This window comes from Pseudochaenichthys georgianus, chromosome 15 (genome assembly GCF_902827115.2).
Source record: "Pseudochaenichthys georgianus chromosome 15, fPseGeo1.2, whole genome shotgun sequence".
Classification (NCBI taxonomy): Eukaryota; Metazoa; Chordata; class Actinopteri; order Perciformes; family Channichthyidae; genus Pseudochaenichthys; species Pseudochaenichthys georgianus.
The window spans coordinates 23,901,587-24,023,482 of NC_047517.1; the positions used below are offsets into that span (position 1 = coordinate 23,901,587).

The window sequence follows — 121,896 nt, forward strand, 5'->3', positions numbered from 1 at the left end:
CCTCACACAGTCACTCCTGTTCCGTCCTTTATTTCCTGCCAAGGTCTCTCTTTTCAGTTTGGAGCTAAGCATTTCTGCAATCTGTAAAATGTTGTTAAAATCACATCAGCCTTGTTAAAATGTACAAAATGCATCTCTATTTGTCATGAGTGTGTTTGAGTAAATGTTCCAGCTCTCAATTAAGAACCAGAAAATCAACTTTACTGTCTTCCACATGGAAATGGAACTTTTTCATTGATACTGTTTGCTTTGAGATTTACTTAAAGCAATCTCTTACTATTTGAATATTGTGGATGTTGTTTCAACAGTTCAGGTGTTTAACAGTCGTATTGCCTGTGGGATTAAACTGTCCCTGAGTCTGGTGGTTTTAGTCCGGATGCTGCGGTAGCGCCTGCCAGACGGCAGCAGACTGAACAGTTTGTGGCTGGGGTGATGAGGTCTTTTATAATCCGGAGGGATTTCTTCCTGAGCCGCTGGGAGTAAAGGTCCTCCATGGATGGCAGCTCCGTCCTGGAGATGTTCTGTGCAGTTTTCACCACCCTCTGTAAAGCCTTACGATTGAGGGCGGTGCAGCTGCCGTACCAGGCCGTGATGCAGCCAGTCAGGATCCTCTCTATGGAGCACCTGTAGAAGGGCAGGATCCTCTCTATGGTGCACCTGTAGAAGGTCAGGATCCTCTCTATGGTGCACCTGTAGAAGGGCAGGATCCTCTCTATGGTGCACCTGTAGAAGGTCAGGATCCTCTCTATGGAGCACCTGTAGAAGGGCAGGATCCTCTCTATGGTGCACCTGTAGAAGGTCAGGATCCTCTCTATGGAGCACCTGTAGAAGGTCAGGATCCTCTCTATGGAGCACCTGTAGAAGGTCAGGATCCTCTCTATGGAGCACCTGTAGAAGGTCAGGATCCTCTCTATGGAGCACCTGTAGAAGGTCAGGATCCTCTCTATGGTGCACCTGTAGAAGGTCAGGATCCTCTCTATGGTGCACCTGTAGAAGGTCAGGATCCTCTCTATGGAGCACCTGTAGAAGGTCAGGATCCTCTCTATGGAGCACCTGTAGAAGGTCAGGATCCTCTCTATGGTGCACCTGTAGAAGGTCAGGATCCTCTCTATGGAGCACCTGTAGAAGGTCAGGATCCTCTCTATGGTGCACCTGTAGAAGTTGCAGAGTATCCTGGAGTCCATGTTGAACCTCCTCAGCCTGCGGAGGAAGAAGAGCCGCTTTCGAGCTTTCTTGGTGATGGTGATGGTGTGAAGAGTCCATGTCAGGTGCTCCGTGATGTGGACCCCGAGGAACCTGAAGCTGCTGACTCTCTCCACCGTAGTCCCGTTGATGGCGATGGGGGCGTGTCCCTATCTCTGCTGCTTCCTGTAATCCACTATCAGCTCCTTGGTTTTGCTGACGTTGAGATGGAGGTTGTTTGACAAATAAAGAACCTTGATTTGATTTCTCAAATTGTAGGATGCTATTCCCTTCACATCCCACATTCTCCCAGCGTTTTAGTAAGGCTCCTCCTGATGCTCGTCGTCCTCCCTCCCCTGCCTCTGGAGGTTCAGATGTCATTCTCATCCTTGTCAGAGGAGTCTAATGGATCGGTCACGCTCAGGGCCCTCCCAGCCTGACTCACAGAGCTGGAGTGAAAGGTCATGTCTAGGGTGACATAGGAAGCTCCGAGAGAGGACATCCGCTTGGCTGTTCCCATCTGCGTGTGTGTTGGCAGTTTAGTGTGTGTTGTGTGTGTTATCTTCTAAATAAACACCTTCTCTGGACTAGTATGCTGGCTAGCTGGGGGTGGGGTGATATGCACAGGGCAGTAAAATACACAAGAAAAACCATACAAATGTGTAATTACACACACACACACACACACACACACACACACACACACACACACACACACACACACACACACACACACACACACACACACACACACACACACACACACACACACACACACACACACACACACACACACACACACACACACACACACACACACACACACACACACACACACACACACACACACACACACACACACTCCCTGCTTCTGGCATATCCATCATCGTCTCTGGGGTCCTCCTGTTCTTTCTGGAGGTCAGAGTTGAAAATGGTATAGAGTACGCCCACATAGACAAACCGCATAGAGCGTGTCTGTGTGTGTCTGTGTGTGTCTGTGTGTGTATGTCTCTGTGTGTATGTAGGTGCCAGAGCTGTGCAGAGCCTCAGTGTTGATTAGGTCTAGAACCGTGGGGTGATCTATGGCCATCTGAAGAAACACAAACCAAATGTATGTCTGGCAATATGGCAAGTCAACACACATGATGATATATTACCTGAAGTTCTCAGGGTCAGCAGCACTGTTTCTCCAAACAGTTGATGGTCTTTCTTGTGGTGTTCATGATACTGACAGGATTTTTCTTCTTGTCGGATGGCTTTTTTTCTCATCAAACATAAATGGTACAGAAAAATCTCAGCGTGCACGAATAATGCATATGCCATCTTCACTCTGTCCCTGCAAATGTCTTTTATAATTTCCTTTTTGACTTGGGTGATTTTATTTTGCCACTCTATTATGTCCTCCCTGCATCTTTATTATCCTTTGTTTCTCGTCCACCAACCCGTCTCTGCTCCTCCTCCCTCTCCTCCCTCTCCTCCTCCTCCCTCTCATCCCTCTCCTCCTCCTCCCTCTGACTTTTCCTCTCCCTTTCTTTCCTGGGTGGTGAGTTTTAATTTCATGCCCCCTGCTCTGGCAGTTGGTCCTTTAGCGAGTGCCAGGCTTGCTTTGTGACACACAACATCCTCAGGGGCTACCAGTCCCTCCACACACACACACACACACACACACACACACACACACACACACACACACACACACACACACACACACACACACACACACACACACACACACACACACACACACACACACACACACACACACACACACACACACACACACACACACACACACACACACACACACACACTTGGGCAATGCATCGTCATCCATGCAGAATTTATGGCAATACAATAATCCAGAAGTTGCTTTCAAGAACAGACAAAGACGCATGTTGTCAGAGGCATGATTATTACACAAGCAGGCAAGGTGGCAGGTTAGTTCAACAACATTGCATGGACTTGATTCAGTGTTCACACATATGGAACAAAAAGCCACTATTCCCTCTTATCCATCATAGCTGTCATTGTTTCAGTCATTTATCTAAAGGTATGGGCCTCATCTGGCTAGCGCCAGACAGTGTGCTAACTGTATTGGCATGCAGTCATTACTCCACACAGACGACTGGCAGCCGTGGGGAGTAATCAGGCTTTATGCTAATGTTTTTGGATGATGATGGATGTGCTGCAGCCTCCATTATGTTGGATCCTATCTGTTTCAAAAAGGGAATACAACATTTTTCATTTAGTGCCATTTTTATCTACACATTTGATAAGAGGACTTGTAATGTTGAAATTCACCTTTGAAGTGCGATATGTTTTTGATTTATTTGGAATACGGTGAGGTAGACAAAGAGACCCCTTTGTGTGTGTGTGTGTGTGTGTGTGTGTGTGTGTGTGTGTGTGTGTGTGTGTGTGTGTGTGTGTGTGTGTGTGTGTGTGTGTGTGTGTGTGTGTGTGTGTGTGTGTGTGTGTGTGTGTGTGTGTGTGTGTGTGTGTGTGTGTGTTTTTGGCCGTGTAGAAATCCATGCCTGCGGCGGCACCTCTGCGGCGGTTCATTAACCCTGAAATGGTATTCTTCTCAGGCCTCATCTTTATCTCCTGATCATTGTAAATATCATATGATGCAGGCTGGTGGGTCATTAATGAGACACCTCAAGGCCACATTCGATTATTCCAAAGATATTGTAAGTTATGCAAGAGGGTAATATCCCATGTCGAATGAATAAAAGAGGCAGGTAGTCCCTCTGTCAATCCTTTGATGAAAGTTTTTGTCTTAAAGGGACAGAAAAAAACATCACAGTTTAAAAACCTTTAGGCATCAAACCATAGGTAGTTGTGGTTTCAGTTGTTGACGTTTTAAAAGTAACTGCTATGAAATATTAGTGTTGTCAACTTAATCCAAAGATGAATGGAGTTACATTTGTGCAAGCAAAGCCTTAAAAGATGACGGCATAGTCTTCCAGAAACAGTGTCGTGGTTATGCTCTCTTGGTGAACAGTTTTCATTGGAAACACTTTAACCGAAGTAATAGTTCCAATGAAAACTGTTCACATTGAGGTCTGCCATTATACCATGAGGAATAATTGTTAATGTCTTGTTGGTCGTAGTGGCAGATCATCTATATCCATGAGCTGAAATTGTTTGTCTTTGTCTGTCATTATGTGGTGGTTGTAAGGTCTGCTTCACTTACTCCCCTGCCTACAATGTTGGCTGTCAGTGTGGGAGGATGAGGGTATTCCAGTCAGAGCAGCATGGAGGACAGAGCAAACATCCAGAGCACTCACTGATGTCCATTGTTCAGCTCGTACTCCCACCCACTGCAGCACAGCTGGGACCAACTCTATTGTCCTCTTCCTTCCTCTGCCAGCCTCAGTCTTGTTCTTAAAAACATAGCACACACACACACGCACACACACACACACACACACACACACACACACACACACACACACACACACACACACACACACACACACACACACACACACACACACACACACACACACACACACACACACACACACACACACACACACACACACACACACACACACACAGTACCCTCAAGGCTTAGTCACAGTTCCAGCTGGGTTCCGTTTCCTAGCAACCAGCACCTCTGCAATTTCTGGCCCCTCACCTATAGTCTGGACTGAGATCCCATCCCGACATAAGGGATCGCACGCACACACACACACACACACACACACACACACACACACACACACACACACACACACACACACACACACACACACACACACACACACACACACACACACACACACACACACACACACACACACACACACACACACACACACACACACACACACACACACACCAGTTGGGTTTTGACTTGCTGCCTGAGTGAAATTGAATCAGAAAAGTATTGGGTCGTTAGCTCTAGTGGAATTACTTTCTTTTATGCAGTGAAGTTAATTAAAGAGCACTGATAGAAAGAGGAAGAGTGGAAGCAAAACCCAGAGGCTTTGATTCACTTTCACCCTATTTAGTATTTATTCCCATTTCTTTCTATGAAATTGTAATTTAAAATAGCCCACTCAAAAGAAAGTCAGCCAGTCAATTAAAGAACAAAATCAAAGTTTTAAAGTTTGTCTGTGTTGTTGTTTGAGTAAGTATAGCCAATTGCCTTCCTGACGGCATCATGTTATATTCATGAGAAGATTTCCATCGTCTCAGAGACCCTGCAGTTATTTATTCATCGCTTTATGAATGCCTTTACTGACCCCTGACATTTACACACCTGTCACAGGAAGGAAACATTGCCTCTTCAATAATAATAATAATAATGAATGATATTTATATAGCGCCTTTCAAGGGACCCAAGGTCGCTGTACATGGTGGACAAACAAAACAAAACAGACAATCAACGGGCAAACCAAATAAATAAATAAAGGAAGCCGGGGGACCAGAAAAGGGCTCGGGCCCGAAGGCCAGGGTGAACAGGTGTGTTTTTAGTGATGATTTGAAGATGTCCAGGGAGGCAGCATTACGGATCTCGGCAGGAAGTGTATTCCAGAGGGTGGGGGCCGCAACACTGAATGCCCTGTCACCAACAGTTCGGAGGCGAGAGCGGGGGAAGGAGAGCAGGCCCGTGTCTGAGGACCGCAGACTCCGAGAAGGGGTGTAGGGATGGAGGAGGTCCGATAAGTACTGGGGGGCGAGGGAATGGAGGGACTTGTGCGTGAGGATGAGTGTTTTGTATTGAATCCGGGACTTGACCGGCAGCCAGTGGAGGTGGATGAGGGTGGGGGTGATGTGGTGCCATGGCTTGGTGTGGGTGAGAAGCCTGGCGGCAGAGTTCTGGACGTATTGGAGCCTATCCAGGGTTTTGCTGGGAACCCCGGACAGGACTCCATTGCAATAGTCCAGACGGGATGTAATGAAGGCGTGTACAAGGGTTTCTGCCACAGAGTCAGAGAGTGAAGCCCGGATTCTGGCAGTGTTTTTTAGGTGGTAGAAGGCGGATTTGGTGACAGATTTGACGTGCGCCTGGAAAGAGAGGGTGGTGTCCAGGATGACTCCCAGATTGCGGAGAGTCAAAGAGGCACGTAAAAGATAAGCCCAGTTAACTTTGTCCAAGTAACTAATTTCCCTTCTCACTTATTTAACCTCATTTTCTATGCCAAAATGAATTAAAACTGAGATGATAAGTCAATGTAAAAAAAACATGTCAGCAACAGTTTTGATAACCAATTGAGTTAAGGCAAAAACCTACTGGTTCGCTTTTTCTTTGTCTTCCATGATAATAACCTGAATATATTTGGATTGTTGGTCAAACAAAAGAAGCACTTACAAAATGTCAACTTCAGCTATGAATAAACTGAAAAATTGAAACGTGATTATATCATTATGACAAATAATGTGCAAAAGTCTCAGAGCAAATGTCCCATAGCCTTATAATGACATTCATAGAGTGTTGCCGTGGCGCTATCAACAGGTGAAATCTGACCCCTGGCTATAAATCAATTGCAACACGAGAGGATCTTAGGGTCTGCTCCCGTAAACTGGGACACAGATCTCTAATTCCACCTTCTGTTTGTCACTAAGTTGTGTGCGCAGCTCACCATTACTCACCTGGTTGGTGTCATTTGTGAAGCACTGAGCGCAGAGATACAGGGACAAACAAAAGACCTGAATTACTGCTGATTAAATTGCAGTCTGGCTGCACTAAGATAACGTAAGATAACGTGTGTGTGTGTGTGTGTGTGTGTGTGTGTGTGTGTGTGTGTGTGTGTGTGTGTGTGTGTGTGTGTGTGTGTGTGTGTGTGTGTGTGTGTGTGTGTGTGTGTGTGTGTGTGTGTGTGTGTGTGTGTGTGTGTGTGTGTGTGTGTGTGTGTGTGTGTGTGTGTGTGTGTGTGTGTGTGTGTGTGTGTGTGTGTGTGTGTGTGTGTGTGTGAGAGAGAAAGCGCTGTATGTATTTGCGAGTGTGCAAATACATACAGTGGGTTTGTTTGTGTGCATGTGAGTGTGTCCTGTTAAAGATACGGTGATACATGCCCCGGGTGCATTGTTGACTTGACAGCAGCCACAGTGCACCTGTCTCATACATCATGGTGAGCAGGAGGCAGTACCGTGTGAAAAGCCGGCAGCCTTTATTGCTCCATCACTTCTATTGGACAACTTAATCTCCCACTCAGTGCAATGTGGCATCATTTCCTCCACAGGAAAGTGATGCAAATGAACTATATATATATATATATATATGTCAATGCACAACTGATGAAATAGGAAAAAATAAGAAAAAACTGTACAATAATTTTCAAACAAGTTCCCCTATTTAGAGGGTGTGTCCTTGAATATCTCGGCAGGTACCTTAGGGCTGTTTTTTTATTTTGCTTTCAGAGGGATTTGAAGAGCATGCATGATATAAAGGTAACTACTGTGTTCACCTTCCCCCTGGCTCAGTCCTCTCCTCTCTCGTCTGATACGTTCCATGTGTAACGGCGACTGTGAGAGTTTAAAGTAATGACTTGGAGGTGTCACTCTCGATTACAGTTAGTCTCGAGCAGACTGAGTCGGGTTCCTCTGAGAGAGGACTGCGGAGGAAACGAGATGATCTATGCAGGGGTTCATTTTGGTCAGCAGCAATCAAATCTCACACTCTTTCTTTCATGTCATATTTTTTTTCAAACACACTCCCCAGAGGCTTTTCTCCTTCTGCTTCTCGATGCAACTCTGCACCTCTCCAAAGTGCATGGAGTCGATTAAGTGTCTGGAAGTGTGTTCAGTTTACGTGTTGATTGAAATAGCTCCTGACTGTGTGTGTCTTTGTGTCAGACCAGTGATCTGGTATCAGCTGCCTGTGTTTAGGTGTGGTGGATCTGTCATCCCAGCGGCTCAATAACGCTGACCTCAGACCAGCTCTTCCAGGAAAAGCTGTCATACGATCTCCAGGATCAGTTACCCACTTTTTAGGTAGCCAGTCGTTCACAAAGAGGCATCTTTAACTACTTTAGTAAGACCACACAGTGTGTCCAGTACTGTATGTGAATGTGTGTGAGCTGCCACCCAGATTGGCTTTGTTGTCTTTCTAAATGTCTGTCTCCTTCCCTTTAACTCCTGTCCAGTGTAAAACATTAGAAATGATTTCCAGGCTATTCTCAGAGATGGAGGTCATTATTTCTGGCTAATGTAGGGATAGGTAATGGCAGTGATAATAGACCTGTTGAGCGGTATGTTTTCTCTCACACACCCTCCTTTCCCCTCTGTTCTTCCCACACTTTTCTTCTATTGTCCAGGTAGACAGAATGATGGATGGCCGGGGCTTGGCTGTGTCCCTGTGCAAAGTGGCGCTATCGAACACCCCGCCGTCAGTTGATAGCGCCTGTAAGCGCCTGTCATGATCGATGCCGCTCAGCCCTGCTCCATCACTCAGCTTGACTGCCAATGAAAGGCTTGGACACACTCAGAAACACAAGTAGACATAATGGCTGGGGGAAATTAGGGATGAAGCGAGAGCGGGGAGAAAGGATAGATTTTCTCCCTTCTTTCTTCACCATGTTAACTCTTTCATTTGCTTCACGGGTGGCAGCAAAGCACCCTGCCAAATGTATGCGTTCATAATGGGTTTTTTAAGCCTACAAACACACATAGACATCATGAATCACTTACAGTGAAAGGAGAGATGTGGGCAACAGTTAAACTAGCTTTGTCTTGATTCTCTATGTGTGTGTGCGTCTGTCTGTCAGCCCTCATGTGGGCTTGATCAGTTCCACTGACATTGTGTTTTCTCTTGGTGGTCGTAGAGTGTTCCAGTCTGGGAGCAATGTGTGTTTCTTATTGGTAGGGGGGCTGTAGATGATTAGAGCGGAGTCCATCCATGAAATCCCCTTTAGGTTCCATCGAAAAGAGGCAGTTGTGTGTGTATGTGCATTATGTGTGTGTTTTTGTTACGAGAGCGATAGAAAAGAGAGAGAGAGGAAGAGCGTTTTGCGTGCTGCATTTTTCAACATTAGAATAAATCACAAACCGTCTCCAGATGCGTCCACATGGCCTCATTTTCCCTCTTTCAGCATGTTTAGAAGTGTACAACATTAGAGGGTTGCATATATAAATGAGGGCTTTGCCTTGACAGTCTGTGGGGTCTGTTGGGAATGAGATAATGCTGCTTGATGACTTATTTCCTGAAGTCCATATGAATAAATAGAGAAAGCGACACTGCAGAGTGACATGCAGCTACGCTGTTATTTCCCCCGGCTGTTTGTACTAGTTTTGGTGGACTTGTGTTGACATTAGCTCAAAGAAAAGAAAATCTACAAAGAAAGAGATGCTTTTGAATTATTCTGCCTTTGGTAATAGAGCAGTGTTTGTTTTCCATTAGGATTCTTTGTAGAGTCTATATTTAGGCCTAGAAGGGAGACAGAGAAGCGTTCTCTCCTGGGTGTTTGCGTGAGAATGTTCCTAAAGCAAGCATGTTTATTTCTCTCTTAATAAGAGCAGCAGTTTTTTCATCCCCGCTTATTAAGTCCTCCTCCCACTGTGCTCCATCCCGCTCCATCTCTGACACAAAGGGACCACAGAAACACCTTGCCCACTCTGCGTGAGTGCATGTCCTATATCTGTGCGTCTGTGCATGATCATTTGTGTGAACGGGAATGAAGGATTTTATTTTAAGGCTGTGTTTTTGACCTCTCGATGATAATGGTCATCATGATGATTATGATAGTGGTGGTGGTGTCTGGCTCCCTGGACCAGATTGCACTGCTGTGTGGAGGAGGCACATAGCATTGAGGATAGAAAGCAGAGTTATAAAGTGAAGAGAGAAGCAGATTGGAGGCATGTTTATCATGTATCTTTGCAAGAAAGAAAGCATAATGGGAAGGTGTGGAGAGAGAAGGATAAGAAGGAGGGGGGCATGAGGGTGAGAAAGAAGAAGCAGATACTCTCGACTGCACACAGAAACAATCAGTCACTTTCTCCGGGCCACACAAATATACATGCCTTTGTTTTGGCAAGCACCCAAAGGCCCTGCAGCCATTCTCCGTATGTTCTCCCCCACTCTTAAGGCCTTCCCTCTTCCTGACACTGCGGGTTTGTTTCTCTGTACCTCGACCAAAGACATTACTACACATAAATGCATCGTGTTAACAAAGTCAGGCTTTTAGTGGACCTTCATGCACTCTGGACTCAGAAATGGCCTTCATCAAGGGATGATTTGTTCTGTCATTGCTTCCTCATGGTTAGATGCAGACTCCCCTCGGTTGGCTGCGTCAGCTGGAGCGTCTCCACTGACAACAGCTTCATTTCTACAACAGATCATTAACTCCCTACTTCCCCTACCTGCTCCTACTGAATGATTTCACACATAGACTGTATATATGTCATAACAATAATATATAGTAGGACAATTGAATACTCTCAAAAGTTTTACTTTCTTGCAAGTTTTTAACACGTTTTATTTTTCCTCAGTCAATTTGGATTGTAAAAGTGGCGCTGCTTACTCTGCCATATGGATACTACTGTTAAGAGTTTAGAAATCATTGTTCTGACTTAGATAAAGACAGAATGCGGATGTACAGTAGACATACACAAACAATTTGTACTGCTTTGGTTTGTTTATTTGAATGGCTGGCTCCTTTACTCGCAGTGCCATGAGTCATTTGTTGTTACACGTCCGGGGTCAGCCACTTCTTTCTGAAAGCCCAATGTTTATGTGTGTTGTTGTTTATGTGTGTGTCTACTAGTATTTGTTTTACCGCGCAGTGAGGAAGAAAGTAGTTAGCAGTTAGTGGCAGCACTCTGCCATTCCTTTAACAGCCCTCACACACCTCATTAACGCTCTTAATGAGTAGGTAATCAGACACATTCCCCCGATGTCTTTCTGTCTTTTTCTCCCCCTTTTAATGGGAGAACGAAATTAGGAGCACTTGGCAAGAATAAACATTTTCTTATCATGCAATCTAGTCAAGAAATCAAGAAAACAAACACACTGTTTTATGTAAACACACTCTAAAATAAATGCCCTCACTCTGGCACATATACAAGCACCACAGAGGCACCTTGTTTCAGGACTAGCAGTCATTTATCAGTATGAAATCTAATCAGGCTAACATAAAGGTAAGATCAAGCGTCCATGGTTCTACTCAAAGACAGAAGTACAACGTTTTCTTAACTTGACTGTAGAATGACTTTTAAGTTGTATCAAATCACAATTTGATCAGAGATAGGATGGAATAAAGTTGAGAAGCTATGAAGGCATTACAAATTCTGTCCAGATCTGCACTATCGATAAAGTGTTAAGCAAATGTTGATAGATTTGATACAACCTTTCAAGTCATGTTCTTTGCATTTAAAATGCTAAATCTCAAATCACCAGCATTTGTAATACTCTGTTTTAGCAATCCCTACTATTATAGAGTATTGTAAAGAATAAATATGATTTTGGCTACCTTAAAAGCAGAAAATAAAAAACCGAACCAACCAGAATCACCAGGAGAGAGAGAACAAATATGGAAAGAAGAACAAAATGGTAACAGAAAAACAATAAGGGTGAAGCGGGTCATAGAAGTAGAGACCTCCACATAAAGCTGTATCTGGCAGTGTTTCTTTCCTCACTGAAGTCCTTTAAAACTAAGATGTCAGAACATCAGACCATCCCATCTGATTTACAATCCACTGTCAACCAACTGTAGAGGCTGAGGTTGTGAAATCTTTAGGACATGAAAGAGGCAATCGTTTGTGTTCACATGTAGGCATGTGTGTGCATATGTATTCTTGTGCGTGTTTTCATTTATTCATTAGAAGCTGTATATTACTCGCCCACAGAGAACCACACTGTGGAGCCTGAGGCCCTGAGGGCTTTACCCAGAAAAGGCTGTCTGTTCTTGAGGTGGCTGAGCCCTGACAACATCGCAGGGAACTGTTTTTGTGGTCGCAAATTAAATATTTAAGAAATGAAAGTGGGAATATTATAGGCATAAAAACCACATCCTGCAAATCTCTTTATGCTGCCTTTTTGATCAGTGGGATTATAATATTATATTCAGCCACAGTAGGTAGTTATGTGAGGCAGAGGCGAGTTGAAGTTGTGTACAGTATTAGTGTACTGAGATAGAGATCAGAGGTTAATGATGGGAATCAGACAGGAACGAGACAATACGGCTAATCTCCAGACCAGGCGCCTTGAGCTATGTCTGATAACATTGCTAATTATTCCAGATATAGACTCAGCGGGGATTCTTGTAAATAGGCATATCAGTAGCTGAGATTATTAATAGGGCACTTTACACTGACTCAACGATACCATTGTTTGTACAAGGGAAACCTTAAAAATCCCGACCTCTGCGTGTTACCGGTTGTAGTTCATACAGCGAGGACATACCTGAAAACATGTGTGTGAGCTCATCATTAGGACTACAATGGAAATGAACTGTGAGCAACGTCACCTAAAGAGAGCCAGGCTACATTAATGAACTAACTGCCCGCTTTGAGGTATGTAGTGCATTAAGGTAAATCTATACCAGGTCTAGGCCGTTTGAACACTAACTTTGCCACACTCTCGCTCACTCAGGCATGGGCTCACACACCTGTAATGAAAAAGGACTGGCATGCTGTGTGCAGGAAATAAGGAAACAAAGAAGTTGCCGGTCTGACATCATTACAGCACTCTGGGAGATGCCTGGGGGGCTGAAGGCTGCAGCCATGCCTCAGGGTTAGGGTCTTCATTGTAATGAGTGGATATGAAGGTTTCTAGAGTCCTTGACCAAATCTGTGCAAGTGGGCCCAGAGGTTAGGTCTGTTCTCTGCTCCTTCAATGCTTTACAATCTGAACATCCTCAGGTAGGGTAAGCCTGAATATGTGCCAGATATTTAAAGGCCGAATGATTTGACAGAGAAAACAAGAACAAATGTTTTTTTCCTAATTGTCCTGTCCCGCCATGCCAGTTTGGTTAATTACATTTAGTCTCCTTCTCAAGTGATGCACTGTGGTGCTATTTGCTGAAGGGCTTGTTACATTATATTTATCGTCGTGCCTTGGTGATGGAGACCATGGTGGCCAATATCATTGTGGTGACTGCTCACATAATCATGCCTGTTTCTGTGCTTCTCTGGAAATCTGCTTCCAAACTGATCAGAAATGTCAAATACCTCCGAGCCAACACAGTCGAGGCTGAGCTTAGAAAATACCAGTGAGGGACAACCACAGAATATGTCAAATACAGCACGGTCTCCCACAGAAATGTCCTGTTTGCTGTTTTAAGAATGTGTAAATGCAGAATTGAAGCGTTGCTAAATGTAATGTTGCTCTGGCTCCTGTAGGAGTTGAACACGTCGATAAATCCCTAAAGGACACAGAAGACTTCAGACTCCAAACCATGACCACTAAGATTACTCTGTTATATGTGACAGAGGACAAAATGAACCAGGCAGAGAGAGAAAAGTAATATAAGTAAATGAGAGAAAGGCAGACTTTTTGCCACGATATATAGCATCGTTTATGGTTGTCATGGGGATTTTTTAGGCACACATTGTCCCAGAACAGGCCTAAAGTTATCAAGCGGCCTCCCATGACCTCAGCATCTAATCCAATCAAACAGCACCATAAGTGGGAGCATATATCTCAAGCCAATCGTGTTAGAGCGTACAAATAGGATTATGGGGTTTTTAGTGTGTGGATTCCACCCTCGAGCTTTAATTGTACTACTTACACACATGGCATTGTGTTCACATTGTCAGAGCCTTCCTGCCTGGTCTTGCATTCCAGCTTTTTATTTCTGTCGCCATCTCTCTGTCTCTTCCTCTCCTTGCATCTACTGTAGCCTCTGGCGCTCCAACCACGCTGTCTTTGCACAGCGATCTGGTATAATTTCTTATTGTAACCTGGGGAGCGAACACACAAACTCAAACACACACACAAATATATACCGCACTCCTCCCAGATGTCCATGGGGGGAAGTCATTAACAGTGTGTCTGCAGTAAAGCACAATTGCTTCTCTGTGTGTGAAGTGTGTTTGTTGCAGGAAGGTGAGGAGAAGGTGAGAGGACTAATTAGTCATCAGATAGAGTGCATGGCCAGGTAGACCAAAAACATTCCTCTCGTGGAGTCGCCTTGATAAGCGGCACCAATGTAGCCCTGGTGCCAGACTGACTCAGCTTTCAACTCTGCGCTCAGGCTGTTTTGCCAAGAGAACAACAAAGGAGCTGGAGGGAGCACAACTGTTCCCATGCTTTCTTGTAAGGAGACATGAAGGTGGTTTCATGTTAGGGACAAAATGTGGCCGACTGACTCAGAATAGATAGGTTATTGTTGTGTTATTACTTAATTTACTTACTGCGTTGCCTGAATATCTTTGTTAAAGCAGATGTTATGCAGATTTGCTGAGGAAATAAGACCATAAAACCTCAGATGATAAAATTAGAGTGTGCCATTAGATGGAATATTTATGTTCTCTTTGAACAAAAGCCAGCGATGTGTGTGTGTGTTTCATTTGCACATCTGTACATGCACGTTGCGTATGTGTGAGTTGTGAATAACAACCGGATAAAGCTGTTGTTAAACTGTTGTAATGTGATTCCAGTTAAGATTAATGCACAGCTTCTTCATTGGTTTATCAAAGGTAAAAAGGTGTGTATTTTATGGCCGTACCGACATCGAATTATTTCATTTTAAATACACAGCCCTCTCCTAATGGAGACTGTAAAGACAGGGCAAGACCCCACAAGTTACAGCCATCTGCCAACATACAGCTTGATCTCTATATCACTTTCACTGTGCACGTGCATTCCTGCCATATGAAATATTGAACTGTGCAAGGAACTTTACCATCGTTAAACTTTAAGAGATGCTTTGGATTTCATATATTAAAAACATCCACAAAGCAAACACAAATTCCATTCATTAATTTGGACTGCAGAGCCCTTTTTTTTATTTCTGCCACACTATAAAGACACTCATTAGATCGATTGCACAACACAACCCCTGTGGTGATTCCCCTCTTTGTATACTGTGTTAACAAAGAGTGCAATATTACATCTGGGAGAAATGATGCAAAGGTTGACCCGATGGGGACATCATGTGAGACTGGTTTGTGACAGGAGTCTTGGGAACTCATTTCAACATCACCCCATGGGGTGTTTGCATAAATGCGTGATGTGGTGTACATTAACATTAAATAAGTAGAACTCATCAGTCCCATGAAAGCAGTTTCTTTTTAGAGATTGTGGTGTTTTTCCTCCGCCTCTCTATGGGAGGCCATATTGTACTCTGTTTACGTCTGTCCTTGCTGTGGGGGCCGCGTGCGTGTGTGTGTTTCAAGACAGGAGCCTCTGTGGCAGCGCCCTACGGTTTCCCTGTGTAGTGTGTGTTTGTGTGTCTGTGCGAATATGTGTAGAGAAGGGAAGAGCCTTTTTTGAATGAGGTTAGCTCACCATTTAAACGACAGACAAAAGACTCCGCTAATTAAAACTATGGCTACTTGTGTTTCACTCACTCTCCTTCCCTCCTCTGCTCTCAGACCCTCCCCTTTCTCACTCGTACTTTCCACACACATGCACTTTTCAAATGCCTAATTTGTACCCACCGTTGAGTGCTGGGCGGACACACACAGCCTAATAGTAAAAGACAATGTTCTTTGTGTTGCGTCGTCTTAATGCATTCGGCCCACAGGATCAGCGAGGAGCCCTCATTGGTCGCCGCCCTGCTGCCTGTTTGTTAGTTGGGCACCTCATACCAGAGCATAGTCAAACCACAGAGAAGAAATTATAGCATGAATGAACACTGACTAATACAGCTTCTATAAAATAACCACTCCATTGTGAGTAGAGATCTCAATGCAGTACCACACCTCAGGGTTTTGGCACACATTGGAGAGGGGGGGAAACTGCACTTAGCTTTCTGTATTGCACTGATGAGTGTGGTATAAGGGTGAGTGGCACTGAATAGAGTGTGAGTTCTGCTGGTTGAAAACCATGCTTTAAATACTGGGATTCAAACATTTACAGCGTAAATTGTGTTAATGTTGATTTCATAACACGCAAACTCTACCGAATCAATCAAACCAAGGCAACCTCAGGGTAACTAATGGCTTCTTACTGTCTCCACAGAGATCTGAGCGAGAACTTCATCCAGTCCATCCCCAGAAAAGCCTTCAGAGGAGCTACAGACATCAAAAACCTGTGAGTACCTCACCCCTTTCCGCATGTACTACTGTAATACATTATGAAAATAGTTGCCAATGAACTTGCTGTGAGCCTCTGATGTAGTGTGGATAACTCGATGAAATCAATGATGAGTGAAGCAAATCAAACTGAAGAGCTGCAAGTGAACAGCACTCAGCATAATTCCAGCATGTTAACACATTTCTTTATGTGGCTGTCTGGCTGAGTTAATAGCCCTTGCTAAGAGTACAAATTGTGTGTATTGGTGTGTTTGTGCATGTTTAGTGGATTGACTCTGATTAAAAAAGACACAAGCAGCTCCCCAAAGATGGCTTGTAGCAACAGTGATTTACACCATCAGCATATTACATGCACATGCGCTCACAGAAGCACAGATTTATGGGATGTATTGATGCAGATAAACACAAGTCACGTCCCCCTTCTTGGGGGTAACATGATCTGAGATGACTAAGCCAGTATGGATTTACAATAGCTCATCAGTGTACTGCTTACTGTATCAATGAATACAACTACTCCACAGGGAGAGAAATATTGTGTAAGTATCTTGTGTAACAAAGCCTCTCTTTTTTCCCTGTGTGCTCCGCAGTCAGCTGGATAAAAACCACATCGCCTGCATCGAGGATGGAGCCTTCAGAGCTCTGAGGGGCTTGGAAGTGCTGTAAGTATCTGAAGTGACGCTATTCATTCAGCTTCACCTTGCATCAGTCCATTAAAGCACTTAGTTAAATCAAGGCTTTGCCGATAATCATATCTAATATACACACACATAGCGCAGACCTTTAATTAGTATGGCCTGGGTTCTTATGCCAAAATACCCCCAGTGGGCCTCACGAGGGGGCCTGCATGATGGAGACCAAGCTCCATTAACTCATTGTTCCACATAGTTGACAGCAGCGTTCCCCTCCATCACATTAACACCCCCCACTCCTCCACCTCCATCTACACACCCTATCCAGCCTTGGGCGGGCCATCTGACAAGGGAGTACCAACCATCTTGATCAAAAATCCCATTCAAGTGAGCATTCCACCCAAGGCGCAGCAGTGGCCATGTTAAGTGTTTTTTTTAAACATTTAATTAATCACCCCTTGTCAAAAAAATCATAATCACAGGCCTCTGTCAAAGCTCTCCACCTGAAACAATGGAGGCCGTGGGACAAAGGCACTTTGACAGCCTTGTTATTTTTATTGTGAAAGACTGTGTTGTGCATGTGTGTTTTTTTTTTTTAGGGGGTGGGGAAACAAAAAAAAGCCATTAAAGGCTGCTTTCATGGCATGGATGGATTGCAGATGTAGTGATAGGTTTGTCATTATGCTGTAAGAGGGGGTGGGGGGGGGGGTATTTGGTGGGGTCTGTGTCTATAGGTTTTATGGGGGAGGAGGACAGGTTGTGTTAAAGGGGGGAGCAGCTTGAAATATGGTCGAGGGTTATTAGGCTGATTGAAATTACCTGATTCTCTCGCTGCAGCTGATGCCCAGGGTTTGATGGGGGTGGTGTGTGTGTGTGTGTGTGTGTGTGTGTGTGTGTGTGTGTGTGTGTGTGTGTGTGTGTGTGTGTGTGTGTGTGTGTGTGTGTGTGTGTGTGTGTGTGTGTGTGTGTGTGTGTGTGTGTGTGTGTGTGTGTGTGTGTGTGTGTGTGTGCGTGTGTGTGCGTGCGTGTGTGTGCGTGTTGTATCTATCAACTACAAGTTGGGGCGCTTTAATGTGTGTATATTTGCATGCACGACTGTACGTGTGCGTGGGAGGTGCGAGGGCTTCCCATCTGTGTGGAATGAGGTGTTATATTCCCGATGGGATGCCACAAAGAGAGACAGCAAGAAGGGAGAGAGGGGGTAGATTAAAAAGGATGTAACGGAAGAGGACGGCCGCAACAAAACTCTTTTTGAAGTGTAGATGTCAAAATATCTCCCCCGCACTGACGATATGACTTTGTTTGCTCTTTGCTTCTCACAGAACGCTGAACAACAACAACATCAGCAGCATCCCCGTCTCCAGCTTCAACCACATGCCCAAGCTACGAACCTTGTAAGTCACATTTATCTCACCACAGTGCCCTATACCTCAGTAAAATAAATATATATTCCTCATGCAGGCAGGCACACTAAGGAAAGTGCTGAAGCCCCATGTGATCTCAATGGGAGTAGATAGGGTCTGTCATTCCAGGCAGTGTTAGGGAGCAGCCATAACCACAGAGCACCACAGAAGAGTCTGCGTCAATGCCAGCAGCCATTATCCCGTCCAACTAAACACACTCGGAACAACAACTGGGACCGATAAACAAAAATAGCCCCAGAAGCCTATTGTACATTGTACATTGTATGTGATTACTAAATCTGAAATTATGCACAAATTAAAACAATTATGCCTGCTGAAAACTCGTAGAGCCGTGACTCCATGGCTCTTGCGGTGGCTTTTTGGGCTGCCTCACTCCCAGTGGGGTTATATTAAATAGCTTTTCTGTTTATGTGCTCACTATGTGTCTGTGCACACAGTAAGCAAACGTGCTCCAGAGGTCCACCATACCACAGCGAGAGTTATTCTGGACAGACACAGCATTCCAGGAATGCTGTGTTTGGAGAATTGGGTTTGTAGAAGTCCTCTTTAGTGTTTCAAATGTGCCATTTACAATCATCCATGTAGCGTATCATTTAGTGCGTCTCACCACAGGGATTGGATGTGATGAGTTCTCAGAATAAATAGACACTTTCTTGCTATTTGTGTCCTCAGCTAGTGTGTTTTTTAGATATGAGAAAAGCTTTTAACGCATTCAATTGTTCCTCTCTTTTAACAGCCGTCTCCACTCCAACAATCTCAACTGTGACTGTCACCTGTCGTGGTTGGCCCAGTGGCTCAGACAGAGGCCTACGATTGGTCTATTCACCCAATGTACTGGCCCTACTGAGCTCAGAGGACTCAATGTGGCAGAGGTACAGAAACACGAATTCTCCTGCTCAGGTAAGACACATGTAGTTACTAACACTTTAGAAGAGAAATACCAAAAGAACTTTGCATTTTATATTGTGTATTGTTTGGTTAGTCATATACACGGTTAGTGACATGGAAAGCTGCTTGTACAGCCCCTCAAAAAGGGATGAAAGGGCATTATCATTGTGGGAATTTTTATAAAATGTTTCAAGGCATAAACTCCCTGTGCTATCTAGTAGATATCCCCCCTCCACTCCCACTGTGTCAGTGTGTTCACCTGGCAGCTCCTGTGCCCCCGGGCAACCTCACGGCTCTCCTCTGACCCTGTCATGTGTCTCCAGCCTTCAGACGCTGGCAGGACAATGCCATGACATATATATAAAACACACATTTAGTAGTGACAGCAGACAGTAGTGGCCCTCTTTCAGGAGACATTATTCATGTCCTCTAACCTCCCCGCGCAAGGATTATTTATCTTTTAACTTGCTGTTTTTCTCTCTGTGCGTGTGAGAGAAAGAGAACATTTGTGATGCGGTTATCATATCAGGACAATGGGAAAACAGCATGAGAACCTCTACTCCCCACAAGGCCATCTCACTCTCAACACCAGCTGCTGCGGCTGTTTGTGTCTACGTTTGCGTGTTTGTCTCTCTGTCTCTCCTTCTCTCTCCATGGCTTGTGATTTTTACACAGCCATACTGCGTGACAGCACAGATCATTAACTATTCATCGCCCAGGGAAAGAGACTCAAAGCGTGGGAGTGTAACCATTCCAGATAGGAAAGGGGAGCAGTGGGTGTCAGGGACATTTGTTTCTGGATGGACACAGGTACAACAAGTTGAGTTTGTGCATGACGGGTAGATGCAGATCGTGCGGCATGCTTCCATTATGTAAGAACTTTTATGGGTTTTTGTGTTTTATTGAGGAAAGCTGTCGGAGATTCATTCTTTGTATGTCTCCAAAGAGAATGATCATTGCACTTTTAAGGCAGGGCAAACAATAGGATGAACATCCATCGCTGTGCTGGTCCGCCTTGCTGTGCAAGAAATACACGGTCATGCATTCACACAAACACGTGCACAAACACATACTCCCAGTTTCTTCTTGCGTGGATGAGTGACCAGAAGTTGAACTCCCAGAGAAGGACTCATTAGGGACTGGCTTGTTGGCACACACACACACACACACACACACACACACACACACACACACACACACACACACACACACACACACACACACACACACACACACACACACACACACACACACACACACACACACACACACACACACACACACACACACACACACACACACACACACACACACACACACACAGTATTCTTGTGTACGTCGTTTGTGCTGTGACCAGGCCAGGCCACCTGCGGGGGAATTTGGGGCGGGGTGGCGTTCTGTGAGAAGACAGGAAGAGGGAGAGAGAGGCATGTTGTTGTGAGGCAGGAGAAGGAAAATGGGGTACCATGTGTTAGTCCGTGTTCAAAATCTGATTATTTTCTGCAGCGTGTCGGCATCGTGACTCACTGACTCTCACTCCCTGAAAAATGTCACAATATTTTACATTTTTGTCAGTAATGAGCAGAGTAACGCATTTACTGCTTCATGGAATAATATTTTTTTTCAAGCAGTCGTTTCGCATCACGATAAAATACCTCAAATTGGCAGGCTCATTAAAAACTGGGGAAAGCAGACCCCCCCAAACACTTTTACCCCCATGTTTCTATTTTTTGCTTGGAGACGATCTGGTGCATGACCAGCAGCTCATTTGTGTTTCTGTTTTTGATCTCTTCTCACCACAATGTGATCCCGTTTACTTTAAACAGGTGATCAGCAGGAAGCTGTTACCACAGCCAATCCATTTGTATCCCAATTACTCTTAATCCTCTTACTCTACTTCAGATTACAGCGACTTTAGTTTCTCTAAGTGGCTTCCACTGTGATTTTATTGAGCAAAACATTTGCCTGTAAAACCTCTTGATCATTTACATGAGAGGTGAGTAAAAGTTGGACGCCAATTGAGGTTATAGGACATAAAAAATGATGACTATTGCATTGAATTAATGCTCCCAGGGAATAATAAAGGAAGTAAAAATATTGTGTTTTAAATTAGCAATGAGTATTGACTTGCTTGAGGGGGTGGAATAAAACACAACTCCTGTGGTGGGAAACAGGGAAGAAATGACTGCGACGAGAGAACCCAAATGTTGTTCTGAAAGGGAATTCAAGGCAAGAGACAACTGGGAAGAAGCCAGCGATAACATTTTGAAATGATGAGAGAAATGAGGTGGAGTAAGGTTAGATTGGGAGCAAATGGACGGGAGGTCATAAATGGTGGTGACGGTCATTGGCAGATATGGTTCTGCCACGCTAAGAAGCGTGAGAGGGAGCAGAAGAGCAGCTGGAGGAAGGGATAGTGATGGAAAGGTGCGAGCAAGTGAAATAAGGGAAGTGGGACGGGAGTGGTAGAGACAGCGGGCGGGAAAGAGATAATGGGGAAAGCAGCTCCAGGAGTAACGGGGGACGAGCGCACATCAAACAGCTTCAACTCACCTGTCAGAGAGCTGTCATTGTTAAGGCCGCTCCAGCTGTGCTCTGCACTTTCCCTGATCCCAGGCCTGTCAAATATGCCATGTTAGATCAGAAGGGAGTTCTTCTCTGCCCTACACCTGATCCCAGATCTGTCAAAGCTCTGCCATCCCAGATCACAGGGTCTCAGATCATGTGGGTTGAGCGACTCCTTGAGTGTTGATCCATGCTCTTGCTGCTATTTGTTGTGTTTACCTGATTGCCAAATCTGTCAAAGAATCTTGTCTCTTAAGGTCATTCCATATGATTTTCCGGATACAGGAAGTCTGACCTTAAACATAGCTTAATGGTTTGTGGTGCAAGAGGGAGAACCCATAATTGTATGGAACAGGATGATGTTTGGCAGCCATCTTTCTTTCAGTTTTAGGAAGAGGAGTTTTGAGCACGTTGCTTTTTCTGTCACTGACTTTCACCATCACTCACCCTGGCTTCCTCTCCTTGAATCTCTATCCCCACTCCACTCTCTCTCGCCAACATTTTCCACACAAGCTGAGCGATGGATTGGAAGGTAATCAAATATTCATGGTTTGAAACTCGGATTAGTAATGCTGTGTAAATGAGGCCATTTAAAAGTCTGTTTTATTCATTTTATCTGGGTTAGGCTTTCACACACACATCTTGTACACACACACACACACACACACACACACACACACACACACACACACACACACACACACACACACACACACACACACACACACACACACACACACACACACACACACACACACACACACACACACACACACACAGACCCGACACCCCATACTGCCAGTGCAAGCTCTCACTCTTCACCATATCGTTGACAGTGCCGCAGCTATTTGAACAGGTATCTAGAGACAGCGTGATGGGTTCTGTGCTCTGTATGCAAATGTGAAAGTTGAAGTGTTTTAGAACAAATGGAAGTGAAGAGGTGGGGGGTTGTAACGCTGAATGTGCAGAATGGCATCAATTCCACCCAGAGAACGCAGACTCAGGAGAAAAACGTACGGAGCGATCAATGGATGTTATTGGGAGGCCTTCAATCGCTGCTCCGGCTCTATTATTCATGTCTTTCTTCTTCTCAATATACCGTGGCACTCCTTTGATAAATAACCCAGTTTCTTGCCCATTGATTCTCAAGGATGTTGGGCTTTACAACAAAGTCAAGAGTAGGATGTATCATTTCTATTTCTCAATGTCAAAACATCCCTGGGAATGTGTGTTCATTTGCAATTCAGCACAAAGGGTTGATGACATGAACAGCAAAGCAGTGTGAGCTCCACGTGAGTGCGGGAGCTGCTCCATGTCGGCGCACAAATCCTCCGGCAAAACAATCTCGCCTAATCCTGCTCAGAGTCATGCTGCTCTCATTCAAACAAAGCAAATCCATCTGTAATCACACGCCTGTAGTTGCATGTTCTTCTCTGATTGTTTCTCTCTTTAAATGCTCCTATCAGGTCACCAGGAGTCTTCCGGCCCTCAGCCCTGCAGCATCGGTGGAGGCTCTTGCCCCGCCATGTGTACCTGCAGCAACAACATCGTGGACTGCAGAGGGAAAGGTCTCACCGCCATCCCAGCCAACCTGCCCGACACCATGGCTGAGATGTAAGCACGATAGCGGTTTTCTTTAGCAGTTGTTAGACCTGAAAGCAGATGCACAGTTATATTTGTCCCAATGATAGATACACTAAATGTATCAATTATTTAACGTTCTCCTCGGCTCCTCATTTACAGTATGTGGCATGGAGAAGAATGTGGGAAACATTGCTGAAATAATTTGCGACTTTTTAGAAAAAAATCTTTAACTGTGAAGCAGCTGTGGGTACATGATAAAGAGTTGACATTGTCACCAACTCTTAAGTTATAGTTGTTTAGGTCTTTTAACCTTTTTTTGTTACTAGATCAGTCAGAAACTTTACAACGTGCAATTACAGCTCCGTCAAAGTGAAGTTAAATGGAAGGAACATTTTGCATCATGTAATACCATCAAAACTATTCACCCTTCCCAATAGCATATACAATACAATTGCAGACAAATCTATACTTTTTTTTTACCAATCAACATTTACATATGCAATCATGTAAAGCTCAGTTTTGATAATGTGTGGGGGGCAGATAACCCTCAGAACTAGACAGCACTTTGGATCTTTCATATTAAGGAACTTTAGATTCTTAAGCCCAGTGGAACCTGAGCAGCAGAGCTAAATGAATGAGATGCAGGGACATCCACAGCTGCGTTGTTCTGTGAAGCATGGTTCTGCCGGGCAATCCTTTTGCAAGTGTGTGCATTAAAGATGTAAATGTATTTCCAAATATATATCTTTCCGTCTGTGTAAGCTCATGCCTGGGTTTAACATGGCTGAGAAGATTTAAACATGCATGTTTTATGTACATATGTTGTTCCAGCTTGCTTTTCTCACTATGCATCACCTGGCAGCGAGGCATCCATCAGTTAGCTGTACAGTGTGAGCGACGCACGCAGACTCAAGACTGCTGCTACATGCTCTTATCGGCTCAGATGGCTGTGAACCACATGTGTGCGCTTTCCCTCCGTCAGTTTATCAGTCCTCCAACATCTGTCTGAGCATTAACTGTTTACGCCCCACATGCTATCAGCGTACCATCATTCCCCGGGAATGCACGGCTAGACTTTTCAAGGTAGTGCTTTTACTGCCTTTATCAGGGGGTTTAATGCACCCGGCAGAAGTCGGCATGAAATAGTACAGCAGTTATAACTTATAAGCTTTATGCACATTGAGGAAAGGGAGGATATAGGGAAGGGCGGCAGTCGGATTGCATGATCTTCCAAGGAGCATGTGTGTAGTTCAGAGGACACAACACGTTTCTAGGTCTCCTCCTCCCCATGGGGTCTGTTTATAAATACCCAGTTATAAGGGAGTCACAGATCCCATGTTCCCCAACAACCCTGACCCATTTCTAGAGCAGTGGTGTGCTGGATTTACAAATGTGGACGTATGGTGCACACTCTGTGTATTCTTGTCTGATTAAATGACCACCCAAAAACACTAAGGTATTTCAGACCATTTTAAGTCTTCGCACATGCTGCGTATTGACTTTGGAGATGTAAATAATTCAACTTCACCATTGCCTCTCAGTTTGTGCCATGTTTTAAGGTTTGTAGACAACTTGGCGTGCCCTCCAGTTGTAAAGTGGAGTATCTCGTGGAGACTGATCTATGAGCCCAATAACCAGGGAGCAGCAGTAATGGGGGAACAGGGAGATGGCTGAAAGATAGCTCCAGCATGCACAGCTTTTATAGACAGTAGATTCTCTCGGCACAGCAGATGAGTAAAGACATTTTAAATGTCTCCCTGCCCTTCAGATCTAATTGGTGCCTAACCACGTCCTGCTAATAAACTCTACTATGTTCTGATTCATGGTTTACAAGACCAGGGAAACACTGGCTTTTAACATGCACATTCCTTCTGTCCTGCCCATCAGCGCATTACCGTACAGGTTGTATTCCCACATCACTTTTTCCTTCACTATTTCTCCTCCTCTCTTGATTTATTTTCCTCCTCCACATTTCTCTCCGTCTTTCACTGCTTGCCAAAGCACCACAGGCAGGTTTGAGGAGGCAGATCATCAGTGAAGGAATAAAAAAGCATGAGGGGGGGGACTCCGCTCAGTAATTTGGTGCAGCAGGTTTGATCTGTGCTTGAAGTTCATTATAAAATCAGTTTCAATTACAGCAAGGCGGGCTGCTGGGTATCAAGGCCAGCCTAATGCCTTGTTAATGAGGCACTAGGAAACTCACATACACACACAAACACACACATGCTGCTCTCATTACGTACAAATCGGAGAACGGCAACCTCCATGCCCTGCTCTCCCCTAATGAATGCCAGTGTTGTGTTTATGGCTGTGGGGATGTGAGCTGGTTTCTGTACTCCTCTCTTGTGAGACCAGGCCCAGTTAGCCTAAACACTACCACAACAGATTATTATGCACCATAGTCTGCAATGACTGAACTCTGCCATAAAAATGCACCCCCCCTCTCCCCGCTCCTTTCATCCACTGCTGCGGTCCTGCCATCCATTTCTGACTCACGCACGCATTGGGGGAATACCCAAAGGCGTAATGTGTTTCCCCTTAATGAAAACCATGCTCAGACCCTAGTGAAAAGGATGAGGAGCATTGATTGGGCTGACACAAACACTAGCTCAGAGACACACACAGACACAGACACACACAAACAAATGTCCTGCCTGACAAATGGGATAGAAATTATTGATTGTCCGTCCGAAGGCGACTCTGAGAGATTGTGTCTTTTTTCTCTGGTGATTGGACAAAGCAGCTCCTTTGTTGATTGGAGGGATTAAGTCGCTTGAACATATATCGATCTGCTAGCAGCCACAGCGCTTTGGCTACAAAGTTGTCAGACAGCATTGTGTGCCCTTGTCTGGCTCGGAGGGTTTTGTTATATGCTGACACACACACAGCTTGTAGATGCTGAAACACATGCAGACATTATGAAGAGTGCCAGACTGGTTTGAACCGGGCAGACAGACTGGTTGATGAGAGAAGGCGCTAAAGCCACTTGGCCCAGCACTCTGCCGCATGGTGAGGGCAGAGGAACCACAGCGCTGTCACTTAGCTGTAAATCCACAGACACACTGGAACAGGCAGACAAAAACAGACAGAGAGAGCATGCACACCGCAGGAATCTGTGGTCTGGAATCACTGCTATCCTAAGAATGTCAATTACGCTCCTATATCGCTCCATAAATGTAGGCTACTTCTTTGAAGGGTAGTGTCCAGTTTGAAATATGTGGAAACTCAAAACTGTTAAGTGGCTGTGGCGAATGTGTAACAAAACATTTACCCCCATAAACAGCAGCCAAGAGGCATGTAAAAAGTCTTTCTCTAGTAGAATAATTTAATTATGTGGAAATGGTCATGAACCAATAAATTACACACTTAAGAGAGTGATGGTTAAAACTATCAACAACATTCAGTTTCCAATACGTTTTTTAAATATTTCTCATTTTCCCTGTGGTAACAAATAGCGTTTTAATGATCTTTTAGATTCTGTTTTCCTCTGGTCTACCAAATCTCGCACAGGCCCATGCCTCCTGTTCTTCCGCCAGTTCCTCTGCATGGTCCGGACAACCAGACAGGCCCACAGCTGGCTCCCTCCAGGCCCTGCTAAGCCTTGTTAAGGATAGTTTTAAAAGCTGTGAAGTGACCTGCAGATAAACAGCCCTCTGCCAGATACACCAGGGAATTGCTCTGGGACTGAGCTGGGTCCTAAGTAGCAGCCGGCCTGAAACACACAGACATGCATGCCCACACTAATGGGGTTGAGTGATGTCTGGTTCCCCGGGACCATCTGACACTGATTAGAGTTTGTGACTGTTCTGTTTTAAACGACCAATTGTATGTATGTCTCTGTGTTCATTTTGTTCCTTGACAGTTTTTTTATGGTGGGATTTTGTCCGACATTTTTCTTGTCAACGTTTTGCCTCAGCAGCCCCCTGGCTCACAGGAAAGAGTAAACTAGAAAAGTCATATTTCACCGCACTGCAAAGGTTTCAGCGGACACTTTGCAGATACCCAGAGGATAAAAACAAATTTCACAAGAACAAGTGAGGTCATTATTGATTTCATGATATCATATGAGAACATAAGTGCTGGAAACTGTAAATGTTATACTAAAAAGAAATATGACTTTAAGTTGAAGGCCTTAACACCCTCACACAAATCGAGACGGAGCCTTTTCCCCTCCAGTCCTTTTCCACAGCACTTTAGTATTCAGACTATTTATTGGTTCTGAGGATGTTATGACTCCAACATGCCTGGACCTATTACAGCTGGGAAATAGATCTCCGCTAATATAAGCAGGCCAATCACCAAAGGTCAGAGGTAATGGGAGGATTACTCAACTTTGTTACCATGGAAAAGTCTATTGTTGGTTAACTGATGGTATCTTTTTCTCTTCTCCTCTTCTCCTCTTTTCTCCAGACGTCTGGAGCAGAATGGGATTAAGTCTGTTCCTCCCGGAGCCTTCTCTCCCTACAAGAAGCTGCGTAGGATGTAAGTACAGCAGTACACTCACCTCAGGGCTAAATAATACAGACGAGAACAAGAAGTTGAGGGCTGGAAAAATAAGCGACAATTGGCAGTCTTCTCATTCCACTCCTGAGGAGCATGAAGTATTTATTTTGTCTGTGCCGAGAGAACATATTCCTGTTCTCAGACTTGGGGTGGCATGGAAAGCAGGCACTCAGATGCTACATGAGCATAATAACTGTTCTCATCTTTCATGCTGCGCACTGGTATTCCCCTGGCTAGTGTTGTGTCCAGTCTGTGTGTGTGTGTGTGTGTGTGTGTGTGTGTGTGTGTGTGTGTGTGTGTGTGTGTGTGTGTGTGTGTGTGTGTGTGTGTGTGTGTGTGTGTGTGTGTGTGTGTGTGTGTGTGTGTGTGTGTGTGTGTGTGTGTGTGTGTGTGTGTGTGTGTGTGTGTGTGTGTTGTGCCTGCGTGGGCACACTGTAAACTGCGGCTGGGAGGATGATGAGGGGACGGAGAGTGTGCTGGAATGAGGCCTCGCTCTCTCTGGGAGCGAACAGCATCAGGCTGGTAGATGAGTGGTTTTTCATCAGCTGTCCGGTCAACCAGCCAGCACACACCAGTCGGCCAAACCCACAGCTCCAACACCACCAGGCCTGACCGACATAGCAGCAGGGAGAAACTGAGGGTCACAGAGTTTCTCTGCACTTCTTTAAGGATCCCTCTCTGCTTTATAATCCAACTGCAGGGACAGTTTGATGTTCATGAGGTATATGCTGACATGCTGAACTCCTGAGGAAACTGCTTTCTCTTTGCAAATCAGTTTCTATGTTATTGTAAAGGAAACACGTAAAATAAATAAATGTTAGGTTACTTTGAAAAATGGTTACTGGTTACAAAAAGGTAATTACTATTTACTGAATAATATGATACACATTTTTTGTATAGAATATAAAAACCAGGTCCAATGGCAGTTTAACAGATTGAACAAATCCATATAAACAAACTGTTAATGTTGTGGCAAAGATATGATGCATGGAAATGCTAATTTTATCTTAACTCCATATTTTAAATTAAGTATATCAGGTTTTACGGCAACTTTGCTGTTCTTCTTTAGGCGTTTGGTGAATTATCTTTATTTTTTGTCAGTTTATGCTCAACAAAACGTCAGGTTTTTCGCCTTTAGCGAAGTAAAACTTAAAGCAGACATGAACTGCTACTGTTGCTGCTGCTGAATCTGCATTTAGCAACAACAATGCATGGCCACATGTCTGTGTTGACCCTCCATCGCTCTGTTGATTCAGCTGGCAGTGTGCCCTCACTGCCGGCCCCCCCATAACACACTGTGTGTAGACAGCATCCACATCATGACGCATACAGTATGTTCACGCTATGGGTTCAGACTCTGCTGATGTTCATATGTATGTCTTACAGTATAAATAGATGTTAGTTATCCCCACGTATTATCTGGAAAATATTTGTATTGTCAGTCATGATTATGTAAGTTAAAGTTATATTTAGGGATTTTGTGTGTTTGTATTTGTTTGTTTATTTGTGGAGTTATGTGAGCATCCCTCTCCTCACCATGTGTGTCCTCCTCTCCCTGTAAATACCAACCACACACATTTTCTTTCACCTTGTCCCAGTTTAGATGCCCTCCACATGAACCGCTCCTTAAGACAGGGATGCAGTAACAGCCCTCACACCGACACACACACACCAGCGTCTGAGTTTACAGACACACACCGGTGCCGATTTGGCTCCTTCGCCACATTTTGTGTTTCCAGGAAACCTCAGTCCTTTGCAAAAAGACAAATGGGTACTTATTTGACTGTTACCCCCAAATGAGAAAATATCCCTCTCCTTCACCACATGATGATTTTCCTTCAAAGGTATCCAGTCGACTGGAGTTCAGTCCACATAGTCCATTAACTCTCCCTCTCCATCTGTCTTTCTCTCTTTCTGTCCCACTGTTCCTCATTTACTGTTGGATTTATTCTCTCTCTCACACACACACACACACACACACACACACACACACACACACACACACACACACACACACACACACACACACACACACACACACACACACACACACACACACACACACACACACACACACACACACACACACACACACACACACAGGCACACAGGCTTAGTGGTTATCCTGTGGGGAGAGGCCTGTCAATCCTATTAACTATGTTCAGAGGCAGTCTACTGTATTTCTCTTTGGATTCTAGCCCTGCACCCCATTTTTACTCACACACACTCACCTTGATACAACACAGGGCCAGTTGATGGGCCACAAATGATACAAGCAAATGTTTTGATTGGCTCCAAAACTCTAGCTCGCTCAATTTCATTAAATCCCTTGAATCTCCCACCAGCAAATATGGGAGAGAGCTGGAACTCATCTCAATCCAGCTCTCACTACATTGACTTCCCCGTTGCTTGCCAGTGACACCAATGGATGTATTATAAGAACACCCAGGTGACACTGGGGTAAAAACTTCCACAGAAAAATGACTTTTCCCAAGACCTCAGTTTCCTTGACTAAATCTCTGACCTTCTTCTTCAACGCAGAGACCTGAGCAACAACCAGATCTCAGAGATAGCTCCTGATGCCTTCCAGGGCCTGCGCTCCCTCAACTCCCTGTAAGTGGCCCTGAGCCCAGTTTCTGCATGTATCTCTGCATAAATATTCACCCTGTTGTCATTTCCCGTGTCTTATGCAAGTGTGTGTTGTGATTTCCCAGTGTGCTGTATGGAAATAAGATCACCGACCTGCCCAAGGGGGTGTTTGACGGCCTCTACGCCCTGCAACTGCTGTAAGCAGAACACACACACACACTCTGCTGATATACTGCAGACATAAACTGAATACCACGCATCCTTTACTCCCACTCAGTAAAATAAGTCATAACCTTCAAATAAACGTTGTACCTGTGCACAGTTTTCTAGATGGAATGCATAATGAATGAATATATAAAGAAACACTGACAGGCTGCTTCCCTCCTTCCTTCTTCCGCACTCTCTCTTTGTTTCCTTTTCTTCCCCCTTACTCTCAGGTTGCTGAATGCCAATAAGATTCACTGCGTTCGTGCCAACGCCTTCCAGGACCTGCAGAATCTCTCGCTGCTATCACTCTACGACAATAAGATCCAAACTGTTGCCAAGGGCACCTTCACTTCACTACGAGCTATACAGACCCTGTGAGTGGAACACACGCACATAAACATGCTGCTGCTGCGCACGCTCTGACACATACTGAGCTGTCACCATCAAACATGAGCCAACACAGGAGTTGTTTACTTGCAGGTCTGTGTAATAACACAGAATGATGAGGTAGAGAGGAGAGTGAATCTATCATCTTCACAAACACACGGACACACACAGCTTCTGCGGCCAGATCCAGAAAACAGCGCACACCACACCCTCTTTCCACCGCCGTTACCCAGACAGCACCAATTCGGTCTAAATGAATGTTCTCCTTTTTTTTCTTTTCCGATAAACAAGGAAACCACATGCTGTTATCAATACAGACCCCACACCACGGCGCCTCCCATGTCTCAAACACACCACATGAGATTGTCATCCATATATGCTAATGTCTTCTAGACACCTGTTGAAGATGATGATGGATAGTGCTACCACTATGTTCAACACACACACACACACACACACACACGCACACGCACACGCACACGCACGCACGCACACACACACACACACACACACACACACACACACACACACACACACACACACACACACACACACACACACACACACACACACACACACACACACACACACACACACACACACACACACACAGCCCTGGGTTTAAGGGTCCCAGTCTAAAAACAAGCTTCTTGTTTGGTCATTGCATGTATTTATACCCCTTCAAATCGGGGTATTAATACACGCAAAGTCTTCCCACGATCTCTTCACTCCTTAATTAACTTCATAATTTGGATTAAAGTACACACTGAGCTGAAGTAAAGTTAAAGCGATGTTTATTACATTATTAGTTATGGTCTTGGATTCTTAATTTTCTGGTACTTTTTATTGAATTAGTGTTAGCTGAGAGGTGTAGCTAATCTTGAGTCAACTCCATTTATTGATCATGAAATTGGTGAAATCTGTCAACACAATATAAATATCTAGCAAAACAAACAAAAATCTTTTCAATATATTAAATGTGTGCAAAAATAATTTACTAAATAATCAACCTAAAGTTATTATGTTTTACATTATTGTATATGATGAATTATGTGGGATCACACTCTTAACATTCTCAGTAACGGTTTAGTTTTTTTTATTTTTGAGTAAAGTTTGCCCAGAATCATAAATCAAAACATTTACATTTTAAGAAGTTGCAGAAGGACAGAGCCAAGATGGTCTCTATGCCAAGCTAAGCTAACCAGCTACTGGCTGTCGTTTCATATTTACCTCACAAGAATTAGAGTGGTATCAACTTTCTCTTTTTACTCTTGACAATAAGTAAAAAGACATTTCCTTAAGTGTCCAACTATTGTTTTAACATAATAAGATCATGGTATTATGACATGACTTAACCTTAAAGTCAATAAACAAATATATAAATATAGATATACTCTTTATGATGTTTCTGTTGGCCTTTGGGTTACAGTTTCCATGTATTTGAATGTGTTACTCTCTCTCCTTACTTCCCCTCCCCTTTCTCCAACTCTCCCTCGCTGTTCTCCAGTCACCTGGCCCAGAATCCATTTATTTGTGACTGTAATCTGAAGTGGCTGGCAGACTACCTGCGCTCCAACCCCATCGAGACCAGCGGCGCCCGCTGTGCCAGCCCTCGCCGACTCGCTAACAAGCGCATCGGACAGATCAAGAGCAAGAAGTTCCGCTGCTCCGGTAGGCCGGTGGCTTCGTGTCACTCTGAACAAATGTCTCCCTCACATTTCTCTCTCGGGCTTTCTATCTCTCGGACAGACTGTTTTTATTCCACTTGTTCTCACCTTCTTACTCTGACCTTCTCTCTTCCTCTCCACTGGGAGTGGCTTTTATCTCTGCTTTGTTCCCTCCACCTTACAACATATGTAATGAGTGATCATTCCTGGCTAAATGTTTTATTCGGCCATTTGCTGCGCCGGTGCGACTCAATCAATATCCCCCAGATGAACTTGGGGCCAAGGAGAGACAGATTGTTTCCCCTCCATATTACCACAGTGTGGTTCATATTCAAACCGCACTGAGCTGAGATCACCAGTCGAGGCTGGCATAAGGGCTAGAGTTTCTTTACGTGCCCACCATTCCTCTGCCCTCTGCCAATCTCAGCCTCCATCTCCCCCAGCTCCCCACTCTCTGCCTGCCAGGCTCAGGTTTCCTTTACCCCCCCTCACTCCTCTGCACTGCACTATCCATGCTCACCATCCACCCTCCCTCCTCCTTTGCCCACTATTGTGTTTAAGCACTGTGTTACGCTGTCTGGCACTCTGCGCTGCTGAGGTTTCACACTTCTTTATAGCCTCATGTTGCTAGACCTGCTGAAGAAGGGAGTCCATGTGTTTTTCTCTTTCTTTCTTTTTTCTGTCTTTTGTTCTCACTGTCTTCCCTTCATTTCACTCTTCCTTAGCAACAGCCAAATATTTACCACCTTTTCACATCGTTACTAGTTCCTCCACATTGCCATGCACAGAGACAGTCCTAGGCTTCTCTGTTTGAATGTCATATACCTTGTGTCATCATATATAATCTTTATATATGACTGTTCTGAAGCATAGCAACACCACAGCTATGCCGGCCAGACTGGTCTCACTGACATCCGTCCCTCTTTCTTTTCTCCATCACAGCCAAAGAGCAGTACTTCATCCCAGGTGAGTGCTTGTAAATGTTCACACCTATCATTGTCTTCCTCTTTTCTTTAATTATCCCACCGCAGCCGTGTCGAGGCATCATTCATTCCATTACGTATTCATTTAAATACCATTCTCCTGCAGATTAAAGGATATTTTCAGTTTATAACAACCTTTTTGTAGTTTTGGCACAATTCCTTTCCGTAATGATAACATTTTATTTACCAAGTTTATTGCTGAGAGCTGGAAACCTGGCGACACAGGTACTACTTAGTCACGTGGGGATGGAAACAAAAGCATTCAGATGCCAACAGAGGAGACAGAATGATGTTGAAGAGGAAACAAAAGAGTCAAAATGATGACTCTTAAATACCTCTTGTGTAATTGTAATATCCTTTCATTTGGATGATGGTAGGATGAACAGAGGAAATGGACTTCAGAGAATTTACTTCTTGAAATTATTCAAAATGGGCATGCTAGTAGGAATGTATACATATAAGAGCAGCTAATTGGGCCTTTGAGTGACTGGACCCACGTGTTCATCTTAATGAATATACGTGTGAGAGCGTCTGTTTCTCCTCAGCTCTGTTTTCCTAACAGTCTCAGCAGATAGAGTCCAAAGGAAGTGGCTCTTTGCTTTGGCATGAGCACAGACAGTCACTCACCAAGAGGGACAGAAAGGGTGGGGGGGGAGGAGAAGGACAGAGGGGAAGGAAAGTGTGTCCTTTCTATCAGTAAGAGCTAAAGAAAATAAAGCCCACCAGAGGACCCAGATTCCTATCAGCGGATGTTTCCGGACCTCTTAACAAGAGCACTTCCAAGAAAATTGTGTGTGTGTGTGTGTGTGTGTGTGTGTGTGTGTGTGTGTGTGTGTGTGTGTGTGTGTGTGTGTGTGTGTGTGTGTGTGTGTGTGTGTGTGTGTGTGTGTGTGTGTGTGTGTGTGTGTGTGTGTGTGTGTGTGTGTGTGTGTGTGTGTGTGTGTGTGTGTGTGTGTGTGGTGCAGTTGCTTGTGTGATCCAGTGTATACGCCTGTTTGTCTGTGTGTTAGTAAATTATTGTGTCTTTGTGCGCTGGGCTGAGATAAAGCTCTTCACTGGCTAAGAGAACAAATGGGAGTAAAATGTAAGCACAAGGAAGATCAAAGCCAAGTGTGATTAATGAGAATTGTACCCTCCCTGAATGATAACAATAAAAGCCTCCACAACACACACACACACACACACACACACACACACACACACACACACACACACACACACACACACACACACACACACACACACCACACACACACACACACACACACACACACACACACACACACACACACACACACACACACACACGTGCACTCAACCCACACACAATCACAGACAGCACTGGAATTCCATAATCCATTGATAATGAGGAACCAAGCTGCGGGGAATTGTGAGAACTCCTACAACTCCAGCGATGAGTCATTTCGTGCCTTAGAGAGGGGAAAACCTAATTCGTCTCCTCCTGCATTTTCTCCTGTTTCGTTTAAATCTGCTGACAGTAAAAGTGTCGCCACCACCCACTTGTGACGGTGACGATGACTCAGGCTCATCACGACTCTCCCCCGGCTCCTTTACATCCTCAAGATCAAAGCGCTGAGCTGTACCTTCATTGCTTCCTCTGTAGCAGGAAATGCCTTTTCCTGTTGTATGGCCTGGCGAGGGAAAGTTTGTTAATGACCTACATTAGTGGGACTATCCGCACCTTCCACTGAGCCACTCTGAGAAGTGACACAGATTAAGGAAAGTCTTTGCACTGGAAGTCATTTCTGAGACTGCAAATGCACTCTTTTTCTGTCCAAACGGATTCTAATAGGATAAAGAATGAGGATTTGGGGTTAGGTCATGGTTTCAAATGTCGCTCCATTTATGTGAAAATAATGTTGGTGCATTCAATGTAGGATTTTGTCCTGGTTGTTTGAGGCTTTCCTGCTCGGTGTCCGATGTGCTGACGTCATTACCAAACCGGAGGCCCACCGGTGTGACCATGCAAAAAAGGGAACAGGATGTTAGGATATCCACAGAAATCACTGGGCTGTTCCCTCTAAATGGGACATTTGCACACACATTAAGTCTACACGCACATATATACAACGGAGACACAATACACAAACTCAGACACACACACTCCCAGTGCTTCTCCATTATTGAGCAGCCATGATGTAACTGGCAGCACGCTTTTTGGCACGTAACGTCTATTCATAGACAGAGGAGGTGCAGGAAAACGTCCCACATTCCCCATGCTGCCTAATTCTTGCCCCTCCTCTCTCAGGACAGACGTCTTTCTGCACCTTTGCCACTCACCTTTCATTTCTCTCTCAACTGCATGTTCACATCTCTCTTCCTTTTCTTCCCTGCATGCATTTCTGTCCCTCATGCCCTTCTTTTTCTGTTTGCTACCTCTCCTCTCCTTTGACTCCACCTGTCTACACACGCTTCCTGTGCTCTCTCTTGGGTGCTCTGCTTCACTAAAGCTGGCAGCCTAAATCCTCTTTGGCATCCCTATCTCAATCTCCCCTGCCACTGTTCTTTTCACCCCACTGCTCCCACTCTATCACCTCTCTAAAGTAACTCACCCTCGCCCCCACCCTTCCATCTCCTCACCCTCACCCGTTCATTTCTGTCCTATGAATAGTAGCAGAGCTGAGAGGATGTTCTGCAGCGTGCCTAAGGTTAAAGATTTGTTAGGAAAAACAGGACAAACTGACATCCAGCTCATGCCTGACTACCGCATCGTGGGCGACTGAGGCATGTTTCTGGTTATAGGGAAGAGACTGATGTCAATCTGTGTGTGAATTTGTTCCTGTTCAGGTACAGAGGACACCCGTCTGAATAACGCCTGCAACAGCGACCCAGTCTGTCCTCCCAAGTGCCGCTGTGAGTCGAACGTAGTGGACTGCTCCAACCTGAAACTCACCAAGATCCCTGAGCACATCCCTTCATCCACCTCTGAACTGTAAGCCATCGGGAAAAGGCTTTTGTACACTTTTAACAGAAAGAGATAATAAGTCATGTGTATGTCCTGTGACTTATGTCACAGACATAAGTGCAAGCTTCTCAAGAGCATGATGTTACACTGAACATTATAGAGCTATTCAATCTCCTTTTAGGACTCCATACATGAACTTCCACTTGGCCATGAGAGGAAACTTCCAAACGTCAGATATTTATTTCAAATGCTTAGTTTTGGAGTAGACTTGTATAGTTGTCTGATCAGAGACTCTTTACATTGTTGGTGGTAATCCTCGGATTATGGGGATAAAACCTTTTTTAGTATATAAAAAATAAAATACATAAACATTCATTCCATAGCAGGTTCTTTGTAATGGTCGGTTATTATGTGATGTAAACGAAAATGATGTAACTTAACAGCTCATAAAGAATAAATACTATGAACCTTATGTGAAATATAACCTCATCCAAAGACAAAGATCCCTTTGTGCACAGTTGGGCTCAGGAACATTACCACAGCTCCAGAGACAGGCAGGTTAATGCCCCCCCAAAGGAGGAGAGACCTTGCTTGTTGTGTGAGCTAGGTGAAATTGAAGTGCACTTTCTGTTTGACTTTCCTATCTATGAGGACATCATATATTTACTTTTTACTAAAATGACATCCATCATGTAGATAACTGTTGGCTGTATGACAAAGCAAATTGTACTCGAGGAAGGGAATCTTTTTTGTAGCAGATTTTATCTGCAAGGTTTTGTAAAGAATACGTTTGAAATTGAGCGATAAAATAACCAGTTTGACCAAAGCAAAACAAGAATTCAATCAATGCAGAAGGCGACAGTTAGCAGAGACAGCATGAAGAGAATGGAGAATAAGTAAAGAGTGAACCTTTGAATTAGTTTTGAAGGACATAGAAATATTTGAAGAGAACTTTACATTTCAATGGATTTGTTTTTTAATTTATTTTCAACTTTTTCTCTCCAGCCGCCTTAACAACAATGAGATTACGACTCTGGAGGCAACTGGAGTTTTTAAGAACCTTTCCCAGCTTAAGAAAATGTAAGTTGGACTTTTATTTTACTTTTTTACTTTACCTTCCAGCAGTCATTATCTAAATATGAATGTACTTCCTTGACAGTAACCTCAGCAACAACAAGATCACAGAGGTTGAAGATGGGTCGTTTGAAGGGGCGTCGTCCGTCAATGAGCTTCACCTCACAGCCAATCAGATCGACTCGGTCCGGAGCGGGATGTTCCGCGGCCTTGAGGGATTGCGCATGCTGTGAGTAATGCATCGACACATACAATCACATACTCAAGCATGGTGTACCTCTACAGTCAAGATACTATTCTGGATGTTTAATGATTCTGTGTTTGACTTCTTTCCTCTTTAGGATGCTGAGGAACAACAAGATCAGCTGCGTCCACAATGACAGTTTCACAGGGTTGCACAACGTCCGCCTGCTGTCTCTGTACGACAACCAGCTGACCACGATCAATCCAGGAGCATTCGACACTCTGCAGACTCTCTCCACACTGTGAGACCCTGGCTTACACACAACTCCAATCATGCATTTCATGTTTCAAAGCTCTCACAAACCTTCTTACGCTCACTTTCCCCCAGTAACCTCTTGGCCAACTCCTTCAACTGTGACTGCCGGCTGGGCTGGCTCGGCGATTGGCTGAGGACGAGGAAGATTGTGACCGGTAACCCTCGCTGCCAGCGTCCTGCCTTCCTGAAGGAGATCCCTCTGCAGGATGTGGCTCTGCCTGACTTCCGCTGTGAGGAGGGTATGTAGTGCCAACACACACAACACACTGCCTCTGATTTAAGGCTCTTCTGTATGTCCTTTTTCAGACCGTATCTGCACTTTAGTTGCAGCTTCCCCACTTTAACTGAAGTAATCTGTCTCTGTGAAAGCAGATACACATCTTCAATATAGCAGTCGACCTCCGCTATGTGGGAAACTAACCTCTCTGGGTATGACTGATGAGGATTTTAACGTTGCACTCTGCTCCACAATACATCATGACCGAGAGCTGCTTAAAGTGTCTGAGATCATCTTAAATAATGACCGCTATTGTGTGACTCTTTTGTTTACTGAATAGATTGCTACTCAGCAGTTCCTAAGCCGCTGGTCGATGCCAAGCTGAGTGGAGCTATTGAGCTGTTTGCCTTATTGACCAGTCAGCCTATTTGCACCTGAATGAATGTTGGACTTGTCTTCGGGCTTCAGGCAGCTTCCTTTCTTTGCTCTGGCTAATCGATATTACATTAGCGAGGCTCATCTCCCTCTATCCTAACTTACTTTTCACATTTGTCACTTCCTCCTTTTTAATTGTCAGCTAGAAGGATTGTTTTGGCACTGTTGCTTTGTCTTTCTACCATTTATCTTCCAGGGACAACAGCTCTCTTTCTGCTCTCCTCCACATCTTTCCTCCTGGTCATTCCTCGTTTCTCTTCTTGTCCGGTATCTGACTCGCCTCTGTCTCCTCTGTTTTTTCCCAGGACAAGAGGAGTCGTCAAGCTGTGTGCCCAGACCCCAGTGTCCCAGTGAATGTACTTGCCTGGAGACTGTTGTCCGCTGCAGTAACAAGCACCTCCACACACTGCCCAAAGGCATCCCAAGAAACGTGACTGAACTGTGAGTCCCCGGCAATAATTATGCCAATTGCATGCATATCTTATCAGTTTGAGTTCCAGGTATTTTTGTTCCTTTGTCTGGCTTTGGTCTGGGAAAAAAACAAAGGAGACGATATATTAAAAAAAAGTAGGGAGGAGGAATGAAAGAGATAAGAATTAGTGAGAATAGTGGAGACAAAGAAGACAGATCCCATCATCTGGAAGAGGGGAAAGGAGTCAATAACCCCTGCATTTATTCTCTCAGACATTCTTCTTCTGTGTTCCCTGCAGCCCTCAGGGCTAGCACTGATGTCACTCTGGCACTCCGAGCCAAGGATCTGTGTGTGTGTGTGTGTGTGTGTGTGTGTGTGTGTGTGTGTGTGTGTGTGTGTGTGTGTGTGTGTGTGTGTGTGTGTGTGTGTGTGTGTGTGTGTGTGTGTGTGTGTGTGTGTGTGTGTGTGTGTGTGTGTGTGTGTGTGTGTGTGTGTGTGTGTGTGTGTGTGTGTGTGTGTGTGTGTGTTTGTGCATATTTTGTGTAAGGGCCAAAAGCCTGTCCACAGCAGCATAGGGGAGCAAGAGGACATTTTAATGAGCAGTTTTCAATGGAACGGGGAGGGAATGGAATAGGGTCTGGAACTTTCCAATACTGCTTCAAGTGATTCACACACACACACACACACACACACACACACACACACACACACACACACACACACACACACACACACACACACACACACACACACACACACACACACACACACACACACACACACACGCTGTGAAAGCCTTTAGGCCTGTCATTGTCCCAGCAGGTGTGACCAGGTGTGCCCTTCTGTTGTGGGCTTTCATCTATTCATCTGGAGAGTTTGCTACTCCATCATTATCCCAAGTGTCCTCTGCACCATCATTACCTATCATTACCTCTAAACCCAAAGGCCCCCCCAACTAACCAGCAACCCACCCCCGCCTTCCCACCCAGGGAACAGTCAACACAAATAGCAAGAGAAAGCCCCTGCAGCTAGGTTCAGAGGGACCAGGACCCTAAATAAGCCATCTATCAAGGTGACAGCCCTCTGGTAGCACTTCATGTTGGCAGTCAGCAGGGTGGTTGCATCCCTGCAGGCATTATGTCAACTATAGTTGCTTGTAAATACATCAGATGTTAACATACACATGCACAAACACACACTTAAGTGGTGGTACCTCAGTCACTTAAGAACGTGGTGTGCTGAATTAAATTAGCTGCATTTCCCTCATGTTTAAGACAAAAGGAATGTTTCACAGTATTTGTATGGAATAGAAATGCAGGAAGCTAACAAACCCTAACCTCCAGGCATGAGACACAATCTAAAGTCAAGAAATTAAAAATGAAAAAGTGATTTTAAAGAAAAACTATTTCCTGGTTGGTGCAACATGAGCCTTAATGGGCGGCAACAGCATATAGAAAAGTGTTGTTTGTGAAAAGTGTGATGTCCTGCAACAAAGCTTTAAGCTCAATAAAGAAGGAAAATAATATACTGACAAGAAGAAGAATAACATTTCCAAATGTAGAATTAAATACATTTTTTTTTACCAATTTACTTGTAATATGAATCCCTTATTAAAATGCCACTAATAATGTGGCAGTCCCTAATTAGGTAGCTGGCAGCAATACTGCTCAACATTGTGCTTTCTTACATTTAATAAACATATCCTATACAATACAAATATCTGAATCATTTTCTCACTCAATACTGAGCTGCTTGTGACTCTGTGTTCAGGTATCTGGATGGAAACCAGTTCAGTGTTTTGCCAAAGGAACTGTCTGCCTTCAAATACCTGCAGCTGGTGTAAGTATTTGTCTTGCTGCCCCCTCTGCCTCACTTTGCAGATCCATATGATGAATTATTGTTTTTCTAATGTTCCTTTCAGAGATCTGAGCAACAACAAGATCAGCTCCCTGACCAACTCGTCCTTTGCGAACATGAGCCAACTCACCACTCTGTAAGTCCCGTCTCAGCCAAGAGCTAGTATTTCATCCTGGTGCTGACAGCAGGATGGAAACAGATGACTTTTATATATATATATTCATATGTAATTATTTTTACTTTTCAGAATCCTGAGCTACAACTCTCTGCGTTGTATCCCCAAAATGTCCTTCAGTGGACTGCGCTCTCTCAGACTGCTGTGAGTTTATGTTGTTATATTTTAAAAACGTTCCGATTTGTGTGTGTTTTTAGGATTAGTTTAAAATACTGGGTTTAAATTCATAATGTATCTGTCCAGTGGTATAAAATGCATATCTATTGTTTGAAAAGTTGTCACATAATTTCAAGACAATGGTCAAAACAGCATCTTTATTTGAAACAGTTGAAGTTATTTTGAAAGTAGCTTTCTAAAACAAGATAAGACTCACATTCAGACTAAACGAGTTATTGAAGAGGATATTTTCACAGCTTGCACTGACTACAGAGGCGGTGCAGCAGATGCCGAGAATCTTTGATTCTCTCCAGAGGACCGAAACACAGTCTAAACAGTTATGACAGCTTATGAATTTACACACACACACAGACACACATTCACACAACCTCTGACCTATTTTCTCTGTTTAAACGGCAACCATGGGGGCAGCAGCAGTGCTGTTGCAGCTTCTGCTCCATCCACACCTCATATAGACATCTTCCCAGTCTGCCTGTTCACCTCTTAATGCCCGAGCTCATCACTGCCTCACTGCGGGGCCAAACACTCGCCCCCACAACCTACTGTACAAAATCACCCTGACATTGATTACCAGCGAATGTTTGCCCCGCTAACCGTAATGGTTTTGACTCTGCCTCCGGGCTTTTATGAAGTTATGATGTCTTTGATTGTGTCCTCTCAATGACCATGGGCTCCCCGTAGTTGAATCGGTCTGCTAAATAACTGAGATGTAGAATTTAAATACGTTTGACAGATAAATGACGAAACCAAAACCAACCTCATGGCTTTCTCCGCAGATACAGCAGCTGGATGCCTCACACTTTAACTCAAATGTACAGTTTAGTTCTGTGAGGGAGAAACAGCGATCAGGCCTAGCAGCACTCCTTATGAGATTATGTTTGCCTGTGTGTGTGTGTGTGTGTGTGTGTGTGTGTGTGTGTGTGTGTGTGTGTGTGTGTGTGTGTGTGTGTGTGTGTGTGTGTGTGTGTGTGTGTGTGTGTGTGTGTGTGTGTGTGTGTGTGTGTGTGTGTGTGTGTGTGTGTGTGTGTGTGTGTATATGTGTGTGTGTATGCATAGTTTATATGTTTGTCATCTACTGGCTCGGTGCCCGTTAGTATGTGTGTGGGAGTAGATTTATCGGCCGTCCATGTGTGCTCATAGCAGGCACACTTTTTACTACTGACAACAAAGCTTTGACAAAGCCTCTTTTTACAGCGGGATTCGACTAAAGTCCCGATCATTACGGGGCACAAAGCGTAAGAGCCCTTTTAGCGTGGAATGAGAGTGAAGCTCAGTCATCATTAGCCGATGCCGCCTAGCTAGCCCAGGCGCGTCGCTTTGATCTCTAATGAAGCAGCGTCCGTTATTTCTGCTCTTACTCACTCACGCCACCTTCACTTTTAAAAATAAGGCAAATGTGCTAGACGCCATGTGAGGCCCTCCCCTCAACGCCATCCGCCCCACAGACACCACACAGGCTCAGAATTATATAAAAGCTCGCACAGACTGTCTGGGCTACCTTATTGTCTCAGTCAGACGGGAGTCCACATGAAACTTTGATGTCTTTACTGCTGGAGTGATCAATCATAAGACTCCCATTAAATGTGAATTGGTGCCATGCTTTTTTTTTTTTTACAACAAGGCTGTGTGGGTCCAATGAAGCTAAAGCGACAATGAGCTCCATTTAATGGTTTCAACCCAGTTCAAAGTTCAAAGTTGGAAGCTTCATAGAAAACCACAGTGAGATGCCAAAGCCTACAAGCGGGACACACTTGTGCGTACTCACACACACTGAGGTGCCAAAGGCTTTATAAAGCTGCCCCTCTGGCTTTACAGAGCAGTAAAGAGGAGAAGAATCATTAACGCTCAGGGCTTCAAACAGACCAGGGGTCTGAGCCTGGCATGGGTGTGGTAATGTGGTTTGGTGTGTGTGTGTGTGTGTGTGTGTGTGTGTGTGTGTGTGTGTGTGTGTGTGTGTGTGTGTGTGTGTGTGTGTGTGTGTGTGTGTGTGTGTGTGTGTGTGTGTGTGTGTGTGTGTGTGTGTGTGTGTGTGTGTGTGTGTGTGTGTGTGTGTGTGTGTGTGTGTGTGTGTGTGTGTGTGTGTGTGTGTGTGTGTGTGTGTGTGTGTGATGGTTGTGGTTTTTTGAGCTGCAGATTAATAAGCTGCTAATTGGCCTGCTGGGTATTAGGTGTGAGGTGAGTGAGCTGAGACAGCGCTAGGGCGTGGCTCGCCAGGGCTTGGGTGGGAAGCTGTAAGAAAAGAAAGTGATATGAAAGACTGTGATAACGTAAAAAGAAAGTAATAGCCTGGAACAAACCAAATAAAATCCAATTTTTTTTGAAAAATGCGGTTGGATGCAGTGCTTTGAGGAAATTCCAGTATCACATGATCTTCAAAAGACTCGGCTCAGAGGACTCACAGAATCACAGAAACAGCATTAACTGGTTGCAGGTGAACAAGCCTGTGTGCACATTTTGAACAGTTGGATAGCCTGAGCACACTGACTGTACAGAACGTCTTGTGAGCTGCAGAAACATCCATTGCAATCCCATGCTTATAAAATGCAAGATTAGAAATAGATGAAGACATAGGTAAGATGGAATGATGTAATGATTTACAGCTGTAGAAATTAAATAAAAAAAGAGAATGCAGGGGAGAGGATCAGGTTTCTTCCTGGAGACTCCATGGCTCCTTTCTCCCATGAGATCTGTGCCTAGCTGGCACACTGCAGCTGGCTCCATGCCCTCAGTATCCTACCACAACCCAACTGCTCTCTCTACACTAATAAGCATGCTCCCCTGCACACAGGCCAATTAACTTGTTGTCTCAGACGGTTACATTGTATGTTTTCCTTTTCGTATTCGAGCACGGCTCTGCATCTTTACGCTGACCAGCTACCCCCCCTCTGTATCCTTTCCCCTGACTCGTCCACAGCTTAGTGGTAATTCACAGATCAAACAAAGAAGGAAGTAGGGTTTTCAATGTCTGTTTATACATCCCTTTTCCTCATCAGATGTGCCATGTGTTGGTGCTGCAGACTGAGCTGTGGTAACATTAGCGTGTGGTCAGCTGAGGGTTGGAGGTGGTAATGACCCTGCGGATTACAGCAGCCATCAGTCATTTAGCCATTAAGACATGTTGGCTTGTCACCCGCCATAGAAGTCAGAGCAGAGCAACAGTATATACACAATTGTTTATATACACTCATATATTACTATGGTTGCATGAGCCCATCTACACAAGCACATAAATATGTGTAATTCTGTATACACAAATGTTTTTTAGTTTCTGCGTGTGGTGCAACTTTGTTACCCCCCCTTCTTCTGTGGAGTGTGTTGGCCCTGCCAGCCAGACATACATGGATACTTGACACCAGTCTTTCACAGACGCACAGAGCTTCACATATTTGCTAGCTGCACAAGGCTCAACCAGAAATACATACCCAATACAACACTGACAGTATTTCCTGTTATTCTCAGTGCTGTTTAGTTGTCCCAAAGCAAAGTACAGTATGTGGTTGGGTTGCAACTAACCTGTATTCATTACCATTAAATATGCCAATTAATGTCCATAATGTGTCAGAAAATTGTAAAATAGACAATCACAGTCTCAAACATTACATTTTCCAGAGTTAAAACATTCCAATGACTGACCAAACAGTTCATAAACCCAAAGATGTTAATATTGAATCGTAGAACAAAACCAGCAGAAATTCAGAAACCTGAAATCGAAAATTGATTTGGTGATACATTTATTACAAAAATAGTTATTTTGATTTAATAGTTATCTGTCGAACTGATACTGCAATCCAAAAGTTGCACAAAAAGCATTTATGTTTCCTTTGATAAAACTTGTTCATGGTCTTAAATTATCTCTTTTTTGTCGTCTCTTTCCTCCATTGCCCTCCAGGTCTCTCCATGGCAACGAAATCTCCGAGCTTCCTGATGGCATCTTTAACGATGTGGCCTCACTTTCACACTTGTAAGTAGCCATACACACACACACACACACACACACACACACACACACACACACACACACACACACACACACACACACACACACACACACACACACACACACACACACACACACACACACACACACACACACACACACACACACACACACACACGCACACACACACACAAACAAAACTGCATGCCCCAAAGCTGGCTTATATGATACCATTTCTGCTTACCACTGAGTTTGTGAAGTCTACATACATGTACACACACACACACACGCACGCACGCACAACGCACACACATACGCACACACACACACACACACACACACACACACACACACACACACACACACACACACACACACACATACACACAGAGTTACGGGCACAGAGGGGGTCTGGTCAGACAGCCGGGGAGCGTGGCTCACAGTAGTCTGTCTGTAGTCCTCTTTGGTGGGCTTCACATGAGCCAGACCCTCCCTTCATCAGCCGCAGTCCTGTGGTTAAAGAAACACACAGACCCCTGTACTGTCTCATCTCCCTGTGACATCTCTGAAACACACACACACACACACACACACACACACACACACACACACACACACACACACACACACACACACACACACACACACACACACACACACACACACACACACACACACACATGCACAGACAGATTCTCCATGGTCCGTGGACCTTAGTGTTTGTTTTGGTTTGCTTATTTATGTCTGTAATTGTGTGTGTGGTGTGTAGCTGTGTGGTTTTGCATGTACTCGTGGATATGTGTGCAACTACACAGAGGTATCTTTGCAGTGTGCCCTCCTCTGCCATCCAGCCTACATATTCACATCATCCCCTGAGAGACACTGATCAATAGACCTATCAGTGTCAGGAGGAAGAAGGGAGGATGCAGAGAGCTAAACAAAGACATTTTGTAGGAGGGCGGTACAGGAGTAAAGGCTGCATTCAAACGGGCTGAACGGAGGGATGGAGGGCAGCCATTGATCCACAGTCACAGTCAAGTAGCTTTCATGTTAGCAGATGTCAGGTGTCAGCTATTGGCGCGGCCTGAAAGATGAGCCTGTGTTCCACCGTAATGGAACAGCATCGATTCAGGAGTGTTTGTGCATCTAGCGGGAGGACAGAGCAGCATTGATTCACGACCACCATGACAGAAGTGGTTAAGAGTGCCTTCTGTTTTCACCTTTGCCTATTATTAAGAAGCCCACCTCAATATAATGTATGGCACAGATTGGCATTGAGCATCAAACTTTAAATCTGTTTTATTCTTAGAGAAGCAGCGTTTTAGTTGTATGATACAAAAAGTTGAGTTGGTTTGTTTTGTGTAAGGTTGTAGAGGCACCTGCTGGTGATGGAGTGTATTACAGTAACATCATATGGAGGTAAAAATAAGTAAAAAATCCGTTATTCCTCCCACAATTTTAATTACGTGAATATACTGTATAACAGTAATGAGGCAGCAGTAAATGACAATATTAAGAGTGTATATTGTATATAGCAGAGTCATCTGAGTTTAGTATTTAGAGTAAATACTAAACATTATATATTGCACATAGTCGTGTTATTGTTACAGTCTGTGTTGTGTGGTGGTCTTCCAGGGGCGTGGTGATCGTATAGTCTGCCTGCTGCAGAACCACATTATCAAAGCATTGATCCGTTTCTTTTTTCTCCTTTATTAGGGCAATCGGAGCCAACCCCTTACACTGTGACTGTCGCCTGCGCTGGCTGTCTGACTGGGTGAAGACCAGCTATAAAGAGCCTGGCATCGCCCGCTGCGCTGGTCCTCTGGGCATGGAGGGCAAACTGCTGCTCACTACACCGGCTAAGAAGTTTGAATGTACAGGTGGGTTATTGTGTTGGAAACTGAAATATAATGTTAGCAGCACTAGAATCAACATGCAATGAATTGGTATTGGTCTGGCATTTCCTTCAGGTGATGCGGACACCACAGTGCTGTCCAAGTGTAACCCCTGTGTGTCCAGTCCCTGTCTCAACCAAGGCATCTGTCACAGCGACATGGTGGAGGTCTACAGGTGCAGCTGTCCTCCAGGTTTTAAGGTAAAATCCACATAATGCCCATCTGTGGACATCCTTAATGTGTTGTAGGTCCCAAAGTATGCATACTGTAAATCTAAGTAATAATGAACATTATCTCTGTTCTGTCTCAGGGTAAGAACTGTGAGTCAGCTCTGAACGCCTGTGTGAGTAACCCCTGTGCCAACGGAGGAACCTGCCAAGTGGTTGAAGAGGCCGAGGGAGTATACAGGTGAGGAAGGGAGCTTTGTAAATATATTCATCAGAAGAAACTTTAGACCATAACGTAATGAGTTTGAATGTTTTTTGCAGTTGCACATGTCCTCTGGGCTTTGAGGGCCCCGTTTGCCAAACCAACATTGATAACTGCAATGACAACGACTGTGAGAACGGAGCGACCTGCCTCGATGGAATCAACAACTACACTTGTTTTTGTCCCCCCTACTACACAGGTTAGTGCGGGCAGGACAGTTTGTTCAAGACGCAACTACATTGCAGAAGAAAAAAAACCTGTACAAAAAAGCAAATGTATTTTCTATTATAGAGAACATTTGTAAAACAAAAAAATCTGGCAGTAAAAAAAGATTTCTTTAAATATAATACATAGCTACACAATAAGCTACTGCTAACAACAACTTGCCTCAAGCAATGAAATAAAGAAATTAAAGAAGAGTAATAATAAATGTTATTAAATACATTGCCTTTTAACTACATACTATTTAGATAGAAATACATTGTTATACTTCTTGAAGGGTAAACATTAAAATAATATATATTTGCAGTTTCTTTGTTTAAAAGGAAAATAAAAAACTCAAATAGCAATAGAAAGTGTAATGTTGCAGGTTTAATAATTGAATGCATACCGTGAATGACAAGACTATTCGTTATGGATTAGAATTTTCTGTTATTAATAGTGATGAAATAAAGAATGACTGATTCACTGTCTATTATTGATTGTATGTGTTGTTGTGTAGGGGAGATGTGTGAAGAAATGGAGGATGTGTGTGCCCCTGGACTAAGCCCCTGCCAACATCAGTCTACCTGCCTCATCACCTCCAGTGGGCCCAAGTAAGTGCCAGCCATTAGAATCAGCAATATATGATGATGCAATATATGAAAAGACATAAAGACTAGGGGTAGCTTTTCGTTGATTGCAGTATTGTCTGCGTGTTGCAGGTGTGTGTGCTCTCCTGGTTATGTTGGTGACGACTGCAGTGTAGACTACAACGACTGTGAGGAGCATCGCTGCCAGAATGGAGCTCAGTGTGTGGATGAGCTGAATGGATACTCCTGTGAATGTCTTGAAGGATACAAGTAAGAGGAGCATCGATACAAATATGCTTTAACTTCATAGTTTGCTTTACTAACGTCATCCTTCCTCTCTATAGTGGGCAGCTGTGTGAGGTCGCCCAGTCTCCACTGTCCCTGTGTGAGCTGGCTGACTGCCAGAACTCCGCCAAGTGTGTTGAGCGAGGTGGGCGGGCCCTCTGCCAGTGTCCTCCTGAGTTTGGGGGGCCACGCTGCGAGAAACTTGTCAGCGTCAACTTTATTGACAGAGACTCCTACCTGCTGCTGTCTGACCTCAAGAACTGGCCACAAGCTAACATCACCTTACAGGTATCCACAGAGTGTTCATGTGGGAGCGTGTCTGTGATTCTTCTGTTTTGATGCTGCTTATCTGAACCATGAGTAACTGAAACACCCATTGCTAATTTTCTCTGCATAGGTGTCAACAGCTGAGGATAATGGCATCCTGCTGTACAATGGAGAAGATGATCATATTGCTGTGGAGCTCTACCAAGGTCATGTCAAAGTCAGCTATGACCCAGGCAGCCAGCCAGGACATGCCATCTACAGGTGAGTTTCCTTTTAGACACTGCAGGTTACTTTCACTGTACGTCGATGTTGTATTTGTTATTATCTCTAGTGACTATATCTGATGCCAAACCTCTGTTTTCCTCTACCAGTACTGAGACTATCAACGATGGCCAGTTCCACACAGTGGAGTTGGTGACCTTTGACCAGATGATGAACCTGTCCATTGACGGGGGTCTCCCTATCACAATGGACAGCTTTGGGGCGGTGCGGCCCCTCAACGGGGAGGCTCCTCTATACGTGGGGGGTAGGGGCCCTCTCCAGAACACACCTCCCTCCTCTGCAGGCACTCTTAACTACTACACTACTGTCAATCACCTCCCCTCCCCCCTCGCTTTGTCTCCACCGCAACCAACCCCTCCCCTCTACCATACAACCCTTCAACCCCTTTCCTACCTCCACCCAAATCCAACCCCTCTCCTCCATCAACACCTTCAGTCAAGACTGTGTTTGCTAGGTCACATAATGTATTAATAGCTAAAACATTTCAAGATACAACATAACTTTCAAATAGCAGATCATGCCCATGAACAAACAATACACCACTTTATAATCCAATAGTTGTGATACCGTTACAGTTAATTTCTTACATTGGGTCAAGAACGCCCTCTAGTGATTACCATAGGAACTACCAGACACAGTCTCAACTTCAGACTTTTCCGTTATTGCATGAATGTAATTCCACAATATGTTACTGTGTTTATTTGTAATGCGTGATTAAGCAACTCTTGACATTTGAAGAATTTGTTGATTAATTCAAAAAAGAAAAGCCTTTCTGAAATGTGTTGTCGTGCCCCCGAGCTTTAGGGGTTGACATTTAGCTCAGAAAACGTTCAGTGTGTTTCAGCGCTGTGTTGTGCTGTCCTGTTCTTCGTTCATACAACACTACAGAAGACATTTTCCCATACCATGTTTCTTTTTGCTATCAATTGTTTCAAGGATGAAGTGTCTTGTGGTGCAAATGCAAACTATCAAAGCCAATCTAAAGAAAGAGTTGCATATAGATTTGACATAATTGTTTACACACTGTTGGGATACCCATGTTTGAAATACATTCCTCCATTATCTCATACCAGCCCTGTGTTAGTTGTCTGTGTTGGTGACCCAGTATGCACGTCTTCACATCGTTTAACATCTTCTCTTTCCTCTCTCCTCCTCCAGGCATGCCGGTGGATGTACATTCAGGCGTTTTCCGTCTCTGGCAGCTCCAGAACGGCTCCAGTTTCCATGGCTGTATCCAGAACCTGTACATCAACAATGAGCTCCAGGACTTCACCAAGACCCAGATGAAGCCTGGCGTGGTCCCCGGCTGCGAGCCCTGCAAGAAAATCTACTGCGTGCACGGCATCTGCCAGCCTGACGGTGCTCAGGGCCCGGTGTGCCATTGCCAGCCGGGCTGGAGCGGGCTGCAGTGTGACGAGCCGGTGCTCAACCCCTGCCAGGGCAGCAAGTAAGCTAGCTAAGAGGGTTGAAATTAAAGTAAAACATATTAGAATAAAACCAATGTAAAAATACTTTCTTCCGAGTAAAATTCCTGATTTAAAATCCTGTTTTAGTAAAAGTATCATCAGCAAAATGTTCTAAATGTTTCAAAAGTATATACATAACATTATAAGTGTGTTGGTACTGAGGCAACAACTTATAAGTGGCATTTTACTGCTGTTGCTAAGGTTACTTTTAAACAATTCCACAACCAGCTGGTGAATCAGAGGGATCAACATACAACATACCACTTATTGTTTGTTTTTTTACCAGAAAAATAAGTCAATTGTTATTTTTACTGAGCAGGAAATATAATCAAGGTTATTTTGTCTTACTAGGTGTGTCCATGGAAAGTGCATCCCACTGGACACTCAGTCGTATCGCTGCGAGTGTGAGGAGGGTTACCGCGGCGCCCTGTGCAACCAGCAGGGGGAGCTGTTCAACCCCTGCCGACGCCTGACCTGTAAACACGGTCGCTGCCAGATCTCAGAAACAGGAGTCGCCTTCTGCCACTGTGAGAGTGGCTACACCGGGGAACTCTGTGATGCAGGTGGGTTGTCATTCTGTACGTGAATGATGTGAAATGGGCAAAGCTAATATATTATTTTAAAGGTAATCTATTATGCTATATTTGAACAATATATTATAGGGCCATCCATATCTATACAAAACACGTCTCTGAAGTGTTTTGCTCAAAATACCAAACAGATCACCCATTGTAGACATGCCTCATACCCCTCTATTTCAGCCCTGTTACAAAAGGGGGGTTTACCACAAGGTGAGTTCCTTTTACATCTGGCTTCTTCATGCTCTTTCCAGTACAAGTTAACTCTGATTGTTAGCGATGCTTGCTAATGTAAACACTGTAGTGCCGCGAGAAGGAAGTCGAAGGTGCAAAGTTGGCTTTATTGAGCAGCAGAAAACTAAAGCACATGTTGCCGGCTTGAAGCCCGGGAAGCAAAAAGGAAGAAGCAAGGAGCCTCAGGGCACACAATAAGTACAGTCAACAACATATATGTCCGTGCGGAAACAATACCCCCAACCTGTAGTTTCATGGGTGAATTATGTTAATTAACTAATTAGTGATCATTACAACACAGACAATATTACTTCCAAAACACGTTGCGCATTGTTTCTGCTAGTGACGTTTCTGATAGGGCCAAGGGCGCAAAGCCAGCCCACATTTTAGTAATGTCGTCATGACAGCAGCAAATCTGGATCAGCTCCATTGTACCCCCGTTTTTAGAGATGTGGGTAAGGAGGAAAAGAGAGAGGGTTGTATTTTCTGGCACTTTGTGAGTCTTCTGACACAACGGGGACACATATGTATAAAAGACGTACAAAAGTGCATTTTGCATAATACATGTGTGAAGCTGACAAATGAGCGGCCCGACCAGAGGCAGAGGCCGAACGTCCAAATACAACCCGGTGTGGGCATTTATTAATCATGGGCACATGATTAACAGACTCATTTAACAGCATCAATCATCCATATGACTGTCTCCAGCACTATCCCCCCGACATTAAGGATTAATATGTGTTTCTCATACTGACGTCAACCGTTCAATAAACGGGTTTGAACGCCACACAAGCTCTTGTCATCTTTTATAAATCAAATGCTTCCTGTGAAATGTTTTACCGTGGAACAAATGAATATGCTTCGCCAATAGTGAAGCTATATAATACGTAACGGAGACCGTGATCTACGGCCCCAGAGATCACCTCCGTTACAAGGTGACCTTTAAAAGATCAAGGAATTTCTTTATTTTACTTCAGTATTCCTGTGTATACTCTGATAACATACTAATGTCTGTGACTGTTCTTCCTGTTTCCAGAGACTGAATGCCGAGGGGAGCCTGTGCGAGACTTCTACCAGGTCCAGCGAGGCTACGCCATCTGCCAGACGACACGCATGGTCTCTTGGGTGGAGTGCTCCGGAGCGTGCGACACCGGGGCCTGCTGCACCAGCCAACGAATGAAACGCCGGAAATACACCTTTGAATGCAGCGATGGAACCTCCTTCAGCGAGGAAGTGGAAAAGACCATCAAGTGCGGCTGCAGTGGCTGCATGTAGCACCATTCACTCACATTTCCTGCCGCTGCCGTCGAGCAGAAGATAGAAAGAGAGAAAGAAGGGATAGAAGTAGGAAGAGAGAGGACTGGAGGAAAGAGAGGGAGGGAAAGAAAGAGAGTATAAAGAATATATATAAAACCTCTATCTATATATTATGGACAACAATGTTTGTAAAATAGGACATTTCCTCCCCTTACAAGGGTGTGTGACCTACAGTAACACAGAGAAATCAACATCATGAGCGACAATGTAGATGTGACAACAACGGCAACAGAACCATTGTATCTGCAACATTGTTCCAAAGGGGTCCAGAGATTTTAAAAGTGTTGCATTCAGAGTGAAGCATCCCTCCAACCCAAATTAACCGGTGTGAATTCCCCATCCATCCGTGAGGCCTCTGACAGCCTAACCACCATCCACCATCTTAACCTCGTGGAGGCAGTGAGGACAGCGGGGTCCAGCCTGGCCAAGAATGGCAGAAGGAAGGCAGAGAAAGACACACAGAGAGACAGAAGAGAAGAGACTTTGACTTGGCAAAGCTATCTTGAGTTGAGCTTGGCTGGGTTACCCGGACTGGGCTGGATATGGTTTGGGTTGAGTTAAGGTCGTGGTTGGTTTGGTGTAGCAATTTCTCTGCCAGGAAACAGTCATCCATCCACACATGCACATGTAGAAGTGAACAATGGAAAGGAAGGGTTAGAGTGGCACATAATCCGGTGCGGATGTCGTGGCTTCGAGGCCCGGTGGCGTCCCAGATGTTCGCTGTGAGGTACCGTAATGTAGAAACTCCATAAAAATAGAGACTGCACTGACTAGCAGCACTGAAAATGACATACACCTCTCTGAAGTACATCATCACACGCATGGCATACATTCATTTACACAGTCTTAAAAAAAAAGTGAGAGGGCTTGTGTGGTAAAACTATCCATTCTGTTCGTACAGCAAACCAATCTGGTGCTGGCAGTGACCAGTGGTTATCAATCCCCCAGCATGCATTGCCTCAGGGTTAGGATGATTTGCATAATCCCACGCCCTCAGAGCAGGACGCTGCTCCTATCGATGCCTGCAGTATTAAACTTGTGCAAACAGTTGCATGTGTGGAGAAGAGTTTGCCAACAAATATGTAGAGCTCCTTAATATCGTTATAAATGTTATTACAAAACAAAAGTTTGCAGAATCATCTTCTGATTTCTGTTTTGTTCTGTCTAATTTCTCATATTGATATGTTTTTATTTTTGTTATATTTTGTCTCATGATACAACCTAACTCCTTTAGCTGCCCCCCACCCTCCTCAACAACTCTTTATATAGAAATGCCTAACAGATTCTAATATATATATATTTGTATTTCATTTTGGTATAGTATTTTTCTATGTTAAAGAGTAAGTCTGTTTCTGGAAGCTTTGGGACTGGTGGAAAGGCATTCAGTTGGTTCCCTAGGTGTTTTTATTTGTTGATCACACTCGCTCCAACAAGGTTATTAATTACATGAATTGGCCACAAATACAGCAGCTGGTTGGCCTTGTTGTATAGAAGGCAGTATTGGTCTAGAAATGTGTGTAATATTGTATATGTTGTCTTCCATGTGAATATTACATCTAATTCATGAAAGTCTGTGCTTGTTTTTATTTATTTTATCTAAAGGCGTTTTCTGTAGAAAGTAAAGGGCATACATGTTGCCGACTTTCAGATATTTTAAAACATTTCAAAAAGATGAAAAAAAGGTAGAATAATGAATAGAAATAGCATAAACATCTGTAAGGTATTTGTAACATCACTTAATAGCAAGTTACAGCAGTGTTGTCCTCCTCTCTGGCTCAACATTCCTCATTCGCTGCAGGAGCTGGAGAGGGCCGAGCCGGGATACAGAGACCTCCCCCTCAAATTGACCTTGTAATTACCATACCACGCTAAAAGGCTTCTGATTGTTTTCATGTCCATTTTGTTGAAGTGTCCTGTTGTATTTCTATCATTTTCAATTGAGTTATGTTTGCCATAGAGGTGTTTTTAGTTCAGTAGTCAAGCTCAACTGACCATAAGCTGCTGTCAAGCCACAAAAAAAGGATGAAATGCTTCTGAGGACGACGATCATGTTAGGCTTCATCGTTCGAGATCTGTCTGAATAGCATTACATGCCTACTACTGACAGATCATAAATGAGAAAGGTCTGGACATTTCAATGTTTGTCGGTTCTAGCTGGCTATCCACACAAAAAAGTAATAAATGGTGCCAATTACAGTGAACACAACAGTCATACCTGAATGTATAAATGTGTATAGATAAATATGACCTATGCTTATTCATGAAGTGGTAACTTTTAGCTGTTATTTAGTTTCCAATGTAAGATATAGAAATCACATACTGTTTAATAAGTAACAGTCCATCAGGATGGCTTAAGGCATTGTTCTTCCTGCAGATTTGGATTGTGTTCATCCATTTTGCCGATCTAAATGTTTAAAGTCTCTTTATAGTGTGAAAAGCTGCACACAGAGCTTCTATTCATATTGCTACCCATGTTAACTTTGTTTTACATGCTGTTGATGTGATCCAAGTGTTGTACAATAACTTTAATAGAAGATCTCGTAAAGGATTCTTGTGAACAGTCACTGTAACTCTTAGGCTGTGTGCCTCGTAAAGGCGCATATTTAGTTGAACGTGGCTTTCTTTTCATGTCTCCTTTCCTTCCTCTGCACTGATCTATACTGGACTGGTGCATTCAACTTTCTGGTAGACATCTTAGTGGTGCTTGTGCTATATTGAGATGTAATTCTGGTCACATACCAGAAACACATATTTTTCATCCTATGAACTATATACATAAATATGTTATTGTAAACGACACGATGTCTCTGTTGTATTGAAATGGTGCAAACACTAAAAAATATCCCTCGTTGGGTTCTGTCTATTTGCTTTTTGTTACAGGATAGATGGTGGGATTAAGCTGAAAAAATCCCAATATTGCTGAATGTATGTCGTGCCACCGACAAAATGTTTACCAAACATCCACTCTTTTTCATTAATTAAACTTAAATGTGTGTGCTTTTAAGAATGTCTTGTCTTTTTTGTTTTAATGCATGTGTTCTTTGTTTTTTGACACAATTTAAAAAACGAACTTTGATAAGCCAACATAGATAATTAATCCTTATAGGGCTCAGAAAAATCTGAAATAACGCCTGACGTTACATAATGATTGACAAAAAACAGCAAAGATGGTTTGTTGTGTCACGAAAAATGCCAAGCATTCCATTTAAATGTCAAAGTATCACAGAGTTGTATGCCATTAAAGTGTCATAGTATGGTATGGTATGTCACAAAAAATGTATGAAAAATTTCATAATTTAGTTGATCATAGACATTTCGTGAATAGTCGTACAAAAGTTGCTCATAAAAATTGCAAAGATATAGTAAAATATTTAAATGTAAAGAAAAGTCGTATGTCATCTAAATATAAAAAATGATGTCATAATATAGTTTATTATTAAAAAAAGGCATACAAACGTCAATATATATTAAAAGGGATTGCAGATCACTTACAATATACCTGCAATATACAAGCAGGACTCTTTTTAATGAAATGTACTGTTTTTTCTATCCACTTGTCAGAGGTATCACAGTCCAAAACTTTAAATCCTTAATATATCTAACCAATTAAAGAGGCTTGATTTACAGAGAATTCTATTAATGGGGAATGAAATATCTGTACATGGGCTCACTGTAGGTTCGAGAAAGAGACCCACAAAGGGTCACTGAACAGTCACAGCCTTAAGTGGACGCACCCTGACCTCAGCAGTGACAGTGTAGCTTAGTGGCTTCACATAGCACGAGTATCTGTCTCAGTGGGGCTCTGCCTGAAGGGCTACCAGTGGACAAGTGTCTTGCCGAGATGATAACATCCAACAGCTCGGCTTAGTTCAGATACACTCACAGGCTCAGTTCGTCGACCATAAGTAATAAGAAGAGAAAAATAGTCTTTATTAAGTGTTTAAAATAAAAGGTTTTGCTTCTGTTGGATATAGAAACTTTGGATTTCACTGTTTCAAATATATATTAAGTACACATTTCCTAACGTCATTTTGGTGTGATGTTGTTCCCTCAGTTTTCTGCAGGGCCTGAAGTGACGGAGGCTAACTGTTAACCAATCTGTCCCACAGTGGGAGCTTCCTGTGGTGTTCAGGACTCTGCCCCTGAGCCGTATGGCAGGGCACCGCAGTGTGCAATGCCTTCATTAGCTACCACAAGTGATTTAACGAAGATGAAAAACTGCTAAGTCCTTCAGGAGCACTGATGCCTCCGCCTAGTTGTCATAAAGGGTGATGAATATTGGAGTGGCAGGGTGTTAACTGGTCATAATGCGTAAACTTAGGCAATTTAAAGGTCACCTATTATGCAAAATACACTTTTTCATGTCTTTTATACATAAACATGTGTCCCCTATGTGTAGAGAGATTCTGAAAGTTTCAGGAAAAAAATATTTGCTCACTTTTCGTCCTGATCCATTTATATAAAAACCTGTCTGAAAATGAGCTGATCAGATTTAGTTTTTTTGCCGGCCAGAGCAAAAGCCAGTAGGGCCTGGCTCATTTCGTGGCATCTGCAGGCCGTGGCAAGTACTTCCGGCATATGCCACAGATGCCACAACTTGCCGAGGCATCTGCCGCTGCTCAACGGGAGTTGCCACAAGATGCCAGAGTAAGAGAAGGTTTACTGTAGCTGCCACTCGCCTTCCGTGGCAAATGAAGGTATTGAAACCCGTATTTATCGTGTAAAATGTCGCTGTTTAGGCATGACTTTATCGAACTGATCTGTACACAGGACTGATGTGCGATCTCTATTTTTCAAAAAGATTATTATCATTTCTATTCAATTTTACTTGGAGCATGGTTTGCTAAAATAAACAAACGTGCTATATTTATGATGAAATATTGGCGAGTGAGGGTTGCAACGCCCTTGGCAATTGTCGCTTCTTTAGGGGAGTTTCCACTGCTTGCTACGATAACCAGGTGTATGACTAGTAAAGACAAATAATTAACAAATAAATATCTGTATTGACACAGCAACTTGTACACTGGTGTTATTAGACTTGGCTACATACTTAGGGCAGCTGTAACTGATTGCAGTTGCCACTGCTAGTGAGATGCTAAGGTTTACTTTATAAATTAGGCAAAGGACAGTTATATTTGCCCCATGCCTTCAGCAGCAGCAGCAGGCCATTCACTTTGATTTTATCCCGTTATGAAATGCCATCATTTCGACAATAAATAAATGCTACATAAACGTTATCTTGCACGTTTTATCGAACCATCTCCGTTTCTAACTTTCAATATATTTAAAAAGAGATCTCTCTCTCATCGGCGTGCGGGGGCGGGCCTCACAGACATGCTGCTGCGCTGTGCACACAGTTCTGCCGGTAATGAATATTAGGATACATTTTGTGAGGAAACTTTTCCACCAATAATTCCAATAAGTATTCACTTCAGGTTTACGAAAGTAACTGTATTCGGATTAGTTGTTTTTCAAATGTAACGCGAGCTGAATACAGTTAGGCTACTTGATTTTTGTATTCTGATTACGTAAAGCCGTTACAACCATAGACTGGTTACAACCATAGACTGTATATATATAAATGGACGTAGGGTCCGTGACGTCACCCATAGGATTCTGCAGAGTTGCCGTGAAGCCCTTAGTAGGCGGAGTCGGCCACTAACGGCTCAACAGTGACGTCAGAGTTCAACTCCCGCCTTCTCCAAATAAGGGCAAAGAGGCGGAGCCGAGGCGGGACCTGCTGCCACCCAGCTGGAAGTTCCAGAGCTAGCTGAAGCTACCAAGCTAAGCTAACATGCTCCCCATCTGCACACTGCCGTCGCATTTTACGTTTCTAAGGTAAGCGGCCATGAAACTATTCAGCAAAACTATAAATAATAATCTAAGTTATTGAGTTTTTAGCATAATACTTCAGAATCTTAAAACCCCTTAACGTTTGTATGCAATTGTGCTAAATTCAACTCTGGAATCAAGCAAATATTAATATGTTTGCATGACATTAGTTATTTATGTTTTGATATCACTTAACCATACGTTTAAGTCAAGCTAAGGTACATATGATGGTAGCTAGTTAGTGCTCTTACCTGTGAGGCCAACAGCATAATAACCAGACTATCATTACAAATAAGTACCAGTTCTAGATCCTTGACTTTAGACAAACAATTCAAAAGACAACATGTATTTAAAGACCAATCTTTATTTGAATGTGCCTCTTAACCTGAGATATTAGTTATACAGTAATAGTATTGACAATCTAAAAAAACTGAGCAACTCAACAGTCAACTTTATGTTTCTTATTGTCTAAAGCATTTATTATTTTCATTTTCCCCCTCTCATATTCAGTGTGGACGGATTGAGACAGCATGGTGTCCAGAGAGCTGCAGAGACTTCAGGGAGAAACCTCCATGTGATGGACGTCCTGTCTGTTGGTGTGGAGAGGACTGAGGGTCTTTCCTCAGCGAGGAGGACCAGGGCTGATGGAGGAGCCCATGCTGGGCAAAGCTGATACCAACTGCACAGGCCTAGTCTGTCACGTTATTTGACTAAATGTGTTTACTTATACATTTAATAGGTTTACACCTTCTGTCCATATGTGCTTTTTATTTAAAACATTTGATTAACTTTTGGTTCACATTTCAATAAACTGTATTTGTATTTGCATCCTTTCGTCCATTATTCTTACTGAACATGTTAGATTACACATTCACATCTGACTGAAGATTGGCCCCATTTATTTGTGACGTTGCAAACTCTGCGGTACAAGGCACAAGTGATGTGAAGCTCATAAAGTGAGGCGAATAGAAATAATCAGCTGATGGAGTGTAGATGTGGAAATAGCTGCATTCGATCAGCTGACTGTTTTTACAATAAAAGTTGTTTATAGTGAATGTCCTGTACTGGTCTTAACATCTCATAACATCAGCTTTTAATGATCCTCTTGGATGTTCTTCTTGACCCTCAGAGAAGGAGAACATGTCGTGTCTTTCAGGCATGTCCTTTCCTAACAAAAATGACAGGAAACATAAAACATATTATTGCAGAACAAGTGTGTTATTTATGAAAGCGGTGTGTTTGTGTGTTTAGGGGCTGTAGATATAATTATTTTGTAAATGTAATGTTTTTTTTTTATTTAAACAATGAGCTACAAAGACAATCAGATTATGAATGAACAGTATGAAGTTCATCAACATTGAAATATATGTTATTATCAAAATAATATTTAACTGTTATCAAAACGTAGTGCAACTGTAGAAGCTTGCTCTGTTGTCTCACTGAAAGAATAACTTTTACCACGTTTTTTACAGACAATATTGAGAGATAAATCTTTGCCTTCAATACATTACATTAGAAAGCTGACAAAGTCATATTGCTAAATATCTAAATGTAACTTTTTGCATGGAAAACCCCTCAACTTAACTGATGTGTAGGTGATCTAGTATTTAGTATTGTTTAATGGAATGTATATCAGTGTATTCAAGTCAATACTTCATTCATTTAAACCAATATCTTTCTTGATTCTTTGTACAGTAAGAAAAAAAGAGTCTTTGTACCTGTGCTGAAGTTCACTGCTGTGAGGAGTCCAGTTCTGTCTCTCACTCTCTGGTCCAGCCTGTCTGCATCACCTGGACACCTTAAACAAACAGATATATATATATATATATATATATATATATATATGCAATATAACTGATTCTCTTCTGTTGAACATGTTGGATTGTGTATTGTCCGAGTCAGGGTCCTTTTTATTTTACTGTAACTTTGGAAGTTGTGTTACCAATGCTTACTGTTTATTTGATACCCATTTGGTAATGCAATTAATAAAAACAACAAGGTTTGGGTTCGTTCTTCAGATGACTGTGACGTTAACTTGTAAGCTCGATAATGAACTCCAGCTCAACCAACCATATTGTAATATCTAAGTAATCATCTTGAAATATGACATTAATAATTGTAATATACACATATCTTATTGTGAGGTTGATTTCACATAACTACTTCGATATTAACTTGTCTACATACTTGAGCATAGCCAATTTAAATTAACCTTAGCGATGCATACAGTTCCTCCTACATAATAAAATATCTCTAAGTTACAAGGATGTAACCTTATTTTATCAACCTCAAACAGAAGCCGTTTGTTCAACAGTATTATCCCACTTAACACTTGTCTATTTCGTTTAAACCTTTATATATACAGTCTATGATTTTAACTTGGAGGGTACGATTACAATCGTTAGCACCGATGTAGCTACCACTAGCTTACATGCTAACCCAAGCCTTACCATTCATTACGTAGCTGATTAAAATCATTAACACATAAATAAAGCACTCGAATTTTACTTACCGCATTCATGCACCGTCTGTTTTAACGGCAGAGCGAGTCACAATAGTCCGATATATAAGCATGAAGAACAAACAACCACGGCCGGCTACAGGTTGTGTTCCCTGGATGAGCTGAGCAGTCAGAGTCCCTGTAGCTAGCTTCACGGAGCAGCTAGCAGAGAGACGAGAAGCTAACAGCGGCAGGCACTTGACAGAGCCGTCACTCAATGTGACCACGCCTTAATTTATGCACACACTTTAAGACCTAATATAAATAAAAGGGTCGCGTTAGAAAACAATTCACTCTCAGATCCATAATCATGAAGGTGGAATCTAACTATATCGATAATAAAATGTATGGAGCCAGGGGTAGAAACATGTTTTTTTCTGCTATAAAGTTGGGCATTTTAACATGGGGGTCTATGGAAATTGCTCCTTTCTGCAGCCATCGCCTATCGGCCAATATATGAACTGCAGTGTGTGACACTTCCGTATTGGCTTCACGGCTCTACCCCACAGTTTGCCGCTTGGTTACAACCTATGGTTACAACCCAACCCTGTGTACAGATCATCAGTCCTGTGTGTGTAGTGTGTACAGATCAGTTCGATAAAGTCATGCCTAAACAGCAACATTTTACACGATAAATACGGGTTTAAATAGCAGCATTTGCCACGGAAGGCGAGTGGCAGCTACAGTAAACCTTCTCTTACGGCCCCTACACACGCGGCGTGCGTTGCCGCTTCAACGCTTCTGCCCATTCACTTTGAATGGGGTGACGTCACGATTCGCCGAACCGCATTGTGGGAGCAAAGCGTAGCTTCTCTCGAGGTGCTCGCTGCAAAAGTAGAGCAATGTTCTACTTTTGCCGCCTCGACGGAGGCGTCAGCCAATCAAATCCTTCGTATGTAAATCTGACAGTACAAGCAGTAGCCAATCAAACCGGGTGTATGTTGGGAGAGCCAGACCGCAGTTATTTCCCATATGTCAACAAAAGGAGGAGAAAATGATCGTGGCGGTAGGGAACATACAGGGATACAAACCGGAGGAGCCAGGCATGGGGGGAGGTGGCAAAGACAGTGGGGGAAACTGGTAGGTTTTCGCTTGTTTGGGGAGTTTATATCCAGTGTATTTCGTTTGAATGGACAGCTAGCAAGCATAGACAGTATATTTAGCCAGCATGTAGCATGAATGCTTTGCTTTGTATGTCCGGGGCGGGCCATTCATGTGGTTGGTTGTTGGTCGGGCTGCTCGCGTTGATTTCCCAAGCTCAAGACACGCCCACCGCCAAGCGGCAACGCACGCCGCCGTGTGTAGGGGCCGTTACTCTGGCATCTTGTGGCAACTCCCGTTCAGCAGCGGCAGATGCCTCGGCAAGTTGTGGCATATGCCGGAAGTACTTGCCACATATACCACAGAGTAGCGGCCTCTGTGGCATATGCCGGAAGTACTTGCCACTGCCTGTAGATGCCACGAAATGCGCTTGCTGTCTCTCGCAAAAGCACCGCACACGTCACGCTTACGTCGAGGCGGGGGCAGGGGCGGGATCAACTCCTGAACAACAACAACAAGCCGGCGTTTTATCCAGTTTGTAGTACACAACGATGGAGAAACTTAACCAGCATCAGTGGTCCACTGAAGAGACCAGCTACCTACTGGGAATCTGGTCTTCCGAAGAGGTACAGAGGAAGCTGAAGCACAATCGGCCATTGTTGTTGTTGTCGGTGTCAGCTGTGAGGGGTTTCCACGCGGTTTGGCTTTATGAAGCAGGCACGCAAACGGTTACATCATGACGCAAACGATGACGCAATGACGCAGCACCAGTCGGACTCTGGGCAGTGTGAAAAGAGGGAGCTAAACCGAAGAACCGGTTCTGAACCTGAAAAGCTCTAGCACGGAGCTTGAACCGGAGTTGCGTTGGTGTGAATGAGGTATCAGAGGGGCGTGGCCCCTTATTTTCATCTAAAGCAGTGGTTCTCAAAGTGGGGGGCGCCGAGGCATGACAGGGGCGCGAGAGACCAGGAGGAAAAATGGTTATTTAAAAAAAAAAATAATAATAAAAAAAAAATCATATTTTAAAAAATGATTGATTCGAAAATAATATGATACACTACTATTACGTCTGGGTCTCTGTGTTTCATTAAAGCTCGGCTCTGTGTGTGTGTGGAACAAGCCATTTTGTGTGCGTGCGAGAGCAAGAGAGAGTGCACCGGTACCGGAGATCGTTGTTGTTAGCTTCTGGTGCTAGCGAGCTACGCTAACGGATATAAGGAGTTTTTTCAACAACAAAGTGGAGGAGAGTCCTCTCCTGTCAGACTGAGAGACTCAGTGAGCTAAAGGACTCTCTCAGTGTTATCTCAGTGGCAGGGTTTCCGTTAGCCGGTAATTACCGGTTTTTAGCTGGTAAAATTTATAAAAAACTGGTAAATTCAAAACCTGACGGTCAAAATGTCTGGTAATAATTAGGGAGGCTCCGATCGATCGGCCGCCGGTCATTATCGGCCGATATTCACTCTTAATAGTTTGATCGGTGCTCTCTATAAAGGCCGATCAGGAGAGCTGGATCTGATCGATATGGACATAAACGCGAGTGAAGTGTAACCGGAGCGAGAGAGATCAGATCAGCTGCTGAGTCTGACCGAGACACGCAGCTCTGCAGGATCACCTGAAGCCCCGCCCTCTGTTTAGCGAGCTGCATGAGAAACTAACGTGCTGTCAGGAGAGAGAGGGAGGGAGGGAGAGGATCCGTTTCTCCCGTGTTATTATTCAAAGTTGATGTAAACTTCTGAATAATGTACGTTATCTACTACAAGTAGTTTGTTTGAATGTAATAATTATGTTGTTTGTTGTTGTGGAATCATTTATTGAAAAATGAATCTGAATTTTTCGATCTGTTACGATTATAAACTGAAGCAATATAAAAATGAGCCCGTGAACTGAGTTTTAAACTGAAGCATATCTGCTCATAGTCCGGTGATTACCTGCTAACGGAAACTCTGCTACACAACTATTATTATTATTGAAATATGACCGGTAAGTTTCAAATTAGTCCGGTAAAATAAATTCTGCCCGGACATTTGACCGGCGAGAAAAAATCCTAGCGGAAACCCTGCTCAGTGGGTCTCAAACGTTTTGGTCACCATTAATGTAAACAATTATTTCCGAGGCACACGTTTATATGATCATTATAGATATAAAAGAATAAGAGAATAAATTAAAAACAGGTATGAAATAATGACATTAAAAAAAGAATAACATTTAAAAGGGAGTGATTTGTAAAATATCCATAAAGAAAAAGTAAATCTGTTAACAGTTCTGTTTCATATGGGTGTTGAGAGATGTATCCATAGATCTCTTCATTTGGCTCTCAAAGTGCACCAGATTGATGCTTTTAACTTCAATATTTAAAAATCTTCCCGGGGGAGCTTGCCCCCGGACCCCCCTATGTGAGGTATATTAAACCTTAAATGTTTGAGCTCCCTCTATGAAACGTCAAGCTACCCCACAGCACCCCCAAAATAAATCTCTGGCACCGCCACTGAGCCTGACTATTTGTGTTGGGGGGGCCCGACTTTTTTTTTTCTCCAAAGGGGGGGCCTGACAGAAAAAGTTTGAGAACCACTGATCTAAAGTAACAGACAGAGAATCAGCACTTTTGAAAGGGAGGCTGAAACAGAGGGGTTTATGGGATACGGCAATGGGTGATCTGTTTGGTATTTCAAGCCAAACACTTCAGAGACCTGTTTTGTATATATCTGAGACCTATAATATATTGATGAAAAACAGTATAATTAAGTATAATACGGGACCTTTAAGATTTTCAAACAATGCCTGAAACAGACTCTTCAACTGGAACAGTCCCACAGTGTTTCAGAACAGCTATGTACAACGTAGTTTATTTCAAGCAAATGGAGCACTAAAGTTTTCACTTTGCCACTTTCTTCACTTCATTCAAGTTTGGTTAAATAACATTTAAAACACTTGTAAAAATGAGGCAAAAAACCAAGAAAAAATGCCAACATCTTTATATCAACTCCAGCAAAAATACAAAATTCTTGACATAAAGATGTATCTTTCTTGGGATTACCACAAATAACGCAGTCATTTATTTCTAATATACAAAATCGAAATCTTTAAATAGCAACTGTAAAGAATAAACATGTTCAAGTCCGATATTTGGTGGGCTGTTATAGATTAGCTGACAAGGAGTTAAATAACAATAAAAACATGTGTTTGCATTTACAGACAATTTACCCTCTAAAGAGAAATGAACACAAAAAATAACACTATACTAATGAAATTTACTACTGTGGAAGTTAAGAAACTTCACATTATGAGAACATCTGCCTGACAATAATAAAACTGCAACATACATACATAAACAACTCAGAAGTGTGACTAAGACTAGCCAAACATGTCATATCCAAACTTGTAAAATCAGGGAAGGAATGACTCACCCTATAGTGTGCCATTAATGCTAAATAGGCCATAACTTCATTCATATTTACCAACCAAATATACATTTTTAGGCCTTTGTTAGGAAACATCGTTGCCAAAGTGATTCATAGGCCAGTATTCCAAAGTCATCTCAGATTTTTCAGTACAGCATTTTGACTTTTAATTGTGCATACAAAGTCTTGAATGAGGTTAGCATTTTTCGAAGTTCAAGGGTATAAAGATAGGTATGGGTTTGAGCTCTAGGAAGTCAATAGCTATAATGCAAGAGTTGCTGTCTGCACATTACCAAGACCTAACACATGCAGAAGCAGGTCAAATACTTAATGGGATGTTGAGTAGATAACAAAGGGTGCAATGGTTGAAAGGGATGCAAAACCACCGCAAACATAACAAATGTATTTCATGACACATACAGAGCACGTCTGTCCGTTTAACAATTGAGACTCTTATTTGCTTTAACATCTAACACCTAAAGTAAGAACGATATTAAGTTAATGCTCTGGGAAAAAAATAGTAATATAAAAATAAACCGTAATGCCTCGGTCAACATAAGAATGTAGAGATGACACACGAGGCATAAAATGTGAAACCTAACCTCTTTACACACTCTGAAGCTAGTTAATGCAGACAGCCTCTCCATGAACTGAACGTTTGTATAGCTAAAAGGACAGGAGTTTTCACATTTAGCAACAGATTCGATTTGTTTACACTTCATAAATAAGGCACCGGGTCACAACAGTCACATATTCACAATGTTGTGTTTCGAAGACAAGCTGGAGAAACTAACTGCCTACTTACTGTCAGTAAAACCTTATACAAAACATGACCTCCCTTCTCATAGCAAGCACTCAATGCAGTGTATGCTATTATCTAAAACAATAACTATTTACAAAATGGCAAAAGAAAAGTAACAAAACAGGACGCCGAGTGAACGTAAATGTCACTTCGATATCTGCATCAGATGTTTGATGTTTATCCCAACTTTTAAAATAAGGTTTCATAATGTTATCTGCAGCCTTGTCTTGGGTAGCTGGAACAGAAACTACAGCAACTACATCTATGACATCTCATGTAGGACTGTAGACCTAAACTCAGAGCATACACTCAGCAAATATCACATTTGTTTTTTCACACTTTACAAAAGCCTAAATTACTTTCAAAATGTCTTGCTTCTTCACATATTTGCCAACTGAACAAGGTGTCCTGTGAAGGGGTGTCATGCGAGTAGAACATAATTATGTATTTCTGGACTTTCTGAAAAGAAAGTAACAGAATCCCCTAACTAAAGATTGTCCTTCTCTGCAGGTGCACTTTCATTTAGAGAGTGATGTCCTAGTGCGTTTTGCGGGCGTCTTTAAAGGCTCCCGAGCTCTCTTGGTTGCGGATTTTGTCACACTGCGTGGTAACACAGCCGCCTGCCTTCCTTTCGCCCCTCTTCTCATCAGCATCGGTCTCTCTGATTTCTTGACTGCTTTAGAAGATGCATTTTGTGATTTCATGGACTTTGCGGCCTTCTTTGCAGCAAGAGTAGGGCCACCACTCAACGGGACTGCTACCTCCATTTTCCTCTGGGATCTTGTAAGTACCTGGTCAGGTGAGGTCGGAGCCTTGCCATCCACACTTGGCCGTGGCGTTTCATCAGCCTTCTCGGCTCCTTTGATTACAGCGACAGTACTTTGTGACGTTTCCTTTGCGAGCGTTTTGCTAGGACTCACTTTATTTAGAGCTGCTTTTTCAACATCGACTCTCTCTGCTTCAGTTTGTTTTTTATTGTCGGCCTTGCTTTTCGATTTGTCGCCCGGGTTATGGTCAGATATTTTAGGAGACCCTAGTCGTTGAGAAGATCTCTTTGGCATTTTGTCTTTTTTAGTTGCATCTCTTGAAGCTCTACTGCTGCCCTGAGCCTTGACCGCCCTCTGTTGAACCGGAGGCTTTGTAGTTTTTCTACCAGCCAATGTTTTCCTTCTTTCCATCTTTGCAGCAGATGCTTTCATTTTGTTCCCGACAGGTAGGGCTGATTTTTGTGCCTTCGTAGATGGTTTCACATTTGACTTGGCGGCCGACTTTTTAGTGTCCAGTCTTTTCATATTGTTGTTTTTTAAGGTTTTTGAGGCCTCTTTGAGTCTAACATTGGTTTGCTGAACCTGCATCTTCTCTCTGATATTAGAGTATTTCTTCAGGATCCTTGCGCTAGCTGGATTCTTTGATTTACCAGAGGCTTTCTGGGATTCACCCTGGGCACAGGCTTTGGCAGTCTGAGTAGAACTGGGCAGTTCTCCTCTCTCTTTGACTGCATTTGCCTCCAGGGCTCTAGCAATAAGTTTCTGACTCTTGGGGTTGCTCTTTACAGGAGAGGCGATGGCAAACTTCTTCAAATGTTTCTTCAAACGCTCGGCCTGTATGCTTGGAAATATTCCCTGAGAGGCCCCTGAAGAACTAGCACTGTGGAAGCACAGCTGAGTTTCTGATGGAAGACGTGTATTTACCTTCTTGACAATGACGAGGGACTTTGTTTCTGTTGTTTCGAGGTACCAGCGACAGATACTGGAGAGATTAAAACCTTTCACGAAGAGCATTTGGAAAGGCGAGTATTTCTGGTGATCTGAAGACTTTGATTTCCGTGCCCTGCGCTTACTTTTCCATATGGCTGCCTGCCTGTCTGATTTGTTTTTGTACTTTGTTGCCGGCTGACCCTCTTTGTCCAATTGCACCCAGCCTTTTTGCATTTTATCATACTTAATGTTCAGATTTGTTATTAGTTGTTGGTTTTCTTCACCATTCAAATTTTCAAGGAATCTGTTTGTTTGTTTTGGGGGCTGAGATCTTGGTGTATTGATAGGAAGGGCAGAGCTTTGAGGAAACTCAGGCACAACAGCCACTGAAAGAGGCTTCATCTGAGCTTTGGTTGCTTTTTCTGGGATTATTCTAATAGGGGAAGCTAGGTCAGTCTGTCTTCCAGCTACAGTAGCACTGGTAGAGGGTACAGCTAATCTCTGTGATCTCAAAGCCAATTTCTTGTTGTCAACTGGTGATGAATGAGTAATAGTTGGAGGCATCTCAGTCTTACTCTCACTCCGTAATGGCATTCTTGCCGGTTTGTCTGAAAGGGAAGAACTGCTCTCATCTCCACTTGCAGACTTATCTCCTAAAGGTTCTACATTTGACTTCTGCGGCAAAGCAACATCACTTGCTTGTGCCTCCTTTCGGAGAACCCGCTTACTTGTTATCGGCATAATCTGTGTTGGCATTTCAGTTGTTACAGGGCTTTCCATTTTTAATGGACTTGATACCACAAGTGGCTGTTTCTCATTCGTACTGCTTTCTACTACAGCACTTGTAGACGGTGGTTTCTCGTTGGCCTGCGATGTATTTTCTTCGATGTTGTTTTGTATTTCTTCAGGGGTTGTCTCTTCTTGCTGCGAGTTGTCAATGTTATCTTCCGCCAGTGTCTCTGGGATTGGGACTGTGTTCTTTTTGGACTGTTCAGGGGAAGATGACTCGATTGGAGGAGGAGAAGTAACAGGAAGCGAAGAAGGGAGGGGTAGGCAGGGAAGGGTCTCTGTAGATGGAAGCGCATGGGTAGCAGTAGGTTTTGGAGATGAAATGGCAGCCGTAGATTCGGGCGGTGAAACTGGAGTTCCTTTCGATCTAAGTTGTCGCTGCTCGGACAGTACAGACAAACCATCCTTATCTCTTTTTTGTTTCCGGGTTAATTTGGTCTTGGGGGGAAATGTAGATGTTGGACTCGATGGTGGGGCAGAAGACGGTTCCTTATCTTTCTGAATCTCAGGAGTAGTAGCAATAGATTTTACAGCTATGTCTGTTTCAGCTAGATGCTCCTCCGAATGTTTGTTTTCAACAGCTGAATCAACCAAAGTCTTGATGTCGACACTCTGACTAGTTTTAACTGGGGTTTTAGTAGGAGATGTGGCGTTATTTGATCTACGCCGCAGACTTCTATCAGAGGCCGATATGGGTCTACCATTGACAAAACCCACGACCACAGCTTCTGTTTCTCTTATCAGCTTTGATGGTGATGCTGTAGTACCCTTTTTTCTACGCCAAGGGGGCAATTCCTTCAAGAGCGCGTCAAGTGACTTTGTGGACACGTCTTCGTCATTATCGCCTTCAGTCTCTAAAGGCACTACACAGTCAGTTGCTTCAGATGTATTCATTTCTGGCTCTTTGTCTACTGGCTCCGCTGCCAAATTAGTGATGTTGGACTTTTCGGTCACGTTGAAGTTGTCATTATGTTTCTCTGTCTCCGGTTGAAGATCCTGACTTTTCTCATCTTGTATTTCTTCCCCTTTATTTTCGTTTATTTCTTCCTCAACGTGAGCCACTGGTGATGGGGCACTAATCTGCTTGAGAACAGGCTCACTGTTGTGCAGTCCATCTAATGAAAGTTGGGGCTCATCTTCATTTATGATATGATCCTCTAATGGCCCCACTACGGTTTCGGTGGCTATTTGCTCAGGACTTTCATGCATGTCCTCTTGAGGCTCATGCTCGTTAAAAGGTTCTGCTTCAAATGGAGCCTGAGAAACAAGTTTTTCAATTCCCGTTGGCTCCACCGAATCTGCACTTGTGTCCATTTCTACATCTGTGATCATATTCATTTCTTTGTTTTCTTTTGGGGACCTTATCGGAGAGGAAGGGACCAACTGCTCTTTGCTCTGACACCTGTCTGTCTGACTATGTTCTACTATTACGTCTTCTTCACTGGCTGCTACCTCCACCATATCTCCTGTTCCTGGTATCCCACTCTCATTGGACACTTCTCTGGACATTTGCTGACTCTTTGTCTCTCTCCCTGCTCCAGCAAAAGGCATATCTATATATGGTACACCTTCAGGTTTTGAAAGCATTTGTTTTGGGGTGACCAAGGTGATCATATCTGGCATTGGATTGGGACAGTTGCCCCTCCCTGCCAATGTACGGACAGTTTTCAACTCCCAGATTTCATCTGAATACAAATGTCCTCTAGTGCTTTTCCTGGCATTGCGGCGAGGAAGCACGCCACGCTGCTGTTCCTTAAAACACTCCGTTATTGGTTTGTCAATAAAAACAATGTCACAGAGGCCAAGATCAGGGTCAGCCAATCCTTTACAAGTTGAGTCCCTAATCCCATGATCAGAGGACGACCTGACTGTCTTCCTGGCAGTCCGCGGAGAGTCGGAAGGAATGCTCATGTGAAGTGAAAACAAGTTTGCTTGTTTATCTTTGGCATGCCCAAGACTATCTCTCTGCCTAACATGATGTGCATGACTTGTTTGAGTGTGTCTTTTCATAGAGGAGCTGAGTCTAGCACTATGATTCTCTGTTCTGTTAGATGAATTTGAGTTACCCTGTCTGTCCTCCAATGTGTCGGAGTGAGATGAAAGAGAGGCGTTGAGCACGCATGACAACTTTTTACCGGCAGCAACATTGCTGGCCATGATTTTCATCTTAAGAGGAGCATGATCACCATGGCGGTTGTTTTCTGAATCCAATGGATTTGCAGTGGGAGTGACTAAAGCTTGGTTGCTCCCTGACCCAGGGGTGCGAAGATCCAAAGCAGGGCCAGTTGATGTTTTCAGCAACAAAGCATTGTTTGGAACTTTCCCAATTGCGTGGATGCTTGGGATAGAATAGGACATATCCTGGACTTCTGACTTGGGAGTGGATTCACTGGGAAATCTAAGCTCAGGGCATGACTTCTTAGGAGTGAGTTCATTGGATTTTGAAGTGGAACAAGCACTTCCCTGGATCCCAGAGGGAGAGTTAGAAACGTTCTCTGTATTGGAAGATGCTAGTGCTTTGACCTCAGTCTGTAGAAAACCTATAGCATCTACTATCTGTCTCTGATGTTGAGTACAGAGGTTGGCCATGAAGCGTTCCAGCGTGGAGGTCGACTGCAGGTCTGTTGCCTTTGCAATAGGAAAGTCTTGAGACTCCCTGAGGGAAAAAAAAAAATATGTTATTGCACACAAAGAAGAAGCATTATTGGTTTATACTATTGATTAGTTTGTGATTATTACACTTATGCAGAGAAATGTTCCTTTGAATCTGTTTTGACCAGTTTACTGGGCAAAGGTTGGAGCTTAATGTTTGCTCCAAATAATTCACAAATGGTACACAATGTTTATCATTGCATATTTATTAGAAGAATATGTGATTTTAAAAGTGAGCCTTTCATCCAGTGAACATGACCAATTACATTGTTACAGATATTACATTTTTTTTTTTCTTTGCACAGTGGTGCCTTTTGTTACAGTATACATCAAGAACATCTTACACATGCACAACACATTTAGTAACGGTGGCCCACTTTGATTAAAAGGTCAAACACATGTTTATCACTTGAAAGAGCAAATACATTGGGGGGAAATATAGAGAAGATATTTTTTGTCAAATTTTCATGTATTTAATAACTAGTGCAAAGGGTGGCAATTACATATAAGTGCTTAACAACTTAAGACAAATTAACTAGTACAAGAAAAATCAAGCATGACTAAACAAAGCTAAGTTATTATTTCTAATACCTGGGAGGTTTCGTTTGTGTTGATGCAAATCTAATGTTATCAGTCAACTGGGGGGAGCATGTTTTATATTTGTGGCTAACATTTTTTTCAGTGAGGTAGGTCTATTACAAAATCATCGCGACCTTTGGAGCATCTATATCATTACATTATGCCAAAAATATATTTATAATTCTGAAAAGGTTATTTTCTTTGTAAAAATAAAAAACAAAAAAACAAGTCCTTCTAATGATACAGTGGTCTTTCAACAAGAACAATAGACAGATACATGAAACCACATCTGGATTCCTGAGGTGACATGTCACAAGGCTTTGCTGAGTAATGAAAAGGAGACATAGCCCACAGCGTGTGCCGCTGAGAGAGAGGTGCTGGCAACTGCATGATGAATATTATGTGGTCATAAAAAGCTCTGTTGAGCATTGTCTGACATCTTATACTCCAAACAAATACTTGCAAACTATTTCTATATAATAATACATTTTTGCATTGCCTAATAACATACTAAGAATATGTATTCGTTGACTAAGTAAAGCTGAAACTTATAGCTATAGAGGAGATGGTGGTATATCTAGTTTAAAGCTTGTTATGTAGCCGATGCCTACTATGACACTCCAGCTATAAAGCATAAGTGGCAAAGTCAAATTTAGATTATTAATATTATTGGAGTATCGTCAGTATATTCGACTAGATGCATAAAGAAACAAGAAGGACAGTGTTTTAAAAATAAATATGGATTTCAGCTCCAATTCGCAAATGAAACAATACACCCTTCAAGAGGGAGGTGTAAATGCTGCAATGCAATATCTTCAGAATGTCTGCATGTTACATGAAGTCTTTTTTAATTAGATGTACTGTTTGATGCACTGAACTTGAAAAAAAAGTTGAACTAAATAGCCATTGGTCAACATCGTACCTGCAGGTAGGTTATATTGACATTCATTGTGTAACAAGTATGAAAAACAATAAAAAACGGAGAAAGATACACTGAGATTTTTTGGGATCCAAACACAAAGCTGTATGGCATGCCAAATATCTCAAATGTACATTTTTGAAAAGATAATTAAGAGATTAAAAAAATAACATTTGCTGGAACCTGACCAATGTTTTGCTAAGCCCTCTTTAAATCCTGCTTGCAAGCTTCTAAGGAGTAAAGTGGAGTACCTGAATAACTTGTGGTAAGTGTTTCATCCCTGAGAGTTTCGCTCTCTGTTTTACTTTGCAATAAAGTAGGGAACTGACACAAAGTACATGCCTTGTTCTTCCAGAGGATTACAATAACTAAACAAGCAGAAGCAAACATAAGTCTTTTCAACAATATTTCAAGCACACGAGCACACAAACATGGAGGTGTTAACTCATCAACAATGTCCATATACTGCACATTGCAGAAAGAAATTATCTGGCAGTTAAGCACAACTATATTTTACCACAGGTCCAGTGAGCCATTAACCAGATTTGAACAGGTTTCTGGATATTTAACTTTCACAGTTTATCTACTTGATACATTGTTGACTTGACAGTAAACACACCAACACTCCAGTATTTTCAATAAATCACCCCCAAAGATAAACCGTCACCATATACAACTAACTTCCCACTGACACAAATGATTTAGTCCAATCATGCAAAACATACCCAGTGTCATTCCTGTACAATGTTAAATCAAACATAAATATGTACATTTTCTTTTTAAATACAGGGATATTCTCTGCTCTGGACCTTCAGTCCTCAAACAATATATTTACCAAGCAAAAGTTTCCCAACACAATAAAGCGGGACAATCTTAAATGCTATCCCTTCGCATTTATTATGCAAGACAGTTAAATATATATTTTAAGCATTATCTTCCTATGTCTATTAACACTTCAGTGGACAACCTTTTGTTTGTTTAAAGCCATTTACATTCATGGTTACTTAAGTGGTGATAAAATCATTAGTTCATAAATATTGATTAATAAATATTGCATTAACAAAATAACTCCACAGATCAGTTTGTGTAGAAATGCAAGGGGATGTAAACTCTTCCCCCACTATGGAAATAAAAAGGTTTCCCTAAGTCACAACTGTGCGAACAAAAGCCGGACCCCAAAAAGGAAAAAGGATTAAGACAACGTAAATATTAAATATATGAGGAGGCAATTAACTATAAGGATACATTGAAATATTTACATACGGTTGAATTCGACAGATATTCTACCGTCCTATATAACTGTTTGAAAGCTTTTTCTGTAAACTATTCGCCTTCACTCAAAGATTTTACAATAAACTGTGTTGTGTACATGAGAAATTGCTACATAAAACAGCTATGAGAACAGTAGACTGTGATATGGGATTTCCAGATGAGGTAGTCGGCCATTAGATTTGCTACAATAGACAATAAAGGAGCAAACATTTTATTTTGTTACCCGTCAATGAACCCACAACGTATGTATGCCTTTAACAAATTCATTAAGCATGCGTTTAACACTCGGAATGAGAAAATAAGTGTGGCCTTTGAGTCATGCTGGATGATTGTCAATGCTAAAAAATACAGTTAATGAAAGCGAAACAGCGAGTAGATTTGACCTAATGGTATTAATCGTACAAGTGTACTTGGAGTGGCTACTCATTTTTTAACCAAGACAAAGTGATGACATTTTGTGAGTATGTAAAAAAATATATGCAATTAAGAGCAGTTGATTTGTTAAATGTATCAAAAAGTTTAAACTAAATGTGAGAGGAGATGCAAGTCAATTTAAAATAAAGTAATAAAGCCTGCATTAGGAGAAAGTCACGGAGGAAATTAAAGAAGTTAGAAGGTCTACCATCTAACAAAGTTATTCCATTGTTACATTGCGATTAACATACAAGTGTGCGAGTCCCTGAACTATGTTACTGCTGAACCAACTCTCACTTCAAAATGTTTACATGTTTAAGTTTATGTTATGTTAGGAGTTAAATGCTTGAGGTGAAATAATCATTTCTTTTTATCAAAACATCCATTTTCATCTAAGCAACATTTATAATGCTGGAGGAAAAACAAAAGACCAAGATTTTCTCGAGCTGTGCATCGACCTGATAGAAAGAATATTGGGCCATGATCCCATATTCTGGAATGTCCTGAGGTATAAGTGGTAATGCACGATGAGGCGTCCTGATAGAGCAAAATACCGGGCAAACATTCAATGAAAAGGGCTTTTAAAAGCTTTTTATCCTTAACGTGTTGTACAATTACCATGATACAACACAGAAATACTCTCAAGGAAATGGTGGAATGAGTGTTAACCCGCGCTCTCACCTGGTTCAAGATGAAGAGAATTATTTTCATTGAATTTTTGCCTTGGTAACTTCAGCAATAGGAGGGTGTGGGTAGAGGCATGACAGCAGCTAACATGTTTGCTAACTTTTCTAGCTAGCAAATGTTAGCAAGCTAGCACAGCCAGTCAGTCAGTGTGTTTGACTCCAGTTGCTAATATTGATGGATAAAAGTTGTTTTTTATAAAGTAATGACTTTATGAGCTAAGAGCTTCTGAAATGACATAATTGCTCCTAGATTTTGACTCTAACATACTTGTTAACATGACATAAACCTTTGTAACATATACATTATTGTATTTTAAAGAGTTAAAAGTGAACTGATAACAAGTGTTCAGCTAGTGCGCTATTTTGACTGTGAATAATCAGGTCACTAAAACAGTATCATCCCCACAAACCTGATACATGTTATTAATTGACCCGAGGAGAATTATTTATCATGTGCCGAGTGCGAGCGAGATGTGTACATATGTGCTGTATATGTATAATTGTTTATACATCGTAAATAAAAAAGGAACAATTCTGCCCTTCTCCTGTGGAGAAAGACATTCCCAGAGATAGTACCTAAAATCTGAAAAACACAAGCCCTGATTCACAAAGAACTGTGATGCTCCGAAGGCTTACACTGGCACTGAAATGCTACTGAAAACTAGTTAAGGTAGGTTGTGAAGTTATCTGAGAGTAGAACACGCATACTTGTCAGTAAGACATCCTGAAATGTTACCTCAAAAAGGGGGATTTGGTCATCAGCCCCTTTAGAGGTGACTAACATGAGGCAATGCTTCAGTTAAGCTTATCTCTAGCTGAGGTATATTTATGTGTATACAGTGATCTACTATCTGAGAGATATTTTCTTTGACTGACAAGTATTGCTTCCCAAACTGCATTAATCCTGAGTGCAGTGAAGGCAATGAAAAAAATACCATTCATAAAAAGGACAGCAACACATAGGGATAAAAGTTAGGTGGCAAAGATGTGTCGTGCTTGACTTGGATTCATAAGGAAAGTGAAAATTCTGGACAACACATCATGCTATTGCAACAGACTAGAATAATAAATAAATTTGTTGTATATAGTGTTTGGAATAAATACATACTCTGAATATAATTTACTTACATCTCCAGTGTCAATTTTAGTGATAGAAGTGCATTTGCAAAACAGTGACAGAGACCTTCACTGTCATCCATAATGACCTACATACTCTGTAGGTATAGTATAAACTATATGTTCATTTTGAACATAAGAACAAGTGCTCTGAACAGTACTGAGAGAAGACACCAAGGGGCGCCACTTCCTTAACAACTATTCAATATGGCTCTAACATGTTTAAATACATGTTAGAGCCAGGAATGACTCATTTAAAAACATAACCAAAATAAATACATTTACTAACAATATTGTTAATTATAATTAGCAAGTATGCCTTCCAGGCACAATATATAGGTCAAGGAGACACTTTGAGTGTGTAAAATAGATGGCCATAGAATCTTTAACTGACCAAAAGGTAGGTGAAGAATTAAATAGATGAATAATTATAGGTATAAGATTTAAATGTTACTGTAAACCACTAAGGCTTGTGGGAAAACAAGTCAGCTACTACCACTGTCTGGCAAATGCAACCTCTGCAGGGTTAAAAAGTACATCATTACTGGTACATTAAAGTTATATCACTCATTTGATGAGAGGCTTCCATCATGGAAATCCTCTCCGTTCTCGTCAGATACACTCTCCCTTTGGTCAGAGACAATTTTCTGGGAGAGTTGGATCCTCTCTGGGGACCGTGAAACGCCATGCTCCTCTATCTTTAACAGCTTCAGTTTCTTTTTGGGTGGATGTTTCAAGGTCCCCAGTCGCTCTTTCACTTTGTATTCCAGGGTGCTGTGTGGAATGCCATAGATGGTTTGGGCTTTGGACACACTCATTTTCCCACCCATCACCATATCGATAGCCTCTTCCAGCAGGTCGGTGTTGTACTGTCGGTATCGCCCACGCTTCTTCCTCGGCTGCTTGTTACCTAGATCTGACTCTGATTCCTGAGGGTAGCTTCCATACGAGGATTTGCGGTCAGTGTCATAAGGCCAATAGTCCTTTTCTGAACCTGAGCTACTAAAACCCCCACTGCCCTTTTTCTGGATCTGTCTGGGTAGTATGGAACGAAGTGCCTTTCCCAGACCGTTCTCATAAGCTGATCTCGAATACTCGGTGGAAAGGGAATCCCAAGACGAGTCTGTTGCTGAGGTCAAAACTCGCACCTGGGGGATCTTGAGGTCAAAAGGTGATGAATGAGAAAGAGCGAGGCTGTGGTCCCTACAGGCCTCCTGGAGGTTTCTTTTGTCATAGGCAAGTGACTTTGTCAAAAGTCCAGCAGCCTCCAACAACCTGGGTATGTCTTTAAGGTGCTCACTAGCCTCGCTGTTGGTTTTGAGTTTGAGGAGGGCCCCAAAATGACTTTTAGAACTCCAGGAAGAAGATCCATTTTTGAAAAGGTCAGAAGGTCTGGAGCCGTTGCCGAGAGGTGACTCAGGGTCGCTCTCCAGATCGGGCTCCTCTTTGATGTGCAGCGAGTATGCAAGAGCTGAGGAAGGCTTATAACGGTTGGAGTGGCCGATATTCTCCCTCCTCATCCCATCTTGTAGGCTCTTCATAAACAGCCCGACTTGCCCGTCTGCTCTCAAGGAAGGCCTGATTGGATGGAAGGAAATTGGGTGTAAGCAGAGCTTGCACAGTGCCTGATCTCTCTTTTCTAAAGGAGGATGGGTTGGGGAGGGGAGGATGTTGGCCACTCCTTTATTATATGACCTTGCTTTGGTAACATCACTGTTTTAAAATACCTGACTGCGTACTTGAGTGTGACTTTTAAGAACAAAAAAAGTGTCAAGTTTGACAATTTTTTATTTAATTGCTGTGATGATTGTTTACAACTTTTGCATCAACATAATAGATAAGAACGAAAAAGAAGAGAAAGGGCAAAGAAACATCAAAACAAAAGCAAAGGAAAGGCATTTATTGGAGTCTTGGCTGAAAAAGCATAGCCAGAAGGAGAATACTTGTTATTCCAGTAAGGCAGCTTGGCACGTAGCTGTTGAGCACGGCACACTAACAATGTCATACAAAATGACTGATGCAAAGCTCTGGACACTTTGTGTGACGTTACCACTGAACAAGCGCAGAAATAAAAGAGTAAGCCAGCAGAGGGTTTTGTGTATCGAGTCAAAACCCAACTGAAGTATGGTCACACAAAGATACAGATAATGCAATGAACTTCTTTTTTTTATTAATTAATTAAATATAATAGAAAAATTAGAGCCAGCTTTAGACCTTTAGACTGATCATCACTTTTTGATTACATCAGTTCTCAAAACATTAATTGAGGAGCATGCCTCTGGTGTTTAATAAATATATATGTCATTATCGGTACATTTAAGTCCAGATGGATATAACAACTACTAAGGGGCTTTGCTAAAGGGGAAAACAAAACAAAATAAATTCTATTTGGATAAAGGTATTGTCTCAAATGTTTGATTTAATAAAGAATTAATTACACGGCTACAGCAAATTCCATTTCAATTTGAATCATGTCATGTTTATGTACATATTGCACGTATTATAGGAAAACTACCTGTGTTAGCAGCATAATAACAATGCTTACTGTTTGAAAATATAAAAACGTAATTTAATTATTCCTCGGGAGAAGAACATGATGTGCAAATATGACATTATTTATTTAAACACCTCTACTTCTGCTACAACGTCTCTGAGGATTGGGCTAAAATAAATATGTATAGCTATATCCGCTGCATTTGTGCAGGGCTTCAGTCCTCAATGAGAATTTTTGACAAAAGGAGTTGCAAGACTCAAGAACATGAGCAAGACTGTGAGTCCTGTCGTAAATCATTATAATCAGGCCAGCCAGTTCCTTGCCAGACAATAATGGACCACAACAAGGCAAAGCTAACCAAATCCTTTTAAGCCGAGGTAGCTCGCTAATTACCAAGATGCTACCCATTATTCCCTAGCTGGCCATACCAGTGACAGGTCACGCAGAAATCAGGACCAGGCGGCTGCATTAAACTTATGTCTGCAAGTCATTTATTTTGAATAGCAGCATGAAACAACTGCCTCCACAAGGACGCACTGGAGTGAGGTTTACATTTAGAGTCTAGCAGCAGAAGCACACAAAGAATGTCCCTCTCTTGCAGTTAGAAAAACCCTTATCTCATGTTTATTTGTAGCAAGAACACTTCTTTTAGCACAACCCTGTGTGTTGCTGTTCATTTTCTTCAAGCCTCTGAGATGTCAGGACTGAGCTAATGCAAATTAATTGATGCCACTAACTCTAACCCCTCTTTCCAAATTCATTTTGTGACTCACCTAAACTACAATTTAACATATCTTTGAAATCATCACAGCTTAAGGAATGGAGACTAAATAAAAAAAGATATCTTACCCTTTGAGTGTGGAAGTGGCTGGAGAAAGGCAGGGGCTACGGTCAGACAGGCTGCCGCTGCTGTAGCGGTTCTTTTTGACAGATAGGTCAAGAACTCCATCTGTAAAAAAAAAAAAAGGAAGGAAGGGGAAAAAACTCAATGTTAAGTTCAGCCTGGCCAACCACCAGCGCCCTAGCTCAGGCATGAATAGCTGCCCTGTTGCAGAAGTGTTCACACTACCTTGTTCAGTAGGCAGAGACGGGGGCCTCTTGATGGTGAGGTCCAGAGGAGCCTCCTGGTCAGCCATGAGGAGCTTGCTGAGGACGGGGTTCTGGTTGTGTGCGGGCCCAGCCACGGTGGCAGCAGGGCTGGCAGGAGGAGAAGCCCCTGAGATCAAGGAGGGGGTCGGCAGGCTTTGGTCAGAGCAAGGCTGGGAATCAGAGCCACTGTCCTGAGAGGAGCTGTTCTTTGAGGTATATTCGGCAGCAAACTGTCGCATCATTCTCTGAAGGATCTCTCGAGCCACTACAGGAATGTTTGGGTCCGAGAAATTTGGCACATCTGAAAGGAAATACACATGGGGTTAAAAACTGTCAAGTACCTTTAGTGAACATTCACTATTGGATCCGTAGCAATAGGGTAGAACATTTACATTTATAATTTACAATAAACCCTTACAAAGTGATTGCAGGTTCCCTGTTAATAAGCATTTTAGGGTCATAACATTCAAGTACTGTTGCAGTAAGACTCACCTTTTCTGCCAAGGACTGCATGGAGAAATTCCTCAGCTTGTTTCTCTAGTCGGCCGATTGTGTTCTGATCTTTAGCCAGGCGAGGTTTCGGTGTGTCTTCAATCCCCTCGTTGGTTAAGCCAATTAAGTGTTCCTGTCAAATGACAACACTTTTAGTCAATGGTCTTCAGACCTAAACAGGACGTATATATATATATATATATATATATATATATATATACACACTGACCAATACATGGGAATGTTGTTTCATTCGCTTTACTCAGTTCAGACTGATATTGCTCTCTTTATGTAATTTAACGACAACTAATTCTGCTAGTAAACAGTAAAGTATTAGAGAGCATGGGCACTTCAAATGCTTTCCTAACATCCATCCGTCTTCTGCTTTTAGTAGTTCTACAACTTCAGAAATTCTGAAAGACACCATCAAAATGTAAGGAAAGAAATAGAGAAAACATTAAATCTTACCTTTACATTGTCTCGTCTCAAACAGCAGAATAAACAATTTTCATCGAATGACCAGTCAGACACTGCTGCCGGCTCAAGGTCTGAGGGCACAGAACAGATAACAAGCAATGAAATACAACTGTGTAACAAATCTATGTTTTTTAGGGGTTTTTTTGTCCATGGAGGACACTAGAGGAAGATTTGGCCCACGGTTATAGTAAGAGCTTTTAATAAAAGGTGCAGCAACAAACCTTTTGACATTTAATAACCGCCCATCATAGGACGGTCAGGCTGCGGTCGCTGCTTACGTCTAGCCAATGCCACATTGTCACAGCAAATATACGTCCAAACCACCTCCTACGCCTACTACCAGAATGAATATCTTTAAAAAGGGGGTTCAGAATCAGACTGAATCTTATGTTTGTTGGTTTCAACAGAACCCTATTTTATTTTTATATTAATAAATATATATTTATTAAGCATATTGAATGATGCCCTGTTGTAGGAGCCTGGGAATGAGAAGATTAGTATTGCCACCAACTACACTATAGCTATTGTGCATAGGAAAATAAAGCCTTAGAATCTTTGAATGTTAAATAGTTGGGATGCATCATGACAATGGTTTTGTTTGAAACCTACAGTCTCCAACAATCAGTATGCATTATTCTTCAGATGACGACTCAATAACAAGACAGAAATGTATGAATGAAAGAAATGCATGGGCCAGGAAATAAAGGGTTTTTGATTTGTTTCGGTGAGACTGAGTGAATCAAAAGTAGAGCGATACATTTTAACATAATGTTCAGCAGCCGGATTCCCCCCATTGCTATTGTAGAAGGTCTACTTAGACTTTGACAATCGTCTCAGTGAAACTTTAATGAAAACCAAATTAATGGCCACTATTGTCTCACGAGCATCATGCATTTTAAAAATGTCTGTAGTGCACTGTGGACTTTTACACTAGCCCCACGCCATCCTAAACAGCAACCCTGTGGGAATACAAGGCGTCTTCTCTTCTGCAGTCTGGTAGAGTGAATGTAGAGAGGTACCACATGGTACAATGCAGCAGTCATGATGACAGTTTCAGATTTAACCAAAAAATCTCATTCATACACTTACCTTTAAATAATTTGAGGTCCTCTTCCAGCGCTGGAGTAAATAGACCTTCGAGAATGCTCTCAAACCCTGAGGAAAAATATGGAATACAATAAGTCAATAAGTCATATGCAGTAAAAAATGCTATACATTTGGACGTAGTATTTGTTAAGATATACTCCTAATTGAGGCTTTGTGCTCAAAACAGCAGAACAAAATGAATCACTCTTTAGGGCAGCCTCATTCGCCCAAGGGCCCAAATTAATTTGTTGTAGTCAAGGAAGAAAAGAAAATGGAGCATGGTCTACTGTACATCACTGACACTTCACGTGATAATGTCTAGTACATTCACCCAGGCGGTCTTTGCCTTTCCATTTCTTCTTGACAACCCCTGTAAGCAATCCCCTGCTTCTTTTAAAAAGACACATTATCAGCTTTCACCCCAGGTTTTCACTTCAACAGTAAATACATGTACTTCATCCTCCTGTTGCCAAGCAACTAAAGCACCTACAGAGTTGGGAGTGACTGCTTGCTGTAACATTAAAGAGAAGAGCGCCATAAGATAGTGTTAAAGTATCCTAGTATACAATGTTGCAGATTGGGAATCCTGCCAAAACCAAATCTTCACATTTCACTAAATGCAGTTAAGCAACTTCAAAAGAGGTAGCAAAACATCCGTTATCACATAAACAGGCTACAGAAAATCTTGGATGCATTACTGGTGAGATGGTGGTGTCCTACAGTCCCAGCTGTTTCAAAGATGTAATGTGTTATGCTGCATAGGACTTGGTTCAACAGCGCATTAACACAATATGCAATGTCTGCTTATTGCCGCGGGGTCAATGTAACAAATCCAAAACCACTATATGCATTAAATCAAGCGCTAAAGAGGTCAGGGGTAACATCTGTCTACTGAACTGGATTTTAAATGAGTCAGAGTGCTACATCAAATGAAGTAGGCACCAAAACGCAGAAGTAGAATGAATCAAACCACTCTGACACAAAAAAGCCAAACAAACGGCTGTAAAAAAGAAAGAGGAAATTAAAAACATATTTGCATTTGTAGAATTGACAAATTATTTAAGAATTTAGACTTATATTTAAAAAAAGAAAAACATCACAAAATTACCCAAATGTGTATCTAACACTAACATAGTACTGAAGGCCTATTTACAGTACGCCTTCACAGAAAAACTAGTGAGAAAATGAACAGTCCTTACCGTCCACCCTCTTCCAAAACTCAGTGGATTCAACAAAAGCTGTCATCTCTTAAAATGCCCTCGCTCTGACTCCCTACAAATTCCCACCCACTTTTCAACAGCCAAACATAAAGAGGGGAGTGTGTGTGGGGGGGGGGGGGGGGGGGGGGTGAAACTCTGCCTTGCCTATAGCTGCATGAGTCTGTTTCTGGGTTAGTGCACAGGACTTCAGCTGAAGCTATCCAATCCTATTTTCTGAAATATTTCAAAGGCAGGGGGAGAAAAGTAGGTCATCCACTTTCGTTTGACAGAGAAGCGGCATGACATCAAACTACTCTCCAGGAATTCAGTTTAGGGCATTTTAAATGTGTCATAGTGTAAACCATGACTTTAAGGCAACGTTAACATGCATTCAGACTGGCAGATAGTGCACATCACACTATGTGACATCATTGAATCATAAAAAGAACCCCTTCACAAAAAAACTAATCCAGCAACTTCAAATATTTATAGCATTTATGGCTGTCATGCAAGCTCTACAAAATAAATGTGTATAAAAACGGAATAATGGATACAGTTAAAATGCACAATAAAGGGAAAGAAACACTGCACCATCATTGTATCGAGTGCCCTACAGTTGCCATATGTAACGCACTTTCGGATGTAAACATAACTGAGAATGGTCAACTTTTCTGCTATATTTCCCGTGAAAAACTAATTAACTTAAGAAGGAATTAGGCCACCATTGAGCTCTCATGACATATATCTGGTTTGATATATGAAGCCAGATACAATAATAAGCAAAGGTATAAAGTGATGATGAGAACAAAGCAAAAAGAAGTATTTGCCATCGGGCTTTAGACCCAATTATAATAAAACATATTGAGGATTAATGAAAATGACATACGAGCGATATCAGGTTAATGAGGCTAACAGAAGTCATCTCATCCACTGCAAAAGTGGGGGGGTAGGAATCTAGATTTTTTTTTTTATTGTAGGCCTTATATACAGCATATTACATTTTTTTTTTAGGACAACGTTACTCATTCTCGTTAATAATTTTTTCTCTCTACGAGGAAAAGGATGATTCAAGACCATGTTGTTATTTCCAACCCTTGTTGCCTTGTTTATTTATTTACTCCAAATGCATAATGTGGCTTTCCTCCAGGCAATTTATAGTCGAGTGAAGGCAAAGCTTACATTTAGGTATGCTGAAATGAAAATGTATTAACATACCAAGTGTGTGAAATGAAAACATCTTTGTTCAGGAGATGAGAAGAGCCACTTTTGTCTACAATTTAGTACTTATTATAAAAGTTTATTTTTAACCAAGGAATAGAAATGATAATAAGAATTTTTTGTAAAACATCATATACTGTAAGTTTACTATTGGTCAATTTGAAATGATACATTTAAAATCACATACTTGCTATTATTACTAATCGTATGGCGAAATCAAAGTCAAAAGTTAACCATTATATGACAACGATATCTCAAATTCAGTAATAACAGATACGTGCAGTTAAATGCAGTTTTATGTTTTAAATCATAGAGAAATGCTGTTTATCTTTACCATTACTCTCCCCGGACTAATGACCATTATTGAGACATCTATGATATGAAGCACATTTTGACTGAAGAGAAAGTGCCCTCTCCCCAGAATCTAGAGATACCTACTCTTTCATTTCTCTGAGGAGGGCTTGGTTAAAAGGTAAAGGACATCTCTGCAGGACTAGCTTCCAACCAAGCTTTTCAAACAGGAAACATGTCGACAGAGAAAGAAAGTCATCTGATTTGTAGACGAACTTACATTGCTTACAATTTGGTTTTGGTTTTTCTGCCCCAAATTTTTTTTAAATAATATATATGTTTCCATTCAAAAATATGTCATGGTGTGTAATTTAAGGAGGTCCTAATGGTAGAAATTGAATATAATACTCGAGTCACACTAAATTAAAAAGCGTTGCGTTTGTCTGTACAGAATGTGAACTTCACATTGACTAAGGGCGCATCCTCCTCAGCGAAGTTACCATGTTTCTACAGTAGCCCACAATGGATCAAATAATGGCTCGAAACCATCTTTAACATTTCGCATAGCCTAAATGCTATAGTAGGTTCTTGCTAGCGTACGCTGGGAACAGGAGTGAGCAGAGGGGTATTGAGTTGGTTGCAATCGTACCGCTAGATGCCACTAAATCCTACTGACAGGACCGTTAAGCCTTCTTCTGACCTACATCTCAAGCCAATCAGAAAAAATGAAGAGATGAATGATTAGGAGTGTATGACACCCTCTCCGCTAGCACTTTGAAAGATTAATCCCACAGATCTACCATCAGATTAACCTTCCTAAATCCTAACCTTAACCTATGCTGTACATCACTGTGAATTGAACATAATGAGTGCTAAAACCCCTCTTTACTGCTTATTGCTAGCTCCACGTGGGTTGGTGGTGTGGCCAAAAGGTCAATGTTCAGCATATGCAGAAAATCTCTGAAGAACCCCCTTGTCCTTTTTGCAGTGGAAGTGCACGACAGTGAACAGGCCTATTTGACGTGGACATGTATTTCTTTGAAAACGTCCTTGATGTTGCTCGATTGCACAGAGGATTCCTTCAGATAACGTAGCGATAATGTTTTGTGGTCCTTGGTTACAAGTGTCTTAATTGTTTAAGCCATTTTTGAGAAATCTTTGTTCGTAAATTATACAATTCTGCGCATTAACCTCCTCGGCAGTTGTTAAGACTTCATCCAGAGTCCCACATTTTACTCAGTTTTATCCGAGCAATTCACTACAACATTATGATAGAGTCTACCCAAATTAATCCAAAACAAAAAGGAAGCAGCTAGGGAAATGTCATGTCCAGTGAGCCTTTGAAAAGCTATGTATTAATGTGTATAGACAAAATGGATGGACTTTTACTTCCACAACCTGGCTACAAGCGATAATGGGTTTTGGTATCGGTATGGCACCTGTCCACTCACAATTATGCCAAACATTTATATATCAGGTCAAATGTTTTCCTCTGACGAACCACAACTGTTTCTGACTAACCAAAACCTGTGTGGCAGGAGAGCTTATGTGTGCATATTATAAGTGGAAAGGACTTCCATATGAATTCCTTTTACATCCATTATTTCTACAAGCTATCGCCCACATTTTAATTCTGAACTTAATTATGCTTAAATGTATGCATCACAAAAAACCCAAATGTTAATAAAATGCTTACATTTAGCCTCATCTTGAGACTGCAGTGATCTTTCCAGTGGATGACACACCCTTCCCTCTGCCGCTCTAGTGCTGAGGGTGTACAGTGCTGCATCAACCCCCACTCAGCCCATCCCCCACTGTAACTACTGTACAAACGCTATCTCTGAAGGAGTGACCACAAGCTTGCAAACGGGAGCTTCCCTAAGCTTGAATCAGTATGCAGCCAAAATAAACGTCGCTATATCTGGCACCTTTGGCTCCAGCCTTTGGAATACAAAGGGATTTATCCGCCATACATTATTTTATCTTATAAAAACCTGCATCATGTTTTAAAAATCCAACCAATGTTCTGTATGTGATGCTTAAGAGCGGAATTTTGTATGAGGAGGATCACCGATATCCCTGAGCAGCGCTGTTATGAAGATGTTAGAAGGGGCTTGGGGCTGAGTGCAGAGTTGACAAAGTTGCACAAATTAGTCGAGATACACAACATGACTATTTTCATCCGACGGCAGCTCATCACAGAGACCACTTCTAATGCATAACCATCTCAAATGCATTTACTGTTGCTTACTAAGCTATATACAAAAAGGGAACTCACTGTGGGTCAAAAAACATGCTTACACATTACATGGGCGTGAGCAAAAAGTGCTTAAAATGTCATTTGGCTACACAATGTGTTCCTTAGGAGAAGCATGCAGTAGTTTGGAGCAGGCTTTACAGAAATGAGGTGGCAGCTTTGGGCAACATCTACAGCAACGAAAAAACCTCTGCATGAATACTTAACATGATATGATGCAAACTGACAGTCAAATGGTGTAATGCTGCGCAAAGCATAACTTTGAATAACAAATATGATACGGCCATGATTTTAGGCAAATATAAAGAAAAAGATGCATGTACACGTATGCTGAAGTACATGCACAGAGAAACACACAATTAAAGAAAGTGCATTCCATATGAATCCATTAAAGCTGGTGGTTATGTTTGCAAAATGTCAACAAACCTCAGCCGGCTTTTTTTAAAGGAAAATGTAGGCCAAAAGCCCATCAGAGGGGACATGCTGGAGGAGGAAATGGGCCATGCTAAAGTTTAAATAATAAACAAGACAATCTGCCTGATGTCAATATTTGCTCGTCATTTATTTGAGCACCTTAATCTCACTCACGTGTCCAATGTAAGCATGAATAACTGGCATTCCTGGGATTTTCAGATGTTAGCAAATGTTCCCAAATCTACGGTTTTCATCTGGGGGCTGGTGGACCATGAACACATGTAGAGGCAAACATACACAGACAATTGTTGCTGCTGTTCTATGGGACAATTGCCCTTGTCTCAGTTTGACTGCTCACATTAAATACACAAAGACAAAATGTCCATTTCAGCATCGGCAGGGTGGTGGTGGCGTGCAGCCCTCTCCACCAAAAATCCGAACAAAAGTATGTCCTTGTTGTCATGGACAGAACATGCCATTCTGCCGAGAGCAGACTGATGCTGTTGTCATGTACTCTGCAGCGTTACAATAATAGGCCAAACACAAGGGACATTTGTCAATCATAAAGGGGGTACTGACTGACTGGACTGCCCTGGGTCTGGGAGTAGTGACTAGTCAGAAACTATTATTCTTCCTCCAATTCGTTGTAATAATGAGCACACCTAGTATTGTAGACTTTAACTGGAATAACTTTCTTCTTGCTGGCTCTAAATTGTTAGCTTAGTCATTGAAAGTAAGCTCTTAGAATACTATGTATATTATAACAATCAGCTGTGCATGTATAGCCCCGCTATTTCACCAAATAATGCTGCAATTTTTAGATTGTGCCTTTCACATCTTACATAATCCGTGACATAATGGCTGTTGAACTGGACTATATGGCTGAAAGTCACGCACGGTTGGCAGCATCGACTGGTTCGTGTCAATTGTTCTGCTGCTCTTTCTGGTTATGAAATCAGCTTCTTCCTTTCCTAAATAAACTAAGAGCTGAAAATGTTTAACATGCATGAATTTGTGCACACACATACTACACGCCTTGTACATACATTGAACAATTCAATGAAACCTATTCATAGAGCAGCCCGATGAAGTGAGAGTGATTAAATGTGACTTTTTGAGATCAGCAGTGCCAGAAGTGGTGTTCTGGGTTTTAAATACATTTGATGATGCATGTGTTCATTTTAAAAATTCAGTTTCATATTCTGCCCAAAACCATGAAATGCGTGCATTTAAATTAAATATACGTTGCATAAAAATAAATCATAGAGACCTTATTCAAAACATGGACAGACAGATTTAAGTGTATAGACTTGTTTCATAATTTAAGTTTGCACGTTTTTTTCCCCCTATTTAGCCAACAGCAGGCCTAAGTATGATAAGGAAATGGTTTCTTAATGATGCATTTCTTAACGAGTTAACACAGGAAATTATTTGATTCACATTACCCTATGAGAAAGATAAAAGTGAAGATCAACTTTGTTTCAACCAGACAAAAAGTAGTAACTGATTTGATTTGAACATTTGGGTCACCGAGCAACTCTCCTCATTTGTGTGATCAATCTGTGTGTGATGGTGCCGAGTGTCCACATTGGCTGTTGCTATGTTACCTACTCAGAAGAAGGAGGTTGGCAAGGCATGGATTTAAAAATGGCCTCTCCATCTTCTTCAAGTCCTACTGTAACATTGTGTAACACCACTAAAGTCCACTGATTGTATCTGCTGATAGTTAGTCCTCGAACTTCTCACAGATACATTCTTATTGAACAGGTTCTTTTAATAATCATGAATTAACAACAGAAAGGTCTAATGTCCTACAGCAGCAAAGTAAAATGGTTGTACACTACTGAAAGCAAAGCAGTTAAAAACCAATAACTTTTCTAACAAATGCAATGCTTAGGCAGACCAATTGTTTGTAAACAACAAAAGTTAAAGATATTGAATGTAATACTACATGTGAAATCAAGGGACTGCACCTCAGAGAATTGTGTTAATATCTAACCATAAAGCTAAAACATTTCACTAAAAGCCAAAACTGTCAAACTGCAAGTGGCACTAGTTGAGGAAATGTCATTTGACTCTGTATTCTGGACCAAAAAGGTGGATAGACACCGCAATAAGCATAGCTAAAAGTCTTCCTGTCCAACCCCCCAGGTCCTGTTCTGCAAGCTCCTTCTATTTGACGAAATTGCTTTTGTTATAATTGTTCAAAATAGTTTCGATTCAACTCACCATCATACAAATATGCATAATAAAAGAGCTTTAAACCCTCAAGTCAACAAGGCCTTTTTAATTATTTGTTTTAAGGGCTACTTCAAGTTAGTGTAACAATACCAACAAATAAAAAGACCCCCAGCAGCAAGGTTTCTGCCACTTCCTCAATACAATATTGCACGCATGCATGAGGTTATTTTAGAAAAGCAAACCGAACACATCAAACACGGGCATATCTCGCCCTCCCCCATCCAAAATACTACAGTATCATTACACGGGAACGCGCATCTCAGCAAACGGGGTCTTTTAGCCGACGCAACGCATAGAGACACTCCCTTTAAAACAAGCACGGTGCCCTTTAAACAAACTAACGCCAGAATCGGTTAGATAACTCAATTCTACAGTTCGGTTCAAAAGGCAAAACAGCGAGGAAACCCAAGAAGTAGTGCAACATTGTCGCAAACAGCAGTGTATATATATATACGTATGTAAGTACTCAGGCTGGCTGCCGTGAGAAGGAAACAGTTGAGGACAAAAAGTCGCCCGGAGATGCCCCGGTAATAGATGGTTATTTACATCGATAAAGGTCGCACAGAGGCGAAATTCAACCGGTGAAATTGTACACCGTGTACCTGGCATTGTCCTTACCTACACAGTGAATGAGTTTATGTTTCCAAGAGTCAAGTTCCTGCCGAAAGCCGCGCCTGTCGATTGTGCATTGCTGCCTTTTACACTGACTCGCCATTTTCTATCGTTCTTGTCTGGCGGGCACGAGCACGGGAAGAGGAAGCACTATGCTATATGAACGCGCACGCCCCTGTGTTGAAGAGGAAATCACTCCATATAATAGGGAAATGTTGGTTTCAGTCAGTGGTGGATAAGTAGCAAAGTGCATTTACTCAAGTATTGTAATTAAGTACAATTTTGAGGTACTTGTACACGACTTGAGTATTTCCATGTAATGCTACTTTATACGTATACTCCACCACATTTAAAAGGGAAATAATGTAAGTTTACTCCATACATGTATTTAACAGGTTTAGCTACCTTTAGCAAAATGCATCTCTAAACAATTAAACTATTGGACCTTTTCAATAAAAAAAAAATATATATATATATATATATTGGATTTACTCGTTGACACAAAAGAGTCAAATTGTTTAAATATTCTACAGAAAGTCTGTCACAACTTTGTTTGTCTACAATGGTACGATTCTACTTAATGCAAACATTTTATTGATAAATGTCACATATATAAATATAATTATATACACACAACAAGTGATATTGAAGTGAAACTTAGTAAATCAATGATATATTACATTTAGCCAACCAATGTTAGCAACAATAAGAATTCTTAGTTTATTTTAAATAAAATGCTAAGGGTTCAAGGGCTTTATTTTTTTCATATGAACTACAGTATAGTGGAGTTTTTGGAAAGATAATCTTGAGTCTTAGGCTCCTCGAGCCATGCAACATGCCATATACTTGACATAATAGTAAAATACATAATATAGTGCAATAAAATGGACAACATTGTTAAAATAAGGCTGAGGTATGGTCACTCACTGGGTAGCATGTTCTGTGGTTTATAGAACAAGATACAATTGTAACACAGGCAACAGCCCTGTGGTGCTAGACCCTCAGAGCCCAAATGCCCCTATATGTGGCCAACAATGTGTGGTCATTTCATTGATTGAAAAAAACAAAACTGAAATGGTTTAGGTTTCAAGGCAGATCCTGCATTTGGACCAATGCTTTCAATGCTTTTCCACACTGAAATATCTCCATAAATTACCATTAAGTTTAGTAGATAATACATATTTGATAGTAGTAGTAGTAGTAGTAGGGGAGAGTGGGGGAAGTTGTGCCATTTTTAGTTATGCTGTCCTCTAAGCAAGGAGAAATGACGCATAGTACAAATGAAAACACACACTTCAGGATGTCTCCTATCAATGGCAATGATAATAATTAATATTTGATCAAGGGCAGTGAAAATATTACTTCTTAAAAAAAAAAAGTCTTCTAGCTCAACTTGCCCCAGTGAGGTCAGGGGGTAAATTGAGGTCAGGGGGTAAATTGAACCACTGTTCAAACCTGGGCATACCTGTTCAGACCTGGGCATACCTACAACAAATCTTAAAGGTAACTATAAACAATAAATAACAAACCAAATACAAGCTTAGTTTTTCAAATATTTTTTATATACATTTCGATTGAATTGATTGATTTTTTTTAACATGTTAAACGGAAAAGTAATCATACAAATGGTGATACAATTGCATACATCTTACCAATCAAACACAGGGTAAATTCAACTTTAAATGTAGCCTACAAAACTTGGCCTACTTGAATTCATTTCTCCATTGAAAAACTGGCTCAACTTACCCCAAGGCCCGTGGTTCACTTTACCCCATAGCCACCATTTTAGAAAAAATAGCCTAGCATTAAAATGCAGTCATCTTTAGCTTAATGATTCACATGGTTTAATACACTGCCAACACATCAACATATACAATATATGTGTTTAAACCTGGATACTTTTTTTTTGACATGACAGCCGATATAGCTGACATCTAGAAAATGTACTTTGACAAGCAAAACACGTTTTTTTGTAAAAATGTTTACTTACCAGACCACAATGAGTATCCCTCTTTCACAGGCAATGAGAAATGGGTGGAGCTTGCCTAATTTCTGGTCACTTGATTACAACTACAAGGCGTTGCCTGGTTACAGGGGGTGGTTCAATTTACCCACTGGCTCAATTTACCCCCTTCTCCCCTAGTAGTAGTAGTAGTAGTAGTAGAAGAAGCAGAAGTAGCATGGGTAGTATTAATAATAGTAAAGGGTGGTGAAGAGCTTTAATAAGCTATTGTCAGGCTTCTGTTGTAATGCTGCCTTCAAATACTGTCGGGATTATTGCCATCGTGAACTGAGCCGAGCGTGAACGTGAACACGAAAACCAATTAAACACTTTCAAAGAGGGAAACGTTTTCTATAAAAGTTGTTTAGTTGAGTATACTATTGGTCTGGATTTGGATCTGATCAAGGAGCATATGAAGCAAGTCAACATGTTTGACGTTTAGATTGTATCATGTAGGAAGATGGTTTGCAATGTTCATGTGACCTAGCTGCTATAGAATAGCCATTCCTCTCAATTCTAAAATTAAATAACGACCACTAAAATCTTTTATTGACGATAATCTTAATTTGTGACAAAGATATTGCACTTGAAGCTTTGTTTAACATCAAGTACGACATTAATCTGGGGAGTAGGAGTTTACGAAGAGTACCTGAACGCGGCATACGTTTCTCAGCCGGTGTTTTCATATTGTACGCCCCTCTGCTGTTGTACGGCTGTTTCCATGCTTCATAGACGACAAACGTAGCGTACAGGTAAATGATAGTAATACATGGTGTTATCGCTTTTTGCTTATTGGCTATGTTGCCATAGGTTACGGTCGATTTACATCGGCTTGTCATTACAAGCGATAGCCTATTTAGCATACGTAAAGGCTGCACTGATTAAACATATTGACAGTCTAAATTGGCTATTATTACGATATCGTTTGAGTGATTCAATCTGTTGTCAGCTGATGAATTATTTAAGAGTTTCAATGGCGTCCCATGGGTAAAACTACACTTGACTGCCATTCTGTAACACACTGCTATTTGGTGTAAACATTATTTCGAAATGGGCACTATGTGATAAGCTTTTGTTTATATCTGCAGTCACGTTTTCCTGCCTATTCCGTCTCAGACGGCGTTGTGCCCCATAAGTGTGCTTTTAAACTAGGCTAACACACCTCAACCACAAACACACACTAATCAGACTTCTTAGGTTAACACTTATAGGATCTGGTGTAACTTGTCTTCATCCTTTGATCCCAACCATACTTAGGTAAAACATATCATTACAAAAATGTTTTTTTTTCTCTTCACCAATTCTGAAAACAGCCTCCTCACTATTGAAATATATGAAGACAGAAACAACTGCCTCAGATATTTAATTGTGAAAGCTGCATGACCTGACAAATAATCCTTAAACTAATGTATCCATGATGTTTTGTACTGTAACTAAAGGAGCTGAATACTAGTCAAATGAGGTTGTATGCTACTTACCCTCATGCATGAATGTCCTCTGTCTTTATTGTTATTTATTTTTGTACTAATGGATATGCACTATGTTTCAAACGCTTGGGTTAGTTAGGATTAGCTTTCATTACAATTGTAACGAGCTGGGTGTTAACAATAATTATTTCCTTAAGAGACAATTGCTACCTCTGCTTTATGGGCTGGAAGAGGATTTATAATCCCATTATGGAATAGGTATTTTTGTCTTACTTTCCTCATTTAGGTTAAGGTAATGGTCAGCTAAACAAAAGTATTTTAGAGCTGAAAGCAGTTTCTTTTAAATGTATGTTGCTGTTGAATGATTGTGTTCTTAAGCTTTGTTGCCAATGTGTGTGTCTGTGTGTTGAAAACAGGGGGGACATGACTCTGACCAGAGGATCTTTCACCTATGCCAGTGGGGAAGAGTATCATGGCGAGTGGAAAGAAGGCAAGACAGTCATGCATCTTGGTTAAAGATTACGTTTGTGTGCAAGGATCCCCAATTTAACTACACATATAGCTTCACTTGCACCTTCTGTACTGTACACAGTGCTCACAATGTCTCTGAGGCATCATTATGTTTGCAATCAGTCCAGTAAAAGAGAGTGAGGAAACATGCATTCAGGGTTTTTTATTGGGTTTTTTTAAGTCATTATTATGGTGTGCAGGTACCACATTGGGGAAAAAATAAATCTCTCCCAGAATGTTAATATCAATATCATTTTTTATATTTCTAAATCTATTGCCATACTAAGTGCAGCTCTACTTATGCACCATATTTCTAGGTCCTAAAAATGGTCTCATGTACACATTAGTTAAATTGTAACCATAATTAACAAAGCCACAACTGAGGAGAATGACAAATGCAAATAGGGTGCTGTTAATTTACCTCTGAATACTTACATCTTGTGACATAAGCTAAGGCAACAGCAGTGATTGTATATAAAGGATCTAACATTGTTTAATTTTAGAGAAGCTAAATGGAACAAATGCAAATACCAGGAACATCAATAATTGTCTTCTGCATGGATGTGTGCATACTACAATGTTAAATATTCTGTCAAATGTTCAGCAAAGATGTCATGGATGTTGACACTGCTTTAACTCACCCACTCTCACACACACACATGTGTGATGTTGGGGACATGCAAGCCTAAAGCTGTTTATTCAATCCCAATTAGCTAGTACTGGTGACCCATGACGAACAGAGCCAGATTTACCAGATTTAATCTTCTGGATTAGACTTTGAACCTGTTTGGGAACTCTTAGAGAGCCCTCTGTCAGCTTCTACTAAATAAAACCAAATCAATTGAAATACAAGGTTGACTATCAAGGGGTTTTTATTCCATCTTTACAATAATGTAATAATTTAAACATGCTTTTAGGTCAACGAAAACATAGTCCATACCATTTTAGCTGGTGCATTCCTTCCACCTTCAAAGGCAACCTGACCTCCTTTTCAAGTTTGGCAAATGCAAGCATAAAGCCAGTTATAGCAGATGTCCAGACAAGTGTAGGTTTGTGCCCTCTGACATGATTATAAGCTTCAGAAGTGGATCATAGGTTACCAGAAGGGGAATGCAAGAACATTCCTTGACTGTTTTTACAGTCTGGATCTTAAAGTGGAAATCCCTGCTAAAAAATCTGATAGATTAGAGTGCTGTAATTCCCACCACACAGGAGGCAGATGGGACTCCTAATTCAGTAGTAAACCCCTAGCTGACAGAGAGGGGGGGAGGATACCTAAATCCCAGCAGTACTGACTTGTGACATATGTAGTGGCTCTCCCATACCAAGTGAATATAAAACCATGAGCTGCATTGCGAGTTCAAATGTCATGCTCAGTTGGTCGTCTCTTACAGTATGTTGCACCATTATGAAAGACTAATCCATAAGAGGCTAAGTGGTTATATAGGGTATGATGACACCCATGAAGATCAAATGTGAATTGACAAATGGTATCAAGGTCATATGCCCTTACAGGATTACTTGTATTTCTATCATCTGACAGAATTTGAGCCATTAATCAGTTTGATCTGCATCTTTCCAGGTCGGAGGCATGGAGTTGGCCAGCTGAAGTTTCAAGATGGAACCTGCTTCTCTGGCCAGTTTGAGAATGGACTCTTTCATGGCTCTGGTGTACTGCTCTTTACAGATGGATCCAGGTGTGTGAGCCAAAAGAAAAAGAAAGGCATGTTTAGTCCTCAATCAAAAGTTACAAATAACACCCTAATCTCTTTTTACCATGTCAGGTATGAAGGAGAATTTGCACATGGAAAGTTTCAAGGCACGGGAGTCTTTAGTCGATGCGATGGCATGAAGTTTGAAGGAGAATTTAAAGATGGACGTGTTGAGGGATATGGTAAGGCTTTTACACCATTAGAACAGGTTGCCAATCATGTTAGTAGTATTTCTCTTCATTGTGTCCTGTGTCTGTGTCTCTAGGGCTATTGACCTTCCCAGATGGAGCTCATGGTGTCCCACGAAACGAGGGTTTGTTTCAGAACCACAAGCTGCAGAAGAGGGAGAAGTGTCCAGGAGTGGTGCAGCGTGCACAGGCCTCAGCCTCCAATGCTCGCATTCTGACACTTTGACCTTCATGGACCCTGGAGGACACACGGTCAGGGTTCCAGCACCTTCCTGTGTCCTCTCTTTTTTCACCATCCTCCTTGCATAGCCTTCACAGTGGCTTGGAATGCACATGCAATTTGACCAAATAATGGCTTTCTTTCTGACTGACTTGAAATTGACAACACCATTAAGCACACCTTTAACTCCACAATTCATGCACACACCAAATGCTGCTGTTTTCCCCTTGTAATTATTCTTCCACCCATAAACAGTGTCTTAGCATTTTCTCTAGAATAGTTAGCTACGATATAAAACAACTCCAATTGTAGATTTGATACTTTAAAAAGGTTTTTTTCTCCTGCATTTGGAGTAGTTAAAAAGGTACTCTGTATGTTAAAGACTTTAGCTACTAAGTAGATCAATTCATCTTTTTAAAAGTGTGTTAACCATTACAAGAGAGTTATAATGTCCTATGTGGAGACTTGGCCTCTGGTACAGCAAGCAAGCACAAATGGATCTAAACAATGCACAGTTCTAAAAAAGAAAATAAGTTGGCTTTACACCATAGCTTTACACATTTTGTTAAAATTAAAGATACACATTGTACATTTTTGTGAATGTACTCCACAGGGCACCTCGTCTGCATTAACAGTGCTGCTTCAAACTCTAGCTTTGCATGTATGTGTCATCGCTGGTGTTTCTCCATTTAGAATATCAGTATTCACGTTTGCCTTAAAGACATTCTGGTACGAGATTGTAGTTCCTGGATGTCCATCTGAAAATACGATGACTCACAGTTCCCTTCCCTTCTCCTCTGCATCATTCGCCCCAAGGTGTCTGTCATCTTAATGAATTTGAGGCCTGTTTAAAGATTGCCTTCACTCTGAGGGACAAATTGATAAGCTGGTACTGAGTCTTCGCTACCATTACTCACAAGTCTAGCAGCTCTCCTCTCTACAATAAACCTCCTCTCCCAGTGGAAATCATGGGTTACTTCTCTCATGTTTTCCCCTGTATTAACTAAAGACTTGGATGACTGGACATCCTCAAAGTTGTTAAATATTCCTAATTAAATGCATTGAATTGGGGACATTTATTTTTAATTAAGGCAGCTGAATGAAATAATTTCTAAACCAGATGTATATATTAGAATATGTAATTATGTATGTGTTTTTATGTGTGACGTATACATATTCATTGTCATCAGTTGTGTTTTTTCTGACCTTAAGGAACTAGGTGTTTCATTTGTCACGTAGGAAAAAGTGTTACTGAGTTAGCTGAGACCGTGTGGTTGAGTATTTTGAAAAAATGTATGAACCATTATAGCCAGCTATTGTGTGATTACAGATTAATTCTGTGTTTGGTTACAGCAAAAGCTTCTACATTTGCCTACATAGACATTTAACCAAAGACAATCAAATGGTATTACAGGTAACGAAGCCTGGAACAGCCAACAGGAGTTACATGTGTGTTGTCTCACTGCTTAACGATAGAAACAAATCAATAAGGACAAACCCACCTGGGGCTTTAGTTCGCATTAAAAACAAAAGGACCGAAGATTAAACAAGGAATTGTTATGAGATTCTGTTTCTAGCCTGGATTATTGCTGATTTTGATTGTTGTTTTATTCTGTGAGGGAAAAAAATCAATACTCTGTCATGAACCCACACTGCTAGTTGCTTTCAATCCCTTCTTTGGTATGATAGTGCTGCAAGGTGCAATCAGAAGTATTGAAGATAACATTAGACATAGAAACAGACCATTGCATGCCTCAGTACCGTCCTCTACGATCACACAATGATGCTTTAATGCCTGTATGTGCAAAGTGTGTAATGTCTTGTATTTCAGATCATGTTATGGTATTTTTCCTTTCTTCTATTTCGGTGATGGCGCTAACTCAAGCCTTCTCTACCTACACATGTCTGCCTGAGTGGAATTGAACTAACAAACAAAAATCCACATTTTCCAACTGGAAACAAATGGTGCTTGAAAAGCGTGCCTTTTCCAGACTTTCATCTTTCTATGAAATATCATTGCTGGGGTTACTTTTTTCAGTAACAATATAATGTTGCTCTTAGCGCTCTTAGATCAAACTACTGCACAGTATCCCCTCATTCTCCTTGAATAGGTCTGAAAATGTATGGGAAAGGCGATAATGTGTTTAATAAAGCCTTGTGTTGAGAAAATAAGCATGTGTTTCATTGGGCTTGCTTGTAGACAGTAACATGATAGAGTTGTTCAATTAAAGATAACTATTTAGCTATTTCTGATGTTTTAACACCAATGGTTAGATTTGCAGTAGGGTATATGCAGCTGAAGACAAGGAACGTCATTTCATGGTCAAACAGGTTTTTGGCTGCCACAAAGCAGAAGCATCCAGTTATCCCATCCCCCTTCTCATTCTACACCCTCAGCAACAGCACACGGTTTGTATCTCACATGGCATTTCAAACAACACAAGTGAAGCTGTTATACTGATATAAGTCCAATAGATTTAATCTTCCAGAACTACATTACATTAAAGAATGTATACTGTATTATCTCTGTTAGGTCCTGGGTCAGGTTGACAAACAAGATGTCCCGTAGTATTGTACATAATACGTGTCCCTGACAGTTGTACAGCCATGCCTGGAACAGGAAATGATGTGTGGTTGTGATTGTATATGGGCTTCCTACATTGCTTTTTAATAAAGTGCAGGGGTTGCATTCACATTATGAAAAATACAGCACAATATTTGTTGAACAAAATGAATGGCTGTGTGTTTGACGACTAACTGTGCATAAACAACTGCATTGCAAGCAGTGGAGCAAGCTGTTAGTATCCTGTGTAAATTAACAACCTCCCTCAGGAACATTTGAGCCACTGATGATAGAAGGAAAATATGTCCACTGAGCTCCCCTTCAATCCCTGACTTTAGCGGGGGCATACCAGCCATCTCTGCTATCGTCAGCTGACGTCTCAAACACAGCGCTACTGTGTGCTCTGGCCTTGTCTGTCGCCTCGATAAAACAAGGACCTCTTGATGTATCCAAACGCAGCTTCTGCACAGCACTATCTATTAATATTATTCAACTTCTAAAGGCATCACAAATCAGATATGAAACATCCATGAGAGTGATCCTCAAATCATAAAGCTCTTTAGAAGTAAACATCAAAAGCCAGGGCTTGGCTAAAAGATTTGAGAAATTCAGCTTTGTTTCCCCCATTTATATGTTTGTGTCTCCTTCTTTAAGATAAGCAGATCATTTTTGAATCTGTTACATCCAAGCTGACATTTTCTAGTGTCAGAGTTCAGACTCATCTCAGAGGTTTAACTGCCATGCCCTAGAAAGGTAGATTTGGTTGGTGAGCACATATAATGTATTCAAATATGATGTTAACAGACCTACAGTGGAATTACATAATCTATTTTTAAACCTGAGAAAGATCATGGAAATAGATTTCATATTTTTTTTACTGTATGAGTAGATTTTCAGCTTTTGCACTAATCATTCCTCTCTCGTGAAGTGTTTTCAGGTCCCACCTCCGTCAGCTTCTCCAGTCTCTGAAGGGTCTCCATGATGTCAGACTGCCATTGTTTAACCTGCTGCACTGCGGTCACTCCCTCCTGTAACACACAGTTACACAGTTTTTGTTACGAGGGGGCATATTGTATAGTATTTTTTAGCTTCACATTTTAGCTTCTTATATACAATCAATGAGTATCCTTAAAGGAGCTGTTTTACATTTTGGTAAATAACTTACGCCTGCTATAGAGACTGCCGGTTATCTCTTTTTTAAATCACCAGCATTTTTTTAGTTAGCTTAGCGTTAAGACAAGGAACCCAGGTAAACAGCTAGCCTAGATCTGTCCAGGGCCAAAGGAAACAAATTATGCCTATCCAACACATAAAAAGCTCCCGATTTACACCTTATATCTTGTTAATAAAAAAATAAAAACAGAATTCAAAAACATACATTTGCCATTTTACTTGGGGGGGGGGGGGGGTTGTGCTGCTCTATTTCTTGACCTCTTAAAAAGAGTTGGGAATATTATCACCTCATTAAACAACAAATTCAATTGTTATACTTTGTTTTTTGTATTAATTAAATAACGAGATATTGGCCACTTGGTTGAGCTTGCGACCCATTTACTGGGGCTTGAGACATTTTGAAAAACTCACATGATTTTTTATTTTTGTGTCAGCCCCTGCATCTATGAGCAGCTTCACTATCTTGTATCTGTTGAGCTGTACAGCATCATGAAGGGCTGTGTCGCCTTCCTGTGAGTAGTACAAAAGGTATTAAATGCAGAAATGAATAATCGAGAAGATGACACATGCTGTTAAGCCGCTGCCTACCCTGTCCCTGCAGTTGATTTTAGCACAGCAGGACAGCAGGTACTCCACAATGGTTGTGTGGCCTGTTCTTGTGGCCACATGCAGAGGAGTGCTGTACAACTGCAATGTGGACATTGACATACATTCACTGTGACAAACACATTAGGAACTAACTGTATAGGCAAATTATAACAGTACGACAGTATGTTAGAAAGTATGTTTCAGATACACAAGATCCAGGCACAAATAAAATGCACATTCACCTTATCTCTAACATTCAGGTCAGCCCCCTGGCTCCTCAGGGCTTTGACAACTCCCAGGCTTCCCCCTCTGCACGCCCAATGTATGGCCCTGGAACCCAGCTGAAACACAGTAGGATGGCCCCATTCTATTAATAGCTCACTCCAGGCCACTAGAGGCTGGAGCTTTAGTGAGTGAAGATAATCTCAACCAATCTCATCATCATCTTTACAAACAAGCCATGTGCCCGCACGTCTTACTTCATCTTCGAAGTTGATATCGGCGCCTTTTTCCAAAAGCGTTTGGACAACTGCAGTGTGTCCCTCTACAGCCGCACGGTGCAGGGCTGTCCTATTCAGCTTGAAAGTTGAAACATATCATGAGTATAAAAGGGACTTGTTGTATAGTATGTTGTAAATGTATCTGATTTACTGACCCACAGGGAGAGAATACCTCATCATGCACATTAGGGTTCCCCCCATCATCCAGATATTTATCTATTACATCCAGTTTCCCTTGTCTGGCTGCTTTCATGAGTTCTGCAGTATCCATGGGCTCTATCTGTCATGCACACGCACACGCGCACACACACACACACACACACACACACACACACACACACACACACACACACACACACACACACACACACACACACACACACACACACACACACACACACACACACACACACACACACACACACACACAGCATGACAGGAATACACAAAGAGACAAGAGAGGTATAGAGCCAATTGTATCTGTGGCGGCTCAATACCCAGTTACATTTGAGTCGCCGAGAGGCTAAACTTGGCTTTAAACTGTGACACGTTTTCGAAAAGAAAGTCCATGTTGAAGCAATATAGTTGTAAGGATATTTAATATACAAAATCAAAACATAGTAACTATGGACAAAACGGTCAACATAAAAAATTACAACACAAGCTCACCCTCTGTAATGTGCACTCGACATCAAACAGTGCTCAACAAGCAAATAAAGGTGACGTAAATAATAATAATAATACAAATAATGAACTTGAGCTAAGTAGTGTTATGGCACCTATTGTATCTTTGTTGGGCACATGAAGATAGGATTCTTGAAAAACGTAGCTCACCACAGGGATTTCAGCTGACACCCTGGGCGAGCATGTCTTCTTGATCATCTTTTCCCTTTTGCACAGATCTGTAATATTCTCTCCTATACTCAGGTCCAACATTTCACAGTGTAGGTCTGAAGACATCCTCGCTCTATCTTCTGCCTGGAAAATGACAGAAACAGTGATGCGATAATAATAATAATAATATATATATTTTATTTTTTAAGATAACATGGTTACTATTAGTTTGTAATTGAGGTTTGCCAAGTTTGCTAAGGGGTGTTGAGAGTTGAGAATGGTGGCAGTGTCAATGTCAAAGTCAAAATACATTTACAGCATACTGCAAGCTAGGCTTGGTCATAAAAGCAACATTCACTGCTGTCATTATGTTTTTGGATTATTAACCATTGAGAAAGAGCACCTACACACTCAAATCTGTGCAAAAATCTGTTCAATTCAAAAGCAAGGCTAGAAAATGTCCTGATTAATATATCTATAAATATATATCAAATAGATATTTAACATTTTTGGACAGCTTTGAGTGTGTGGAAGCTCTTTTTTATTAGGTTTGATAGCCTATAGATCTGGCAGTGAGCAGTGTTTTTTTCCCGCTAAATAATTAATAAATTACAAAGAGTTCAAAGAAACATATCATTCTGTATATGTGATCTTTTATCTCCCAGCTTCTTTTTTAATTTGGCTTATTTCAAAAAAAGCGAAAGAGCATTGTTATTAATTCCATAATTGACACGTTCGTGGTGGTTTCTTTGGTCTTTTACTGTATGCTTGGAAACCCTTTAATTGACAGAAACTCATAACTTGGTTCATAGTGATACCGTTTTATATTAAGTTAATGTGAGCAATGATAGACCATAATGACCTTATCTGTTTACATTTCATTATTTTATTGGCTGCACATGAAAGGAATACAAATGCATCTGTGGCAAGATTGATTGTGTGCTTTAGAGCTATATTAGAAATAAAGACTAAAAGTACATTTGTATGAACTCACAAAATAAATAAAGAAACAAATGCATTGATACACAAAATGTTGCTGTTGATTAAACAGGTATCAAGTTATCATCTTATCATTGACAAAGCATATGAACAAGAGTCTTTTATTTTAAGTAAAACAGTATTTAGTGAAACTGTAGTGAATTCAATGTAACTTAACACAACACATTAGATTATGCTTTAAAAGAAAATTATCCAAATTCAATTTCATATCTACTGTTTTTGATATCAAATCTAAATCAAATCAAATTTATTTATATAGCACATTTATATAGCACATTTATAAGCGATTTTTGGTCGAGCCAAAGTGCTGTACATATAATAAAAATAGCCTACAGTAGAGACACTTTACAGCTAATACAACAGCACAGATTGTTCAGAATATCAGTATGAGAAAAACGACACCCTCTTTCCTTAGATATGTATGTGTGTTTCTCACTGTAGATGTTGTGGATGTTGAAGTAGGTTGACAGACATTTCTCTCCTCATGTTCATAACAGATATAACTTCCTTTTGTCATAAATCAGGGCATTCGTTACACATTGTGATATTGTGGTATTAGTAACATTCATTTTCTTTAAGAAAAAATGATCTCCAACGGTGTCTAATGATTGTCATGCCATGAGCCATACTGCCATATTAATGGAAAATCATCACACATTTTGCATTAGTATTTTTCTAACATACCTGAACTTTTTTTTCTGTTCCTGTCTTGAAGGTGGTCACATCAATTGACCACTGCTCAATGTCTTCCATCTCCATAGAACTCAAAGATACAAACAAATAAAACCGTCAATAAAACAATTTTGAAAAGTAGAAGCTTTATAGCCTTGGAGTTATAATACTGAGTACAATCTGGCCGGCTGAGTGTTGCTTTATACAGAAGCGCTGCAAGCCCAGTGGCTTCCTGGCTGAAATATCGAGTTCATGGTGGGACATTGTGTCACCCTATCAAACAGGTGTGTGTGCATTTTGGTGAGTGTGTATGTGTGTATGTGTACTTGTCAGCATTACAATGTCCCTCTCCCTCTTTTCCTCTGTCATGCGCGCACACACATGCACGCACACGCACACACACACACACACACACACACACACACACACACACACACACACACACACACACACACACACACACACACACACACACACACACACACACACACATCCAACCCCTCTGGCATGTCATGCCCGGGGTCATGAGCTCAGGGAAAATTCATTCCATGAGATCCTGATTTTACTCAGTACTGTTGCTGCAACATTGTGTAACGCTCTTCACAGGAGAACAACCCTCATAAACAAGCCGTTTTGGGGGATTATGTTATTTATAAAGGTTTCATTACTGCCAAGTGGTGGCTTGTAAATATCTGTTTAATAGCACACCAACAATCAATCATCATCCAGCCAACCATGTTATGGGTATATTAGACGGACTGAGCAAACACAGTAGATATAACAATTCTTTTTTTAGTGCATCAACACTTTAATGTGCCATCCAGTGTTGCTTTATCACTTTTTCATGTGTTTCTGGACACGCCTCATCTCACTGACATTTGCATGCCACAGTGTGACCAGGGTAATGGTTAACCAGTGTTATTGAGGGAAGTGGCAGAGTTCAGAGGAGTAGGAGGCAGCAGCAGCCATTTTAGCTACATAGGACTCTGTTTACCCTTCATGCATGGAGCCAATAGCTTAGATCTCTACCAGGCTGGCTGCGAGGTACTTTGTTTGTGTTACTCAAGTACTGTTGCTTCAGTTTGTTTTTTTACACACAGTGTTTGTTGAAATGTAGTCTTACTCTAAACTCCATAAATACGTCCATGTTTTTATATCAAAAGTATGTCTTTACTATAGAGAATAGCATTATTGGTACATTGCATTTTGATTATAGGATTATGATCATTGCTGTGATGTGTGTGTTTCAGGTGGGCGTACAGGTGCCATGGTGACGCTGAATCATCTGAGTGTAGAGGATCCAGTCGATGGCTCTGCTCTGCTGCCTGAGGCTACAGAGGCTGTAACACCAACGTCTGTCTTTCACAGACAGCGAGGGATCACAAAGACTGACTCCAGGGAGTTTTTCCTGAGCAGGTGCATCTCGCAGGCGCTGTATTTGTTTAGTGGACCTGTTATTACAAACTGCTATACTAATGTTGCCTTTTCTCTCTACGATTCAGGAAAGAGAACCTTGCTTTCAGTCTGGTGCTGCTGATAGGATGCTACTCAGCTATTCTGATTCCTGCATATCTTCCCTTGAAGAAAGTTGCAGTTCTCAGTGATGACAACCTACATCCTAAAGATCTGGTACAGATACACAACTGAGCTATTGTTTTTACATCAGCGGTGTCCAAACTTTTTTCATTTAGGGCCACATGTGACGAATATACAGTAGCATCATATGTTAAGTTATAAGTTAGCAAAATCAATCAAATGTAGGTACATTTTTCTTGATAATTGAATATGCTTAAGGAAAAAAACAGCCTACATTATACCTTTAGAATAAGCTGAGGGCCAATCAAAAATGGACCCAGGGCCGTAGTTTGGACACCCCTGTATTAGATTATTACCTCACTCTTTTCAAACCCCTGTTTTCTGCTCCCTTCAGGTCTTACTAAACCAGTCGGCCTCCCTGCTGTCGGACTCCTGTCAGCCTTGCTGGAGTTTTAACCACCTGAAGCCCTTGTCCTGCTCTGCTGGCCTCCTGGACATCCCAGTGTTTGTGCAGCAGGACAGGCCGGTGCCCTGGGATCTGTCCCCTCCTCTGGGGCTCCAGGGTAGCGAGGAGCATCTGGCCCTGGCTCTTGCATCTCTGCCTCAGTCTGGCCTGCCTCCATCACTGAGGAGAGATGGCAGCTGCAGGCGCTGTGTGGTGGTGGGCAGTGGAGGGGTTCTTCATGGGAGCCATCTAGGACCCCATATTGATCAGTATGATGTCATCATCAGGTAAGTGTGACAGTGTAATGGCGCATTTCCACTGCAACGGGGTAGCCCCGTTTAAGCGTCCCTAAGCGTCCTCGCTCAGGCCTCGGGCTGCCTCGCTGGCCGGCCGAGGCCGTGGCGCATTTCCATTACAGTTTAGGACCTGGGGTAGCAACGCAGTGTAGGCGGGGCGATCAGCTTTTTGGTCGGAGCGACGCTGGGTAAAACTGCAGTGGCGTCATCTTCAATGCGACACAACTCACAAAACACACACAACAATGGAGGATGTGGAAGCGATCGTTTACTTGTTTCTTGGTGTGTGGCTTGTTATCACAGCAAGAAGGAAAGTGATCACAGCAAGCATTGTATTGTATTCATTGTATTGAACATAAATAAATCCTTTTTTTTTTCAATATACATGTGTTTGTCAAATGTTTTAAACAAATATTATCTGAATTGAATATTTGAATTTCAAGCACCAGTAAGTACTGCCCCATAATAACATTTGAGGAAATATCAGATCATGAAAAGAAAATCTTTCTAATCAATTAAGCAAATATCAAAGCTAACTATAAACATAAATACTAAAGTGTAAAACACAGCAAAACTATATTCATAAATGCAAGTGTAGAATAGTGTGGACAATTGTAAACATGGATGGAGACTAAAGTATCCACAACATAAAATAATATTAAATATAACCTCAATCTTTCTTCTAGACATGTTAAAAGCTTGCTTGAATGGGTTATAGGTTTATTTTGTTCTCTCGTCTTTTAAATATATAAGGAATGTGTTGTTTGAGTCTAGTAGAACGAGGGTATTACAATTGAGCAATTTCTACATGTATTATGTATTTATCATGTATTCTTAATACCATTACAAAATAAACATGTAATAATGTTTTAGAGGAGGACCTCAAGCTAGCAAACTCAATTTCTTGCTTTAAATCTCTTAAAACTAAGGGGCTTTTTCCTAACTGATGGTGTTTGTTATTGCTTTATAAATTCATGTATGTTTATGATTTTTTTATGTTGGGTGCCATTCATTATCAACAAGAGATAAGATAAGTCAAAGAAGTACTTTATTGATGGCAGTATACAAATACAAATGTTGTATCAAAAAGGCATGCCATTAAACAATACAAATAAAAAATGTAAAACTGTATTGCAGCCAGCATAAATATACATGGAATTGTAAATATAAAATGAACATTTTAAAGAAAATAAATAAACAAGGAAGTACAAATGTTGCATTTAACTAGATAACAAATATATAATATGTACAATAACTATTAAGGTTTTTTGAAGTATCAGGGAGGAGACGGGCCACGTCGGCTGCCCAGTCATGGTGCCGTTCCTGCTGGGCCCGATCCGCTCCTCCTCGTTTCCTCTTGCCTGGGTGACAATAAGATAATAATTAGCAATAAGGAAAACACACAGGACAGGTACAGTTCACACAAGGATATAAGAATAACATGTATAAACAGAACAACAGTAAGGTGAACTAAAGAAAGTTCTGGCCCTAGATGTTTACAATGATTGTGAAAGTGAATTACATTATGTCCAGCCTGTTGATAATGAATATAAATATATGTATATGATAGGATGTCACACACAACTGTACTAGCTGCTTACTAGCTAAGACTTTACTTGTAACAGAGCATTTCCACACAGTGATATAGCTTATTTTAATTACTGACGATGGATGATCCACGGTTTAAAAAAACAAAAACACAATTCCAGTCGTTTTGCCATTTCTATTTCTTACCTAGAACCACACGCTGCGGTGTCGTGATGGCACTCGGTGTTGGTGGTTGAGTCGGTGTCGATTCTTCGGCTAGGGTCCGTTCTGGATTCGATGACGATGTGGACGGAACACTGCCGTTGTTCGGGAATGTTCCTCCTCACGAGTCCCAATGTAATCATCTAGAACAGCAACATGACTTGTTAATTCCACAAACTACTGCAGCACAATACTAAATAGCAACAACAACTATAGAAAAGAAAAACTGAACGTAAACAATGGCACATATGGTGTTAGCAAACAATAGCTCTAGCTAAGGCTATCTGCCTAGGCTATCTGCCTTAGCTAGCTATGTAGCTCTTCGGGGCTCCATAAAAGCACGGGTTGTCGAATATTAATGTAAGGATAAAATAGACTTCTTTGTTAGAAGTGAGCGTACCTTGCAGGGACTCCAGTAAAGCCGTTCCGTTTTCCCTACATCGCAGGAAAGTCCTCGAAAATCCGCGCTCGGACATCTGTGCAGAGACATCCTGGAACACTTTCACATTTCGCGTTGTTCCGTCGAGCTCCCGCTGGATTTTATCATCCCCAATGAGATGTAGGAACGTCGTCACCTCCTCGGTCGACCACGGTGTGCTTTTCTTCGACGTTGCCATTTTTGTAGCTCCTCCGTTTACAAAATGCTGCAAGCTTGCTTCTTGATATATATGTGACGCGAGGGATGATCTCGCGCGCGATCTTGTGACGATTCTCTCTGACCAATCAGCAGTCGAGTGTTGACGTCACAGCCCTGGCCTGGTCTGATAGAACCACGATTTTATGGGGCCGGAAAAAGAGAGAAAAAGTACCCGCTAGCCGGTACTAGGCTATATGGAAATGCCACCAAAAACTGGCCTGGCCGCTTGAGGACGGTCCAGGACGCTTAAACGGGGCTACCCGCTGCAGTGGAAATGCGCCATTAGTCAGAAACAAGTGGGAGGAATCTTCCTCATGTGACAGGCACTAGTGCTATGTTAGACCTGAGCTGATGGACCCTTTCCTCAGCAGATACAATTGGAATGAGATTGAGGGAAAAGTTTTGGCCTGCATCATCAATGTCATACTTTTTCATCTCTGCTACCAGGCTTAATAATGCTCCAGTGCTTGGCTTTGAGAAAGATGCTGGTTCCCGAACAACCATCCGCCTCATGTACCCAGAGGGAGCACCCCATTCTGCAATTGAGTACAAAAAGACCACCATGGTTGCTCTGGTGGTCTTTAAGAGCCTGGACCTAGACTGGCTTACTTCTGTCATCACCAAAAAGCCTTTGGTAAGCCTACATCACTGAAACCATTGCACACACAAATTGAGTATTACATAAGCCATGTGCATCATAGATATTCATCATCTCACTCACATGCCCTACATCTCCTGGGTTGATTTTTAATAGAGCTTCTGGTCCAAAATATGGTTCTGGAGGGAGGTGGTGGATGATATTCCTCTGAGACCAGAGAGCTTCAGGATTCTCCACCCAGAGATAATTCACAAGACAGAACAAGTCCTACAGAAATATGCTCTGAAGCCGGGAAATGTGAGTTCCATCGTGCTTTGTTCTACTCTTTCATACAATACTGCCAACATGCCAACAGAAAACCAATCTTAGAACAGCTGGCCTTACCTGTCTTGAGTAACATATGTATAGGCTCTGACATGTATTGACTTTGTTATAAGCCTATGAATCAAGGGTTTGAAAGATAAGCAAACACAACCTTCAATTCAACATGCTCATACTATTACCCATGCTCTTTAAAATGAGTAAACGTTATAACAGTATTTGGTGCTCAAACTGTTTAAAGCAAGGATAAAAGACAATTTCTCTTATCTCTTCTAAAAAAGACGGTCCCAACACTAGGTGTGAGTGCAGTGGTGATGGCCTTGCAGCTGTGTGACCAGGTGAGCCTGGCAGGGTTTGGGTACGACATGAAGCACCCAGAGGCGAGGCTTCACTACTATGAGACCATACGCATGGCTACAATGAAGGCTCAAGTACGTTTATATTACCAAATGTTGGTACTAGGCTGGGAAATTAAGTATTTTCTTCTCACCTACCACAATAGCAGGTTACTGAACATTTCTATCAGTCACGCAAAGTTGTTGTCTGTCTTCTGAAATCTCTACATTATGTTTTAGAATTCTAAACACTCAGTCAATAGCTCAAGACAGTAAAAAAACATCATGTAACCTTAACACCTGGCTATTTTTACCTCTGACTTCTGCTCTGTATCTGCCAAATAATAGGACCTGCCATCTGCCATGGTGGCACGTGTCCTACAATTTGACCTGCCACAGCCAACATTAACCGTGTGTTTGGCAGGTGGCCGGTGCTATTTGCATTCCTAGAGCAGTACGCAATGTTAAAGCTAGCAAGCCTCATGTTTTGGTTTATTCATGCCTTGTTTTTATTACCGTTGTCCAGGTGGTGCATGATGTCAGTGCTGAGAAACTCTTCTTGAGGGACCTGGTGGCTGCAGGAGCCATCACAGACCTCACAGGAGCTATGTGAGCCAGCAATGCAGAAACTGAGAATCTACTGAACACACTCCTCCTTCTCACTGCGAGACTGTGGAGTCCTCCATAAGCTTGAGGAATCGTTTGTAACGTGGACTGACCTTTAAAATGCTCACAGTCTCCCGGGTCAACTGACAATTGAGCGAATTAAAGGTTAGACAATGATTGGTGAGAATAAACTTTAGAATATCTTTATTAAATTCAATAAAGTTGTAACAGTACTTGCAGTTACGATTGTATTAATTGTCATATCTCATATGGTTAAATAACTGTTCCTTCACACCTAGGACCAAGCTCAGCAATTCACTGTATTTTGTAAAATTAATGTAAAGGTGAATGGTTCAAATGGTGCCATTTCAATTCTGTTTACAATGACTCAATAAACAAGTGAATGTGATATTACTGATGTTTATTGTCTCCAAAAATACATCTATACTCATAGAGACATACAGTAATTACAGTATTACACTAGCAGTAGCAAAGGCAACAATTGAAATATCTGCATTAATAAAAACGGATCAACTGTATGTTTAAAAAAGCTCTAAACAAAAAACAAACATACAGAATTACTTATAAATAGGGAATGTCATAAATTCAAAAAATATAATATAAATGTCTAGGAGTGATATTATCATTATTATTCAAACAAGACTCACCACTGTGCTTAAGTGCAACAATGGTGTCTGATTGTGCTTATAAGGAAAGTGCTTCGAATAAACAATATGTAAATAAATATATATCAATCGTGCCTACTGTATGTTCCATTTTTCCATCACTTTCAAATATATATGTATATAAAGACAGTGTGAGAGTGCTTTTTTTCTCTTCTTGGCAATACAACAAACAAGTACCTTGGCTACTGTGACTCAGTCTGAGTGTGTGGGTGCATCTACAGCAGAGGATTGCGAGATGGCTCCCACAGTTTGCTTGCCAGCTGTCTGCAGTGCTGCAGGATGACCTCAGTGGGGATGACCCCCAGATGAACCGTCAGCAGCTCGTAGCACTTCACCACCTCACCCTGGTGATTCTTGCTGTAGTACCGCAGCAGCTTCCTGCAGGACATGTTACTTTCTTTAGCCATCTTGTTTAGATTAATCACATCTGTTTTGTCATGTGTAGGTGTTTACCTGTAGTAGTCCCAGGCAAGCATCCCAATGGGGGCCGAGTCGTCAGGTAGGACGGGTATGTCCCCGGCCTCTAACTTGTAGCCCTGATTGATCACATACACCATTTATATTGTGCAGGTTTTTTTACCTTTACCATATTACATGCTTCTTTTTTGCGTTATCATTTGATATTAAAACATGACAAGCAAGTTACTTACAGTTTCATTTTCAAACCAGAGGAAGTAGCAGAAGTAGAAGTCTCCGTCGCGCAATGTGACCGTGGAGTACCCCTTCTGGAGATAGCGCCGCGTTGTGCTGACCAGACTCCACACCTTCATGATGGATAGAGAGAGAAAGAGAAAATCATTTAAGACAAAAATGAGCATAACTATTGAAGTAATGTTCATTCTAAATATAAAAGTTAGGAGTGATACAGAATGAGCTTATTTGCTTTGTTAAAGAAAGCTCTCTGTTATCTGTGCATTATATATGAAACTAGAGACAGTTGGCTTATCTTAGCACAAAGAGAGAAAAAGCTCACTAATAAATATAGTTGTTTTTGTTTAATCTTTAGAAAAACGTAAGGGTTGCAACCGTTTTCCCCAATTCCAGTCTTATTGCTAAGCTAAGCTAACAGGCAGCACATGCAGTGTTTACTGCACAATTATTATTGTTCTCATTCAACTGTCGGAAAGAGCATATTTCCCACATTTTCTAAATATTCCTTTAAGCAAATACATGTAACTATACCTAAGTAATCACATAAGGAACATGTATTAATGTTTTTATAATATGGGTTATTTGCACTGAAAGCAGGAATAGACTAAACTGAAACTTGAATTACTTGATATAAGATAAACAGTTTCTGGTCTGCTCTGCATGTATCAATCAGAAATTGAAGGTGTGTACTTTCAGTATGCCTGACCTTGCTTTTGATGAACTGAGCCAATGGCCCCTTCCCCAGCTCAGACACGTTGCGTTCAGTGATGTTGAGCGACGGTGCGATCATTTGGCCCGTGGATCGGTCCACGCAGATAAAATGTATGAGGCCCGGGAAGTCCTCCAGGTACGTGAGATTAACCGGGTCAAGATCAATACACTCAGGATAACAGTAAGACATATTTCAAAGAAATTGCTGGGTGTATGCATGTTGTTAAAATATGCATGCACTTCCAGAATTATCCCAATTCACACAGACAACACGGCATCATAGGGAGCAGGTTTCATTTGCTGAAAGGATATGACACCATGGTTATATTCCTCTTGCTTTTTACCAACAAAAAATCCTTCCAGTCCATCAGCTTGTCTCTGAGACAGAAGAAAGACAAACAGACATGAACGCCGACTGTCTGGCAAGTATGCTTGTACTAAACACAAGTTAAACTAATTCAGAACAAATTCAAATCTGAAAATATACAAAAACAAGCATGTTCTGCCGAGTGATACGCACTGCACCATGGTCTGGGCCCGCTCCTGCAGGCCGGGGGAGAGCCGTCGAGGACTGTCAGCTGTTCCAGATTCAATGAGGAAACACTGGCGGTATACTCCACAGAGCTGGGTCTTCATATTCTTACAACTGCGGATAAGCCTAAAACAAGAACATCAATATAATTACTGAAAGCATCGTCAAACAACTGTGCTATGACGCATGTTGGCCAGCAGAGGGCTGCAGACTCACTCTCTGTTGAACCCTGGCCCCCCTCTGCCGATTCGGTTCTTGAAATCTGTCCAGACATTTTGTAACTGTGCGGACTGAATAGAACATGAAGAAACAAAAGCAGGTCTTACTATTGGTCCAAAAACGGGATGACATGGAAATTGTTTCATTTTATGCAATCACAATTATTTTGTAATATGCAATGAAGGTCAGATCTTCCAACAAAGGTTTATTTGCTACATCCTAGGAGAGGTTACAGTAAGGTAAAATAAGCTTTTCACAGCACATGCAGGCACTGAATTTAAATGTATTACCCATTTTTTCATGGGTTGTGAATGACCATTTTATTTACGGCCTTTGATTGAAAAAATACAATATTTTAAATGATTATGTACATACACTAATGTAGGGTATTCTTTGATAAAGGTCGGCATGTATTTAAGTTAAACATAAAAGCCTAACTTAAAAGCTGTTGGATATATTGTGTATGATGCAAACCATGTTGGTGCACGTAAAAACCATAGACTGTATATAAAAAAAAACATACCTGTATCTCACTGGCTCCTAGGGCTTTGATGAATTTGTCCAGTTTGCTGCGGATGTCGTGTATAGTGGGCTGTCCTCTGGTAGCAGCTGGTCCTTCCTGGCCTTCATTTAGACGCTTCTCCAGTTTGGCGAAGGCCTCCAGAAACGTATACACTGACATGGCCACTGCACTGGTGGGAATCTGACAGATAGAAGTGAAGGTGTTCAACAAGGGAGCATAAATGTGTGTATATAATGATAACAATGCATAACATTGCACTTAAATACGACCGGAAAACTGTGTCACAAGGTTGCCCCCTGCTGGCTATACAGTTTTATAAAGATATACAAATAAATTATATAATATATTGTACAATTAAAAATAATGTATGTAAAAAATAAAACACTTTTTTTTTTTTTAAACGAATATAAATTAACTGATATTACTTAATATAAAAAATAATATATACTGAAATTAATAAAAAGGTAAATTAATGAATACCAGCTTGACTGAGAAAGAGTGAATTGGGCCTGAAAATGAGGATGGAGGTAACATTTTTGGTTTCCACAAACCTTAGTTAGCAGCACAAGTGTGATGCCGGGCCACAGAGGCAGGCAGTACATGGAGTGAGGCATCATGGGAAACAGTCCATCTTTGAGTGAGACCTCTAAGAAAACTCTGCGAGGGGTTGAAGGGTCGGGCGGAGGAACTTCCAGAGTGTGCAAGCTGTCCTCTGCCATCTGACAACACAATTTTATCCAGTCATGAGGTCTCATTCAAACAGAACTATCGTTTATTTTGCGTTTAATAAAATAAATCTGGATTCACTATTAGGAATACACACTGAGATATACTCTCACCTGGACGTCTGGGTCCACAAACTCAAACAAAGGAGTGCTTTCTCTCACTGGCATGTCTGCTGACACACAAATGAAGACAGCAAACTGTTGTTGTTATAATGTAATAACTGTGTAAATATCGATACACAGACTCCAATACCAACCTGAACTTCTCGAGTCCATGTCTGTAGGAGAGGGCTCTGGGGTGTAAAAGCTTTCAGGACCAGAACCAGATGTACTCTCAATGTCCTTCAAAGACAAACACACAACATGTACAGAAATAGACAATAAACAATCAGAAATAAGGTGACTAACAATGTGTGTTGGTGTGAGCCTGTCATCATTTTCTACCTCAGGATTTGGATCATCCTGGTCCGTGTTGCTAGGATACATATTCTGTGACATGATGATGAGGGACAGGAGGTCTGAGGTGGAGAGTGTGCTCGCATTGCGGCTAGAACAAGCAGAAGAGCAAAGAAAAGTCATCATTTATAAAGAAAACCTTGAATAAATAAAAAGACGCCTCTTCACTGACTCGGAAATTATAAATAATAGTGATAGGAATAAGGTAAAGGGGTTTAAAGGACACATCTGTACCTAGAGTAGAAGGCGAGTAGTTTAGTGTGAACCAGGATGAAGGCGTGCAGCACTTCCTCTCCCGCTCGCTCCACACTGCTGTTGAGCTGCTGAACCAAACGGCGCTCCAGGAACTCAATGCACTGCTCGCACAGCGTGGGGTGAATCAGCCTCTCCACTGCCTGAGAGGAGGGGGGGGTGGGGGAGGAGAAATGGGGGAAGATGCTAACCACATTGCTTCCATCCTCGCCTGAACATGAGAAATGTCTGCTCTTTAAATGTGCTTTATATCAACCTAAATCTGAATCCAACTTAAATCCAATATGCTATTTTCTAGGTTTTCTGATCTTGTTCTCACTTGCATACCTGTTCTTATATTTTGTATTATTGATTTGGTAGCTTGGTTTGTCGTGACGTATTTGTACTCGTTTTCATTTGACTGTTTTATATATTGCCTTGTTTATTCACTTTATTGTAAAGCACTTGAACTACACCCCTGTATACAAAAATACAGTAATAAATACAGCTTTAATATTAATTTGTTGTCAAGTTGTAACTGGTTTAGTGGCTGATTAGAAAGCTGCATACAAAATGGTATAGAGAACACAAATAATATAAATACCAAATAAAATAAAAAAGGGAATTTCTGGCTATTTCTGCCATCTAGTGGTTAACTTTTATATGTGCAAAATTGAAAATCATTCAAATGTTTACCAATACCCCAATAATGTAAGATTGATGGAAACATAGATCTTAATAGAAAGTTAAGCAAGAACAATCTGTAGAGAGAAACATTTGCGTACAAATCTATACCAAATATACAACAAATAGGAAACAAAAGCAGGGGGGAAATGTCTCCTTTAAGGCCTGCAGTATATCGTGTCACTGCACCTCCACTAGGAAGCTCTGGTCGTTCTCTCGTAGGTGGCTGTAGGTCTCCAGCAGACTCTGGAGGTGTTCCCACAGCCTGGCTCTCTGCTCTGTGTCCTGAGGACGCAGTCTGGGGACAAACACAAGTCATATTTCATACTAGATGATTCTTAAAGTCTGTCCAGTATTAAAGAAGTATGCACAAAATGTCTTACTCTCTCTTGAGGAGGTTACTGCTGAGGGTGACCATTCCAAACATGACTTCAATCATCTTTTTCATCACGTAGATTTTCCTCCTCAGATCCCCCTCTCCCTCCTCACCATCTCCATTCACAGCAATGTAGAGACACTCATCAAACTAAAGAGGACACAAAATGACATAATTAAGACTACATTTCCCTATGGATGTACATTTAAAGAAAATGAAGTTAGTTGTTTTTAACTGTTCTCCAGAGAATATATATTTGCATTAGAAAGACCTGTTGACACTGACTGAACCTGAAGTAATTACTATGCACTGCAGGAGGACAAAGCCTGGTTTGATTCCTCAAGACTCACATGACTAACATGACGCTTCACTGGAAGAGAGGCCTGCTTTTAGATCACAGTGCTGCTACTGTTAGTAAAGCAAAGTTAAGGAATGCAGGAATTTGCTTCCAACGTGAAAGGATTTAAAAAACAAGGTCAAAAGAGGTTTAATTGCATCCTTTTTGTCATGGATAAGTGTGGATAAACTACTCTGAGGATTGTGCAGGAGTGAGAACAGCTTTTATTTTGGAAGGTAGGTTCTACCTGGTGTAGGACGTAGATATGGTTGTTCTCTGTGGTGAAGGAGGTGTAGCTGTCCCCCAGCCTGTCCACCATGGTGATGCAGGAGATAATGATGGGAGCAAACAGAGTGCTGATGCTGTCCTCAAAGGCTGGAAGCTGGCCATCACAACAGAGCAAGGTAACAACAAGAATTAGGAGGTATTGTAAGAGCTATAAAGCACTTTGAAATGAGTACAAACAGTCTTGGTTGATTTCCTTCCTCCTTACCCCATGGCCATCTTCTTGGGACGCCCCGTACTGAGCCTGTACGTTCTGATAGAACTCTGGGTCGGTCCAGTGGAAGAGGACCTCGGCGCTCTGACTGGATATCAGCAAGCACTTCATCTGTCCTGCTGCGCTGTGATGTCCTATTTACTGCAACCGCTCCACATACATTATGCTATAAAGAAAAAAAAGTATTGAAAGAAAAGATACATGGATTACAGTATCAGCCACTGGAGAAACTGGGGGACATTTTTCCCACACTCTATTGCCCTAAAGTAAACAGTATCTAAGAGCTGATATTTTATCAGTGACAACCTCTGGTGAGAGCACAGATTAAAAAAAAAAAGGTCAGATGCAAAAATGCCAACTGTGTGGGGCTTAAGGACGCTGTCAGTCAGAACAGATATAAAAGTCCACTGCACTTCCATTAGCTGATGTGATATGTGATTGCACCTTAAGACATATATTTTTTATTTAATCAACTAAGGATTTTTAAATGATTAAAAAGAGTTGTCTAGTATTGAATGTTGATCTAATAATTCGGCATAATCCAAATTCCATTAAACATCAACAATATTTTCAATTCGGTTCAGGAGAAGATGCACTTGTATTTCAAAACTCTTTGTGAAGAACTGGACTTTGTTTACATGACAGATTTGTCTGGTCTCCTCTCACTATTGTAGAAAGGCAGAACAAATGTGATGCAACACTTCCTTAATACTGCTAACCATCATCAAGGTTGTGCACACAGCCTGCAGTGACATCCCTTTACTTACACTTTAGATCATGTTCATGTGCTGATGTTGTAACAACATGTACTTTAGCTGTATCAATATACTAAACAAATATAAATGTGCAGTTACACGTGCATAAGGGAACCATGGCATACATTTAAATATTTTTCTTAAAATCACATTAGTGACTACAGTGGTGGTCTGGAAATACAATTTTGAGTCATTTGATTAAATGTAGTTATCTTACAAAGCAAAGGCAGCATGCTTTACAAAGTAATGTTACCAGCTAGTTATATTTCTTTTAAATTCAACTATGGTTCATAGTTTGTTGCTTTTCCTTTTAATTATTCGGAATTGAATCATTTAAGTTTGGTCTGACACTCAACAATTACAAGTGAGTTCAACCTCAACTAACTACAGCGGAACAATTCTGCTTTTACATGAAGGCATACTGTAATTAATTATAATCTAATGATATAATATTATACAGTGGTGTAAAGTAAATAAATACATGTACTTAAGTACTGTACTTAAGTATACTTTTGAGATACTTGTACTTTACAGAGTATATAAATGTGTTGCCACTTTGTACTTCTACTACAATGCAGAGGTAAATGATATACCTTTACTCCACTACATTCATTTAATACCTTTAATTACTTTGTAGATTTTGTTTAATGATGTGATATACAGTGGGGCAAAAAAGTATTTAGTCAGCCACCAATTGTGCAAGTTCTCCCACTTAAAAAGATGAGAGAGGCCTGTAATTTTCATCCTAGGTACACTTCAACTATGAGAGACGGGGGACAGAATCCAGGAAATCACATTGTAGGATTTTAAATGAATTAATTGGTAAATTCCTCGGTAAAATAAGTATTTGGTCACCTACAAACAAACAAGATTTCTGGCTCTCACAGACCTGTAATTTCTTCTTTAAGAGCCTTCTGTCCTCCACTCGTTAACTGTATTAATGGCACCTGTTTGAACTCGTTTTCAGTATACCTGTCCACAACCTCAAACAGTCACACTCCAAACTCCACTATGGCCAAGACCAAAGAGCTGTCAAAGGACACCAGAAACAAAATGTTAGACCTGCACCAGGCTGGGAAGGCTGAATCTGCAATAGGTAACTAAGCAGCTTGGTGTGAAGAAATCAACTGTGGGAGCAATTATTAGAAAATGGAAGACATACAAGACCACTGATAATCTCCCTTGATCTGGGGCTCCACCCTAGATCTCACCCCGTGGGGTCAAAATGATCACAAGAACGGTGAGCAAAAATCCCAGAACCACACAGGGGGTCACAGTCAGTAACCTGCAGAGAGCTGGGACCAAAGTAACAAAGGCTACCATCAGTAACACACTACGCCGCCAGGGACTCAAATCCTGCAGTGCCAGACGTGTCCCCCTGCTTAAGCCAGTACATGTCCAGGCCCGTCTGAAGTTTGCTAGAGAGCATTTAGATGATCTAGAAGAGGATTGGGAGAATGTCATATGGTCAGATGAAACCAAAATAGAATTTTTTGGTAAAAACTCAACTAGACGTGTTTGGAGGAGAAAGAATGCTGGGTTGCATCCAAAGAACACCATACCTACTGTGAAACATGGGGGTGGAAATATCATGCTTTGGGGCTGTTTTTCTGCAAAGGGACCAGGACGACTGATCCGTGTAAAGGAAAGAATGAATGGGGCCATGTATCGTGAGATTTTGAGTGACAACCTCCTTCCATCAGCAAGGACATTGAAGATGAAACGTGGCTGGGTCTTTCAGCATGACAATGATCCCAAACACACCGCCCGGGCAACGAAGGAGTGGCTTCGTAAGAAGCATTTCAAGGTCCTGGAGTGGCCTAGCCAGTCTCCAGATCTCAACCCCATAGAACATCTTTGGAGGGAGTTGAAAGTCCGTGTTGCCCAGCGACGGCCCCAAAACATCACTGCTCTAGAGGAGATTTGCATGGAGGAATGGGCCAAAATACCAGCAACAGTGTGTGAAAACCTTGTGAAGACTTACAGAAAACGTTTGACCTCTGTCATTGCCAACAAAGGGTATATAACAAAGTATTGAGATGAACTTTTGTTATTGACCAAATACTTATTTTCCACCATAATGTGCAAATAAATTCTTTAAAAATCAGACAATGTGATTTTCTGGATTTTTTTTCTCATTTTGTCTCTCATAGTTAAGGTATACCTAGGATGAAAATTACAGGCCTCTCTCATCTTTTTAAGTGGGAGAACTTGCACAATTGGTGGCTGACTAAATATTTGTGTGCCCCACTGTATAATCAACTCTTAAAATGTTGTTAAACCTGGAGTAAATTCACAAGCTACCCTGCAGTATACACAGTGATTAAAATTAGCTGCACCTTTACCAGCTTTGATAACACTTTAATGCATCAATAATTATAACAAAAAAGAATAATATATATTATTCTGAATTGGAACAATCTGCATAATCAGTAGCCTACTTTTACTTTTGGTAGCCTACTTTAGGTATATTTTGTATGCTTGTACTTTAGTACTTTTACTTGAGTAACATTTTGAATGCAGGACTTTTACTTGTAACAGAGTATTCCTACACTCTGGTACTTCTACTTTTACTTAAGTACAAGATCTGAGTAGTTCTTCCACCTCTGATAGTATAATAGCATAAAAGGCAAGGGGCACCTTTCTCTGTATCTAGTAGCCTACTACTTTTGCTGGTTTTACTTTAAGTACATTTTCCTGATTATACTCGCTTTTACTGAAGCAGGACATACTCAGTAGAGTTGTTCACTAGGTATTGGAAGGCTTCTTTTTCTTTAGTCAATGATCTGAATATAATATAAGCCTGTATACATTTTAATATTGTGTAGCTCTGTTCCGATCTAATGAGGCTACATCTCGTGTTTTACCTGTTTACTTCCCCTTACCAAACTTCAACTTCCTTAATTCACGCTGAATGCCAATGTCGAAAACAAATTAACAACAAACTTATATTCATGCCCCTACTCACTCTGTGTTCCCTGCATCTCAGTCCAGTTTCTCTGCTGTGCCAAACTCCAGCAGTCCTCAGTTTGTGGAAGTGTTCATGTCGGCTGCTGTCTCAGGTCTCAAGTCTCAACCCAACGTGCTTCTTCCTGCAACACGCGGGTCATGTGACAGCAGCAGCAGGAAGTCAACACACAGATAAAGCGCTACCGAGGAGCGTCTAAACGTCTAAACACAGCCCAGGGTAAAGAAAGAGAAGTAGTAAATGTGAATGCTCTTCTCAATGGGTTGTCCACCTCGAGGGATCAGCGAGCCAGTGAAAATCACATGTTAGTGCCTAAAGTGGGGCACATGACTGAGGCTGTGTGCACACAATGGTTTGGTATTTGTGGAATGCAGTTTACTGGTTGAAATAGATATTAGACATAGTGTATTGCAACAAAAAAAGCATTATAAATTAGGCTAAATCAGGCCTGAGTAGCCTGATAAAACACCTGAAACCTCCAACTTAATTTGATTTTACATTCTGTTCTTGTATCTCTAATATATGGGGCATTCTACCGAATTAGTACAAAGTGCAGTCCCACAACAAGAAAGACTATTTAGACATAGATATGAACTAAGAATATGTTATGGTCGATTTAAACACAAGGCATTACATTAGATAAGCTTAATATATACAAAAACATCATTTATAGGGTACTTTCTATTGGGAAGTAGCTGTTCCCAACCCTGACATCTAAATTTCAATTTCTGTAAATAACACTTACATTTTTATTTTGTTCAATGGTGTATTTAGAAGATCTTAATGATTACATTCAAACAGAAGTTGGAATATTTAGATTTATTGTGGGTTTAATTTTTTAATAAAAAAACTAGCCTAAAAAAATCATGTCCCCATTCTCATTCATAACACTCCGTTCGATGTCTCACTATGGGATGTGCCTCATCGCGGAGCAAACAGAAGCATCAATCTCATTACGCCAATCCTGATTGGCTGGTGATCTTGACATCAGTGTCAGTGAATCCACCCCCTATAAGTAGCTTGCTCTACGTCGCATGCGTCATTCAAACACCTCTTCTCG

The 121,896-nt window shown here is 41.7% G+C and overlaps 6 protein-coding genes and 1 long non-coding RNA gene across 13 annotated transcripts in view; 3 read left to right on the forward strand and 4 right to left on the reverse strand.

Moving 5' to 3' along the window:
• slit1a (slit homolog 1a (Drosophila)) overlaps positions 1 to 53,192 on the forward strand; it is an 87,285-nt gene extending 34,093 nt beyond the window's left edge. Inside the window, exons 5-37 of one of the 3 annotated variants that reach the window (XM_034100524.2) lie at positions 16,253 to 16,324; positions 16,914 to 16,985; positions 18,278 to 18,349; positions 19,116 to 19,279; positions 23,299 to 23,446; positions 27,827 to 27,898; positions 30,461 to 30,532; positions 30,634 to 30,705; positions 30,946 to 31,089; positions 32,610 to 32,773; positions 33,712 to 33,735; positions 36,561 to 36,705; positions 37,684 to 37,758; positions 37,838 to 37,981; positions 38,094 to 38,237; positions 38,324 to 38,490; positions 39,209 to 39,344; positions 41,086 to 41,154; positions 41,237 to 41,308; positions 41,420 to 41,491; positions 45,414 to 45,485; positions 47,178 to 47,341; positions 47,432 to 47,556; positions 47,667 to 47,764; positions 47,845 to 47,984; positions 48,507 to 48,600; positions 48,709 to 48,846; positions 48,921 to 49,149; positions 49,259 to 49,389; positions 49,500 to 49,693; positions 50,569 to 50,857; positions 51,228 to 51,439; positions 52,725 to 53,192. In XM_034100524.2, the coding sequence (XP_033956415.1) occupies positions 16,253 to 16,324; positions 16,914 to 16,985; positions 18,278 to 18,349; positions 19,116 to 19,279; positions 23,299 to 23,446; positions 27,827 to 27,898; positions 30,461 to 30,532; positions 30,634 to 30,705; positions 30,946 to 31,089; positions 32,610 to 32,773; positions 33,712 to 33,735; positions 36,561 to 36,705; positions 37,684 to 37,758; positions 37,838 to 37,981; positions 38,094 to 38,237; positions 38,324 to 38,490; positions 39,209 to 39,344; positions 41,086 to 41,154; positions 41,237 to 41,308; positions 41,420 to 41,491; positions 45,414 to 45,485; positions 47,178 to 47,341; positions 47,432 to 47,556; positions 47,667 to 47,764; positions 47,845 to 47,984; positions 48,507 to 48,600; positions 48,709 to 48,846; positions 48,921 to 49,149; positions 49,259 to 49,389; positions 49,500 to 49,693; positions 50,569 to 50,857; positions 51,228 to 51,439; positions 52,725 to 52,963 (4,225 nt within the window). In that variant the 3' untranslated portion in view covers positions 52,964 to 53,192. The remainder of the gene's footprint in view (positions 1 to 16,252; positions 16,325 to 16,913; positions 16,986 to 18,277; positions 18,350 to 19,115; positions 19,280 to 23,298; positions 23,447 to 27,826; positions 27,899 to 30,460; positions 30,533 to 30,633; positions 30,706 to 30,945; positions 31,090 to 32,609; positions 32,774 to 33,711; positions 33,736 to 36,560; positions 36,706 to 37,683; positions 37,759 to 37,837; positions 37,982 to 38,093; positions 38,238 to 38,323; positions 38,491 to 39,208; positions 39,345 to 41,085; positions 41,155 to 41,236; positions 41,309 to 41,419; positions 41,492 to 45,413; positions 45,486 to 47,177; positions 47,342 to 47,431; positions 47,557 to 47,666; positions 47,765 to 47,844; positions 47,985 to 48,506; positions 48,601 to 48,708; positions 48,847 to 48,920; positions 49,150 to 49,258; positions 49,390 to 49,499; positions 49,694 to 50,568; positions 50,858 to 51,227; positions 51,440 to 52,724) is intronic. The other 2 variants (XM_034100525.2, XM_034100526.2) reach the window with 2 other exon arrangements.
• A 12,141-nt stretch (positions 53,193 to 65,333) lies between these two features.
• LOC117459645 (ligand-dependent corepressor) lies at positions 65,334 to 92,613 on the reverse strand. 3 transcript variants are annotated; one of them, XM_071205622.1, is made up of 7 exons: positions 92,563 to 92,613; positions 82,344 to 82,409; positions 81,246 to 81,325; positions 80,778 to 80,910; positions 80,266 to 80,586; positions 80,046 to 80,145; positions 65,334 to 71,720 (listed from the first exon to the last, which is right to left on the reverse strand). In XM_071205622.1, the coding sequence occupies exons 5-7, from the start codon at positions 80,525 to 80,527 to the stop codon at positions 67,097 to 67,099; spliced, it is 4,986 nt and encodes a 1,661-aa protein (XP_071061723.1). In that variant the 5' UTR covers positions 80,528 to 80,586; positions 80,778 to 80,910; positions 81,246 to 81,325; positions 82,344 to 82,409; positions 92,563 to 92,613; the 3' UTR covers positions 65,334 to 67,096. The 3 variants fall into 3 exon arrangements, with proteins under 3 accessions (XP_071061723.1, XP_033956561.1, XP_033956562.1); XM_034100670.2 differs by lacking the exon at positions 92,563 to 92,613 and adding an exon at positions 90,579 to 90,681; XM_034100671.2 differs by lacking the exons at positions 65,334 to 71,720; positions 92,563 to 92,613 and adding exons at positions 71,907 to 78,280; positions 90,579 to 90,681.
• On the forward strand, positions 92,158 to 98,803 carry morn4 (MORN repeat containing 4). The gene is made up of 4 exons (XM_034100675.2): positions 92,158 to 94,491; positions 96,094 to 96,208; positions 96,296 to 96,405; positions 96,489 to 98,803. Exons 1-4 carry the CDS (start codon positions 94,350 to 94,352, stop codon positions 96,635 to 96,637), a joined length of 516 nt encoding a protein of 171 aa, XP_033956566.1. The 5' UTR covers positions 92,158 to 94,349; the 3' UTR covers positions 96,638 to 98,803.
• Positions 96,101 to 104,219, reverse strand: ankrd2 (ankyrin repeat domain 2 (stretch responsive muscle)). Of its 2 annotated transcripts, none has more exons than XM_034100673.2 (9): positions 103,973 to 104,215; positions 102,290 to 102,433; positions 101,628 to 101,735; positions 101,435 to 101,533; positions 101,198 to 101,296; positions 100,956 to 101,054; positions 100,779 to 100,877; positions 100,139 to 100,222; positions 96,101 to 96,190 (listed from the first exon to the last, which is right to left on the reverse strand). In XM_034100673.2, the coding sequence occupies exons 1-9, from the start codon at positions 104,045 to 104,047 to the stop codon at positions 96,170 to 96,172; spliced, it is 828 nt and encodes a 275-aa protein (XP_033956564.1). In that variant the 5' UTR covers positions 104,048 to 104,215; the 3' UTR covers positions 96,101 to 96,169. The 2 variants fall into 2 exon arrangements, with proteins under 2 accessions (XP_033956564.1, XP_033956563.1); XM_034100672.2 differs by having other exon boundaries at positions 96,102 to 96,190; positions 100,073 to 100,222; positions 103,973 to 104,219.
• A 660-nt stretch (positions 104,220 to 104,879) lies between these two features.
• Positions 104,880 to 110,892, forward strand: st3gal7 (ST3 beta-galactoside alpha-2,3-sialyltransferase 7). Its single transcript, XM_034100972.2, has 8 exons — positions 104,880 to 105,004; positions 105,211 to 105,376; positions 105,463 to 105,589; positions 105,891 to 106,228; positions 109,071 to 109,257; positions 109,378 to 109,518; positions 109,824 to 109,973; positions 110,404 to 110,892. The coding sequence occupies exons 2-8, from the start codon at positions 105,228 to 105,230 to the stop codon at positions 110,488 to 110,490; spliced, it is 1,179 nt and encodes a 392-aa protein (XP_033956863.1). The 5' UTR covers positions 104,880 to 105,004; positions 105,211 to 105,227; the 3' UTR covers positions 110,491 to 110,892.
• Positions 107,163 to 109,064, reverse strand: LOC139435192 (uncharacterized). The gene is made up of 3 exons (XR_011644465.1): positions 108,387 to 109,064; positions 107,972 to 108,129; positions 107,163 to 107,598 (listed from the first exon to the last, which is right to left on the reverse strand). It is a non-coding gene; the product is annotated as an uncharacterized lncRNA (long non-coding RNA).
• hps1 (HPS1 biogenesis of lysosomal organelles complex 3 subunit 1) lies at positions 110,888 to 121,032 on the reverse strand. Of its 2 annotated transcripts, none has more exons than XM_034100971.2 (18): positions 120,837 to 121,032; positions 117,108 to 117,279; positions 116,862 to 116,996; positions 116,285 to 116,427; positions 116,091 to 116,199; positions 115,221 to 115,381; positions 114,975 to 115,077; positions 114,788 to 114,872; positions 114,645 to 114,700; positions 114,357 to 114,524; positions 113,806 to 113,985; positions 113,280 to 113,353; positions 113,052 to 113,189; positions 112,844 to 112,909; positions 112,527 to 112,671; positions 111,820 to 111,933; positions 111,623 to 111,705; positions 110,888 to 111,547 (listed from the first exon to the last, which is right to left on the reverse strand). In XM_034100971.2, exons 2-18 carry the CDS (start codon positions 117,222 to 117,224, stop codon positions 111,385 to 111,387), a joined length of 2,040 nt encoding a protein of 679 aa, XP_033956862.1. In that variant the 5' UTR covers positions 117,225 to 117,279; positions 120,837 to 121,032; the 3' UTR covers positions 110,888 to 111,384. The 2 variants fall into 2 exon arrangements, with proteins under 2 accessions (XP_033956862.1, XP_033956861.1); XM_034100970.2 differs by having other exon boundaries at positions 114,645 to 114,703.
• Between the last annotated feature and the right edge of the window lie 864 nt (positions 121,033 to 121,896).

What these genes read in the sequence shown, in the direction of transcription:
- morn4 (XM_034100675.2), top strand. Translation starts at nt 94,350, where the DNA reads ATGTTGCTGTTGAATGATTGTGTTCTTAAGCTTTGTTGCCAATGTGTG. An exon ending in TCATGGCGAGTGGAAAGAAG is followed by an intron (nt 94,492 to 96,093) that starts GCAAGACAGTCA and finishes GCATCTTTCCAG; the next exon opens with GTCGGAGGCATGGAGTTGGC. An exon ending in CTCTTTACAGATGGATCCAG is followed by an intron (nt 96,209 to 96,295) that starts GTGTGTGAGCCA and finishes TTACCATGTCAG; the next exon opens with GTATGAAGGAGAATTTGCAC.
- LOC117459645 (XM_034100670.2), bottom strand. Translation starts at nt 90,675, where the DNA reads ATGGCGAGTCAGTGTAAAAGGCAGCAATGCACAATCGACAGGCGCGGC. An exon ending in TAAACTCATTCACTGTGTAG is followed by an intron (nt 82,410 to 90,578) that starts GTAAGGACAATG and finishes ATTTTTCCTCAG; the next exon opens with GGTTTGAGAGCATTCTCGAA. An exon ending in TGCAGTCCTTGGCAGAAAAG is followed by an intron (nt 80,587 to 80,777) that starts GTGAGTCTTACT and finishes ATTTCCTTTCAG; the next exon opens with ATGTGCCAAATTTCTCGGAC.
- hps1 (XM_034100970.2), bottom strand. Translation starts at nt 117,224, where the DNA reads ATGAAGTGCTTGCTGATATCCAGTCAGAGCGCCGAGGTCCTCTTCCAC. An exon ending in AGTAACCTCCTCAAGAGAGA is followed by an intron (nt 116,200 to 116,284) that starts GTAAGACATTTT and finishes GTTTGTCCCCAG; the next exon opens with ACTGCGTCCTCAGGACACAG. An exon ending in AGGATGATCCAAATCCTGAG is followed by an intron (nt 114,873 to 114,974) that starts GTAGAAAATGAT and finishes TTGTCTTTGAAG; the next exon opens with GACATTGAGAGTACATCTGG.
- st3gal7 (XM_034100972.2), top strand. Translation starts at nt 105,228, where the DNA reads ATGGTGACGCTGAATCATCTGAGTGTAGAGGATCCAGTCGATGGCTCT. An exon ending in ACCTACATCCTAAAGATCTG is followed by an intron (nt 105,590 to 105,890) that starts GTACAGATACAC and finishes TGCTCCCTTCAG; the next exon opens with GTCTTACTAAACCAGTCGGC. An exon ending in TGGCTACAATGAAGGCTCAA is followed by an intron (nt 109,974 to 110,403) that starts GTACGTTTATAT and finishes ACCGTTGTCCAG; the next exon opens with GTGGTGCATGATGTCAGTGC.
- ankrd2 (XM_034100672.2), bottom strand. Translation starts at nt 104,047, where the DNA reads ATGGAGATGGAAGACATTGAGCAGTGGTCAATTGATGTGACCACCTTC. An exon ending in TGTCAGCTGAAATCCCTGTG is followed by an intron (nt 101,736 to 102,289) that starts GTGAGCTACGTT and finishes TGTGCATGACAG; the next exon opens with ATAGAGCCCATGGATACTGC. An exon ending in ACCTGAATGTTAGAGATAAG is followed by an intron (nt 101,055 to 101,197) that starts GTGAATGTGCAT and finishes TCCACATTGCAG; the next exon opens with TTGTACAGCACTCCTCTGCA.